Here is a 103,705-nt window from a genome sequence, read left to right as displayed (position 1 = left end):
GATGGGATGTTGAACAGGTGTCCTGACTGTCTGTGGTCACAAAAGATCCCATGGCACTTATTGTAAGAGTAGGGGTGTTAACCCTGATGTCCTGGCTAAATTCACAATCTGGCCCTCATACCATCATAGTCACCTGATCATCCCCAGCTTACAATTGGCTCATTCATCTCCTCTGTGACTATTCCCCAGGTTGTTGCTGAGAATGTGTTCTCAGTCAACTGACCTGAGAAAAAAACATTATACGGTGAATTCAAATAACACTTCATTGATTCTCTGCAAGTGTCGTCAATTTCAATCTCACTGGTGTTAGCCCCACTGGAATCAGCACTCAGATATAACACTCACAACACTTTATACCTCAACACCGAGATTTTAACACCTGCAAATATGCTGTGTCCTTTTTCTGTGGTAATGGGTTCTCCTCTCCTGACTGTAATTGGCTGATGTATTTGGTGTGTGTTAGCCTAAGGTTTCCCAAACTTGGTCCTGCCCCCCCCCCTCCATCCCCCTTCCCAGGGTGGAATTTTCTCTAGCACTACACAGCTGATTAAAATAACCAACTCTTCATCAAAAACCAAAACGTGCACTCAGGGGGGGGGGGGGGCCAGGACTGAGTTTGTGAAACCCTGTGTTAGGGTAAAACACCCTCAGACTCTGGGACACAACTGATACCCGTGGCATAATCTCTCACTCTGATTGCTTTGCCTTTCCACCCTCTGCCAAGGCCTTAGTGGAATTTACATGTACAAACCCTTCAGCCAAAAGCTAGAGCTAGGTTATTTGAGATTATCTTATTGGAGAGTGTTATAATTAAGCAATATGGCATGAGGGGGTGCAGTATATTGCCAGTATACCACGGCTAATGGCTGTTCTTATGCACTAAGCAATGCGGAGTGCCTGGACACAGCCGTTAGCCGTGGTATATTGGCCATATACCACAAACCCCAGAGGTGCCTTACTGCTATAAAACTGGTTACCAATGTAATTAGAACAATATAAGGAAATGTTTTGTCATACCTGTGGTGTAGGGTCTGATATACCACAGCTTTCAGCCAATCAGCATTCAGGGTTTGTAACACCGGTTTATAATTTGGAATGGGTCACAATTCACTGGTACTGTATGCCAGGACTTTGGTGAGAGAATAAATAAACTTTGTTAGGTGGACTGTGATTTCCATATTAGTAATTGTCTTATCATGTACCTTTTACTGAGGAGTGGCTTCTGTCTGGCCACTCTACCATAAAGGCCTGATTGGTGGAGTGCTGCAGAGATGGTTGTCCTTCTGGAAGATTCTCCTATCTCCCCAGAGGAACTCTGGAGCTCTGTCAGAGTGACCATCGGGTTCTTGGTCACCGCCCTGACCAAGGCCCTTCTTCCCAATTGCTCAGTTTGGCAGGGCTGCCAGCTCTAGGAAGAGTCTTGGTGGTTCCGAAATTTGTACATTTAAGAATGATGGAGGCCACTGTGTTCTTGGGGACCTTCAATGCTGCAGAAATGTTTTGGTACCCTTCCCCAGATCTGTTCCCACACAATCATGTCTCGGAGCTCTACGGATAATTCCTTCGACCTCGTGGCTTGGTTTTTACTCAGACATGCACAATCAACTGTGAAGCCTTATATAGACAGGTGTGTGCCTTTCCAACTCAAATTTATTTATATAGCCCTTCTTACATCAGCTGATATATCAAAGTTCTGTACAGAAACCCAGCCTAAAACCCCAAACAGCAAGCAATGCAGGTGTAGAAGCACGGTGGCTAGGACAAACTCCCTAGAAAGGCCAGAACCTAGGAAGAAACCTAGAGAGGAACCAGGCTATGAGGGGTGGCCAGTCCTCTTCTGTCTGTGCCGGGTGGAGATTATAACAGAACATGGCCAAGATGTTCAACTGTTCATAAATGTCCAGCATGGTCAAATAATAGTAATCACAGTGAACAGGTCAGGGTTCCATAGCCGCAGGCAGAACAGTTGAAACTGGAGCAGCAGCACGGCCAGGTGGACTGGGGACAACAAGGAGTCATCATGCCAGGTAGTCCTGAGGCATGGTCCTAGGGCTCAGGTCCTTCGAGAGAGAGAAAGAAAGAGAGAATTAGAGAGAGCATACTTAAATTCACACAGGACACCGGATAAGACAGGAGACATACTCCAGATATAACAGACTGACCCTAGCCACCCGACACATAAACTACTGCAGCATAAATACTGGAGGGGGAGACAGGAGGGGTCAGGAGACACTTTGGCCCCATCCGATGATACCCACGGACAGGGCCAAACAGGCAGGATATAACCCCACCCATTTTGCCAAAGCACAGCCCCCACACCACTAGAGGGATATCTTCAACCACCAACTTACCATCCTGAGACAAGGCCGAGTATAGCCCACGAAGATCTCCGCCATGGCACAACCCAAGGGGGGCGCCAACCCAGACAGGAAGACCACGTCAGTGACTCAACCCACTCAAGTGACGCACCCCTCCTAGGGACGGCATGGAAGAGCACCAGTAAGCCAGTGACTCAGCCCCTGTAATAGGGTTAGAGGCAGAGAATCTCAGTGGAGAGTGGGGAACCGGTCAGGCAGAGACAGCAAGGGCGGTTCGTTGCTCCAGTGCCTTTCTGTTCACCTTCACACTCCTGGGCCAGACTACACTCAATCATAGGACCTACTGAAGAGATGAGTCTTCAATAAAGACTTAATGGTTGAGACCGAGTCTGCGTCTCTCACATGGGTAGGCAGACCATTCCATGGAAATGGAGCTCTATAGGAGAAAGCCCTGCCTCCACCTGTTTGCTTAGAAATTATAGGGACAATTAGGAGGCCTGCGTCTTGTGACCGTAGCTTACGTGTAGGTATGTACGGCAGGACCAAATCGGAAAGATAGGTAGGAGCAAGCCCATTTAATACTTTGTAGGTTAGCAGTAAAACCTTGAAATCAGCCATTGCCTTAACAGGAAGCCAGTGTAGGGAGGCTAGCACTGGAGTAATATGATCAAATATTTGGGTTCTAGTCAGGATTCTAGCAGCCGTATTTAGCACTAACTAAAGTTTATTTAGTGCTTTATCCTGGTAGCCGGAAAGTAGAGCATTGCAGTAGTCTAATCTAGAAGTAACAAAAGCATGGATTCATTTTGTGTTACGTAAATGGAAAAAAGCTGTCCTTGAAACAGTCTTGATATGTTCGTCAAAAGAGAGATCAGGGTCCAGAGTAACGCCGAGGTCCTTCACAGTTTTATTTGAGACGACTGTACAACCATCAAGATTAATTGTCAGATTCAACAGAAGATCTTTGTTTCTTGGGACCTAGAACAAGCATCTCTGTTTTGTTCGAGTTTAAAAGTAGAAAGTTTGCAGCCATCCACTTCCTTATGTCTGAAACACAGGCTTCCAGCGAGGGCAATTTTGGGGCTTCACCATGTTTCATTGAAATGTACAGCTGTGTGTCATCCGCATATCAGTGAAAGTTAACATTATGTTTTCGAATGACATTCCCAAGAGGTAAAACATATAGTGAAAACAATAGTGGTCCTAAAACATAACCTTGAGGAACACCAAAATTTACAGTTGATTTGTCAGAGGACAAACCATTCACAGAGACAAACGGATATCTTTCTGACAGATCAGATCTAAACCAGGCCAGAACTTGTCCGTGTAGACCAATTTTGGTTTCCAATCTCTCCAAAAGAATGTGGTGATCGATGGTATCAAAAGCAGCACTAATGTCTAGGAGCACGAGGACAGATGCAGAGCCGTTAAAAGGTCATTTACCACCTTCACAAGTGCAGTCTCAGTGCTATGATGGGGTCTAAAACCAGACTGAAGCATTTCGTATACATTGTTTGTCTTCAGGAAGGCAGTGAGTTGCTGCACAACAGCTTTTTCTCAAATTTTGGAGAGGAATGGGAGATTCGATATAGGCCGATAGTTTTTTTTTTTTTCTGGGTCAAGGTTTGGCTTTTTCAAGAGAGGGTTTATTACTGCCACTTTTAGTGAGTTTGGTACACATCCGGTGGATAGAGAGCCGTTTATTATGTTCAACATAGCACAGGAAGCAGCTCTTTCAGTAGTTTAGTTGGAATAGGGTCCAGTATGCAGCTTGAAGGTTTAGAGGCCATTATTATTTTCATCGTTGTGTCAAGAGATATAGTACTAAAACACTTGAGTGTCTCCCTTGATCCTAGGTCCTGCAGAGTTGTGCAGACTCAGAACAACTGAGCTTTTGAGGAATATGCAGATTTAAAGAGGAGTCTGTAATTTGCTTTCTAATGATCATGATCTTTTCCTCAAAGAAGTTCATTAATTTATTACTGCTGAAGTGAAAGCCATCCTCTCTTGGGGAATGCTGCTTTTTAGTTAGCTTTGCGACAGCATCAAAAGGAAATTTCGGATTGTTCTTATTTTCCTCAATTAAGTTGGAAAAATAGGATGATCAAGCAGCAGTGAGGGCTCTTCGATACTGCACGGTACTGTCTTTCCAAGCTAGTCGGAAGACTTCCAGTTTGGTGTGGCACCATTTCCGTTCCAATTTTCTGGAAGCTTGCTTCAGAGCTCGGGTATTTTCTTTATACCAGGGAGCTAGTTTCTTATGACAAATGTTTTTAGTTTTTAGGGGTGCAACTGCATCTAGGGTATTGCGCAAGGTTAAATTGAGTTCCTCAGTTAGGTGGTGAACTGATTTTTGTCCTCTGACGTCCTTGGGTAGGCAGAGGGAGTCTGGAAGGGCATCAAGGAATCTTTGGGTTGTCTTAGAATTTATAGCACGACTTTTGATGCTCCTTGGTTGGGGTCTGAGCAGATTATTTGTTGCGATTGCAAACGTAATAAAATGGTGGTCCGATAGTCCAGGATTATGAGGAAAGACATTAAGATCCACAACATTTATTTCATGGGACAAAAGTAGGTCCAGAGTATGACTGTGGCAGTGAGTAGGTCCGGAGACATGTTGGACAAAACCCACTGAGTCGATGATGGCTCCGAAAGCCTTTTGGAGTGGGTCTGTGTTTTCCATGTGAATATTAAAGTCACCAAAAATAAGAATATTATCTGCTATGACTACAAGGTCCGATAGGAATTCAGGGAACTCAGTGAGGAATGCTGTATATGGCCCAGGAGGCCTGTAAACAGTAGCTATAAAAAGTGATTGAGTAGGCTGCATAGATTTCATGACTAGAAGCTCAAAAGACGGGTTTTTTTTTGTCAATTGAAATTTGCTATCGTAAATGTTAGCAACACCGCCGCCTTTGTGGGATGTGTGGGGGATATGTTCACTAGTGTAACCAGGAGGTGAGGCCTCATTTAACACAGTAAATTCATCAGGCTTAAGCCATGAGTCAGTCAGGCCAATCACATCAAGATTATGATCAGTGATTACTTCATTGACTATAACTGCCTTGGAAGTGAGGGATCTAACATTGAGTAGCTCTATTTTGAGACGTGAGGTATCACAATCTCTTTCAATAATGGCAGGAATGGAGGAGGTCTTTGTTCTAGTAAGATTGCTAAGGCGAACACCGCCATGTTTAGTTTTGCCCAACCTAGGTCGAGGCACAGACACGGTCTCATTGGGGATAGCTGAGCTGACTACACTGACTGTGCTAGTGGCAGACTCCACTAAGCTGACAGGCTGGCTAACAGCCTGCTGCCTGGCCTGCACCCTATTTCATTGTGGAGCTAGGGGAGTTAGAGCCCTGTCTATGTTCGTCGATAAGATGAGAGCACCCCTCCAGCTAGGATGGAGTCCGTCACTCCTCAACAGGCCAGGCTTGGTCCTGTTTGTGGGTGAGTCCCAGAAAGAGGGCCAATTATCTACAAATTCTATCTTTTGGGAGGGGCAGAAAACAGTTTTCAACCAGTGATTGAGTTGTGAGACTCTGCTGTAGAGCTCATCACTCCCCCTAACTGGGAGGGGGCCAGAGACAATTACTCGATGCCGACACATCTTTCTAGCTGATTTACACGCTGAAGCTATGTTGCGCTTGGTGACCTCTGACTGTTTCATCCTAACATCGTTGGTGCCGATGTGGATAACAATATCCCTATACTCTCTACACTTGCCAATTTTAGCTTTAGCCAGCACCATCTTCAGATTAGCCTTAACGTCGGTAGCCCTGCCCCCTGGTAAACAGTGTATGATCGCTGGATGATTCGTTTTAAGTCTAATACTGCGGGTAATGAAGTCGCCAATGACTAGGGTTTTCAATTTGTCAGAGCTAACGGTGGGAGCCGTCGGCGTCTCAGACCCCACAGCGGGAGGAGTAGAGACCAGAGAAGTCTCGGCCTCTGACTCGGACTCGCTGCTTAATGGGGAGAACTGGTTGAAAGTTTTTGTCGGCTGAATGAGCGACACTGGTTGAGCATTCCTACAGCATTTCCCTCCAGAAGCCATGAGAAAGTTGTCCGGCTGCGGGGACCGTGCGAGGGGATTTATACTACTATCTGTACTTACTGGTGGCACAGACGCTGTTTCATCCTTTCCTACACTGAAATTACCCTTGCCTAATGACTGCGTCTGAAGCTGGGCTAGCAGCACAGCTATCCTCGCCGTAAGGCGATCGTTCTCCTGTATACTATGAGTACAGCGACTGCAATTAGAAGGCATCATGTTAATGTTACTACTTCGCTTCGGCTGTTGGAGGTCCTGACAAACCATGTCCAGATAAAGCGTCCGGAGTGAAAAAGTTGAATGAAAAAAAGTTGAGTGAGGGAAAAACAAAAAATATAAACGGTAATTAAAAAGTAAAAACCGTAAAGTTGTCAGGTTAGCAACAAAACGCACAGCAGCACGTAAACAAGTCTGCAAATCAAGTCTCTCAAATCGTGTCCAATCAATTAATTTACCACAGGTGGACTCCAATCAAGTTGTAGAAACAACTCAAGGGTGATGAATGGAAACAGGATGCACCTGAGCTCAATTTCGAGTCTTATAGGAAAGGGTCTGAATACTTACAGTTGATGTCGGAAGTTTACATACACCTTAGCCACATTTAAACTCAGTTTTTCACAATTCCTGACATTTAATCCTAGTAAAAATCCCTGTCTTAGTTCAGTTAGGATCACCACTTTATTTTAAGAATGTGAAATGTCAGAATAATAGTAGAGAAAATGATTTATTTCAGCTTTTATTTCTTTCATCACATTCCCAGTGGGTCAGAGGTTTACATACACTCAATTAGTATTTGGTGACACTTAATAGCGCGTTTTTAAGTTTCAAAAGATTGCGCCCCCCCACCCTTTGCCTCACAATGGTTTGATCCACTGCCAGTTCCTTAGTTGGCAAGGTAACAGAGGGGTCGTGTCTACTGTCTGAAAGGCACTCAATGCTCGTAACTGACGGGAGGTTAATCCAGTCAATCGCGCCAATGCAATGTTTTGTTTTATGTTGGCAGGGTTCACACACAAACTAGCTGAATATGCAGAGCTAGCGCGCAAATATTAACTATTAAGCTAGCTAGTACCTATTCCATTTATGTGGCGTCGTCAAAGATGGAATCTTTACTATCGTCAATTTATTCCAAGATCAGCATGCAGATGATGTAAGTTAGTGCTTCAAAGTCCCTGTGATAAGGTTAGCGATAAACTGAAGTCCAAACTGAACAGAACTACACTCTCTTCTACCATTGTCTTAAATATATTTAATGGTCTCGTTGAAAAGCAAAATTGTCGCAAGGGAACTTTTATTTATTTATTTTATTTCACCTTTATTTAACCCGGGTAGCAAAGATTATAGCAAACACCACTGAAACGGAATTGGTGCTCGCTAGTTTTGCAAATTCAGCTATTGTTGGAAGCCAGCCAATATGAAACAAACTATTAAAATTACAAAAGGTTGCAGCATATGTTGTGTAAATGGTGAACTCATACAGCTGTCAACTCTTGTCACTGCAATCCGTTTCACATTTGCTAGCTACCTTTTAGATCGAAGCCCAAATAGAATGATATACGATAAGATGATAGAAGCCCATCTCCTACTGTAAATAACCTACACACTGTGTGTGTAGCCAGCCAGCCAGCCAACCAGCCAGGTAGAAAAATGGTAGAAAAATAAAAAAGACAGACATCAGAGTATTTTTCAGTACACCAAAACGCAAAGTAAGAACCCTAGTAGCCTAATATCTCAAAGACTAGTTGATAAAATGTTCATAACAAAGAAATGAAATTCTAATGGAAATGTTTCACAATGATGTCATTAGGCAGAGCAGGCAACAGATGGCACACAGACAGCAGAGTTGGGGACAGATATACAGGGACAGACTGGCAGAGACAGGGAGTCTCAGGTAAGTTTGTTGAGTCTTTGTTTGGCAACATTATGAAAGGTTCTCCATTTTTTTGACTTGTAAGGAACATAATTGGAAAATGCCATGGATACCCCCACTCTCAACTTAAACTGGTGACTGAACTAGATTTGTTAAAGGCAATGGTATTGCTGTTGTGATTAGTTGTGTAGTTTTGGGTACCGGTAGTTAGGTGTACGGCAAACACCTTATTTCTTTGGTTCCTCAATATACATTTACCATATTACAATGTAGGCTATGTGTTACAGCACTACTTTTGGTGTCCCCCTCAGGAATTGCTCTTGAGACAATTTCATGTAATTGTCCCCTCCAAAGTTGATATCAGATTTTCGCCCCTGGTCAAACGTTTCGGGTAGCCTTCCACAAGCTACCCACAATAAGTTGGGTGAATTTCGGCCCATTCCTCCTGACAGAGCTGGTGTAACTGAGTCAGGTTTGTAGGCCTCCTTGCTCGCACACACTTTTTCAGTTCTGCCCACAAATGTTCTATAGGATTGAGGTCAGGGCTTTGTGATGGCCACTCCAATACCTTGACTTTGTTGTCCTTAAGCCATTTTGCCACAACTTTGGAAGTATGCTTGGGGTCATTGTCCATTTGAAAGACCCATTTGCAACCAAGCATTAACTTCCTGACTGATGTCTTGAGATGTTGCTTCAATATATCCACATAATTTTCCTGCCTCATGATACCATCTATTTAGTGAAGTGCACCAGTCCCTCCTGCAGCAAAGCACCCCCACAACATGATACTGCCACCCCCGTGCTTCACGGTTGGGATGGTGTTCTTCGGCTTGCAAGCCTTATCCTTTCTCCTCCAAACATAACGATGGTCATTATGGCCAAACAGTTCTCTTTTTGTTTCATCAGACCAGAGGACATTTCTTCAAAAAGTATGATCTTTGTCCCCATGTGCAGTTGCAAACCATAGTCTGGCTTTTTTATGGCGGTTTTGGAGCAGTGGCTTCTTCTTTGCTGAGCGACCTTTCAGGTTATGTTGATATAGGACTCGTTTTACTGTGGATATAGATACTTTTGTACCTGTTTCTTCCAGCATCTTCACAAAGTCCATTGCTGTTGTTCTGGGATTGATTTGCACTTTTCGCACCAAAGTATGTTCATCTCTAGGAGACAGAACATCTCTAGGAGACAGAATGCGTGGTCTCATGGTTTTTATACTTGCGTACTATTGTTTGTACAGATGAACGTGGTACCTTCAGGCATTTGGAAATTGCTCCAAAGGATGAACCAGGCTTGTGGAGGTCTACAATTCTTTTCTCTGAGGTCTTGGCTGATTTATTTTTATTTTCCCATGATGTCAAGCAAAGAGGCACTGAGTTTGAAGGTAGGCCTTAAAATACATCCACAGGTACACCTCCAATTGACTCAAATGATGTCAATTAGCCTATGAGAAGCTTCTAAAGCCATGACATAATTTTCTGGAATTTTCCGAGCTGTTTAAAGGCACAGTCAACTTAGTGTATGTAAACTTCTGACCCACTGGAATTGTGATACAGTGAGTTATAAGTGAAATAATCTGTCTGTAAACAATTGTTGGAAAATGACTTGTGTCATGTACAAGGTAGATGTCCTAACCGACTTGCCAAAACTATAGTTTGTTAAGAAGAAATTTGTGGAGTGGTTGAAAAACGAGTTTTAATGACTCTAAGTGTATGTAAACTTCCGACTCCAACTGTATGTTAATAAGGTATTTCTGTTTTTATGTTTGATATATTTACAAACATTTATAAAAACCTGTTTTCGCTTTGTCATTATGGGGTGTTGTGTGTAGATTGCTGAGGGGAAAACAATTAATTCATTTTAAAATAAGGCTGTAACGTCACAAAAGTCAAGGGGTCTGAATACTTTCCAAAGGCACTGTATGCTGTGTGAAAGTCTGGGACACTGATAAACATTTAAATAAGTATGTTTTCGTTATTGCACTTGATTCCACCTTTTGTGTAGTCTTTGAATTGCCTAATGACCTGATTTTACCTGAATAGATTTCTCATACCTCTTGGCTGGTTCCCTCACTATCAGGCATGTTTCTGTTCAAATTTCTGCTGAATATTTTCAGTGACCCACATAGTCAGTCTCAGAGGTCACACAATCCCTTTTTTTATGAGCTCCACTACCCTATCTTGCTTATAGCCTATCATGCACTACACAAAATATTACATCCTTATCTGCCTAAAAAGGTTGTTGTGAACAAATGCACATATTCTGTGTAGATAAGCATTTCAATTTGACATAAAATGTAAATGTTTTGTTCATACTTGTACACCATCCAGATTCCTAAAATATGTGAAATCTTTTCTATTTTCTTACCCCTTGCTTTTCTCTGTTCTTGGCTGTCAAGCTATATTAGTGTCTGATAAAAATAAGTCATTTAGAACAGGCTCTGTAGGCCAGCCCCTGAACCCCACTAAAAGCTCAAGGATTAGGTCCCAGAGGCCTTTGTCTCCTCAGCCCGCAGGATTAGGGGAGATTTACTGCTAAGAAAAAAAGTAGTTATTTCATGGCACTTTCATGATGAAACCTGGCCAAAGCCGTGTTGGCTGGGGGGATTAAAGGCACACAAAGACTCTAGTTGTGTGCCACCCCCTCCCCATAGCCACCACCCTAACTCACTGTCCCCCTGGAAACCTTCCCCTCCACAGGCACACCTCCTCCCCTTGTCACCACCACCACTTCCCAGGCACCACCACAGCACTGTGGGTCCACTCTAAATTAGTGATGCCCTTACTGATTCCTCCCACCATTCCAAGTCATTAAAAGTGCTCCTCACTGATTGCTTTGTTTGTCTTAAACCCCACACACCACCCACTAAGTAGTAGGACGATAGAACTTGAAGAATACACAGTACTGATGTCCAATGACATTTGCGTCTCTAAGCAATGACTCAAAATTCATAATTTGAGACTGGATTTATCATGATTCATTATGATTCTCATGCTACTTCTTTTCAACACAGTTGAGATTATTATTTCAGCAAATAACCTGGATTACTGTAAATAAATTACTGACTTGCAGTCCCTCGTTTAAAAGGGCTTAAGAGAGTTATACTCTTCCTGGTGGATCCACTTACACATGCACAGATTACTAGCACTAAAAGACAAAGGTGATCTTTAGTAAGTCACATCACAATGGTCTCACCATCAAGCAGGTAAATCTTTGCAGACCGAAATTAGGTTTAATAACTGTAGTGGATAGACATGGTATTACTGGGAATTTGGAAGACTGATTGGGTCAAAAAATACTGTTGGAAGGGTGAAAAATATAATCACTGACAAAACATTAAAACATTTTCCTGTTGCATGGAATGTTGCATGCAAAGAAAGTAGCAAAAAGTTGTTTTTTTTAAGTAAAATTGTGTGGAAAAGGTCACAAGAAATGATTGTGTTGTAACAGCAAAATGTTTACTTTCATATTTTCATGGTAATCTTATCAAAAGAAGACAGAGCAAGTTCATAACTCCTGATATCAGACACATTGAAGCAGGAACTGTTTGAAGAACAAAAAACGATCCGTTTATACAATGTTTCTTTTATCTCGCCCATCCACTGAATTGTGTTTTAATATTCTTCAGATTGGTAAAAACTACAGGGGAGCCAGAGAGGGCAGAGGGGGCAGGTTTTGTCTTCTAAGTGTTTTTGTTCATGTCTCCTGTTTAACAGATGTTTCAGTTGGAGAGCAGCAGTCAGAGGAGCACCCCCTAAAGCACCGCTTTCTCTTTTTCCCTGTCTTTAATTACTTATCAATAGTGGACATTTGTATTGACAAGCACCTGTCAAGAGGCAAGCTTTGTAGTTGTCAGTTATCTGTGGGAGAGCTGCTCAAAGGAGAGGCCCTTTGGACACCAACTGGATCGATCGGCACGCAAACACAATACAGAGGCTTTCAGGCCTGCCTTGTCAGGGCTGTGGCATGAGGACCAGAGGAGAGCGGGGAAGGGGCTAAAGACTTCTTCATTGGAGGAAATCGATGGGGCCGGCTGCCCTTTGACCCATAGGGGACAGGAATAGCGAGCGGCGGGTCAGTAGCCCTTCTTAAGCCCCAGTGAGTGTTAGGATCACGCTGTGAGCCCTGACACTAGCTATGACACACACACACACACACAGCTTAGACTGACAATGACCTCACATACACACCTAATAATGGAGCTATAGGGGCATCTGTGTTGTCCCTGTAACATAGGATTACTGCTTTAGAATAGAACTTGACTAAAACTTATGTGGAGTAATACTGAATGCTCAGGACATAGAACCAGAACAGCATATCTTGATGCCAATGCAAAGTTTTGCAAACCTCTGCGGACTGATTCCTACCAGTTGCTCTCAAATTGTCCAACCAGCCTCTAACCAATCTATCATTCTCATCTAATAGATCTAGAGTTGCGCATTGAGATCTCTGAAACTCATTGATTTTGGTAAACTGGCCACTAGTAATTCCATTCTTATGAAGCTTAGAGACATTAACTTCATATGATCTCCACCCAAACCCTAGGGAGCTTTGCCAGAGGCAGCTCATCTGACAGATCAATATGAGAGATTGAATAAAGAACAGTCACTTAGTTGGGCAGCATGAGTCTGAGTTAATGACCGAGAGCGGGACAAGCGGCTGCTAGGCCGTCTGGGGGGTCAAGGGCAGCAATGGAGGGCCGGCTAGAGGCTGGCTAGGACCAAAGAGAGCACACAAGTGACCTTTTAAATGGACTCGCCTATTATGGGCCATAATCCAAACTCTCAACAAAGGCTTCAGTCAACTTGCAAGCAGCCGCTATGATTCATACAGATTTGGAAAGAGAATTGAAATTATATTTTTCCGTTTCTGTGCACAAGTCATTTCACTGTATGAGACAATTCAAATTGCTAGCTTTTCGTTCAATGTGAAATTCTAATTCACAAAAGCTTGACCCCTTTTTAGTCTTCAGCACCAACACAAATATGCTGCCGTCACGATATGTGCAATTCCACAGTAACAGAGTGATGCTGAGACTCAGATTTTTCACTTGTATGCCAAACAAAAATTTGTTTTGCAAAGTTAAACAAACCATACAACTCTATGCACAAGGACTACTAATGACGGCACAAACAGCACAAACTGTCATTCTGTTAACAAATTTTGCATCTGCACTATTCTTCAAGTAAACGTGTTTTTGTAAAATCTTCAGTGGAAATTGTTAAAAGTAGGTATTGTGCATAGAGTTGTATGTTTGTTAAACTTTGCAATCACTGTTTTTTGTTTGGCATACATTTTAAAGTGAAAGATACGAGTCTCAGCATCATTCCATTACTGTGGAATTGCCCATTATGTTCTTGATGCACAGTAGAACTGGCATAATACAGGAATATGTTATACGAAGTAATATTTTTATAGATAAATGGAAACCTAACCAAAGCTGATGAAATGTTTAAAACCAGTAAGAGTGAGAGGGATGTGGTCAGTAGTTTACCTTGAGGGCAAACCCAGCTTTATCCCAACATGGGGTCATGTGTGTGCTCCCGCAAGCAGTCGCCAACCCCGGCACCAAGCGACCCCCAGCAGTCAAAGGTGATCAGAGAGCACGCACTGATCGATTTTGATAATGAAGAAGACCTCTAAGCTGCTTCGCCCCACATGCTCAAATCGCTGCCACACTCAAACACTAGGAATCTCCTCCCTGTCACTAGAACATTGTGTGGTTATTGATCTGTGCTAACTGGGTCTTTAATACCTGGGGACTAGAAGCTCTCTGGCCTGAGTTGGGGAAATGCATGCTGACACGTGACGGGAGAAGCTCAATAGGCAAACATGCAGAGCCTGGTGAAAAAGAAAGGATGGGCCTCTCCATTTAGCATTTTTGTCCCGTTTTGTATCCCACACAATCATCTGCTAAGAAAAGGAGACTTAATACCAGCGCACCTGCCGTAAGACTATACACAAAAGGAAGAGACTTATACTGTACAGTGCCTTCAGAAAGCACACCCTGTGACCTTTTACACATTTTGTTGTGTTACAGCCTGTCATAGGCGTCGTAAGGGACAGACCAAGGAGCAGCAGGTATAGTGCTCATCTTCCTTCTTTATTAGAGAGAACACTCAAACAAAATAAACAAACGACCAAACAGTTCCATAAGGCACACGGCTATACAGAAAACAACCACCCACAAACCCAAAGGAAAAAAGGGCTGCCTAAGTATGGCTTCCAATCAGAGACAACGAAAGACACCTCTGCCTTTGATTGGAAACCATACTCGGCCACACATAGAAAACGAACATAGAAAATGAAAACTAGAACAAATCCCCTCTAAATAAACCAACCGCAAAACACACAAAAACAACACCCCCTGCCATGCCCTGACCATACTACAATAACAAATGACCCCTTTACTGGTCAGGACGTGACAAAGCCCAAATGTTTTATTAACTGAATTGAGATTTTGTGTCACTGGCCTTCACACAACAACCCCATCACATCAAAGAGGAATTATATTTCGATTTTTAAAATGTATTATTAATTTAAAATTAAATGCTGAAATGTCACAAGTCAATAAGTACACAACCCCTTTATTATGGCAAGCCTAAATATGTTAAAGTCATATACAGTTGAAGTCGGAAGTTTACATACACTTAGGTTGGAGTCATTAAAACTTGTCTTTCAACCACTCCACAAATTTCTTGTTAACAAACTATAGTTTTGGCAAGTCGGTTAGGACATCTACTATGTGCATGACACAAGTAATTTTTCCAACAATTATTTACAGACAGATTATTTCACTTATAATTCACTCTATCACAATTCCAGTGGGGCAGAAGTTTACATACACCAAGTTGACTGTGCCTTTAAACAGCTTAGAAAATTCCAGAATATGATGTCATGGCTTTAGAAGCTTCTGATAGGCTAATTGACATCATTTGAGTCAATTGGAGGTGTACCTGTGGAAGTATTGTAAGACCTACCTTCAAACTCAGTGCCTCTTTGCTTGACATCATGGGAAAATCTAAAGATATCAGCCAAGACCTCAGAAAAGAATTGTAGACCTCCACAAGTCTGATTCATCCTTGGAAGCAATTTCCAAACACCTGAAGGTACAAAAAGTGAAAATCAATCCCAGAACAACAGCAAAGGACCTTGTGAAGATGCTGGAGGAAACAGGTACAAAAGTATCAATATCCACAGTAAAACGAATCCTATATCGACATAACCTGAAAGGCCGCTCAGCAAGGAAGAAGCCACTGCTCCAAAACTGCCATAAAAAAGCCAGACTATGGTTTGCAACTGCACATGGGGACAAAGATTGTACTTTTTGGAGAAATGTCCTCTGGTCTGATGAAACAAAAATAGAACTGTTTGGCCATAATGACCATCGTTATGTTTGGAGGAAAAAGGATGAGGCTTGCAAGCCGAAGAACACCATCCCAACCGTGAAGCACGGGGGTGGCAGCATCATGTTGTGGGGGTTCTTTGCTGCAGGAGGGACTGGTGCACTTCTCTAAATAGATGGTATCATGAGGCAGGAAAATGATGTGGATATATTGAAGCAACATCTCAAGACATCAGTCAGGAAGTTAAAGCTTGGTCGTAAATGGGTCTTCCAAATGGACAATGACCCCAAGCATACTTCCAAAGTTGTGGCAAAATGGCTTAAGGACAACAAAGTCAAGGTATTGGAGTGGCCATCACAAAGCCCTGACCTCATTCCCATTGAACATTTGTGGGCAGAACTGAAAAAGTGTGTGCGAGCAAGGAGGCCTACAAACCTGACTCAGTTACCTGGTTCAGTCTGCTTTCCAACAGACACTGGGATACAAAGTCATATTTCAGTAGGACAATAACCTAAAACACAAAGCCAAATATACAGTTGAAGTCAGAAGTTTACATACACCTTAGCCAAATACATTTAAACTCAGTTTTTCACAATTCCTGACATTTAATCCTAGTAAAAAATCCCTGTCTTAGGTCAGTTAGGATCACCACTTTATTTTAAGAATATGAAATGTCACTTAGTATTTGGTAGCATTGCCTTTAAATTGTTTAATTTGGGTCAAACGTCTCGTGTAGCCTTCCACAAGCTTCCCACAATAAGTTAGGTGAATGTTGGCCCACTCCTCCTGACAGAGCTGGTGTAACTGTGTCAGGTTTGTAGGCCTCCTTGCTCGGACACGCTTTATCAGTTCTGCCCACAAATGTTCTATAGGATTGAAGTGGTTATTATGGCCAAACAGTTCTATTTTTGTTTCATCAGACCAGAGGACATTTCTCCAAAAAGTACAATCTTTGTCCCCATGTGCAGTTCAAACCGTAGTCCGGATTTTTATGGCGGTTTTAGAGCAGTGGCTTCTTCCTTGCTGAGCGGCCTTTCAGGTTATGTCAATATAGGACTCGTTTTACTGTGGATATATATACTTTTGTACCTGTTTCCTCCAGCATCTTCACAAGGTCCTTTGCTGTTGTTCTGCGATTGATTTGCCCTTTTCGCACCAAAGTACGTTCATCTCTAGGAGACAAGAACGCGTCTCCTCCCTGAGCGGTATGACGGCCGCGTGGTCCCATGGTGTTTATACTTGCGTACTATTGTTTGTACAGATGAACATGGTACCTTCAGGCATTTGGAAATTGCTCCCAAGGATGAACCAGACTTGTGGAGGTCTACAATTGATTAATTTCTTTTGATTTTCCCATGATGTCAAGCAAAGAGGCACTGAGTTTGAAGGTAGGCCTTGAAATACATCCACAGGTACACCTCCAATTGACTCAAATGATGTCAGTTAGCCTATCAGAAGCTTCTAAAGCCATGACATCATTTGCTGGAATTTTCCAAGCTGTTTGAAGGCACAGTCAACTTAGTGTACGTAAACTTCTGACCCACTGGAATTGTGTTACACTGAATTATAAGTGAAATCTGTCTGTAAACAATCTGTAAACAATTGTTGGAAAAATTACTTGTGTCGTGCACAAAGTAGGTGTCCTAACAGACTTGCCAAAACTATAGTTTGTTAACAAGAAATTTGTGGAGTGGTTGAGAAACGAGTTTTAATGACTCCAACCTAAGTGTATGTAAACTTCCAACTTCAACTGTACACTGGAGTTGCTTACCAAGAGGACATTGAATGTTCCTGGGTGGCCTAGTTACAGTTTTGACTTAAATCTGCTTGAATATCTATTACAAGACTTGAAAATGGCTGTCTAGCAATGATCAACAACCTTGAGCTTGAATTTAAAAAAATAATGTGCAAATATTGTACAATCCAGATGTGCAAAGCTCTTAGAAACTTACCCAGAAAGACTCATATCGCTGTCAAAGGTGATTCTAACATGTATTGACTCAGGAGGTTGAATACTTATCTAATCAAGATATATTAGAGTTCAATTGTTTTTGTATTTTTTTTATTTTTTACAAATGGTTAGAATTTTTCTTCCACTTTGACAGTATTTTGTGTAGATCGTTGACAAAATGTTTAACAATTAAATCCATTTTAACCCCACTCTAACAACAAAATGTGGGAAAAGTCAAGGGGTGCGAATATTTTCTGAAGGCACTGTATATGCACAGGATAGGCACTAATATTTATGTAAACCACCTACATTTGGTCAACTATACACAATGTTTATTATGCTTTGACATTGGCAGCAAAAATAAATTACATAAACCAGATCTTTTCAATCTTTTTAATAGAAAAAGATAAACCCCCCCAAAAAATACAAAAAGGAAACAACTTACAGCATATTTACAGCACAAGTTTTTTTACCCTCATATGTTATACCATATTTAACACAAAATTATAGCCGTTAGCTACTATAAACAATTTGATATCTGTCTGCATTGAATAACTAATTGTTGCATAATGTGGACATAGTTTTCTACATACCCTGGGAGTAATAGGTTCTATCTGTGTGGCTATAAAAATAGCCCAAGTTCACTTTCATGCAGTGCACAGGACAGAGATAGATAGTGAGTTGTGATGGTCAAGCTATTCAACACATAAATATTTCTGTTTTGGGGTCTGACCGTCATGCTTAATCAAGTTTGAGAGCCGACAAAATACTAAGAGATTGACCACATTTCATCTAACAGCACAGATGTGGTACAAACCCCAACACCGAGTGCATGTATGGTGGCACCGTTCCATGACTGAGAATAACCATGTTTAGACAACGATGTAGCAAGTTCTTCAGTACCAAGTATTCAGTACTGTATTCATTCAACACAGATGAGGTACTTTAGCCCAATAGAGAAGAGAGCATTTCTATAGTGCAAGTTGGGCCAAGGATGCAGCTCAGCAGCAATATAATTTTGTCTTTGTTCACATAACATAATGTGAACAAGAACCCCCCCGTCTTTCAGAGTTAGATCGCCAGAGGAGAAGAATACATACCAACAAAAACTGGTGACAATCATGATCATGGATTTTCTAAATAAAACAGGAACAGTAAATGAAAACACTGTTGATTTCTGCCTTTTACCAACTCACTATCGAGGGCTCTGGCTCTGCTGGCACTCCAACAATGTACTCCAGCAGAACCTGTCCACTATGGCCCACCTGACCAGGCAACACAGTGACTTGGCCATCCCTGCAGATCTCTTTAGAGGAGCCCATTCTCAGCATCTTGCTCTCTGTCACTGCCAAGGTCCCACCACAGTAGAACTCAAGTGCTGGGCTGTTGGCCTCTCAGACAGACAGCTCTCTCCAGGGCCCTCAGCTTCCCTTCTCTCCCCCTCCCTGTCCGTCTCTCTACAGCGGTCCGGTTAGAGGGGAGCAAAAGTCATCTCTTTACCTTGGCGTCTTCTCGGATCTTCCATATCATGAGCTCCATGCAGGCGCAGGCGTCCTCACTGGAGTCATGACCTTCAACTGAAACCAGAGAGGGAAATGGCCTACTAGTGATTTGTTGACATGTGACCAATGTATATCATACAGAGGAACAATAAACAGTGTAATGAGGGTTTAGCTGCTCACCGCTGTCCTGTATGATGCGTTTGAGGTGGTCTGCCATGAGGTTCCTCAGGGCCCGCTTGTATGGCAAGCCCAGGCGATGGGGGAACACGATGGCTGTGTCCACTATAGTGCCGTGTATGACCTACAAAGACATCATGAGATACAGTGTGAGGGCCATTACACAAACACACCTACCTACGTCGTACTATACTTGTGAGGATTGCTTCCTATTCAAAATCCTATTTTCCATAACCCCTTAATCTAATCCCTAAACAGCCTTATTTTGGTATTTTACCACTTTTCTCCCCAATTTCGATCTTGCCTCATCGCTGCAACTCTCCAATGGGCTCGGGAGACGCGAAAGTCAAGTCATGCGTCCTAGTGATGGCCATGGGACTCCCGGACGACCTATGGGACTCCCGGTCACGGCCGGTTGTGACACAGTCCGGGATCGAACCCGGGTCTGTAGTGACGCCTCAAGCACTGCAGTGCCTTAGACCACTGCGCCACTCGGGAGGCCCCACTAAAATAGCCTTTTTACAACTGAGGACTGTCAAAATGTCCAAACTTCTCTGAATTGTTATTGGTTTTCTATTTGTGTAAGGAATTCTGGTACTCACACGAATAGTATAGTAAAACACACACACACGTAATGACCAGAGGGCAATCAGATTAGGGGACTGTGTGCGTGTGTACCTTGAGGGCGAAGAGGTCACTCTCCAGGCTGTGTCCTATGAGGATGGACTCAGTGCTGAACATGTTGAGGATCACAGCCTGCACGTCTCGCAGGGTGATGGTTGCATTCTCCAGGTCCTCCTCTGTTACACCCGAAAACCTGCACAAACCATGATGAAAACGTATTTATTATTTGTTCTAGCGTGTGTACGTGCATATGCTAGATATTGTACATCTCCACACTCAAGATTGAAAAAAGTTTCTCTCGATCCCTTACCGTGTGTTGTAGTCAACCACTTTGCTTTCGGGTTTGACAAATGTGTCATAGATGACTTTCAGCTCAGAGTTGATAACAGTCACCCTGGTCAGCTCCAGACCCTGCTTTGTGTAACACTGTTATCGAGGAGAAAGAGAGCGACAAAGACGACACATTATATAGGGTATTAAGAGGCCCTCTCAGCACTCATACAGCTAATTGTGCCCAAAGAAAAGCAGTGCAGCAGCAAGCTCACCATCTCACAGTCCAGGGCGTAGACTCCACCGTTGCCGTCTGGGGGCAGCTGCTTATCAAAGGTCTGAACATAGCCGTCCAATGATTCTTTGCGTCCGTCCTGAACGTGTTGCTGTGGACAGACAGGAGGCAAGGTGAAAAATCAAATGGCAGGTATTAGTTGATTCTTAAAATGTAACATAAACAGAGAAAGTATTCTGCTTTGAATGGAAGTCATCAAGCTCAATAAGTAGCTGTCACGATGTGCCTTGCACAACACTGCCCCCTTGTGTTCCCATATGTTTCTCAGTTGAAACTCAGTATTGACATTATTACTGATCACACAGCAGAACTGTTAGGTGTGTTACCTTAGACACAGAGCAGCCAGGAGAGCCCACAGGCCCTGAGCAGCAGTTGTAGTTATTCTCCCAGCCTCCCGACACTGTTTACCACAGACACACAGAAGCTCTTGCTAGTTCAATTCAAAATATGACACTACATTCAAATCCTAACGTTCCTTTTACAACATGCACAAATTCAATAACTGCAAAAGTTCATAGACAGACAAATACAGTAAGCTCCAAAAGTATTGGGAGAGTGACACCATTTTTGTTGTTCTGGCTCTGTACTCCAGCAATTTGGATTTGAAATGATACAATGACTATGATGTTAGTGCAGAAGGTCAGCTTTCATTTGAGGGTATTTTCATCCATATCGGTGAACTGCACTTTTTGAACATAGTCCCCCCATTTAAGTTTGTTTTGTTGTGTTACAGATATATTTGTGCCCAATAGAAATGAATGGTAAATAATGTGTCATTTTGGTGTCACTTTTATTGTAAATAAGAATATAATACAATAAAACAGGGGAGGTTATGATATTTGTGCTTGTAACGTTCTTACTCATCATTATTCATTCAGGACTATCCGTAATCATGATAGCAGCCACATGAATCTAGAAATGTTTAGGAACATATTCTATTCTTATTTTCAATAAAAGTGACTCCAAGATGACAATACATTATTTAGGAATATGGGACCAAATACCGAACTTTTGACTACTTTAATACACACAAGTGAATTTGTCCCAATACATTTGGTGCCCTAAAACGGGGGGGAAGACTATGCACAAAAAGTGCTGTAACACAAAAAGTGCTCACCCGATATGGATGAAAATTACCCTCAAATGAAAGCTGCACTTTAACCCCAGTCATTGTTCCATTTCAAAGTGCTGAAGTACAGAGCCAAAACAAAAAAATTGTCACTAACCATATTTCCACCCAGCCATTTCATGCGGATGAATTACCAGGAAAGGGCCTTCCCCAAACTGTTGCCACAATGTTAGAAGTACAGAAACATTTAGAATGTCATTGTATGCTGTAGCGTTAAGATTTCCCTTCACTGGAACTAAGGGACCTGCCCGAACCATGAAAAACAGCCCCAGACCATTATTCCTCCTCCACCAAACATTACAGTTGGCACTATGCATTTGGGCAGATAGAGTTATCCTGGCATCCGCCAAACCCAGATTTGTCAGTCAGACTGACATATGGTGGAACTTGATTCATCACTCCAGAGAACACGTTTCCACTGGTCCAGAGTCCAATGGCAGCGAGCTTTACACCACTCAAGCCGACGCTTGACATTGCGCACGGTGATCTTAGGCTATAGCTGAGACTGAGTTAATGGAAAACAGACAGAACGTTTTCACTTCATGGGAAAAATTGTCTTCTCTAAGAGCAGTGGATTCATATCACAGAAAGTGGACCCTGTTAGCTGCCTTCTCCTGCCATCCCCATCGCCAATCGCTGTGTGTTCGATTTTATACACCTGTCAGTAACGGGTGTGGCTGAAATAGCCAAATCCACAAATTTGAAGGGGAGTCCACTTGCTTTTGTATATATAGTGTATTTTTATGTGCACTACGTCATCACGCACAGCCTTTTATCCGCAAAAAGTCAGTTTGCTCGAAACATCTCTGGTGGGAAAATGCACATATTGTTTTATGCAGATTTTAGAATATTTGCATGAAAATCTGTTGGAAATTGGATGGAAACCTATCTAGTATCCAAATACTTTTGAAACTCACTGTATACATACAGACCGACCTACCTTTATGTCTGCGCAGACGGCCCCAGTGATGATTACACTCCTCCTTGCGAACACAGTTGCCGTTGGCGTTGATCTTATACTCGGCCCCACATCGACAGCACACCTTGGCAAAAGCTTTGAATAAATCAAAAAATCTGTTAGTCTGGCAGAGAAGGACTTGATCTAAAACAGACTGAGGAGGGTGTTGTAAAGACTTACGGTCAACATTCTTCTTTTCTGGGATGTTGTGGACCACGGCTCGACCTGAGCGCTCAGGGTGTGGCCTGGGGTATCCATGCTCCTGCAGCTGCTCCTCCGTCATCAGATAGTCCCTCAGCTTCCTGTACAACCTGACACCTGCAGCCGTGCAGACACATAGCTAGAATACAAAGCCCCTCCTGCCTAATCAAACGTCTACTGCCTGTAATACCAGCTCCAACCAGAGGAGGACTAGCTACTCACCACTGAGTTTCTCCTCCTGTTGCTTGCCAGTCCTGTTGATGGTGAAGCTGGTCTTGGCAGCGAGGCGTCCCCCCAGCACTTCCTCATGGGACTGGGCCTTCCTGTTCCCCACCACTGCAGGGCTCCCTGAAAGAAGACAAGCAGGCTGATTAGACTCTGATCTAACTCAGTTTGGTTCTTTTTCACCTAAAGGTAAAGGTTGCCATTTTTGGAGGGAGATTTTATCCTAGATCTGTGCAAAAGGGCAACGACTTACAGAAGCGCTGCAACTACACCAAACACCATCTGTTTGTAATTGCTACATAGTTAATGTATGTGTCAGTGACATACTGGCAACGGGTGAGGTGGGGGAGCTGCTCTTGCTGCGTAGCTTCTTCAGTGTGTTGACTGCCACGTTGAGGTAGATATTCTTACTGCTGCTCCGGTCATACACCACCTTCTCCTCCTCCAGGGCCTAGAGACACAGTCCACTGTTAGAACTTCAACTCACATCAAATATTTCACAAACATAACTCATCCACCCTTTTCTAAAATGGGATACCACTAGCAGTGCTATGAGCACACATCCTTAACTGTAGACATGGATAGATTAAATGATGAATCAGTTCAACCCTGTGTGGTCTCATACCATTTGGAAGGCCAAGTCTTCAGAGGGGCAGAACTTCATACACTCATCTATAAAGTTGTTGAGGTATCGCTGGCGGACGTTGGTGGGCACTTTGGCTCCAAACTCAGTGGGAATCACTGGGCGCTTCATTGCAGAGCTCTGAGAAGAACATAAAAAATAATGTCAACTAAATAGACACAAATATCATGTTTTCATGATAATGTTCTGACATACTATAAATTCCTGGCGTTACCTTCATTGTGGGAGTGTGTGCCACCCTCTTCTGTGCAATAGTGGTGGTGGTCTTTGACAAGATGCCGGCTGATGTCTGGGCCTTCACAGAGACACCTCCTGGGAGGGTCCTGGTGGGCGACAACACTCTGCTGCCTGCTAGCTTTGCCTCGACAAGACCTGCAGCCAGATAAAGTTTTCTCAACAACACAGTCCTTAAATGACACTTTTCTGGTCTCATATTTTTGTGCTATCGTAATGCATACAAACTCCGTGTTAGATCACTCGGTCCTGGGGCCCCCGTGTGCATGTTTTGGTTTTTGCCCTAGCACTACAAAGCTGATTCAAATAACCAACTCATCATCAAGCTTTGATTACTTGAATCAGGCAGGGGGGGCAGAACTGAGTTTGGGAAACCCTGTGTTAGATGACATGACCATATATGGGGTGAAAGATAGAAAGACCTTAGGCCAAGCATTCTTACCAGACTTGGAGGAGGATGGTAAAGGGATGGGGCGGTGGGCTACTCTCTTCCTCTCCCCAGGGAAGGGGCTGAGGCTTGGCCTGGGTCTGGGTGTAGAGGCAGTCTTCACGGCTGCTGCAAGCTGAGAGGCCTGCTGCTGGGCAATCTGCATGCGCTGGTAACAGATCTCCTGGGCAGTCAGTCTCCTGTACGGTGGAGGCTTTGGCGTTGCCTCAGTCTGAAACACAGAATCCAGTTTGTATTCAATGAAAGGCTTTTTGCTATGGTGGTTACCATAGAGATGGGGTAAATTCCAGAGAACAAACTCACACTTCCTTTGGCGGAGAAATGTGAAACCCTCTTCTTCTGCCCAGGAAAGAGAGTAGTTTGATTGCTGTCTGTGGCATCCTCATCATCAGAATCTTTAGAGGGCTGGGAAGGGAAAGGAAAAACTGAGCAGATTTACATTTCACACAATATTTCATGAACAGAATATTGGAAACAGTGCCATTCTAAAATGAATTACACACATTTTTACTGACCTGTATGAACAGGATAAACTGCAGTGAATGGTAACCTAAGGAAATATTGTACAAAACAACTTAAAATGAAGGGAGATGGCAATCTATGGGTACCTTGGCTTGCCTTCCCTTGTCCTCCGTCTTCACATCCTTGGATTCATTGAAGATCCGTAAGCACTCCTCCATTGGGTCATCATCCAGGTCAAAGTCCATGTCCACCTGCAGACCGGAGTAGTCCACCCCACCACCATCCATGTCATCATAGCCTCTGTCATCCTCTGGACCAATGTCATCATCCTCTGAGGATGAGGGGGTGAGCTCTGAGGCATTCCTCTTATTCAAATGCCCCCTCTTGAAAGCAGCAGCTGACTTCCTCACAATTTTCTCCTCCTCGTCATCCTCCTCGCGTTTCTCCTCTGCACTCTCATCCCCAAACAGATCTACGTGACTCAGAGATCTTTGTTTCACCTTTCCTGTTTTGCCATCCGAGAAGCTTCTGCTGTTTTTCTTCACCTTGTCTTTACTGCTGTTAGAACTCCCTTTGCTAACTTTATTGGAGCCCTTTTCTCTTCCACTGCTGTCATGTTTACCATTCTTGTGTCCTTTAAACTTAGAAGAGTCCTTTTCCTTATCTGAAGTCTTCAGTTTTTTACTATCCCCACCCCCCTTTTCTCTCTCACTCTTGCTTGACGCCCCTTTTACTTTGTCTGTCCTAAGCTTACTCTTTCCATTACTTCTCTTTTCTTCCTGTCCCTCCTTGCCTTTGTCTATGGATTTATCCTTTATCTTGCTTTTCTCCTCTTCTTTCTTTCCCTGATTCTTGCTGTCCTTCTTTGCAGTTTCGTGGCTTGATTTCTTTGAATCACTTATTTTCTTACCATCCCCTGCTCCTTTTTCTTTACTACTACCACCACCACTCTTTTTACTGGACTCCTTTTCAGATTTATGCACCTTCTCTACTTTGATGCTCTTCATGTGGCTGGTTTTACCTGCCACTTTTTCAGTCTCTGGCTTGTCTTTTTGCCTTGCTACTTCCTGGTTCTCTGAGTCTTCCTGCTCTTTAGCCTCCCGACTCCTCTGTTGTTTCAGCCCACCTAGAGCTCTTTCTGTCCTCTCTCCTTTTCCTGGACCAGAGGCTTCCTCCACTGACCCACTGCTGCTCTTCCTCCTCTGCAGACGGCTGAGAGAGGTGGGTCGATACTCTGTCCCAGAGCTCTCCTCATCAGACTCAGAGAAACTGGCAGTGTACTTCAGTGGGTCTGGTATCACCTGTCGAGGCTTCTTGGTGGTTGGCACATATTCCTCATCTGTTGACAGCTTTCCTGTCCCTGACAGGTGAGGTCTTTTTTTTCCTTCTCCCTTAGAAGCACCTGTCCTCTGGTCTTTCTTATCCTTGACAGCAATTTTAGCTGAATAGTTGGAGAGAGGGTCATATTCCATGTCTGTGGATGGTTTAGAATTATCCACTGTGTACTTGTTCTTGGAGAAGGCCGCATTATTGGAGTACTTAGGACTAGTAGGGGGAGAGGGTAGATGAGGAGATCGTGTTCGAGCAGGCTTTTTCAAAGCTGTTTTGGTAACCGAGGTGGGCACATATTCCATGGAGCTGGCATGGTTGTCCTTGCTGTCAGAGTCCAAGGTGTACTTACTGGAGCGAGGGGTGGGATTGTAATCAGCTGTTGTAGTCATCTGATAACTGCCTGGGTCATACGCCAAATGGGATGCCACGGCCTGTGGTTTTGGCCAGTTAGCCATCATTTTGGGGGAACTGGCAGTAGGATCATATTCCTGGTCCCCAGTTCGTGAGAGTGGTTTTGACAACACGTTGGGGGAACTGGCAGTGGGGTGATATTTCTGGTCTCCACTTTGTGAGAGTGGTTTCAGCAACACTTTAGGAGAACTGGCAGAAGGGTCATATTCCAGGTCCCCGATTTGTGAGAGCTTCTTCTTTTCCCGCTCCACCTCACTGCGTACCGCCTCGATGGCACGGTTGACCAACTCAAGCTCGAGGGCACCCATGTCCACTGTTGCAGCAGCAGGCTCCCCATTCTGTTGCTCCTCTGGTCTTACTACCTCTGGATTGAATGGGTCATAGCCACCTTGCTCTGAAAGAAGCCATTAGATAGCAAATAGGATTAGCAAATTGTCAAGCATGTTCTATGGTAAGTATAATGCACAGTTTTACAGTACTCTAACAGTTCAGTTGAATGTTATATTCTGTCCCTACCTTGCATATAAATAAGGTTTCAAATGCCATTGTCAACAAACCTGACTTGTCACAACACGCAGAACCTTTGAATTCAACGGGTTAACATAATGACACCCCCTTACCTCACTCTGACTTTACTAGCTAACAGTTAACATGTACTAGCTAGCTAGCTAATGCAGCCAGACAGTATAGCCGATTGAGGATTTATTTAATGTACAAGATGTGATGTTATCAACCCCTCAGTAAGGCGAAATATGTTTTATATTTCACAATGGTTAAAATATTTAGCTAAACACTGTAGCTAACGTTATGCAGCCACTGCGACATAAACAAACACTGGAAAGCTAGCTAACATAGTTAAGCTAGAGGAATACAAAATAAATGCAAGTCACCCTTTTGTTTGGAGTAAAGTTCTTTTGATGTTCTAGTGTCATTTGAGCCATAAGACGCACGTCTATGTTTGCTGTGTCTGAAGTGACAGTATGGTCTGTTGCACCCATATTTGCCGCTTTTCCCATTGCAGCTATCCGTGTAAAACGGGCAGTCAATTCCACGGAAGAAACCGGTGGATCTCAGCATAGTCTTCCTAGACCTCTCATACCCGCAGAATCGAGACTGACAATTTGGTGTAGGTCGTTTTTTAGTTGTAATAAATCGAGGGGAATCCACTTGTCACATAGCTAGGTACATGTAAAACAACAATACAGCATCCCTACGACGCCATGTTGGATGGCCAAAAAAAGCTATCGCGAGAAGCCCACGTCGCACATATAGACGTCAATGAGAATACCACGTACTTGCCTGTGGAAATTCAGGCCAAGGCAATGAGAGCACGTGGGTGTAAGAAAGCTACCCACAGCATATTTGCGTTCAAAAATGTGTCGTTTCGTTTTCACCTTGAAATTATGTTAATTTGCCATCTCATTGTATAAACGTGACTAAGGATTTACGAAAGTGACTGAACATCAACAGTTCACCCTGATATCGCAGCCTTATACTAGCTACCTCACGCTTCTGCAAAGTGGTAACACGCATTAGATTGGCCTTTGAAGTCTGTGTAGTCAGTGTGTACAATGAGTTGAGGCCCAGTAGTCAGGTCCTAGGTTAGCCTAATGTGTTCAGTTTCCTTCTGGCGTTTACACAGGCAGCCAGATGTTGTTTTTTTCCTTCACTAATTGGTCTATTGCCCAATCAGAGCTGGGAAAAAATCTGTGATTCGTGAAAAGACCAATGCGTGCGCACGCGCATGTGTGTGTGTGCATGGGGGGGGGGGGGGGTCACGATTAAAGAAACCAGACAAAGGTTTATTACACAAAAAAAATTTTTTTTTTCAGTCCTTATGGTAATCAGAACAGCTGACATCTTGATGAGAAACTGCACTCATCCTAATCAAACATGTAGGTAGGGCTATAGAAGAACGAAACATCTGTTTACCAGAATTGCACTGATTTGAGAGATTGAACGTGGTAACATCTGTTTCAAGCAAACTTTAAATGGATATATATCACAAAATACACCCATTTACTTTTAGACTGATTGTTCAATTTTGTTGCCAAAATTGTGCTCATAATTTTGCCAAATGAGTTTATACCTAATACGACGCCAGTTAAGGATATGAGTGTATAAAATCAATAGAACCATAAACAAATAATATCCCCGCTTAACAAAAATAAAAAGCCGACATAATGGGCATGCACGCAGTAACCCAACCATACCTTCCTGAGCTGAACCTCAAAGTCACCGACTCGCATACGAAGCAAGCTCTGCCCTTTAATACATGTTCTTCACCTGTTGCGCACAGCTGATCAATTAAACCAATTAATTATGCAAATTGTTTGCTAAAGCCAGCCTTACAAGACATTTGTCCAAAATAGAGTAGGGCAAATGTGAACCTTGATCATATTTTGTGTCTATAAAAAGCGCTATGGGCTATAATAATAATAAATTACAATGTATGAAACTTTTATAGAGCTTTTCTATTATCAAGGCTATGCTTAGGCTATTAACCCTCCTGCTGTGTTCCAGTCGAATTGGACCGATTTACAAGTTTTCTCTGAAAAATGTAGTTCATTTAATTTGATTGTCATAAGGCTCCATGACTTTGTCCACACAGGGCATCTGAACACACAAAATACATTTTGATGATTTTCATAAAAATTGGGGTGTTTTATTTGACTTTTGTACACCTGTGGTGTTCCAGGTCAAAAATGACCAGTCATTAGAAATGAATAGGTGAGACTACAATTAGTGTATAAAATTGAGTTCAGGCACATGCCCATTCATCAGATGGACACACTTCCTCTCCCAGACCCCCACATGCATGTGTGTTTGAGCACACACACACACACACACTCACACCTCACTCCCCTTCTTGGCTTCCATGGCAACCCCCACGGGAAGGCTCTTGTGAGGCTCTTGATCATATCTTTGATCAAGACACTGATGAGGTGGAGAGAGGTCAGGAAACTGACAGTGAAGATGCATTAGAGGAGAAAGTAGTCTGGAATAAATAGCACAATATGTTTCATCTGAGTATTTGTTATAGTCAAAATAATCCATATATTATGTTTTTTTTTACTCAAAAACAAGTTGTATGAGCTCAGGTCAATGAGGCCTACAGGCCATAAATAGCAAATAGAAGTTCAAAACGTATAATGTTCACAAGAACTTAAGTTGATAAAAAGATCTAACACAACATTAGGTGATAATATATGGATTGTTATGGATTGATAATCAGCTATAAACTATAATCATTTTGGAGCGGGAACACAGAATGAATTAACATGAAACGAACACAATAGGAGGGTTAATTAGACTATAAGGAACAAACACTTTCTATCATGATAGACATTCAATTAAATAAGTCGATTAAAAGCAAATGCATGCATTTTATTACTATGTATAGTTGTCTTTGACTTTGCTTGAAATAGTTGTGCGTCTACTGTGTCACAAATAAGAACGCAATACGCAATCGTTTATGACGCTTGGAGCGCTCCAATGTTCTTGCCGAATTTTCCAAACGCACCATTAACGGGGGAAATTCTGAACACAAAATGTAATAGGCCAGCTAGATGATGGTTTCCATCGCCAATATGTTTGCTACCGCAAATAATGATTTCAGCAACGGTGTGAATGTCTCTTCTCGGCCTCCATTCCTGGGTCTTGATGTGGCAATCCTTATCAAGACCGTTGTGTTTTTATTCTGCTCGGGCCTCATACTGTGGTGCTTATGGGATCTATGGAGAAGAAAGGATGAAGACTTCGACGACACAGATTTGTTGTAAGTTTAGAAACATGTTTGTTTGCGTGTGTGTTTGTGTGTGTGAGAGAGAGAGAGAGACCCCATTTGCCCCCCTAGACACAACCACAACAACATAACAAACAAAAACGGGTCACAACGCCTGCGGCTCTGTCGGACGCTGGGTTTGTACATAGTCAATGGTAGGCTTCGAGAGGACTCCTACGGTAGGTACACCTATAGCTCATCTCTTGACAGTAATACTGTAGACTACTTTATCACTGACCTCAACCCAGAGTCTATCAGATCACAGCAAAATCGCACTCCACCTGAACAGAGCTATGCTCAATCATGAGGCATCAAAGCCTAAGGAACTGAATAATATTAAGAAATGCAATGGGTGGAAGAAAAGTAGTGTGGAAATCTACAACAACAATTTCCTGGACAAAATGTTTCACTGTAATAGTGAAGGTGTAAACATGGCAGTAGAAAACCTAAACAGTATATTTGACCTCTCAGCTTCCCTATCAAAACATTTCAAGCAGACAACCTAAGAAAATTAACAAAAATTGTTTGATGAAGAATGCAAAAACCTAAGAAAGAAATTGAGAAACCTATCCAACCTAAAACATAGAGACCCAGAAAACCTGAGCATATGCCTTCACTATGGTGAACCACTAAAATAATAAACAACAACACAAAGAGTTATCTATCCAAAATGGAGATGTATGGATAAACCACTTCTCCAATCGTTTGGGCTCTATAACAAAGAACAAACAGCAAAAACATATACATGATCAAATACAAATCTTAGAATCAACTATTAAAGACTACCACTGGATTCTCTAATTATATTTAATGAACTACAGGACAAAATACAAACCCTCCAACCCAAAAAGGCCTATAGGGTTAATGATATCTGAAATGAAATGATAAAATATACAGACCACAAATTCCAATTGGCTATACTAAACTCTTTAACATCATCCTCAGCTCTGGCATATTCCCCAATATTTGAAACCAAGGAAAGATCACCCCAAACCACAAAAGTGGAGACAAATTTGACCCCAATAATTACCGAGGGATATGCGTCAACAGCAACCTTGGGAAAATCCTCTGCATTATAATTAACACCAGACTCGTACATTTCCTCAGTGAAAACAATATACTGAGCAAATGTCAAATTGGAAAACATACAACATTATAAAATCCATATACACAAACAACAAGTGTGTCGTTAAAATTGGCAAAAAACACACATATTTCTTTCCACAGGGCCGGTGGGTGAGACAGGGATGCAGCTTAAGACCTACCCTCTTCAACATATATAGTACCAGTGAAAAGTTTTAAACTATTTTCTACATTGTAGAATAATAAACTATGGAATCATGTAGTAACTAAAAAAGTGTTAAACAAATCAAAATATATTTTATATTTTATATTCTTCAAAATAGCCACACTTTGCCTTGATGACAGCTTTGAAGGAGTTCCCACATATACTGAGCACTTGTTGGATGCTTTTCCTTCACTCTGCAGTCCAACTCATCCCAAACCATCTCAATTGGGTTAAGGTCAGCTGATTGTGGAGGCCAGGTCATCTGATGCAGCTCTCCATCACTCTCCATCTTGGTCAAATAGGCCTTACACAGCCTGGAGGTGTGTTGGGTCATGATCTTGTTGAAAAACAAATGATAGTCCCACTATTTTGCTCTTTTGCACCCCAGTATTTCTACTTTGCACACTCATCTACTGTCAAATCTACCATTCCAGTGTTTTAATTGCTATATTGTATTTACTTCGCCACCATGGCCTATTTATTGCCTTTACCTCCCTTATCTCACCTCATTTGCTCACATTGTATAAAGACTTATTTTTCTACTGTATAATTGATTGTATGTTTGTTTTACTCCATGTGTAACTCTGTGTTGTTATATGTGTTGAACTGCTTTGCTTTATCTTGGCCAGGTCGCAGTTGTAAATGAGAACTTGTTCTCAACTTGCCTACCTGGTTAAATAAAGGTGAGAAAAAAAAAGTGCAAACCAGATAGGATGGCGTATTGCTGAAGAATGCTGTGGTAGCCATGCTGGTTAAGTGTGCCTTGATATTGAAATAAATCACAGAGAGTGTCACCAGCAAAGCACCATCACACCTCCTCCTCCATGCTTCAGGGTAAGAATTACACATGCTGAGATCATCTGTTCATCTACTGTGTGTCTCACAAAGACATGGCAGTTGGAACAATAAATCTCAAATTTGGTTTCATCAGACCAAAGGACAGATATCCACCGGTCTAATGTCCATTGCTCGTGTTTCTTGGCCCAAGCAAGTCTCTTCTTCTTATTGGTATCCTTTGTAGTGGTTTCTTTGCAGCAATTCATCCATAAAGGCCTGATTCACGCAGTATCCTCTGAACAGTTGATGTTGAGATGTGTCTGTTACTTGAACTCTTTGAAGCTTTTATTTGGGATGTAATTTCTGAGGCTGGTAACTCTAATGAACTTATCCTCTGCAGCAGAGGTAACTGTGGGTCTTCCTTTCCTGTGGCGGTCCTCATAAGAGCCAGTTTCATCAAAGCGCTTGATGGTTTTTGTGACTGCACTTGAAGAAACTTTCAAAGTTCTTGAAATTTTCCGGATTGACTGACCTTCATGTTTTAAAGTAATGATGGACTGTCGTTTCTCTTTGCTTATTTGAGCTATTCTTGCCATAAAATGGACTTGGTCTTTTACCAAATAGGCCTATCTTCTGTATACCGCCCCTACCTTGTCACAACGCAACTGATCGGCTCAAATGCATTAAGAAGGAAATAAATTCCACAAATTCACTTTTAACAAGGCACACCGGTTAATAGAAATGCATTCCAGGTGAATACCTCATGAAGCTGCCTGTGAATGCCAAGAGTGTGCAAAGTTGTCCTCAAGGCAAAGGGTGGCTACTTTGAAGAATCTGAAACATAAAATATATTTACATTTGTTTAACACTTTTTTTGTTTACTACATGATTCCATATGTGTTATTTCATAGTTTTGAAGTCTTCACTATCATTCTACAATGTAGAAAATAGTAATAAAAAAAAAAGAAAAACCCTTGAATGAGTAGGTGTGTCCAAACTTAAAACCGATATTGTATATCAACGAATTGGCTAGGGCACTAGAACAGTCTGCAGGACCCGGCCTCACCCTACTAGAAAGTCAAATGTCGACTGTTTGCTGATGATCTGGTGCTTCTGTCCCCAACCAAGGAGGGCCTACAGAAGCACCTAGATCTTCTGCACATATTCTGTCAGACCTGGGCCCTGACAGTAAATCTCAGTAAGACAAAAATAATGGTGTTCCAAAAAAGGTTCAGTTGCCAGGACCACGAATACAAATTCCATCTAGACACTGTTTCCCTAGAGCACACAAAAAACTATACATACCTCGACCTAAACATCAGCACCACAGGTAACTTCCACAAAGCTGTGAACGATCTGAGAGACAAGGCAAGAAGGGCCTTCTATGCCATCAAAAGGAACTTAAAATTCGACATACCAATTAGGATCTGGCTAAAAATACTTGAATCAGTTATACAGTGGCTTGCGAAAGTATTCACCCCCTTGGCATTTTTCCTATTGTATTGCCTTACAACCTGGAATTAAAATAGATTTTTGGGGGGTTTGTATCATTTGATTTACACAACATGCCTACCACTTTGAAGATGCTAAATATTCTTTATTGTGAAACAAACAAGAAATAAGACAAAAAAAACTGAAAACTTGAGCATGCATACCTATTCACCCCCCTAAGTCAATACTTTCCAGCAGTTACAGCTGCAAGTCTCTTGGGGTATGTCTCTATAGGCTTGGCACATCTAGCCACTAGGGTTTTGCCCATTCTTCAATGCAAACTGCTCTAGCTCCTTCAAGTTGGATGGGTTCCACTGGTGTACAGCAATCTTTAAGTCGTACCACAGATTCTCAGTTGGATTGAGGTCTGGGCTTTGACTAGGCCATTCCAAGACATTTAAATGTTTCCCCTTAAACCACTCGAGTGTTGCTTTAGCAGTATGCTTAGGGTCATTGTCCTGCTGGAAGGTGAACCTCCATCCCAGTCTCAAATCTCTGGAAGACTGAAACAGGTTTCCCTCAAGAATTTCCCTGTATTTAGCGCCATCCATCATTCCTTAAATTCTGACCAGTTTCCCAGTCCCTGCCAATGAAAAACATCCCCACAGCATGATGCTGCCACCACCATGCTTCACTGTGGGGATGGAGTTATCAGGGTGATGAGAGGTGTTGGGTTTTCACCAGACATAGCGTTTTCCTTGATGGCCAAGGTACCAGAGTACCTTCTTCCATATGTTTGGGGAGTCTCCCACATGCCTTTGGCGAACACCAAACGTGTTTGCTTATTTATTTCTTTAAGCAATGGCTTTTTTTCTGGCCACTCTTCCGTAAAGCCCAGCTCTGTGGAGTGTACAGCTGAAAGTGGTCCTATGGACAGATACTCCAATCTCCGCTGTGGAACTTTGCAGCTCCTTCAGGGTTATCTTTGGTTTCTTTGTTGCCTCTCTGATGAATGCCCTCCTTACCTGGTCCGTGAGTTTTGGTGGGCGGCCCTCTCTTGGCAGGTTTGTTATGGTGCCATATTCTTTCCATTTTTTTATAATGGATTTAATGGTGCTTCATGGGATGTTCAAAGTTTCTGATCTTTTTTTATATCCCAACCCTGATCTGTACTTCTCCGCAACTTTGTCCCTGACCTGTTCGGAGAGCTCCTTGGTCTTCATGGTGCCGCTTGCATGGTGATGCCCCTTGCTTAGTGGTGTTGCAAACTCTGGGGCCTTTCAGAACAGGTGTATATATACTGAGATCATGTGACAGATCATGTGACACTTAGATTGCACACAGGTGGACTTTATTTAACTAATTGTATGACTTCTGAAGGTAATTGGTTGCACCAGATCTTATTTAGGGGCTTCATAGCAAAGAGGATGAATAAAGTTGAAGTCGGAAGTTTACATACACCTTAGCCAAAAACATTTAAACTCAGTTTTTCACAATTCCTGACATTTAATCCTAGTAAAAAATCCCTGTCTTAGGTCAGTTAGGAACACCACTTTATTTTAAGAATGTGAAAGGTCCGTATAATGGTAGAGAGAATTATATATTTCAGCTTTTATTTCTTTCATCACATTCCCAGTGGGTCAGAAGTTTACATACACTCACTTAGTATTTGGTAGCATTGCCTTTAAATTGTTTAACTTGGGTCAAAATTTTTCGGATAGCCTTCCACAAGCTCCCAACAATAAATTGGGTGAATTTTGGCCTATTCCTCCAGACAGAGCTGGTGTAACTGAGTCAGGTTTGTAGGCCTCCTTGCTCGCACACGCTTTTTCAGTTTTTCCCACAAATGTTCTATAGGATTGAGGTCAGGGCATTGTGATGGCCACTCCAATACCTTGACTTTGTTGTCCTTAAGCCATTTTGCCACAACTTTGGAAGTATGCTTGGGGTCATTGTCCATTTGGAAGACCCATTTGCGACCAAGCTTTAACTTCCTGACTGATGTCTTGAGATGTTGCTTGAATATATCCACAGAATTTTCCTGCCTCATGATGCCATCTATTTTGTGAAGTGCACCAGTAAAGTAGCAAGCACCCCCACAACATGATGCTGCCACCCCCGTGCTTCATGGTTGGGATGGTGTTCTTCGGTTTGCAAGCCTCCCCCTTTTCCCTCCAAACATAACAATGGTCATTATGGCCAAACAGTTCTATTTTTGTTTCATCAGACCAGAGGACATTTCTCCAAAAAGTACAATCTTTGTCCCCATGTGCAGTTCAAACCGTAGTCTGGCTTTTTATGGCGGTTTTGGAGCAGTGGCTTCTTCCTTGCTGAGCGGCCTTTCAGGTTATGTCAATATAGGACTCGTTTTACTGTGGATATATATACTTTTGTACCTGTTTCCTCCAGCATCTTCACAAGGTCCTTTGCTGTTGTTCTGCGATTGATTTGCCCTTTTCGCACCAAAGTACGTTCATCTCTAGGAGACAAGAACGCGTCTCCTCCCTGAGCGGTATGACGGCCGCGTGGTCCCATGGTGTTTATACTTGCGTACTATTGTTTGTACAGATGAACATGGTACCTTCAGGCATTTGGAAATTGCTCCCAAGGATGAACCAGACTTGTGGAGGTCTACAATTGATTAATTTCTTTTGATTTTCCCATGATGTCAAGCAAAGGGGCACTGAGTTTGAAGGTAGGCCTTGAAATACATTCACAGGTACACCTCCAATTTACACAAATGATGTCAGTTAGCCTATCAGAAGCTTCTAAAGCCATGACATCATTTGCTGGAATTTTCCAAGCTGTTTAAAGGCACAGTCAACTTAGTGTATGTAAACTTCTGACCCACTGGAATTGTGATACAGTGAATTACAAGTGAAATAATCTGTCTGTAACCAATTGTTGGACAAATTACTTGTGTCATGCACGAAGTAGATGTCCTAACCAAATTGCCAAAACTATAGTTTGTTAACAAGAAATTTGTGGAGTGGTTGAAAGACAAGTTTTAATGACTCCAACCTAAGTGTATTTAAACTTCCAACTTCAACTTCCGACTTCAACTGTACATACAGTATGCACGCACCACTTTTCCAGAATTGTTTTTTCATAATTTTTTTAGACAAGTAATTATTTTTTTTCACTTCACCAATTTGGACTATTTAGTGTATGTCAATTACATGAAATCCAAATAAAAATACATTTAAATTACAGGTTGTAATGCAACAAAATAGGAAAAACGCCAAGGGGGATGAATACTTTTGCAAGGCACTGTAGAACCCTGTGCCCTTTATGATTGTGAGGTCAGGGGTCTGCTCACCAACCAAGATTTCACAAAATGGGACAAACACCAAATTGAGACTCTGCATGCAGAATTCTGCAAAAATATCCTCCAGTGTACAACGTAAAAAAACAAATAATGCATGCAGAGCAGAATTCGTCCAATACCCGCTAATTATCACAATCCAGAAAAGAGACGTTAAATTCTACAACCACCTAAAAGGAAGCGATTCCCAAACCTTCCATAACAAAGCCATCACCAACAGAGAAATTAACCCGGAGAAGAGCCCCCTAAGCAAGCTGGTCCTGGGGCTCTGTTCACAAACACAAACAGACCCCACAGAGCCCCAGGACAGCAACATAATTAGACCCAACCAAATCATGAGAAAACAACACATTGGAAAGAATTTACAAAAAAACCCAGAGCAAACTAGAATGCTATTTGGCCCTAAATAGAGAGTACACAGTGACAGGATACCTAAAATTAAGGAAATCTTTGACTATGTACAGACTCAGTGAGCATAGTCTTGCTATTGAGAAAGGCAGCTGAAGGCAGACCTGGCTCTCAAGAGAAGACAGGCTATGTGCACACTGCCCACAAAATGAGGTGGAAACTGAGCTGCACTTCCTAACCTCCTGCCAAATGTAAGACCATATTAGAGACACATATTTCCTTCAGATTACACAGACCCACAAAGAATTAGAGAAAAAAATCTATTTGATAAACTCCCATACATATTGGGTGAAATACCACAGTGTGCAATCGGAGCAGCAAGATTTGTGACCTGTTGTCACAAGAAAAGGTCAACCAGTGAAGAACAAACACCATTGTAAATACAACCTATTTGCACATCATTACAACACTGTATACATTCTTTTGGAACTTTTTGTAAACTTTTGTAATGTTTCCTGTACATTTTTTATTGTTTATTTCACTTTTGTTTATTATCTATTTCACTTGCTTTGGCAATGTAAACATATGTTTCCCATGCCAGTAAAGAGAGAGAGAGAGAGAGAGAGAGAGAGAGAGAGCGAGGGAGAGAGAGAGAGAGTGTGTGTGCTCTAGCCAACCCTTAAGTACTTTCATACATTTCAAAAAATGTTTTTACAAATATCAGCGGTATCTTTTCTCACAAGGGACATGCTGAAGGATTTGACCACCCAGAGCTACACCCTATACAGTAGCTGCTTAGACCATGTGAGTGAACTGGATGATCTGCTGGAGAACAGATCTGTGCACAAGGTCAGCTGTAGGAGCAGAAGACAGAGGAAGCCAAGGTGGCAGCGGTCTCCAGATTCCTATGTTGACTCAAGCTCAGGTTATAGCCTTACTACTGAATATGACTCTGAATTTGACTCTTTCTACGACATGGCAAGTGAACTGGATACAAAGGGAAAACCTTCATTTTCCTCCAAATGTCATGTCGAGTTACCGTCTGACTGCAAACAGTGCAGGTCTATGCACCTGTGTAACAACAATGGTGGCAGGTGCGTCGACATCAGGGTGGACACTCCAGATTCCAGAAATGAAACCACCACCAGCAGTAAGACTGAGTACAGCTTTTGGCCTCTGAGCATTATGGGGTCATCTGATTTTATCAGCTCATTTAACTCCTGGTCCTCCCTCAGCTCCTCAACATCCAGTCTATCCGCTCTTGTGTCTGTAAGATCTGAGATGAGTGAAGCGATCCATGCTCCACCAGTGGTTTCCAAGGATGAGCCATGCTCTACTAACAAAGGTCCTGCTGGCAGGTCAGAGTTGAATAACCCACTGCCAGTAAAATTGCAGGGGATGCACAGTCTAGAGAACAGTATCTGGAAAGAGGCCACAAAGAGGATTCCTGAGCTTGTTGTCAACGTTGAAGAGGAAAAACATCGAACTATGGTGTGTGACAAAGTTACAGATCCCGAACAGCAAAATGCAAAGACCCCATTTCAAAAAAGTCTTGCCATGTTTGAATATCTTATCAAAATCAAGGAAAAATCTTTTGGCAAATTATCAAAAATGAACTCTACTGATATATCCCGGGTAGCCTTCAATGATCAGAAAGATCAGAAATGGGAAAAGAGGGACCTCTTGTCTAAGCCACAGGGAAATGCTTGTCCTAACAGGTTAGTGAAGAAGCTAGTCGGACCAGGTATTCGCATTCCTATACCCAGAGTGAAACATGTTTTATTCATGGAAAAGGCATCCATTCAACTTCTTGAGATGAACCTGAAACAGAAGCGTTTGGCAAATGTATTTGGAGCGCCCACCATCTTCAGCAAGTCCATGGAACTGATCACACCCGAAGAAACTTCTCAGCCTAAGGAAGTGACATCATCAGAGGTAGAGTTGGAATTGAATTGCTCTAAGACACTTTTCATCAGCAAAGAAATGAGAGACAAGCTAGAGTTCCACATCAAACGCAAGAAAATCCAACACCTCTGGGGTCTGCCTCATGTGGTGACAAAGTCTATTGATGCCCTTATTCCCAAGGCACCAAAGATAGACCATAGCAGAGTTTCCCCAAAGCCCAAGTATGACATAGAGGTGATGACAAGTGACTTGCCATTTTTGACTGACGAACAGAAAGAGGTTTTAGAGGGCAATGTGAGGAAAAAGAAGGCTCACAAAAACTGGGGTTACCCAAAACGGATAATGGACTCTCTGAAGGCATTTGAGGTTCCTGAGGGTGTAGCCAAAGACCTGTACAAGAGACATCGCCCTGGAGCCAAAGTCCAACACCCTAAAGCGGCCTCTAAGATTAAGGATATCCCTGTGGAACCCAAAGAGCCTCAGACATCAGCTACATCCAAAACTAACGACCTCAAAGAAATGAGAAATAAACAACAGAACAACCAGAACAACTCCCATAGCCTATCAGAATCCAGCACCGCTGAGATTCAAGAAAGAGGATTTCCCAAAGTCACTTTTGGGCCTTTTTCTAGGAAGTGCTTCCATTCCGAGTATCCAGTACTCACAACGTGTTTGAAATGTGGATCCAATCAAAATAAATATTCACTACACAAAGGCTCCAACGTGCACAGAGAGTTGATAGCAAGGAGCACAGAAGGGGAGGGAAGAGACAATGCATCCCCATCTCCACAGACACAGACTACCTGTCTGTCAGACCAGCCCTCAGTGTCAACTAGTAGACCCTGCAGGAAGGAACATATTTTTTATCACTGTGAGTACCAACATAAAAAGTGTACTATATGGCTGATACAATGCAATGTTATCATTCAAAGATATTTGCCCTTTAGTAATAATTTCTTATTTTCCCTCAACAGGAGTCCTGAAGGAAGAAAAGTTTATTTCCCTCAACAGGAGTCCTCTTTCTGAAGAAATAATCATTTATTTTGACCAACATCAAATAAATACAGATATTATTATTTTGCATTTATCCCTTAATTCTGTGCAATATTTTTAGGCGAGCTGGAGTAGTTTCAGAAAGTAAACACTAGGTGGACACATTCTCTTAGGATTTGAGCACTGATCTAAATGTACTAAACCAGATTATATATTTTTTTACTTTACCTTTTATTTAACTAGGCAAGTCAGTTAAGAACAAATTCTTATTTTCAATGACAGCCTAGGAATAGTGGGAATGTTTTTTAATACCGCACAAATGATTGAAATGTCTGGCTACTTTGACACTGACAAACTGAAAATGTGAGATCATTAAAAACGACCTAGTCTTGAATCCATCAATAGCCTAGTCCTAAATGTGTGGAGGAGAAACACATATTGTACAATATGAGGGGAAAATTATAGTCCTAAAAAGCTTTTAGGACTATCTAAAGGTAAAACAGATAGGCCAATGTATGAAAATATCCTCAAATAATAGGTGACATTCTGTACTGTCGTCTCTGTAAAATATTTGATCTCAAATCCAAAATGCTGGACTACAGAACCAAATGAAACGTTTTAGCCTCACTGTCCAAATAAATATGTAGTGGAGTGTAGCTCAACCCTAAGCAAACTAGCATTGCTAATGTCTCATTTCCTTGAGACCCATTTGCTCAACAAGAAATTTGGGCAATGCAAGGTTAGCAGTGTATCTGTTACATAATACAAGATATATGATAGAGACCTAGGTGGACATTCCTTTTTTGTATGATGTTGAGCAATTGGGAAAGTACAGTATCAGATTCAGAGCATATGACTTGTGTGTGCTGACTGAGTATTTGCAGGCATTCAGTGTCCCTAGCCCCTGGAATGGTAAGCAACACTGCCAGATCTCCTGGGGAAACATTAGGTGGCAGCTCTTACAGCGAGCTGCATCAGTTTCTTAATGTGAATAGACAGTCATGAATCCTTAAAACCTCTGACTAGGGACGAAACCATTACGTGTGACTAGGTCGATAACTAATATTTACTAACCACCCCCAAGCCAAGGTCAAACAAGCCCTTTACTCAGGTATCGGCATTGTATCTGTTAAAGAGCCATTTACAGTAGAATGCTGGCTGGGGGTGGTCAAATGACTTAAGCCTTGGTCAAGAGATAAACTGGCAGAGTAAAACTATGGTGATTGTGCCAGTTAACAAGTGACAACATGCTGCAGATGGTTCAGCAGTTACTTCCTTGAATTGGCCCCAAGGCATCTACAGTGCCTTCAGAAAGTATTCATACCCCTTGACTTATTCCACATTTTGTTGTGTTACAGCCTGAATTCAAAATGGATTAAATACATTGTTTTTTTTCATCTACACACAATACCCCATAATGACAACGTGAAAACTTGTTTTTAGAAATGTATGCAAATTTATTGAAAAGGAAATACAGAAATGTCTCATTTACATAAGTATTCAGTATTCACGCCCCTGAGTCAATACTTTGTAGATGCACCTTTGGCAACAATTACAGCTGTGAGTCTTTCTGGGTAAGTCTCTAAGCGCTTTCTACACCTGTATTTTCAAAATTATTTTCAAAAAAATTCAAGCTCTGTAAAATTGGTTGTTCATCATTGCTAGACAACCATTTTCAGCTCTTGCCATAGATTTTCAAGTAGATTTAAGTCAAAACTGTAACTTGGCCAGTCAGGAACATTCACTGTCATCTTGGTAAGCAACTCCAAGGTAGATTTGGCCTTGTGTTTTAGGTTACTGTCCTGCTGAAAGGTGAATCCAACTCCCAGTGTCTGTTGGAAAGGAGACTGAACCAGGTTTTCCTCTAGGATTTTGCCTGTACTTAGCTCCATTTCATTTCTTCTTTATCCTGAAAATGTCCCCAGTCCTTAACGGCATAACCATAACATGATGCAGCCACCACTATGCTTGAAAATATGGAGAGTGGTACTCAGTGTTGTGTGTTGTAATGTTTTGTTTTTGCCCAAAGCATAACACTTTGTTTTCAGGACAAAAATTGAATTGTTTTGCCACATTTTTTGCAGTATTACTTTAGTGCCTTGTTGCAACAGGATGCATGTTTTGGAGAAAAAAAATATTCTGCATTGTAGAATAACTGCAATGTTGTTGACCCATCCTCAGTTTTCTCCTATCACAGTCATTAAACTCTGTAATTGGCCTCATGGTGAAATCCCTGAGCGGTTTCCTTCCTCTTTGGCAACTGAGTTAGGAAGGACGCTTTTATCTTTGTAGTGACTGGGTGTATTGACACACCATCCAAAGTGTAAGTACACTGAACAAAAATATAAATGCAACATGCAACAATTTCAAAGATTTTACTGAGTTACAGTTCGTATGAAGAAATCAGTCAATTGAAATAAATTCAAGGGCGCAGCCATAGGTGAGCCTGGGAGGGTATAGGCCCACCCACTTGAGTGCCAGGCTCAGCCAATCAAACTGAGTTTTTTCCCACAAAAGGGATTTATTACAGACTGAAATCTGATCTGCGGTTGTGAGGCCGGTTGGACGTACTGCAAAATTCTCTAAAACGACGTTGGAGGCGGTTTATGGTAGAGAAATGAACATTACATTATCTGGCAGCAGCTCTGGTGGACATTCCTGCTGTCAGCATGCCATCTGAACGCTCCCTCAATACTTGAGACATCTGTGGCATTGTGTTGTGTGACAAAACTACACATTTTAGAGTGGCCTTTTATTGTCTACAGCACAAGGTGCACCCGTGTAATAGTCTAATAGTCTAATCAGCTTCTTGATATGCCACACGTCAGATGGATGGATTATCTTGGCAAAGGAGAAATGCTCACTAACAGGGATATAAACAAATTTGTGCACAACATTTGTGACAAATAAGGTTTTTGGACATTTTCTGGGATTTCTTGTTTCAGCTCATGAAACATGGGACCAACACTTTACATGTTGCGTTCATATTTTTGTACAGTATAATAACTTCACCATTCTCAAAGGGATATTTAATGTCTGCTTGTTTATTTATTTACCCATCTACTAATAGGTGCCCTTTGTTGCGAGTCATTGGAATACCTCCCTGGTCTTTGTGGTTGAATCTGTTTTTGAAATTCAGGGACTGTACACTGTACAGTCGTGGACAAAAGTTTTGAGAATGACACAAATATTAATTTAGACAAAGTCTGCTGCCTCAGTTTGTATGATGGCAATTTGCATATACTCCAGAATGTTAGTGATCAGATGAATTGCAATTAATTGCAAAGTCCCTCTTTGCCATGCAAATGAACTGAATCCCCAAAAAACATTTCCACTGCATTTCATCCCTGCCACAAAAGGACCAGCTGACATAATGTCAGTGATTCTCTCGTTAACACAGGTGTGAGTGTTGACGAGGACAAGGCTGGAGATCACTCTGTCATGCTGATTGAGTTCGAATAACAGACTGGAAGCTTCAAAAGGAGGGTGGTGCTTGGAATCATTGTTCTTCCTCTGTCAACCATGGTTTCCTGCAAGGAAACATGTGCCGTCATCATTGCTTTGCACAAAAAAGAGCTTCACAGGCAAGGATATTGCTGCCAGTAAGATTGCACCTAAATCAACCATTTATCGGATCATCAAGAACTTTAAGTAGAGCGGTTCAATTGTTGTGAAGAAGGCTTCAGGGTGCCCAAGAAAGTCCAGCAAGCGCCAGGACCGTCTCCTAAAGTTGATTCAGCTGCGGGATCGGGGCATCAGGGACAGACTGATATTCTGCAAAAGGTACAGGGATTGGACTGCTGAGGACTGGGGTACTGGAGTCATTTGGAGTCATTTTCTCTGATGAATCCCCTTTCTGATTGTTTGGGGCATCCGGAAAAAAGCTTGTCCGGAAAAGACAAGGTGAGCGCTACCATCAGTCCTGTGTCATGCCAACAGTAAAGCATCCTGAGACCATTCATGTGTGGGGTTGCTTCTCAGCCAAGGGAGTGGGCTCACTCACAATTTTGCCTAAGAACACAGCCATGAATAAAGAATGGTACCAACACATCCTCCGAGAGCAACTTCTCCCAACCATCCAGGAACAGTTTGGTGACGAACAATGCCTTTTCCAGCATGATGGAGCACCTTGCCAAAAGGCAAAAGTGATAACTAAGTGGCTCGGGGAACAAAACATTGATATATTGGGTCCATGGCCAGGAAACTCCCCAGACCTTAATCCCATTGAGACCTTGTGGTCAATCCTCAAGAGGCGGGTGGAAAATCAAAAACCCACAAATTCTGACAAACTCCAAGCATTGATTATGCAAGAATGGGCTGCCATCAGTCAGGATGTGGCCCAGAAGTTAATTGACAGCATGCCAGGGCGGATTGCAGAGGTCTTGAAAAAGAAGGGTCAACACTGCAAATATTGACTCTTTGCATCAACTTCATGTAATTGTCAATAAAAGCCTATGACACTTATGAAATGCTTGTAATTATATTTCAGTATTCCATAGTAACATCTGGCAAAAATATCTAAAGACACTGAGGCAGCAGACTGTGAAAATTAATATTTGTGTCATTCTCAAACTTTTGGCCACGACTGTACACAATATTCAGTTGGTCGGAAGTTTACATACACCTTAGCCAAAAACATTTAAACTCAGTTTTTCACAATTCCTGACATTTAATCCAAGTAAACATTCCCTATCTTAGGTCAGTTAGGATCACCACTTTATTTTAAGAATGTGAAATGTCAGAATAATAGTAGAGAGAATGATTTATTTCAGCTTTTATTTATTTAATCACATTCCCAGTGGGTCAGAAGTTTACATACACCCAATTAGTGTTTGGTAGCATTGCCTTTAAATTGTTTAACTTGGGTCAAACATTTCGGGTAGCCTTCCACAAGCTTCCAACAATAAGTTGAGTGAATTTTGGCCCATTCCTCCTGACAGAGCTGGTGTAACTGAGTCAGGTTTGTAGGCCTCCTTGCTTGCACACACTTTTTCAGTTCTACCCACAAATTTTCTATGGGATTGAGGTCAGGGCATTGTGATGGCCACTCCAATACCTTGACTTTGTTGTCCTTAAGCCATTTTTCCACAACTTTGGAAGTATGCTTGGGGTCATTGTCCATTTGGAAGACCCATTTGCGACCAAGCTTTAACTTCCTGACTGATGTCTTGAGATGTTGCTTGAATATATCCACAGAATTTTCCTGCCTCATGATGCCATCTATTTTGTGAAGTGCACCAGTCCCTCCTGCAGCAAAGCACCCCCACAACATGATGCTGCCACCCCCGTGCTTCATGGTTGGGATGGTGTTCTTCGGCTTGCAAGCCTCCCCCTTTTTCCTCCAAACAAAACTATGGTCATTAAAAATGGCCAAACAGTTCTATTTTGTTTCATTAGACCAGAGGACATTTCTCCAAAAAAGTACAATCTTTGTCCCCATGTGCAGTTGCAAACCGTTGTCTGGCTTTTCTATGGCGGTTTTGGAGCATTGGCTTCTTCCTTGCTGAGCGGCCTTTCAGGTTATGTCGATATAGGACTCGTTTTACTGTGGATATAGATACTTTTGGACCTGTTTCCTCCAGCATCTTCACAAGGTCCTTTGTTGTTGTTTTGGGATTGATTTGCAATTTTTGCACCAAAGTACATTCATCTCTAGGAGACAGAACACGTCTCCTTCCTGAGCGGTATGACGGCTGCGTGGTCCCATGGTGTTTATACTTGCGTACTATTGTTTGTACAGATGAACGTGGTACCTTCAGGCATTTGGAAATTGCTCCCAAGGATGAACCAGACTTGTGGAGGTCTACAATTGATTAATTTATTTTTATTTTCCAGACTTGTGGAGGTCTACAACTTTTTTCTGAGGTCTTGGCTGACTTCTTTTGATTTTCCCATGATGTCAAGCAAAGAGGCATTGAGTTTGAAGGTGGGCCTTGAAATACATCCACAGGTACACCTCCAATTGACTCAAATGATGTCAATTAGCCTATCAGAAGCTTCTAAAGCCACAACATCATTTTCTGGAATTTACCAAGCTGTTTAAAGGCACAGTCAACTTGGTGTATGTAAACTTCTGCCCCACTGGAATTGTGATAGAGTGAATTATAAGTGAAATAATCTGTCTGTAAACAATTGTTGGAAAAATTACTTGTTTCATGCACAAAGTAGATGTCCTAACCAACTTGCCAAAACTGTAGTTTGTAAACAAGAAATTTGTGGAGAGGTTGAAAGACGAGTTTTAATGACTCCAACCTAAGTGTATGTAAACTTCCGACTTCAACTGTATATGTTGCCTGTCCTGCCCGCCTGTCCTGCATCACTACTCTGGACGGTTCTGTCTTAGAATGTGTGGACTACAAATACCTAGGTGTCTGGTTAGACTGTAAACTCTCCTTCCAGACTCACATCAAACATCTCCAATCCAAAGTTAAGTCAAGAATTGGCTTCCTATTTTGCAACAAAGCATCCTTCTCTCATGCTGCCAAACATACCCTCGTAAAACTGACCATCCTACCGAGCATGGTGTTTGCAACGCCAGGGTTGTGGGTTCGATTCCCACGGGGGGCGTGTACAAAAAAAATGTATGAAATGTATGCATTCACTACTGTAAGTCGCTCTGGATAAGACCGTCTGCTAAATGACTAAAATGTAAATGTAATTTACAAAATAGCCTCCAATACCCTACTCAACAAACTGGATGCAGTCTATCACAGTGCCATCCGTTTTGTCACCAAAGCCCCATATACTACCCACCACTGCGACCTGTACGCTCTCGTTGGCTGGCCTTCGCTTCATAATCGTCGCCAAACCCACTGGCTCCAGGTCATCGACAAGACCCTGCTAGGTAAAGTCCCCCCTTATCTCCGCTCACTGGTCACCATAGCAGCACCCACCTGTAGCACCTGTAGCAGGTATATCTCTCTGGTCACCCCCAAAGCCAATTCCTCCTTCGGCCACCTCTCCTTCCAGTTCTTTGCTGCCAATGACTGGAACGAACTACAAAAATCTCTGAAACTGGAAACACTTATCTCCCTCACTAGCTTTAAGCACCAGCTGTCAGAGCAGCTCACAGATCACTGCACTTGTACATAGCCCATCTATAATTTAGCCCAAACAACTACCTCTTCCCCTACTGTATTTATTTATTTTATTTTGCTCCTTTGCACCCCATTATCTCTATTTCTACTTTGCACTTTCTTCTACTACAAATCTACCATTCCAGTGTTTTACTTGCTATATTGTATTTACTTTGCCACCATGGACTTTTTTTGCCTTTACCTCCCTTATCTCACCTCATTTGCTCATATTGTACATAGACTTATTTTTCTACTGTATTATTGACTGTATATTTGTTTTACTCCATGTGTAACTCTGTGTTGTTGTATGTTGTCGAACTGCTTTGCTTTATGTTGGCCAGGTCGCAATTGTAAATGAGAACTTGTTCTCAACTTGCCTACCTGGTTAAATAAAGGTGAAATAAAAAAAATAAAAAATATGAAAGTATGTGGATAGCCCTTGAAATTAGTGGATTCGGCTATTTCAGACACACGTTGCTGACAGGAGTATAAAATCGAGCACACAGCCATGCAATCTCCATAGACAAACATTGGCAGTAGAATGGCCTTACTAAAGAGCTCAGTAACTTTCAAGGCACCATCATAGGATGCTACCTTTCCAACAAGTCAGTTCGTCAAATTTCTGTCCTGCTAGAGCTGCCCCAGTGAACTGTAAGTGCTGCTACTGTGAAGTGAACACATCTAGAAGCAACAACAGCTCAGCCACAAAGTTGTAGGTCACACAAGCTCACAGAACGGGACTACTAAGTGCTGAAGCGCATAAAAATCTTCTGTCCTCAGTTGCAACACTCACTACTGAGTTCCAAACTGCCTCTGGAAGCAACGTCAGCACAAGAGCTGTTCGTCGGGAGCTTCATGAAATGGGTTTCCATAGCTGAACAGCCGCACACAAGCCTAAGGTCACCATGCGCAATGCCAAGCGTCGGCAGGAGTGGTGTAAAGCTTGCCGCCATTGGAGTCTGGAGCACTGGAATAACGTTCTCTGGAGTGATGAATCACGCTTCCCATCTGGCAGTCCGACGGACAAATCTGGGTTTGGCAGATGCCAGGAGAACGCTACTTGCCAGAATGAATAGTGCCAACTGTAAAGTTTGGTGGAAGAGGAATAATGGTCTGGGACTGGTTTTCATGGGTCGGGCTAGGCCCCTTAGTTCCAGTTAAGGGAAATCTTAACGCTACAGCATACAATGACATTCTAGACGATTCTGTGCTTCCAACATTGTGGCAACAGTTTGTGGAAGGCCCTTTCCTGTTTCAGCATGACAATGCCCCTGTGTGCAGAAAGCGAGGTCCATACAGATATGGTTCGTCAAGATCGGTGTGGAAGAACTTGACTGGCCTGCATAGAGCCGACCTCAACCCCATCAAACACCTTTGGGATGAATTGAAACGCGGACTGCTCGACCTCAGTAATGCTCTTATGGCTGAATGGAAGTAAGTCCCCGCACCTAGTGGAAAGCCTTCCAAGACTAGAGGCCGTTATAGCAAAGGGGCGGGACCAACTCCTTATTAATGCCCATGATTTCAGAATGAGATGTTCGACGAGGTGTCCACATACACTACATAACCAAAATAATGTGTGGGGTACAGGGATGAGGTAGTCATTCAAAAATCATGTTAAACACTATTATTGCACATTTTCTCTTGAACTTATTTAAGATTGCCATAACAAAGGGGTTTTAAATTAAAAACATAATTCCACTTTAACATTATGGGGTATTGTGTGAATTCACTCTCCTATTTAATACATTTTAAAATTCAGGCTGTAACAAACATTTTGAAAAACTCAAGGGGTGTGCATTTTCTGAAGGCATTAAGTATTCTTAACAGAAGAAGAAAAAAAAGCAACAAAAAGTGGTTCAAAGCATTTTTATTGTATCTTTAGAAAAAAAACACAAAATTCTGCAACAGTCAAATGTTGCTTTACGTGAACTGCAAAATCAGTCACATGGTACAGTAAAGTGCTTATTTAAAATCAATGTTTGTCTGATGTAATATGTACTTTCCAACATTTTTCCCCATCAATATTTTTTGGGCTGGGAGAGGTTAAAAACAAGTATCAACAACACTCAAGAGAAGCCTCAAGGCTTGAGGATATCATAACCACATGTTAGAAAAACAAATCTACATGTTACCTCCCTCAAACGCAACTATTTATAAAAAAAAATATTTAATGTGAATGTAAAAAAATGCATTGCTGGTGGGCTACATTCAAATTGTGGGGAAGTGGATTATGGCTCTCCAGTTGACGTTATAAAAAGGTCTTACAAAAAGCGACAAAAAAAAAATATTTAAAAAGCTAGGGATAGCTTGTATTCATTCTCTCCAAATAAAAAGGCAGTCCAAAACTACTGCATTGGGTAAAAGTAGAAATGATTATGACGAAGGCAACTCATACCTTAATTATATCTAAAGAGTACTACCCAAGTCTTTGTGCATTTCTGAGAATCCCAACAAAATGTAGAGAAAAACATGTTAGATACTTTTTTTTAAAGTAGAAACTGAATTGAATATGTATTTTCAAAACCCTAAAGACCGCCTTACTTAGCTTGATGCTTTTGTTCAGATTCTTGATAGCAAGGTAGTTTCACAAACAAAGAAAACAACTGCATACACATTCAAGTAAGTCTTACTATAAGACATAAAACCCCCACAAAGATGCATTGGTAGAAGGTTTCTTTAAAAGATTACAATCAGTGTCCTATTATGAGCATAATGGGTCATTTATCTTCTCCCTCCCTCTCCCCCCCAAGAGTTCCACACTGCGGTGCTGGCAACAGCACATGGACATTCATGAGTTTAGTAGTTTCTTACTCCTTGAGAATGCGTGCTCGTGTCAAAAACCTGTGAGAAACCTCAGGTCAAAACACTTGTTTTCATTACTTTTACCCTCTTTGGCAAATGGCTACAGTGTCTTGAGACCATCACCGTAAAATAATTGTTACATTTCAGAAATAGCCTAACTTGTTTCCAAACAGATAGTTACCAACACTTCTCACATACAAAACAGTAAAAGCCTTCACTGGGCATTAATTATTTCGCTCCAGATACAAATAAATGTTTAATTTAAAAAGAATTAAACTACTTTCCCCCCCATCTCACATCCTCTTGTACATTCAACACTTTAAAAAAAACATCCGGTGTTCCACCTGAACGCCACATGCAGGTCGACATAAAAAAAACAAATAGTGGCACATTTAAACATTGACATGGAGTTAAACATAAAATAAAGTAAACTTTAAAAAAAAAATACTGATTAGTTACAGCTACATAGCCTCGGAATGCTTTTCCATTTTGTAATATTTTTTTCTTCTTCTCAATAGTCTCCTTCACCATGTTTTATGCAAAGTTATGATGCAGTTTAGAAGCATTCTGAGAGGGTGTGTGTCACATTATAGAGGACAGTATCAGGTTACCCTCTTAACGGAAAAGCCTGATTGGATTTGAAACCTGATCTCGGAACAAATACAATAGCTAAGTCACAGCGGCCAAAATGTGCTTTTCTAACCCTGCTATGCTTGACAGGTTATGACAGCCATGGCATAGAATTACTTCACACTAACCAGCAGTCAAATTACTTACGATGTATTAGATGTGAACATCTAAATGGTCTGATGACCAGGGTAGCGTCAGGCAAACCCTTTGAAATGTCAGCGGCGTATACAACTAAGCTGGATCAAGGAGTTAGCCATTAACGTGCCTAAATGTTCAGAAATTACTTCTTTTTTTTTTAAAGAGAAGCTTGAAATGGGAAGTCTCATTAGCTAGGTTTCCATCCAATTAGCGACAGATTTTCATGTAAATATTCGGAAACTTTGCAGAAAAACAAATACGCGCATTTTCCCCAGAGATGGGTTTCCATCAAGTTGACCTGTTGAGGATAAAATGCTGTACGTGATGACGTAGTGCACATACAAATAACTTTTGCGGTTAAATTCCCATGTACCAAATACACGTTTCCATCGCATTTGCAACTGATGGTTTTGTCAACAAAATAAAAATGGTGTATTGCAAATATGCCCACTGGTCTTGGTACATGTGCTCTAGTCAACAGCTTGCAGATACAATGCTGGTAGGATAACCTACATGAGATTATGGACAAAATAGCAAGATGTGTCAAAAAGCAGCCAAGCACGATCATCATGTTTCCAGAATAAGACCCTCGATATTTATTGGAAAGGAGCAATCAAAATCACTGAATGTGCTTTCGCCACCTTGTGAAGTTAATTTATGTAATCTGTAACCTAATAAACGACATTCTTTGAGTCGTAGTGGGCGGACCACAACATATCGCATGACTCCAAGTTTACTACAATATGTTATATCAATATTTGCGCATAAAAAGGCATTTGCGTCGCCATTTCCTTACATAATAAATTGTACTGACAAATCTCACCTATCATATTTTGTTTTAACATTTGTTAAAGTTCACTGACAAATTTGCCGTTTCCGTAAGGCCTGCCGTGACATTTATCAGACATGCAATTACATTTTTTTTTGTTTTAAAATCGCATAAAAAGTCTGGATGGAAACATGGTTAGTGACTAATCCAAAATACATTATGTTTAGCTTTCTTAATGAAGAAGAAATCAAGTCATTTCTGGTTTTTAATCCAAGTTAGCAGGCTAATTTATTTACCCTGCCTTGTAGGATACCTGTCTGGTATCAAATTAGTTACATGCACCAAGAATTTTGGGTTGGTGCATAAAGCCTCTTGCAGAGGCAGGCGAAACAAATGTAATTCAACCCCTACTGCATCGTAGAAATTCAGGAGGAATGGATGTTGAATGATGCATGGCCAGTGCTAGTTTGGCATAATTCATTTAATCTATGAAACTGAATTGGTAGACATTGCAGCGTAATAAGGGCTGGTTATAGATACACATTCTCTGGTACTAGAGGCTCAAGTGCACAGCCACAAGGTTTTGTACTGTGGGCATAACTTTCTACAGAGGCTTAGTTGAAGAGGAATTTATCCATTAAGATAAAGCAAAATAATCTGAAAGCTTTGAAAGTCCCAGCCAAACAGTGGACTACACCAGGACCTAACAGCATCCGCTTCCAGCATTCTGAACTCTACACTGAATCCCTCCACATCCTCTTGGCTATTGCATAAGCATGTATGTATCTGCTGATGGGGCATTCATGCATACAGGCAAAGAGAACATTCCAGGTAAACTTAAGTCACAGTTGATCTAGTTATAACGTGAAAGCAGCACAACAGGTAGTCCTTTGGTGTCTGAGCTTGGTTCAAACTTTCTGCCTTAAACGTAACGAAATGAAAACAGAGCTGAAGAGCCCTCCCATCCACCTTCCAGTCCCTAGCAGACCCAGCAGCATGGATGTGCATGTGCATGCATGCCCTGGCTGATGTGCTTTACAAGTGCTGTTGTGGGGCAGAAGGCAGTTAGGAAACAGACAGCAGGCATGGTAGCGGTCTCCTGTTAATGATGGGGACATGCCTGCAGTCAGTATGGCTGAAGAGCTGCGGTCAGGTAGAGGCCAGGCTGAGCAGTCGTCTAGAGATCCGAGTTGGGGGGGGTGGGCAAAGGTGGTGGTTTAGGCACATGATGACGTGATGACGAGGGGGGTGAGGAGCTGACTGAGCTCGGAGGCAGAGACGGGCCCAGTCTTCAAGAGGCTGCCCCTCTGCCTGCGCTTGGCCAGCTTTGAGTTGGATGGAGGGGAGAGGCGCATGGAGGTGGAGCTGGCTGTGATGACCATGGGAGCCTCGTCAAGCTGCTGCTGCTCCTCCATCACAGCCTGCTCAGCCAATTGCCGGTTCATGGCCACCGCCTTGCCAGCAAAGAACGTCAGGTCCTTGGCACTGTTTCTGATAGGATGAGACCAAATATAGACATTAACAATGCAGAAGGTGGCACTTCATTTTCAATAGTTGTAATTTCCTATAATGAGTTGATCAGGATACACTACACATACCCCATATCCCCCAGGAACTCTGAAAAGATGAACTCACCTTTGATGTAGGATGGATGTTGGCAGAGTGTCAGAGAAGCCCTATAAAAAAAAAATATATATATATTTTTTTAAAGCAGACCCATTTTAGACCAAAAAAACCCGACCCATTCTACCCACTGAAATGTGTGTCAACGAGTGGGAGGGAGAGCGCGCGAGACTTACCCCCTGCACCCAGGGGTGCTGCAGAACCTGGCCAGCACTCAGGCGGTTCTTGGCGTCCCGAACTAGCAGTTTGGAGATCAGGTCTTTGGCACTTGAGGAGATGTGAGCCCAGTCCTTCTCAGGAAACTCATACTTCCCTTCCTGGATACTCTCGAACAACGTGTTCTGGAGAAGAAATAAGCGCTTTCTTTACCGTCACATAGTAAGGAACGTACAGCTTGAATTTTACAATTGTGCACAAGCCACAGGTGTCCTATAAATGTACACATGCGTCTAGGACTACTATACTCCCTACTAAACAAACAGAATACAGTTTCAGGAGCACACATGATAAATAAAAGGGAGACAAAGCTAGAGCGAGAATCTGGTGCACCCGGAGGTGGTCTTTGCGTCCTTTCTTACCTGGCATGTGTGGCACGGTTCTCCCATATCCCAGCCACAGTCACTGCCGCAGCGGCCCACAAAGGGCGGGTAGCCGCTCAGCAGGATGTAAAGGATGACCCCCAGGCTCCACAGGTCACAGCGCTTGTCATAGTTGGTGGCCTCCTCACTGAAGGCCTCCACCACCTCAGGGGCCATGTACTCTGCTGAGCCACACTGTAGGAAACAGACAGATTGCAGGGTTAGTTAGCTCTGGGAACAGTCAACAACTCCCACCTGAGGCTACTGCTGCAGCTATATAAAACAGCTGAATGTAATATGTGAGTTCAACAGTGAAAAGGAAAAACAAGTCTATGCTGTCCAACGTCCCTGAACAAAACATTTCTGCCTGCTCTATTTAGCTGATGCCTCTGCACAGAAGAATAAGCCTGTATGAGAGTCACATGGTAGACAGCAGCTCTGGGCTAAACTAAAGCAGTACAGATGGGCTCAAGGGGGGGGATTATCCACACTGATGAATATCTTTAAGTCCCCCTGCTTTCCAAAACATCTCTGCAGAAAATGTAACGAGGCATGAAGAACATTATGTGCAGTGGGCTGGGAGGTGAGGGCAGGGATGAGTGGGGCATGATCTCAGCACTCGGCTCAAAGCCCACGGTGGACCGACTGATCAGGCTACAGGCTCAGCGTGACTGTGGGATGTGAAACTAGGCCAAACACTGAGCTAGGAAAAGAGGATTGTCGGTGGGTCAGTCTAAGAAAGCCTAGCACAGTTGCATAACTCCGTCAAACAAACACCCTATGGTGTTTTAATACTTTGAGCAGGGATGAAGGAATGTGTGGGTTGCTAGTTCAACAGGACAGGAGAACAAAACCATTCCTTAGGAGTTGGCTGCCCTCAGTGCCCTGCTCAGATTTAATTAGCTTCTCTTCTGTTTACCTTCAGAGAAACTGAACAACCTCTTGGCAAATAATACATCTGACTTCCATGTCAAGCAAGCAGTGTGTTAAGAAGCAGTGCGGCTTGGCGGGTCATGTTTCGGAGGATGCATGTCTCGACCTTCACTTCTCCAGAGACTTGAAGCGATGAGACAATTGGATATCACAAAACTGCAGTAAAAATTACAATAATCAACAAACATGATGATTCCTCAATCTGTGGAGTTAGATTGACCAGACCATAGAAACTAAACCCAGAGCTCAGGTCAGGAGAGGTATCAAGGACACCCTTTCAACACTCCTGATTGGCTAGCTAGCTTTATCATGAATGGTGCTCTGGTTGAAGGAGATACCAAGATAACCTCTGGTAAACCAAATGTTCATAAAACCCAAACAATGTGAGCCTGCTGCAACACCATGGCTCTGAACAGCTGTTTTTGGGGGGGGGGGGGGGGTGTTTAAAGCTGACACAGGGGTGTACGTTTACTTCAAAATCACATTCCTCTATCGGAGGAGAGGCTGGAGTGGTCTGTTTGCACACAGCTAGCCTCCATTGTGAGCCCTGGTCCAGCTGTCACCCCAGCTCTGTCCCACTGCACTTTATGGAATGTAAATTCACAGTGCAGGACTCAGCAGACAAAGCCTAGTCTGTTGGCCAGCAAGCCCCAACCCCTGCACAGCTGGTTGCCTTCCTTAACACTCCCAGATTCAGGTCAAATCCAACCCTCATGGAAAAACCACCACACTGCCAGCTAAAACACAACAGCATCATGGAAAAAAATATATTTCTGTCCACCAAGGTGCTTTAGAGGAGTAATGGGATTATGATCATCAAGAGTACTCATGTTTCAGAGCTCCCTTCAAAAACATGGCTAAGCCCAGCAGTCAGAGATAGGCTGGCTAGACTATGACTGCTCAAGGCACTGATAAGGGTGTGGGGCGGCTAAAGGGGGTAAAATGAGAGCTCAGCTCAACTGATACCTGTACAGCAGCAGGTTCCTAGAGTTACTAAACATAACCATGCTGGTGCAATACTGCTGAAGACTTGCATCAGTCTCAAACCATCCTGCTGTGACACAGATAGTGGTTAATCAGCTGACGTCTGTAGATTTGTTGGTGAACTCAACCTGGGGCTTTCCTAACCATGTGACCAGTCAGCCCATACAGTCATGTGACAACACAGCTGTTGTTTGAGGACTGCTTACAGAAAGAGGGGTTGGTCTTTCATCAGCACCTCAGCTGCACCAGACAAACCTCTGACAACTGCTGTGAATTCCCCTTAAGGTGCAGCACAGGCCTGTGTGTGTGTGTTCATACTGCTACACAGCCCCATGCCGATCTGTTTTCACCACTAAGTTCTCAGGAAACCACAAACATGATTCTCAGAAAAGAGACCAGCTCTTCCCTAAAATTCACCCCCCTTGCCACCTGAAGTCTCTCAACCTCTACAAGTACAGTAAACAAATTGTCTTAGTGTGCCTTTTATCAAATTAAATTTACTCAAGCACATGAAAAATCTGTAAGTATTATGAAACTATATATCAGAGAATAACATGGCCTAAGTGCAGACATGCAGGTAAAGGGGGGTGAGGAAGAGAAATGAAAATCAGATAACATTGCCCCTGCGATGAGGCGAAAGAAAAACAAGGGCGAGCGCATGAGCAGCTCTGGGCACACACGTCACTCCCCCCCCCCACTCCCCCTGGCTCAGCCAATCAAAGCACAGTTGCTAGGTACAAGGGCAAGACTCAATTTCTATAGAACAAGCTTCAGACATGGGGCTTTTGTTTCATGAATACAAAGAGAAATGCAGGCTTGCACAAATGTGGTGAGAGAAAGTGGGTGGCAATTACAGTGAGAAGAGACCGGAGGGTGGGTAGCAATGTTATTTCTGTTTCTGCATGTTAAAGCTCAAGTGATACCAGAGAAATGCAGCAGAGGCTCAGTGAAGGGAGACATTGTTTCGTTCCAATTACCATTCCAAGGAAAATAAGGTTCTCATTCAGCCACATACCATAGTTTAGCCTCGCTGTCTGTGCAAATGTGCAATCTGTTCCCTGTAGCCTTAATCCTACAAGGATATTACATCTAGTTCTTTACACAGGAATGACAAAATACCTTAATTTTAAAAAAGTCTGACCCGAACCAGGGCAATCTCTTAGATAAAGACCAGGCTCTTGTTGAAACCAGAGGGGGATGCAGGCAAGGTGAGGGAGAGAGCAGAGACCCAACATCATAGAGGGGGAGACCACTCAGCACTCACGCCACCTAGTCGGTCTCCAACATTGGCCAAATGTGCGAGTGTGACCCACCCCATCACACCACAGACTAAACCCATGAGACCCCTGGCCCCACAACTATTCTACCAAGGGGCCAGGGCAGAGCTGGCCCACCAACAGGCTGCTAAAGCTAGGTCAGGTTCCAATGCAAAATCCACCACATTCTCCCTCTTGCTAGCCTGGACAGGCTATCAGCTTCACCTGCTAACACCCATATCCCTTCCTCTGACAGCTATGGGAAGAGGGGCAAATAATGAGATGGGTTCCCTTTACATTTGAATCATTCTAATAACTGCCATTCCGGGTTCAAAATAGTTATTTTGACGAAACGTGGGGTTAAACCATCATAACCCCATGTGCCTCACCATTTCCACTGATAAGTAGAAGGATGTGGACATTAGACTTTTGGGAATTCGAATGGAGCTGACAGGAGCAATCCAGATATCCAAGCCTAGGAGCTGCCAGATAGGAGAGCGCACCGGGGGGGGGGGAAACAGCCAGCGGCAGAGCATGTGACCGATTAATCTCACCGGGGCTTTGTGCCACGTCCTATAAATCACACCTGCCTTTTAGGGACGCGCACCGGTCCCTGATTCAAATGTTTCAGATAAGACTGCATCAGTCAGCGAACCCCAAACCGATCCAAATGTAACATGCACCAGTCAGAAAACAAAATAGATTCAATCGCTACAAATTGCTAATTCATTCCAATTACCTTTTTCTACCTTCTGAAAATACCTCATATTTAGTGACAACTGACACGTCCTCTCCTTCAGTGTGGAACGAAGCATGTAACTGTTATGACAGTCACTGAGCTACAAGTCACTTTTCATGCCGAACAACCCTAGGGAATATCAATAGTCTAGTCACAGTGCCCAGCTTTGCACGCTGACCACTGGGCGTTAGGCGCCGGAGACAACTACCAGAGACCACTCATCTGGCTATACCTGCTGAAGGGGGCTTACAATAGATTGTTCAGGTTCCCCCCATCAGCAATAGTTTTGCTTTAAGCAATCAGTGTAAATGGTCATTTCTCGATATGAAATTATCAAATTTTCATTGTATAACAAGGAATCACTTTTGCGAGGTGCACTGCATGGCCAAAGCTGGCGGAGAAAGGAAGCACGACAAACTTTGAACCAGTCAATTTTGAGATGGGGTGAAATCTAATGTTGTGCTATACACTACTGTTCAAAAGTTTGGGGTCACTTAGAAATGTCCTTGTTTTCCATGAAAACATACGCGAAATGAAGATGACATAGTTATAAATAATGATTTAATTTAAATAATATTTGTCCTTCAAACTTCGCTTTTGTCAAAGTATCCTCCATTTGCAGCAGTTACAGCCTTGCAGACCTTTGGCATTCTAGTGTCAATTTGTTGAGGTAATCTGAAGAGATTTCACCCCATGCTTCCTGAAGCACCTCCCACAAGTTGGATTGGCTTGATGGGCACTTCTTACATACCATGCGGTCAAGCTGCTCCCACAACAGCTCAATAGGGTTGAGACCTGGTGACTGTGCTGGCCACTCCATTATAGACAGAATACCAGCTGACTCCTTCTTCCCTAAATAGTTTTGCATAGGGGCGGCAGGGTAGCCTAGTGGTTAGAGCGTTGGGCTAGTAACCCGAAAGGTTGCAAGTTCAAATCCCTGAGCTGACAAGGTACAAATCTGTCGTTCTGCCCCTGAACAAGGCACTGTTCCTAGGCCGTCATTGAAAATAAGAATTTGTTCTAAACTGACTTGCCTAGTTAAATAAAGGTAAAATAAAAATTGTTTGGAGCTGTGCTTTGGGTCATAAGAGGAAATTGGCTCCAATTAAGTGCCGTCCACAGGGCATGGCATTGCAAAATGGAGTGAGACTTCCTTCTTCAAGATCCCTTTTACACTGTACAAATCTCCCACTTTACCACCAAAGCACCCCCAGACCATTACATTGCCTCCGCCATGCTTGACAGATGGCGTCAAGCACTCCTCCAGCCTATTTTCATTTTTTCTACATCTCACGAATGTTCTTCTTTTGTAATCCGACCACCTCAAACTTAGATTTGTTTGTCCATAACACTTCTTTCAATTTTCCTTTGTCCAGTGTGTTCTTTTGCCCATCTTAATCTTTTTGGGGTTTTTTGGCCAGTCTGAGATATGGCTTTTTCTTTGCAACTCTGCCTAGAAGGCCAGCATCCCAAAGTCGCCTCTTCACTGTTGACGTTGAGACTGGTGTTTTGTAGGTACTATTTAATGAAGCTGCCAGTTGAGGACTTGTATGGCGTCTGTTTCTCAAACTAGACACTAATGTACTTGTCCTCTTGCTCAGTTGTGCACCGGGCCTCCTTACTCGTCTCCCTATTCTGGTTAGAGCCAGTTTGTGCTGTTCTGTGAAGGGAGTAGTACACAGCGTTGTACTAGATCTTCAGTTTCTTAGCAATTTCTCACATGGAAAAGCCTTCATTTCTCAGAACAAGAATAGACTGACGAGTGTCAGAAGAAAGGTCTTTGTTTCTGGCAATTTTGAGCCTGTAATCAAACCCACAAATGCTGATTCTCCAGATACTGAACTAGTCTAAAGCAGGCCAGTTTATTTCTTTAAAACAGGACAACAGTTTTCAGCTGTGCTAACATAATTGCAAAAGGGTTTTCGAATGATCAATTAGCCTTTTAAAATTATAAACTCGGATTAGCTAACAACGTGCCATTGGAACACAGGAGTGATGGTTGCTGATAATGGGCCTCTGTACGCCTATGTAGATATTCCATTAAAAAAAAGAAAGTCTGCCGTTTCCAGCTACAATAGTCATTTACAACAATAACAATGTCTACACTGTATTTCTGATCTATTTTAAATAGACAAATTTTGCTTTTCTTTCAAAAACAAGGACATACCTAATAGACCCCAAACCTTTGAACGGTAGTGTATGTTCATTGGCTATGTCATAGCTACATTTGTAAATATCGATACATTACTAGCTCAAACACTTAATCTGCAAAAATGACAAGTTAGAGAGTGATTGTAATTTCAGAACCAAAGTGGGGGGGGCATAGGCTAAATTGCGACCCCCCCCCCCCCCCGCAATTTGATAGTGATAGTGTGGTGGTAGATGCCTAGTCTCCCTTATGTCTCAGATGCCTTCAGCATATACACCATAGATATACATTATTTACACCCACACAAGTCAGCACAGACAGATCCAGCTCATGAGCTCCATCAACAGCAGAATTTAGCACAGAAAATGAATACGTTTATGCAACAAATGTCAGTAAATCGCATCCATTCGTTCTCTAGTCAAACCAAAATGCACCGAATCGTTTCAAACTAAAATGTACCGTTTTGGAGCCCATGTATTTAGATACGTATCGAATCGTCTTGAAAGGGAACGATGCAGATCCCTACTGCCTTCCATAGAATTTCTGTTTCCCTCCCATACTACTTATACATGCAGTCAAAATGAATCAAGGTGAAGTGGACTGGCACAACAGTGTAGTAGACTGACTGACCGGAGTGAGGAGCTCTGGGGTGGAGATGGGTGAGCTGTCGCTGTTCAGTTTGATCCCACTGCCCAGGTCAAAGTCACAGATCTTCACAGGAGAGATCTACAGAGGAAGGCACGTTTTAGATGTTACAAAATCATCCTTTCTTCTGATGCCGCTCAAGAGATTAGTGACCAAAGTTCAGGGTGTTGGTTCTTGTTTATGCCTTTCATGGGGTATGATAGCACTTTAGGAAGGCGACTTACTGGCAATTATACTGAACTTCAGATTAGCTTGCCCTTGTGTCAGTGACTAAAGATATCAGACACCCAGCAATGGAAACGTACCTTGTCCACGTGCTCACACAAGATGTTTTCCGGCTTCAGATCTCTATGTGCCATTCCTTTAAAAAGGAATAAAAAATAAAAAAAGTGGTGTCATTCTAAGGTATGGTGAATTAAACAGTACGGGTGGGTTGTATTTTGGCATGTGTCAAATGACCAGCATGGGCCACTGCTAGGGATCACAGGGGACCTATGGCTGATCTTTGACCCAACAGCCCAGGTGTGGAAGCGACACACGAGACCTTAAGCCCATTTATTATACCCAGGAGTACAGTGGGCCGAGCCTTCCAACCATCTGCTGAAACCAGATCAGATAGTTGCAGTGCAAAGCCCTCGTGAGACACGCCAGCCCATCTCCAGGCCCTTCCCAGTACCAATGTGAAACCCAATCCTCCCCTTGGCCTGGCAGGCAAGCCCTGGGCTGTAGCTCGACCCTGCTGGAGGACGCTTACCTTTGTTATGCAGGAAGTCCAGAGCGCTGGCGATGTCCTGCACCACAACGCAGGCTTCCTGCTCACTAAAGTGTTGTCTCCTGTGGATGTGAGCCAGGACCGAACCTGTGGGTCAACAATACTTACTACTCTGCTCCCTTACATGGTCTTGTTTAAAAAGTGTCTGTATTAAGCTACACTGACCAATTCAATGAGACGCATGCAATAGGAAATGGTGTATTTTACTATAGCATTACATTAGCCCCTGAGACTGGTGGTGAGTGTTCAGAGCATTTAAGCCTGGTTAGAAGCACTCACCTCCTCTTAGCATTTCAAACACCAAGTAAAACTTGTCTTCCTCCTCGAAGAACTCCACCAGCTCCAGGATGTTTCTGCAGTGAAGGAAACAGGACACGGTCATTGTGGTCACACAATTATAACCATTACTAAAAACATATATAAGTCTGGAAATATTTGTATTGAATAACTGGAAAAACTTGACTCAGAGCATTACTCATTTAGTGCCAAGAGCATTTTGTGAAGTAAGGTACACTGCTTTCTACAACAACAAAAGTGTCAGAAGTCAGCCATGTGGTTGACATTTAGGCAGTAATCTTACCTGTGACCCTGGCACTGGTACAGCATCTCCACCTCCCTGAAGACGCGACTGCGGCTGTGACCTGGTCTCTTCTCAATAATCTGGAGTGGAGGAGTCTGGGTTAAGGGAATAGGCTTCCAACCACCATGTATGTATCATACTGTGCCCTTAGCCCCACTTCCCCCTCACCACTTTAGGCACAGCTAGGATGAAGGGTTAACCTAATTCGGAGGTTGCCTAGTGCCTACCCACCCAAACAGCCAATAGATTAAGAATCACAGCACCACACCTCTAAACATAGTACAAGTGTGTAACCTATATTGCAAAAAGGGGCAAAGGGTTCATCCCATCCATCACAGGCAGCCAGTTCCCAGTTGCATCAACAGAGTGGAGACTAAATTTAGCTGTAGTACCGTTGTAGGCTGCTGCCTGGCAGTCCAGCTTGTTGCAAAGCCAAAAGAGACTGCTGACACTAAAAGCAAATTCCTACATTTTCCAGCTGCCCCCTCTTATTGTCTGAGGGTGTACGTGACGCTCTTCCTGCTAGCTGGATTAGAGCTGCCATTGAAACGCACCGGGCCAGAGCACAATGTTTCTAGGATTAGAGGCCTGTGTTGACCAAAGCTTTCTCCTGAACACAACTTCCAATGAGTAGCCTCCAAGTAGCAGACACTAGTATTAATTAACTGATAATGGGAGAATTGATAGATGGCTAAATGAATAGACAACGCATGGGGTGAGCCTCTTTTATCCCTATGGAGGGCTGTGGGGGTTTTACTGTCAGAGAGTCACCCAGCAGGGGCTATACATCCCTGCAGCCTGGCCTCATTGAGTCATACTGCAGGTCTGTAAATAAACCCAGACATGTGAATTCCCAGGCAGCCCAGGAGCACTCAGTATGCTGGGCCCCAGGATGGAGCTAGCCAGGCAGGAAAGAAGGCAAGCAGATAGGAGGCCGGCCCCTTCAGTTTGTTTTCCTGCAGCTCTGGCTTTCGTTCTAGTGTTGCAACACTAGAACGTCCAGACGTCGGGAGGGGGAGGGGTAGTTGATGAGGACATCTGGTGTGAGCAGTCAGACCCCTCCAAGCCTCAACTGACCTTCAGACACTGGCTCTCCCACACCCCACCCCCTAGAACCTCCCCATAGGACCCCTCTTAAGTTAACAACTATTACTAGAAAGATTTGAGGGGAACAAATATCATTAATATACTGGATGCAAAAGTAATGTTTGTCTTACAGCATCCCAAGAATCCATACAAAATGTGGAACAAACTAAATCTTACAACACTTCTGCAAAAATGAAAAACATACCAAATTGAATTTCACAACATTTACCTCAAGGCAAAAGGAGGGAGAATGAGTCACAGGAATCTAACAACTGTTTTTCAAACCACACCCCATTTTGTAGGGGGGGGGGGGGGGGGGGGGGGGGGGGACAGTGGTGCTAGATGAACAAAAAAAGTGTGATAGAGGAACAAAAAAATTAATAAAGTGAACGCGCCAGGTCAAAACCCTTACCCGGGTTTATGCGGGAAATGGCCCCCGACAGAGAGGGCTGCCTCGCTTCTGGTCCTACAAGCATTTCGTTACACCCACAATAACATCTGCTAAACACGTGTATGTAACCAAAAAAAAAAACTGTTTTATGTTTTGGCACTGCTGCCAGCACACACACCTCCCACCACTAAGAGCCTGGCTGACGAATGAGAGCAAAGAGAGGGGGTGGAAGTAGCCTTTGGCTGGCTCTTATTGGATGGCGGAGCCAGAAAAACACAGTAAGGGGGAGTTTCTGTGATAGCAGTAGCTAGGTACCCAGTGCCCATTAAAACTACAGCAGCAGCAAAACACTGACAGAGCCTCAGACATCTGTTAAACAGAACAAAAATGATAAAGTCTGTCTTGAAATGTCCCAAACAAGGTTACAAGAGTACAGTCCACAAATGTAGATGCCAGAGAAGACTGGGTAAAGAGGGGCAGCAGGTAGCCTAGTAGTTAGTGTTGGGCCTATAAGCGAAAGGTTGCTAGATCGAATCCCCAAGCTGACAAGATAAAAATCTGTTGTTCTGCCCCTGAACAAGGCAGTTAACCCACTGTTCCTAGGCTGTCACTGTAAATAAGAATCTGTTCTTCACTCACTTGCCTAGTTAAATAAAGGTTAAATTAAAAAAAAAAAAAAATCATTAAATCAAGGGGCTATATTTCCTGAGCAATGCCTTCCTGTGCACAATTCACAGCCTGTGGCTAATGATCAATGTAACATTCCTATATTGAGCGCAAGCCAAGGCCCAAACAGCAAAGTAGTGAGACGATAGCAGTCACAGGCCCATGTCAGGAGTGACGCACACTTCAGACACTACCCTCTGAAGTTGGCAATATCCTGGGAAAGCCTTCAATAACCTTTCCTATAAAAATGGGCACGTTCCCAAATTCTATACAAACCACTCATTACAATAACAGTCAGGCACTCAATGATATTGGGGTTTCTTTTCAAAGAACTTGTGCAGCATGAGAAACATCTTACCTTCACAGCATATTCTTTATTGGTGATGAGGTTGATGCAGGTCTGCACTCTTGCATATGCCCCCTCTCCAAGAACCTCTGCCTGCAGCCTGTAGACATCTAGTAGGACACATTTACAAAAAATTAAAACTAAAAAAATTGCTTTATTTTGTACTATAAACTACAGAATCTGTCCTTCACATGAGATAAGAAAATGACTCACCCTCAAATCGGCCAGAGAAGCTGTCAGTTGCCCTGCAACGCTTTTTCTTCTTATTTCTCTTCTTGGCATCAGGGATGTCAATAGGTTGGCTGGAGGGAATATCTACAAAATCACAAAAATATGTAAGAATAATATAGAATTACAGCATGCTACTTAACATAGGAAATGGTACTACAGAGTTGATGTGTCCCAGGATGCCGTTCTTGACCTATTGGAGTAAGATGAGAACTTCAGAGTTATGGGTTCAGTACAACAAAGGAATGCACTTACCATGTCTATTCGACGACTCAAAATTGAAGTCGGAATCAAGGAGGGATCCATTTTCTGTGAATTCATCAGTCTCAAAGGGATTTTGGCCCTAGATGAGCAGAACAAACCAGTGAATTTAAACTAAAAGTTCTCAAAATGACCCACACAATTTATGGTAAAATTAGCAACCTATTTGCTACAGTGGCCATGGTCTCATCCATCACAATATTGAATCAAGCTTCAAGAATTTCACAGCTGATACTGTATCCAGTGTACAATTCTGTGCACCGCTCACTTGTACCCAGGCTTCATATATACAATAACATCTGAACCAATCTGTGCTGTTATGCCATTTAAAAACATTGTCCAAGTAGGCCAGTTTAACAGTCTCCCTCTAACTCAATTAGTCATTATCCATATCTGCATGTGTGCACTGTAAACATTGGTAGCAATGACACACGTTTGTCACCCAGTGTGAAGACATGTAGTTAAATATAGCAAGATGGAGTCTGGTCTCACTTTTCCCATCTTGTAACCAATGCAATCTAATAGAAACACTTATTCACCTTGAAAGAGCTATGGAATCCAGTGACTTCGCTGATCATGTTTTGCACCATTCTGCTTTGATTATGAGGGACTGATGGCGACTGCAGCGTTTATGTGGTATCAAATTACAAAATGTTTCTTTTAGAGAGAATGCAGCAAATTATCGCTGGGCTGTCTGGTCAGGATGATGCTGTGCTTTCAACCAGACGGGAGCACTGTGGTAAAAAAAATATATATATAAACATTACACAACAATCGGGAATATTTTACAACAATAGCCTAGTTAGGCCTATCAAGCTAGACATGGGGTGAAACATTGGAAAAAAGATTTCGTTACTTTAACGAGTAGCTGTAATATTACATTAAAAAAAAAATTAAAAAAAATAGTACACCCAATTTAAATAACACAGCTAGACCCGTTGTCTGTTGTCAAAACACGTTTCCTGAACCCACGCTGCGCTAGTAGAAGCAAACACTGTCCGTGACTAACTAGCTAGCTAGTTATTGATGCGATTGATTAACTATCCTGAAATGAATTACCAACGGAGTCAACCGACTAAACAAGCTAAGCGTGAAGAAATATGTAAATGGTATTTTAAGTCAATGAATCGATTTGGCTAGCCAGATAGTTGACGCGCTGTCAACCGTCGACAAAGCATTACTTTCGATAAAACTCAGAGTAGAAAGGACGTCAAGCCAAAGTAACTATCGACAAACTATTTTTAATTTACCCCGTTTTCGTTTTTCACAGCTCCAGTGTTAAAGCCGTTATTTGACCCACTGCTTTCATCAAAGCTGCAGAGATGGTCGAGGGGAAGCCAGATCGTGAGTGTGTGGAAGATGGAACGAAATGCATCCCGACAAGGCTTTTTAATCTCACGACTGTTTCCGCCCACTTCTCGGTTCAACCAGCCCCTTCGGTTACTCGCACCCTAAACACAACAACAGGCGGTTGGTTCATCACATGGGCTGGGATTAGGAATTACGTGCGTTCTCGTTGAGTGGCGCAGCGGTAGAAGACACTGCATCTCAGTGCAATAGGCGTAACGACAGTCCCTGGTTCGAATCCAGGCCGTGATTGGGAGTCCCATTCAGCCAATAGCATCTTTCCATACACCTTCTCATTTATTAGGTAGGTGTGCAAGCAGACACAGCCTTTCACCACATTGTGGAGATTCTGCCGTGTTGTTTTCTTCTATAAAGCATTTTCAGTGTGCTAGGTTTTAGGAGAGGGGACAAAAATGGAACTGGGTGAGAGTGGATTGCTTTGTTCCCCCTGAGTTCCAGTGAGAGGCATGCTGGAATGAAGAGGATGTAGACTAGTGTGTGTTTAGGACACAAACAATGATCATGTTTATTCAGGTCGTGTTCTGTCAGACATGGCAAGAGATGCATTTCAGCAATAGCATAAGGCTAAGTATTTTTCACAATCGATTCTGAATAAAAAGTGCCAGCCAGACAGTTATCCTACTCAGGGAATTCTGTTTCTGTGTCCTTACCGAGTGTAACAAAGTTCTTCTTACACTGACTGGACTTCTACGGATAATAGCCTATGCATTTCACTAATCCTTATTACTTAGGCAGGCTGGCAATGACAAATTGCAATAGGGATACACGACATAGACTGACCAGGTGAATCCAGGTGAAAGTGATGATCTGTTTTTGATGTCACTTGTTAAATATACTTCAATCAGTGCAGATGAAGGGGAGGAGACACTTTAAAGATGGAATTTTAAGCCTTGAGACAATTGAGACATGGATTGTGTATGTGTTGAATGGGCAAGACAAAAGATTTATGTGCCTTTGAACGGGGTGTGGTAGTAGGTGTCAGGCGCACCGGTTTGTGTCAAGAACTGAAACAGCGCTGGTTTTTCACACTCACAGTTTCCCGTGTGTATCAATAATGGTAAGGTGCAACTCAGTATTAGGAAGGTGCTCCTAATGTTTGGTATACGCATTTTATGTGAATGCATGCACGCACACACACACACACACACACACACACACACACACACACACACACACACACACACACACACACACACACTAGTTTAGTGCAACATACATGTCATTTACAGGGCAATTCATTGATGGAGACTAGAGGAGGACAGTAAAATATTAGTAGTATAGGACTCTTCATCCAGTGGCAATTTTAGCATGTAAATCTTGGTGGGGTAAACAAAAAACAAACATTTGGGATGCATGCCAGCAAAGCCACTACACAACACTAAACAATACATTAATTGCACTATAACGGTGACAAACGGTGCACACAAACTGTTAAGGCCTACATAAAGCTGTCCCAACAGCAGAGTCCCAACAGCAGTGCCAACACCTTACCACTGCTACACCAGGCTATCAGCGGAGCCTTGTCTGGCAGCGAAACAGTTCATTCAGCCTCATTTACTGCCTTTTAAAAAAACATAGCTGATATGGCTGACTTGCTTAAACAAATGTGGTTTCTACTGACAATTGAGATGTACAAACTATGGTATAAAGGGACAACAAGCGGATAAGTGGCAATCCATAATTTCAATTAAGACATTAATGAGCGAGCTAAGACGGACTTAGTCAATATAACTATTTGTCCAGCACTGACATAGACAGCGACAAAATTCAGAACATGGGCCGTTCTTACAGTGTTCTCCCTGTACACCAAGTCAGAACCGTAGGATAAATAAAGGGGGCATATAAGCAAACAATGAAAGCTCTTACAATATTTAATGATTACATTTCTCTAAAACAGGTTATAGGCTACATGTGCATCACTAAGTCAGAACAGTAGGCGAAATTAAGAGGGGAAAATAGACAAAATTATTAGGGTGAGGCACATGGGCTACTAACAGCTTACTACACAACATACACTTAGTATTACTTTCTTTGCTACAGTATACATATCTCCCTGGCATATTACATAATTTATGCAGCAGCATACAATACATTTTTGGACTCACCTTGTTGTGCTGTGCTCACTAGAACAGAAAGGTGGTGCGGCAGTCCTTCGTGGGCAAATTTTGTCATCAAAGTTAGGCATTCTCTGGATTTATAGTGCTTTCAAGACAACTGGGAACTCAGAAAAGAACAAGGTCAAATCATGATGATGATTGTCAGTGATCTTCAGGTCGTAGCTCTAGAAAGAGGCCAGAGTTCCCGAGTTGGTTGACCGTTCAAAACGTATTTTTCCAGTCGGAGCTTGTTTTTTCCCCGAGTTCCCAATTGTCTTGAATTCACTAAAGTCATATTTCCCAGTTCTGAGTTAACAGTTGTTTAATAAAGCGCGGCAGAAATAATGCCGGATTGACAGCATGGCCAATGTTGAATGTTTATCATTTTAAGCTTGGAAAAGATACCCTTAAACCCAGACTTGGGACCACACAGCCACAACACTGAATAGCAGGCTAGTGATATCTTTGCAATGCTAGCAGTTGGCCACTGATTCCTTCCAAACTTGTCATTGTTGAATTTGCAATTTCCATCATGTTGTGTAATGTTTATGTCCAATGGCCGATGAGCACCGATACGTTTTATCTATCATTTCTATTAATTATTTATCTTCATATGACAAGGATTAAAAGGGATTTGTCAGTAGATTGTTGACATGATTCATTATGATGACTGCTAGCTAAGATTTTGAAAGTATGATGTTGACATGATCAGTCCAATCAAAGCTACTGTAGATATAATGTGATTAGATTTTTTTCTGTGGCCAATGACCTTGAGCCTTCTTAGATGGGCACTTCTAATGTAACTCTATGGCAGCACCCAAGGGGCTTGAATTTTCGAGCTCTACCCTTAGATTTGGCGGTGACGTAGTGTCCCCATGAGTGACAGAACACTGAGTCAATCACGGCGCAACTGGAGAACATTACCAACCCCTTTGCTCCGTATTTTTCTGCTGGCTGCCCCACCATCACAGAAAGCACTGAGCTAGGCTGAAACACCTGCATTTTGGAGCTGCCTTACCCAATAAATCAAAAAAGAGACCATGTTTGTATGCGGCTTTATTAAGTCAATGATTATATATATTTTTTTTACATTGTTTGCAAACTGATATGTGACACGTATTAATGCCAAAATAACATGCAAAACAATATATGTATTTTTTTAGCTAACAATGTGGGGCTCAAAATGACGCGTCGCCTTCATATCTTCACACTACACATCTATGGCATGTTATCTAGTGAGTCGTGACCTAGCATCGCACGTTTCAGAAATTGCTGAGGAGGTGGTACACAGGCAATCAATTGTCTCTCATTTTCAAATTAGCTACTGTATCTTCCCGTTAGGCTTAAGCAACATTGACACAATGAGTAAAAGAGGGACCCAATTTATTTTGATCATGTGCAATGGATTGCTTTCTCACAATGTTTAAGAACGAGCTTTAGCAAGTTCTATAAAATTACTCATTACATGCAGTGCCTTCAGAAAGTATTCATACCCACTGACTTTTTCCTAATTTTGTTGTTTTACAAAGTTTGATTAAAATTGATTTAAGTATCATCTTTGGTCAACAATCTACACAAAATACTCTATAATGTCAAAGTGGAAGAACATTTCTAACATTTATTAAAATGTATGAAAAATACAACTAGTTAAGTATTCAACCCCCTGAGACAATGCATCTTAGAAATTACAGCGATTACAGCTGTGTCTTTTTAGTTAAGTCTCTAAGAACTTTGCACACTTGGATTGTACAATATTTGCCCATCATTTTTTGGTTTTATTCTTCAAGCTCTGTCAAGTTAGTTGTTGATCATTGTTAGAAAGCCATTTTGAAGTCTTGCCATAGATTTTCAAGCTGACTTAAGTAAAAACTGTATCTAGGCCACTCAGGAACATTCAATGTCATCTTGGTAAGCAATTCCAGTGTAGATTTGGCCTTGTGTTTTAGGTTGTTGTCCTATTGAAAGGTGAATTTGTCTCCCAGTGTCTGTTGGAAAGGAGACTGAACCAGGTTTTCCTCTAGTATTTTGCCTGTGCTTAACTGTATTCCATTTGTTTAATTAATAACTTCACCATGCTCAAAGGGATATTCAGCGGCTGCTTTTTTTTATTTTTTACACATCTACCAATCGGTGCCCTTCTTTACAAGTCATTAAAAAACTTCCCTGGTCTTTGTGGCGGAATCTGTGCTTGAAATACACTACTCAATCGAGGGACCTTACAGATAATTGTATGCGTGGGCTACAGAGATGGGGTATTCATTAAAAAAATATTTTAACCACTTTTATTGAACATAGAATGAGTCCATGCAACTTATTATGTGATTTATTAAGTACATTTTTACCCCCTGAACTTATTTAGGCTTGCCATAACAAAGGGGTTGAATACTCATTGACTCAAGACATTTCAAATTCCACTTTTACATGATGCGGTATTGTATGTAGATCAGTGACACAAAATCAATTTTAAATTCAGGCTGTAAGACAATAAAATGTGGGGAAAGTAAAGGGGTGTGAAAACTTTCTGAATGCACTGTAGCCTATGCCACACCCAAAATAATTGATCTGTTTATTTAATGGTTGTGCAAAATATGTTGAATTATTGCCATGACCCAAACCTGTAGACCACGTTCTTTTGGTTGTTTACCTATTATTACTATGTGGCCATGAAACACTTGCTACTGTATGTGCTAGTTTCCTTGTAGGACTTGTTTATGAGAACAGGAACATCTTGTGACTGTGTTCTCTCTCCTTCCCTCTCCCCGGGCCCTCAGTGTATTTTGGCCCATATACTTGGGCCTTAAACTGCAGCAAACATTATGTAAAGGGATTGGCTGCTACTCAGTAGGGCCAGGACCACATGATGCAATCCAAGGTTAGGTTGGAAAACAAACCATGGGGCTGAGGAGGGGCACTATGGGGTAACAGTAGCAGGGGCATAGTAAAAGGCTTCAAGTGGCAACCTCATTCCAATAACAACATCCCAGGGGGGTAGTCTATTTCTGCCTGCTCACGGATTGGCTGAGATCAGGAGGTGTGGCTGAGAGGATGATAACAATAATGGATTGCATTTATACAGCACTTTTGTGTGCTACAGTCATAAGTATGAGTTACTCATTCACCACCAGTGTGTAGCAACCACCTGAGTGATGTATGACTGACATGCATCAGAACGTGCACAATACATTAACTACCAACCTCTGCAAACTTCTTGAATGGCCAACTCCTTGAATTTCTCCCCCATTAAATGTGTGTACATTAATGTATTTATACTTGGGATACTTGGGATATTTTCAACAGGAAAAGTAAAATAGCTGGAGTTTTGTTTTATGTGTAGTAGCTCAAGAGAACATACATAACAGGTTCATTGATTTAAACAACATACTTACAGTAAGTATTAACAAGTATGTACATACATTAGGCCTACAACTACACTAAGTACTGTAGAGGAATTTAAAACCCCCCAAAAATGTTTTGTTCAGGGGGGTCAACATGTCCAGTTATGCACGTCACGTGTGTCTGTGATGTATACAAATACGTGTGTATGTATCGTAGGTGTGTGGATGTGTGCACAAATGCTTATTACTCTCCACAAGAGAGATGAGTGTGCTGCAGTTAGCAGTCCTCTTCTGTTTCATCTCGGCTGCTGGGTTTTTCCAAGGAGTCAGCGATCAAGGTCACATGGTGAAGATTTACACACACTTGTTCTTAGGATGAGGTTCCTAGAACATTTGAAAACATGACCACCTTTAAAGGAAAGGAAACACTACAACTTTCAAGCAAAATAAAATACTATTATAGCAATACATGTTATCCAAATAGCACCTTTACAAGTCCCAATGACACTTTAGTTTAGGATAAAGACATAATAGCACCAAAGGTACACATATGACTAAGTTATAGGTTCCAGAGACCACACATGATACAGCCCGCCCCATACTCTCTCCAAGATATTCCCACTAAGGACATGAAAAATTGCTCAAATGTGCTGTGAAATTAATATATATCCAATTCACTTTAGGACTACAGTGTTTGGCATTTTGTATATTATTTGAAGAAGATCTCACTTAAATGTTGGACTAGTCCAGACCAACCGCTCAACCAACAGACAACCTAAACTGAAAGAATTCCCTGCGTTGTCCCTAAAACTGTATTTGCATGGTACTCAGGTACATTTTCTATATGCGTTATCTTACATGTCAGGCAACTTTAGTAATTACTATGTTGGCCTAATAATATGTTCCTACACTGTAGTTATACTGTACCTATCATTGTACTTATCTAGTAAACATATATATTTAGGGGCTTCAAATTTAAGTAGAACCACACATTGTGAAGGAAATTGTTTAACGAGTAGCATAGATCGACGGGATGGTTGTTTAGCAACAAAAGCGACGCATTCGCTACTATGGGAAAAACAGACTGGGTTGGCATAGATTGTTGACAACGTAAACTATATTTTGTCTCCGATTTTAGGCTATTGAAAACATACTGTAAAATACATTTGCACAATGATGAGCACTTGTCTCACAAATATATTCTTACAGTTGTTGGTTAGCTAGCGAATTTGAGACATATTAGCATAGACGTGACATCAGTCAAAACACCTTAAAACAAGACATGGTATCAAGAACAAGATAAAACTAGCTGAAACGAGACATCTACTATTCCCTACATGACAGGTTCTTGTCATTGTTGCTAGTTATCTGGCCATCCAGAATCACAACAACATACTGACTTCTGCCCCATTGAAGCATGCACATTGTTTTCGTGACGTTGTCAGCTAACCGTCTAAACAGTATGACATATTTACAATGAAGTACTGTGTACTGTAACTACCTAATTCTACTTTAACCCAAATTGACACCTTTGGTCCCTTTCTGTGTACATTTGAGAATATTTCATCATAAAGTCCTAAATATTACAGACATCCCAAGCACATGTTTTATTGAAATATCCTACTATGTAACAGGAATAAGATCCTATTTCAAATAGAACTTCATTCTAATTGAAATAAGACCATTTGAACTGACACTCAGTCTGCGAGATAATACAGAAGACAATACATGAGGCAAACTGACCTGCAAGTCATGAAACCGTTAGGGTGTGCACTCACAGCCTAATATTTGCTGAGTCACATAATCCACCGTGTTAACAATCACATTTCCATTCAAAACAGTACAATCACATCGTCATTGCAACAACTCAGAGTTGAGTAAGTTTACGTTTGATTGGTGCTACTGAAATTCTTTAATTTGATCCCGCCCTGATCCAGTTGAAACTCCGCCTTTCATGCCAATTCGAGTGGAGCAGTCTGGTCTAACACATTTCACTAAAGAAAAAACAAGCAGGTTGAGATGAGTCAAATCATCTCCGGTAGCTCACGTAACGAGACCAGTCACAGGGTGGCTTACTCTTGGCACACAGCCTGAAATAAAGGTGGTTTCCAGGTGTTGCAACCTGGTCTCAGAGCATTTTGTATTATTCTGTACGTAAATCCAAGACATTTCATATGGTATGTATTAATTTGTGGTTGCCAATCACCCATTTTGTATGATACTGTATGTTACAAATTACAATTTGTATTATATGTTAAGAATTTGCAAACCGTATGAATTGTTACAAAATCTAGCTAGATGGCTAATGTTAGCTAGGCTAGGTGTTAGGGTTACTTTTAGGAGTTAGGCTTACTTTTAGGAGTTAGGTTAAAGGGTTATTGGAAGGGTTAGCTAAAAGGGTTAGCTAACATTTAAGTAGTTGAAAAGTTGGTAATTAGCTAAAATTGTGAAGTTGGCAGTGATAAGATTTGAACTCGCAACTTTTGGGTTGCTAGACATAATCATCCATCTTATGCAGTGGTGTAAATTACTTAAGTAAAAATGCTTAAAAAGTACTACTTAAGTCGTTATTTTTTTAGGTATCTGTACTTTACTTATATATTTTTTTACAACTTTTACTCCACTACATTCCTAAAGAAAATAATGTACTTACTACTCCATACATTTTCCCTGACACCCAAAAGTACTTGTTACATTTTGAATGCTTAGCAGGACAGGAAAATGGTCTAATTCACGCACTTAAAGAGAACATCCCTGTTCATCCCTAGCGCATCTGATCTGGCGGACTCACTAAACACAAAAATACTTTGTTTGTAAATGTCTGAGTGTTGGCGATCAGTACATTTAAAAAACAATAAAATCATGCTGTGGTTTGGTACCATCTGGTTTGCTTAATAAGGAATTTGAAATGATTTTTACTTTTGATACTTAAGTATATATATTAGCAAATAAATTTACTTTTGATACTTAAGTATATTTAAAACCAAATACTTTTAGACTTTCACTCAAGTAGGATTTTACTGGGTGACTTTCACTTAGGTAATTTTCTATTAAGGTATCTTTACTTTTACTCAAGTATGAATATTGGGTACTTTTTCCACCCCTGGTCTTACGTAATCATACGAAACAGAACATATCATACTAAATGGAGTGTCTCGGATTTACATACAGAATACAAAATGCTCTGAGACCAGATTGACAACCGATAGACCTACCTTTGAGGAGCCTACTCATCCAAGAAAGTGAATTTCATGTGATGTCCTTGGATTCATTTAGCTCAAGTCAAGCAGGTTCAGGTCATGGTTACGTTGATATGCATTTAATTTGATGCGTGTCCAATAATGACCTGTCCCCATCGAAAAGGAATAGGACAGGTTATGAATGAAAATCATTCTTACCTTTAACTCTCACTGGCTGTGACATAATACTGTTCATTATGAAATATCATGGCCTGTAAATCCACCCCAGATCACTGTGCCCAAGCCTATCTGGCAAAGGCCAAGTAGTGTTCCTTCTTAGTTTGAGCAATTATGGAGGACAGAAGAAAACATTTACAAAGTCGCTATCTTCCTTATTAAAACAGTTCAGTCCATACTGTTTCTTGCATAACAGTCTTAAATCAGATAATTAACCCGAATCATGTCACAAGCGCTACGTTTCCCCTTCATTGGATCTATAAGTCTAGGATTTTAGGTTTATGGCATAAATTAGACTAAATGGGCTTCCAGCTACATATTAACTCCACAACCCTTACACCAGCCATATTTGTGTGCTCTTTATGCCACCTTGTGGACCAACTTAAGACCTGCACAACGGGTTTATTATGTTAGTTGGTCTTGCTCAACAGGCCTTGTTCTCAGTTCTTTTATAAAACAATGTCATAGATTTAATTAACAAACAATATACTAGTTTGAGTGTATATTCTGGAAAAATAACAATGGTAACACAACACGGCTTCAAACGCTGCTCATCCAATCAGCATCCAAACTACCCAGTCTATAATTAAACATAAGACACAGTTTAGAGTAGGAACAGAGTGAGTATGTTTAATGTCACCACATACTACAATCTTAGATATGTACAAACATACATATATTATTTTAAGATATGAGAACAACTAAATGACAGGAATGATTCAGCTTCAAATTAAAAAAGAAAGATCTCTTAATACTGTGCTCTGATAAAATGCTCAAGACATTAAAAGGAACAGAATGCCTTACAAGGATCCTGGTTAAAAAGACCTACATGGTTAAAATAGATTACAGTACTTGTTTATAAAAATAAAGACTCTTTTAGATTTGGTTTACGTTTCCTGTTTCATTCTTCTACATGGACGGAACTAGTCTTCAAGGGGGAATGTGTCAAGTGGTCAGTGGCGCTCCCTTAGTGGCACATCTGTGATGTCATCTCTTTCTGTAGAAGACAGGAGTTGTAGTTTAGTAACATTATTATAGCAAAAGCACAAAAATATGCTCGTAAAGATCATAATTCTAGGGTGCAATACAGATAACTTCAGGCAGCTTCCTTTACACAAAAGCCATGTAATGTCAAAGAAATTATATGGAAATTAAAATGTATCCTTGCCTTTATAAGCTTGTGCAATTGTTTATCAGCTCACATACCAACAAGATAGACAATTCAATTATTTTTTCCTCACTCACCAGTGGCTCGAGCTCCTTATGGTCTGTGAGGTTGAACTCTGTTACAAAGTAGTAGAAGTGCTTGTAACAGGTGTTGACGTGGGCCTCTGCACCCATCTGGCTCACACGATCAAAGTGGTGGATGTAGACGTGGACGAACACACGGAACAAGCGAGACAAAATCTTCTTAGCTACCTGCATGAAGGTCTTGGGGAAGGGAGTACCTTCAAAAACCAAACAAAAGATGACAAAAAAATATGAAGATATGTCCTCCTGAAACATGTAAAGTAAACAAAAGTAGTCATGCTCTCAACCATATGTGTTTGAATCGGTCTACTTGTCAGATTAATTCTCAACTTTTTGTGTATCACAGGATCATGCTTGTATCACTTGAAGGAGATATGTGAGCCTTTAAATGACCACAGGACAGAGGATTCATATTTTCCTTCATCCATCCAATAGCAGACCTGCCAACCCTGTCCAACTTTTTAGAGTACCAGACGCGCGCGGCAAATGTGAGTTTACTCACCCCCAGCACGCGCTGTTTGTGAGTCTGATGCTTAATTTAGACATGGTTCCTAATCAACACTAAAAGCAAAATCATTTTGAAAACACAAAAACTAAATGATCGCATCGACACAGACCGCAAAATGGCTACACAAAGCGTAGGCTACCGCAAAGGGAATCTAAACGCTGTTCGCTAGTAGAGTCCGGTGTTTCAGCCTATGTAAAAGGTGCCTATTGTATTTCTTTACAGCGCATACATTATTTTCGAAGTTTATAAAATCTCAGATCTAGTGCAAAGGCATTTTAGAAGCATTGCCTCTATAGCTAAAACCGGACACTCAAGCCTTCATCGCGCAGTCTTCTAAACTCCCGACTCCATTTAATGCCAATGTATGTTTAATTATACTTTTTGTGCCGTGGATCATAATTACAGTTACAGTATTTCAGGTTGTGTGATCCTCGTAATGTTACGTGGAAAATACAACTAATCGCACAAATGCGACCAGTTATTTTTCGTATTTAAATTGTATTTATTGCACTAGCAAATGTGTGTGAACGGCTGGTGCTGAATGTCCATCTTATATTCGCTAAGGTTAGCTTGAAACAGTTAGTGTTTACCTTTCCACAACACACGGAGTCGATAATGGATTTGTCCATGTGTTTACATACAGCTGACAGTCGGCAAACTCAGCATCACAACAAACAGGAGGGGCAGACACGGGGTAGTGACGTCCAATAATGATGGATTCATCTCCATGTCCGTTGACAAACTCCGTACATGTCTGTGTGTTGCAGCTCGAGAATCGGGATGTTAGATTTACTCAGTAGATACATTTTATTAAAATGTAAAAAAAGAAATGTACATTTTTTGTAGAAATTGTCTTGTTTTGTACGCTTTGTACAAATAATAAAACGCAGAAATACAGGATGTTTCTTGACATAACTCTTTATTAACTAGCTACAACTACATGTTCGCCTATCTCCAACCACAATCAACTGACGATGCCCTAACCGTCTGGGTGGTCTTAACCAATCACTGCACAGTAGGATACGGCGGTAAAACGCATCCAATTATAATTCAGTATGTATTCACATATGAATATTACATCCCCCTTCTTTTAAAACAAAATACAAATGTTTACATATTCTAAGCTTTTCTTTTGAATACATGCTCTGTAGTTTGAACTCATGGTAAGTAACCATTTATATTGCATAACACACCAACTGAATCAACATAGACTCTGAAACAATGATCCAACATACTGTTACTTTTAGAACAAGGGATTCTCAGCAACTCAGCTTTCACTGTAGAAATGACATCTTAACATTTCAAACAAATACAATACCAAAGCATTTCAAGTGAACTTTCAATAACAAGTTTACAGTCTGGAACTCTTTTAGGGCAGCGATCCGCCTACACCCTTTGACATTTCACAGGTCGAGGACAGCTCTGGGCTTGACCTCTCTTCCTGACCTTGTGCGATATGATGTTGAGCATGCTTCTGTGTCAGTCAACAGCTCTTGTGGTGTTGCAGGTAAGTATGGTGTATGTTGTGCTGTGTGTGTGTTTAGTCCATCACGTTCTCTTTCAGGGGAACAGTTCATCTCATCAGTGTGTTGTTCTTTTGTGTTCAGTAAGTGACGACGATTGCGGCGGTACACTGCTCCTTCTGCTGTGCGGACGTAATATGAACGTTCAGTGTCAGCTGGCTGGATGACGACTGCTGGTTTCCAGAGGCCATGCTCCTGGATTCTAACTGACTCTCCGTCGATCAGTGGTGGCAGTGGTCTAGCTGACCTGTCGTAGTATCGCTTTTGTTGTTGTTGTCTCTGTGCACGTTTTCCATGCATTTCATTGTAGCTGACGACCTCAGGTTGCAGCTGCTGGTTGGTGCTGGGAAGGGTTGAGCGAAGTCTGCGGCTCATCAACAGCTGGGCTGGTGATTTGAAGTTGTCAACTGGAGTGTTGCGGTATTCAAGGAGACTGAGGTAGGGGTCTCTCTTGTCTGCTTTTGCTTTGTCCATGAGTGATTTAGCAATCTGCACAGATTTTTCAGCAAGGCCATTACTTTGAGGGTAATGTGGGCTTGTGGTGACATGTGTGAACTCCCATGCTTTTGTGAAGGATTCAAACTCATTTGATTTGTAACAGGGCCCATTGTCAGATATTAAAGTCTCTACAATGCCATGCCTGGCAAAGGCTGCTTTTAGCTTGTGTATCACAGCTGCAGATGTGGTGCTGTGAAGCTTGTCGAGTTCGAAGTATCTGCTGTAGTAGTCCACTGTTACGATGTAGTCCTCGTTGTTCCAGGTGAACAGATCGGTTGCCACCACCTGCCAGGGTCGGTCTGGGATACAGTGAGGTAACATTGGCTCTTTGGTGTTTGAGGGGCGTCTTTCAAGACAGATGGTGCATCTACCAACAATGTCCTCTATTTGTTTGCACATTCCAGGCCAAAACATAATGTCCCGTGCTCTCTGTTTGCACTTTTCCATGCCCATGTGTCCAGCATGGATCTTTGTCAAAATCTCTTCTCTGAGACTGGTAGGAATAATGATTTTCTCTCCTTTGAAAATGATTCCGTTGATCTGTGATAGTTCATCACGATGGTTCCAGAATTCTGAGACGCTCTGAGGGCATTTTCTCCTCTCCTCAGGCCATCCATCCTGTATGACTTCCCTCAGCTGTGTGAGTTGAGAGTCCTTTCCTGTTTCTGCTTGGATCTCCTTCAGTTTTGTGTCACTAACTGGTAAGTTGCTGTACACAGTGTGTACTTGCATGTCCATGCCTTCACTGAGGCTGCTGTCCTTGTAGGTAAGAAACTTCCTGGAGAGTGTGTCTGCGACAGGGATGTCTTTGCCTGGACGGTGAGTGATTGTGAAGTTGTATTTTTGTAGTTGAAGGATCATTCTCTGTAGCCTTGGCGGGGCTGCAGCTAGTGGTTTCCTCATGATTGACTCAAGGGGCTTGTGGTCGGATTCCACAATGACTTGTCGTCCATATACGTACTGATGGAACCGTTTACATCCGAATAGAATGGCATAGAGCTCCTTTTCAATTTGAGCGTAGTTGATTTCACAGTCTGTGAGAGATTTGGAAGCGTAGCCGATGGGCTTTCCTTCTTGCAGTAGCACTGCACCTAGTCCATACTTCGACGCGTCCACTTGGAGTCTGAGCTCTTTGTTGGGGTCGTAGTAGGCAAGGATTGGTCCTGGTTCTCTCGTGATCAAGTCTTTCACATTCTGGAAAGCAATGTCGTGTTGCTTGTCCCAAAGAAACTCACTGGACTGCTTTAGCAGTTGACGCAGGGGTGCATTAGCATTGGAGAGGCTGGGTGCGAACTTGGATAAGTAGTTGACCATGCCAAGCACTGTTTCCAGCTCTGCACGGTTTTTTGGTGGCTCCATTTCTTTTATGGCTGAGATCTTCTGTGGATCTGGCTTGATTCCATTCGCTGTGAGAAGATGTCCGAAGTAGCTGACCTCTGTAGCGCCGACTGTGCTCTTCTCTGGGTTGAGCCGGACTCCTCTCTCGCGGGATCTTTGCAGCATCGCGCGGAGGTTTCGGTCGTGCTCTTCTTTGGTTCGACCATAGACAAGGATGTCATCCACAATTGCCACAACTCCGTCGAGGCCTTCGTACACTTCGTCGATCTTTCGCTGAAACTCGTCTTGGGCTGAGATAATCCCAAAAGGCAGGCGACGGAACCTGTAGCGTCCAAACGGTGTGTTGAATGTTGTGAGCTTAGATGACTCTTCTGTGAGCTTGATAGCCCAGTAGCCTGATCTAGCGTCCATGACACTGAAGTAGTGTGCTCCCGCTAGCTTGTGTGTGATGCCATCTAGCGTCGGTAAAGGGTAATGGGGCCGTTTGATAGCCTTGTTCAAGTCTCTTGGGTCGAGGCATACTCGGAGCTTGCCTGTGTGTGGTTTCTCCACCACCACTAACGCGTTTACCCAGTCGGTCGGTTCTGTAACCTTGGTGACTATGTCAGATTGTTCCATGCTCTCCAACTCTTTCTTCAGACGGGCACGGAGAGCAAGGGGAATCTTTCTCGGGGGGTAGACCACAGGGGTTGCGTCTGGGTCAAGGTGAATGGTACATTCTCCTGGGAATAATCCTATTCCTGTAAAGACATCAGCAAACTCCTCCAGTACATTTCCTGTCTCTACTGGTGCTGTTACTGATAAAACTAGCTTGATGAGGTCCATGTCTAAACATGCTTTAAGACCTAGCACTGCAGGTGCTCTAGTGTCAACAACGTAAAAGTCCAACATCATGTCACTTTCCTTGTATTTGCATTTGAAAGTGCATGTGCCTTTTACTGGGAGCTGTTCACCACCATAACCAGTCAGTCTGCGCATGGTGGGCTGTAGCTCGCACTCAGATGTCAAGCTGCTGTACTTATTCAGAGGAATAATGTTTACTTGTGCACCAGTGTCTAGTTTGAACTTTAGCTTTGTGCCTTGTGTTCCTATCTCAATGTCAGCAAAGGCTTGCTCTGTCTCTGATATGTGACTTTTTTGTGTCACTGAATCAATAAACAGTTCATCATCATTTGACTCTTTGATTGACATTTCATCTTCACTCACTGTGTGTACTGTTTTTCCACGGTAAGCTCTGCACACTTTTGCAAAGTGATTCCATTTACCACATTTAGTACACTGTTTGCCTTTAGCTGGGCAATTTCCTTGTTCGCCATGCACTTTGTATCCACAATATCCACATGTTTTGGGGCGTTTTGAGTCTGTGTCGCTCTGTTTTGGAGTTATGTCTCTCTCCGTTCTGAAACGCGCTCTCTGGGCACCGGAGGTGTGCTTTGATGTCTGCCTGACTGCGTGCACTGCTTGTTCACGTGATGTGCTCGTGCTGCGGCGCGAAATGGTTTTCATCTGAGCCTGTGCTAGCTCGTGAGATCTAGCTATGTCGATAGCTTTGTCCAGCGTTAGCTCAGACCCAACATTCAAAAGTTTCTCTCTCACTCGCGGTGAGTGTATTCCAAATACGATACGGTCCCTGACCATCTCATCCTTGTTTGCATAATCACAGTCTTTCACAAGCAGACGCAGCTCAGTCACAAACGGTTCAAAAGACTCGCTAGCTCCCTGTACTTTCTCATGGAATTTGTACCTAGCGAAAATTGTATTAGTCTTCGGCACAACATATGCTTCAAAACGATCGTAGTATGTTTTCAGTACCTTTGATTCAGCCTCGGTAAGTGTCCATGTGTTGTAAATATCTCTCCCTTTTTCACCGATCCAGAGGAGGAGGTAGCTACATTTTTCCTCTTCTCCTCTTTCCTTCAAAGGACCCGTGAACATTAGCTCCACATGCTGTTTGTACTTACGCCATGCATCGGGTAAGTTTGTAGACTCCCAGTCCATTCGAGGTGAAGGAACTCCAGAAAAATCCATCTTTTAAGACCATTTACTCTGACACCATGTCTTGTTTTGTACGCTTTGTACAAATAATAAAACGCAGAAATACAGGATGTTTCTTGACATAACTCTTTATTAACTAGCTACAACTACATGTTCGCCTATCTCCAACCACAATCAACTGACGATGCCCTAACCGTCTGGGTGGTCTTAACCAATCACTGCACAGTAGGATACGGCGGTAAAACGCATCCAATTATAATTCAGTATGTATTCACATATGAATATTACAGAAATTAATATTAATTTCTGCATACTTTTAACTCGGATCTCGTACCTGCTTACATGGACAGAGAATTGCGTAGTTGGTACATGTTGGCAGGTCTGCAATAGATGAAGTCCATCCGTTTACACTATTCTAATAGCATTTTAACAATGCATTTCCAGGGACATGTGCACATGCCATGCCTATTTATACCCTACTGTGGATTCTGTGACCCATTTCTAATGCCATTGCTTGGATGTTTCTACAGTCAGATACCAAGTTGTGTGGTGGGAGGACGTGAAGAATGGAAGGTTAAGAATTTCTGGATCTTTGTAGATGAACAATACAGCTGTTGCAAGTAATTCAGCCTATCAAGATGCTCTTTTGTAACTCTGCCAAAACATTAAACCCATTTATCACAATGCTGATTCCAGCCCATGTACCAAGTTATCATTATTTGTACATACCGACGTTGGTGGGGAAGATGTGTTCGTTGTTGATCTGTACCTCAATCCAGTCCATCAGCAGGCTCATGTACTTTGGGGCTGGAACGGCTGTGGGCTTCTTGTACTTGTGCTCGTCCTGCCAGCGGTACTCGTACTTGGGCCCTCCGGACATGACGGGGCAGGTCTGGTCGGTGCAGGAGTCGCTGATGGTGCCGTAGATGAGGTTGATGCGGTTGAAGAAGTCCACCACGTGCACGGCCACCCAGTCATTCAGGTCCTCTCCATGGGGCAGTGCTACCGCCTGCTTCAGGTCCAGGCCTGCATTCAGAGACGCCTGGGCCTTCTTGTGCAGCTCGAAGCGCTGTGTCCCCGGCTCAAACTTACGCTTCGGCCGGAATGTCCTGTCCTTGTTGAAGACTTGCTTCAGGGCCATGGACATTGTTGCATGTGGCAGTTTGTTTATGTCTTATTGAATTATTTACTGGTTAGATGAAGGAGATATAAACAACAGTGGAGATGTTACACACTGCTTTTATTTTTCTCACAGCTGATTTTAGTCCTGAGGCTGTTCAAGGGTCAAATCTGAGAGGGGTAGAAATAATAATTGACAGTGTCAGATTCACATAGATGCCTTATTGTCAAATTCAGCATTAACATGCAGTATTCCATCTGGTGCAGCTATACCAACAAGGCCCACAATTTATTTCTTACATTTTTAATATTACAGTGCCAGTCAAAAGTTGACACACCTACTCATTTAAGGGTTTCTTTATTTTTACTATTTTCTACATTGTAGAATAGTCAAGACATCAAAACTATGAAATAACACATATGGAATCATGTAGTAACCACAAAGTATTATAAACAAATCAAAATATATTTTATATGAGATTCTTCAAAGTAGCCATCCTTTGTCTTGATGACAGCTTTGCACACTCTTGGCATTCTCTCAACCAGCTTCACCTGGAATTATTTTCCAACAGTCTTGAAGGAGTTCCCACATATGCTGAGCAGTGGTTGGCTGTTTTTCCTTCACTCTGCGGTCCAACTCATCTCAATTGGGTTGAGGTAGGGTGATTGTGGAGGCCAGGTCATCTGCTGCAGCACTCAATCACTCTCCTTCTTGGCCAAATAGCCCTTACACAGCCTGGAGGTAAGTTGGGTCATTGTCCCGTTGAAAAACAAATGATAGTCCCACTAAGTGCAAACCAGATGGGATGGCGTATCGCTGCAGAATGCTGTTGTAGCCATGCTGGTTAAGTGTGCCATAAATTCTAAATAGTGTCACCAGCAAAGCACCCCCAAGCCATCACACCTCCTCCCCCAAGCTTCACGGTGGGAACCACACATGTGGAGATCATCCGTTCACCTACTCTGTCTCACAAAGACACGCCGATTGGAACCAAAAATCTCAAATTTGGACTCAGACTAAAAGGACAGATTTCTACCGGTCTAATGTCCATTGCTTGTTCCTTGGCCAAAGCAAGTCTCTTATTATTGGTGTTCTGTAGTAGTGGTTTCTTTCCAGCAATTCGACCATGAAGGCCTGATTCACGCAGTCTCCTCTGAACAGTTGATGTTGAGATGTCTGTTACTTGAACTCTGAAGCATTTATTTGGGCTGCAATTTCTGAGGCTGGTAACTCTAATGAACTTATCCTCTGCAGCAGAGGTCTTCCTTTCCTGTGGCGGTCCTCATGAAAGCCAGTTCAAGTGCGATTGCACTTGAAGGTACTTTCAAAGTTCTTAAAATTTTCCGGATTGGGAAAGGGGATACCTAGTCAGTTGTGTTTCCCACATTTAACCCAAACCCTCTGAATCAGAGAGGTGCAACATCCATGGCTTCAGCGCACGAGGAACAGTGGGTTAACTGCCTTGTTCAGAGGCAGAACAACAGATTTTGTTTTACCTTGTCAGCTCGGGGATTCGATCCAGCAACCCTTCTGTTACTGGCCCAACGCTCCTACCTTCCAGGGCATTAACTTTGAACAAGGCACACCTGTTAATTGAAATACATTCCAGGTGACTACCTCATGAAGCTGGTTGAGAGAATGCCAAGAGTGTGCAAAGCCATCATCGAGGCAAAGGGTGGCTACTTTGAAGAATCTCAAATATAAAATATTTGGATTTGTTTAACACCTTTTTGGTTACTACATCATTCCATGTGTGTCATTTCATAGTTTTGATGACTTCACTATTATTCTACAACGTAGAAAATAATAAAAAAATACAGAAAAACCCTTGAATGAGTAGGTGTGTCCAAATTGTTGACTGATACTTTGTAAAAACAATCACCATTAGTTCTGTTGTTTGGTATGAATTAATAATACTGTAAGCATTTGTGGTGTCTGTCCATTTCTGAGCTCCAATTAACTAATGAAAAAAACAATTAATAAATAATGTTTAAGCACTGATTAATAATACTTAATCAAATTATTAAACCATATTTAACTACCAAACCATAAAAATACACATCCATGACTGCTGTCATAAGAGTAGTAGGTTCATGGAAGTCTGTCCTCCACATCAACTTAGAGAAGAATATCACCAACCAGTTACAATGTTACAAAAGTGAGTGTTGTTACAGAGTAGACTAGATAGTTACCATGCTGCAGCCAGTGAGGTTTTTAATTAGAATGTGGTTACAATGTTGCAAGCTATACGAGTCATTTCCTATTTGTCACATTTACTTTACGGCCTGGTTCAGCCAAGCGAGTCAGCATGGACAACCTTGCACGACATTATGAAGTGACCTCAGACAATAAGGCCAATTCATATATTGAAGTTACTTATAGGCCTATATCGAGACAGCCGACATCAGAAGTATAAAGAGGTCGGAGGGAAAAGTGAAACAAACTAAATCTAGCTAGTTAGTACATGATGTAGCCTTGCGGTAGCCTGCGCGCTGATGCTAATGTTGGCTTCTTGAACGACGAGGGCGCGTGACGAGGCTACGAAGTTTATTCATGACGTGAAAAAAGGACATCAATCGCACTTGTTGCTTTTCGCATAATAAAGCTAAGCATAATCTTCTCATCAAAATAGTTCTCAGTATTACATTTCACGTAAAAATAACGGAGTAAATTGCTACCGAGCTGACGGTGACGAAATTCGTATCCCAACCACTTTCCCCGAACTTAGAGAGATACCACTTACTTGTTCCGCTTTACTGAGCCTTCTTTACCGATGTTCCCTTGAATAAAACAAACTTTGCTAATCGTTTCCAAATGTATAACAAAAGCTACATTATGATTAATGTATAAGAGTTCGGCTCATAGCGCTAAGTCTATACTTTATTAGGAAACAAAAATAAGCCCCTCCCTACCAACAAAAACCCCCACTTCCTTTGATCAGACGTCACTGTACACCGCCCGAGGACAGAGTGGCGCACCGCAATGAGGCCTGCACAACTCTATCATTAGGCTAGTAGCCTAATGATATGCCTACAAGTATCTTGATAATTCAAACAAAGTGAATTGTTTCACATCATATTAATCCAAGCAAGACTCTTGTGTCGATGATATAGCTATGGGTTTAATTGTTTCCTCATAGTATTCGATTTTAAAGTGTTGTGAAAATGTTAATCTGTCGTGGAAGTGACAGACTTGGTAACCGACATTATGAAAATGTAGACAATTTCACAACTCAAAAACGAAATGAATCCCATATTTCTGATCTTAAAGTCTGTTTCATCATTTATTCAAAAATAATTTCCACAATTACTTAATATACATACACCATATTCTGTGACATGTTTTATTCATCATGACGTGTTAACAAATGTATAGAGAGCTGAAGCACTTAAATAGAAACAGAATTCACGCTAGACCTAATTATATCTCAGGGAATTACACTTTCAATATGCAGTTTTACAATTCTAACATGCACCATTTTTGGGGGGGTTTCTTCCAAAACATTCAAACCAACAAATGATGCAGTCCTGAGCTACTAAAAAAGGCTGTTCTAATATGAATTACTTTCATTACAGACTCACATTTGCGTCAATAAGGCTTGTTTAGCTGTTTACTGTTGCTGTCTGTTTCTGAAGCCGTCAGCTTGTTCCCAGTTCATAAGAGGCTCATTGTCTATCTCAAAGAATGCATTGTGTGGTGCAGGGACAGAGTGTATCTTGTCCCTGGACTATTTGAGAGGCTCAGCAGCGTCTGTGGTCCCCTCAGGCAGAGGTTTGTTGGATATAGAGTAATAAAAGCCTCGCATGTGCTCCTCCACCTTCACAAAGCCTGGCCGGTCCTCGTGTCTGAGAAGAGAAAGATCAGACACTTTAGACGCGATGGATCTCCTTTGGGCAGCAGTGTGGTCTAGTAGCATGTGGTGGGAAAGTGAATAGGTCTCTGGTTTCTCACTTACTTGTATGTCCAGCAGTCCTTCATCAGAGCATACATTTTATCTGGACATCCAGATGGACATTCCATGCGGCTCCCACTGGCAATGAAACCGATCACCTCAGGACCTTTCATTTTCTGATCATATGTGGTAAAAAGACAGATGAAGATAATCTCAACAGCTCCTTTGTTGGAGGCTGTTATTATTTAACCTTTATTTAACTAGGCAAGTCAGTTAAGAACAAATTCTTATTTACAATGACAGCCTAGGGACAGTGGGTTAACTGCCTTGTTCAGGGGCAGAACAACAGATTTTTACCTTGTCAGCTCGGGGATTTGATCTAGCGACCTTTCGGTAACTGGCCCAATGCTCTAACTACTAGGCAACAGTATACATCTTTAAATGTTTGTTGTATATATATCTTGCTGCTGCTGTACAGATAGTACCTTGTATGGTTTCCCTCCGAAAGAAAAGGCTTCCCACATGGTGACACCGAAGCTCCAGACATCACTCTTGCTGGAGAATTTGTGGAAATTCATGCATTCTGGAGCATACCACTTCAGCGGCCATTTTCCTGCTGTGCGTGCCTATGTACCCACACACACACATGCTTACCATAACACATGAATAATGTACATATAAAGAACTGCATCATTTAACTATATAAAACAGACCAACTTAACATTATAGCACATGACACGTGCAAGAGACTTCTACCTTGTAATAGTTGTCATCAGCACCCAAAGCCTTGGACAGACCAAAGTCACTGATCTTGGCAAACTGTTGGTTGACCAGCAGGACGTTGCGAGCTGCCAGGTCTCTGTGCACAAAGTTCTTCTCCTCCAGGTACTTCATTCCCATAGACACCTGGTGCATCAGCCCCACAATGTTCTCCACTGTGACCTTATCCCTGAGAGGTAGAGAGACAGAAAGGGAACTCAAATAAAGCTTTAGGGGAATTCTCATGGTATTTAGCTTCACTTTGCTGAGCTCATCATCGCTGTTTGAGTAATAACAAGGCTATCATTAATTGCATTTCCATAACTCTATGATCAATGTCACTATTAAGAGAAAAACATGCCTTATGATATACTGTACTACACTACATGTGTGAAATAATTGGCCTTACTTATTGGTGGAGAGGAACTTGTTGAGTGGCCCAGCAGAAGCCATCTCCATCACCAGCATCAGGCACTCAGCCTGGCAGAGCCCCAGCATACGGACGATGTAAGGGTTACTCAGTTGGTGCATGATCTCTGCCTCCCTCATCATCTCATCTTTCACCAGCTTCTCATTCTCATTCTTCAGCACCTTGATGGCCACATCAGTGTGGCCCCTGGAACCACACAAGAATTTGTTATGTGTTATCAATAGGGCCCCATGTTTTTCTAAATGTTAGCCTCTAACTAGGGTTCAGAGTTTTTCCTGATCAGCTCACTTTCTCAGTAAAAATAATTATAAACCTCTGTGACATAAAACGTAGTTATCAGTTGTTATAAGTGGCTCTAGGCATGAGGTTATTGGGCCTTCCCTGTGGCTCAGTTGGTAGAACATGGTGTTTGCAACGCCAGCATTCACAGTAGTGAATGCATGAAATGAAATGTATGCATTCACTACTGTAAGTCGCTCTGGATAAGAGCATCTGCTAAATGACTAAAATGTAAATGTTATTGGTTCATAACTCAGGTTCTGATGTTTTGATTCATCCAAGAAGCAGCACCCCCCACCCCCCTCACTTATTTGTCTTGAAGACTCCTTTCTTGACACAGCCAAAGTTGCCTGAGCCGAGCTCCACCTCGTCGATCATCAGCTGCTCCCTATTGATGAAGAACTTCTTCAGGTCATTGGGGTCATGGTAAGGGTTGACAAATTCACTGCAGTCCATGGGTAGCATCTGACGGTCTGTGGGGGGCGAAGTGTTGACTTCCGTGGAGCCCCCCAGAGGTACTGTAAGAAATGGCCAAACCATAGGTAAATTACTTAAAGACACATTCAATGATTTTTTTCTGTGTATTTTGGTGGAAAGGCCATGTGTGTCTGTTGTAATGTTAATGACCTACCTCCAGGTGGCGGTGTGTATCCATTTGTTCTGGACCGCCTCTGAAAGAAGTGTACTGTATTCAGTAGATCTGTGTGAATGAAGTTGGAAAGTACTGCATCTACCATGGAGAAATTATAAAATGTTCTTGACACTCACCCCTAAGGGCACAACCGGAGTCTCTGAAAATGGATTTGAAAAATAAGACAATTAATTAAATTGCATAGGGTACACATTTTGTGAAATGATAAAAATAATGTGATGATTTTGATTCATTTGAGAACAAAATGTTGGTTCAGTACGTTTGGCATTGTTGCGGTTCACACATGGTTCCCTCAGAACTGTCACTAGCCCATCAGGCTTCATCTTAAGATACTCAACCAGCTGCAATGTAGAAGGGAGGGAGAGTGGGGTAAACTTAAACATGAGGTAGCAGACAATAAATTTGAACCAATTTGTTGAAGAAGAGAGAACAATCTACCTGCCACACTGTGTCAAATTTGGTTCCCTCTGGCATGGAGTACTTCCCTGATTTGTCATGTAGGATCTGGTAATGGTAGGCCGTTTTTCCGTACACCAAAGAAAGGGCAAAGGTGCCGGACTCTTCCCTGTCTCTGACTCTGATGAGAAAAAAACACTATAATCATTGTTGTGAGTGTTTTGGGATGTGATGGAAATTGTTATGTTTGTGCTTTTCTATGAACCAATTTCTGTTTTCATGCAATGACTGATTGAACGAATCCTCACTATCAGTATCTGCAATTTGGCAGTACGCCCAAAACCTTGTTAAGAGAAAGGGATATCTCAGTTTCAAGATCTCAGCTTAGAGAGAATAAGCCTTGTGAGGTATTGGTCTGTCACATGCATGACCCAGTATTGGTCGTCACATAAATGAAGCAAACATTAATTATGAATGATGAATAAGCTAAATCATGCAAATATAACTTGTCAGTATATAAGGGAACTAATGGGACTGCCCCGTTAGAGCTCCTGACAGACATTCCCTGTGGTGTATCAAGTTTTTTGGAACCTCTCCAGTGCGCTGATTGTAAATAATGATTAATTTAAGATTGACTTTGAGTGTCCCTGTGTAAGAATTACCACGACAGGGACTTTCGGATGGAATTGGACTAAAATATATTAAATGACTCACAGGAACTTTCCGTCTGGCTGTGCCCTGGAATAGAGTCGCCTCTCCCCCTCCTGGCGAGGGATCTTGCCGTGGTACCAGGGCATCCTCTCATGGGCAGTGGTGGCGATCAGCTTCTCCAGCTGTGGGGCCTGGCTGATGATGGCCTGCTCCATGGCCTCCCCCTGAACAGATAGACAGTTAGTCAACCTGAGCCTACACAGGGCCAGCGGACTAACAACAGTTAACCTACTCGTGCCAAGGTTCCAACAGGGCCAGCAGACTAACAACAGTAAACCTACTCGTGCCAAGGTTCCAACAGGGCCAGCAGACTAACTACAGTTAACCTACTCGTGCCAAGGTTCTACAGGGCCAGCAGACTAACTACAGTTAACCTACTCGTGCCAAGGTTCTACAGGGCATCAGAGATGCAGTTGGTGTGACCCTGCTGCCTATTCTTCAGCCAACCCTTACCTCCAGGTTCCATGTCTGTCGTACATACTCCCTCAGCATGTTGTCCCTCAGGTTATCAAAGACGCCTGCTCTAATGGGGTTGTCTGGTGAGCGCAGACAGGGCTTCTTCAGATTGCACACCAGGCCATCTGAGTCCTTACTGTAGAACTCACAGAGCTCCGCTGGCCCACAGTGGGGCTTGCTACCCGCAATACAGTAGGTGCCATTGAGTTGTTTCTCCACAGAGTAGTGGTGGAAGTCCAGGTCCCACACCAGGGAGATCACGTAGCCGCCCAGGCTCCGCAGACACTGGCGCAGCAAGAACAGCCCGTCTGCCATGCCTGCCAGCTTCAGGTGCTCCTCAGCCTCCGAGCGACTGATGCTGCCGTAGAAGAATGGCAGTTCTGTCGCAGGGTCTGTTGCCATGTCTGAGTCTCCTCAGGAAGTACAAGGGAAGACTCCTCAGTTGGAAGGGTTGGAGATGTCTGGAGGCTCCTGATTAAAGATCTATACAGAGAGAGAATGGAAAATAATAATGCATTATTATTTTCACAATATTCAAATTACCACAAGTAATGCTAACTACAGTATGTTTTCCAGATCGTTGTTTTTCTCTAATTGAGGTTGTTGATGACAGTCTACAGTCTTCGTCAGAAATTCCATCTCAGGGATCCAGAGGAGTATCTGGGGTATTTGTGTGGTTGGGCTGTTCTGGGTGCAGTATGTGAGAGAAATAGTAGTCTATGCGTGTTTCTCTACACCGGCACAGACTGGTGTTAAGCACAGCCACAACAGGAAACGGCACCCGCCCCCGTCCTCCTTCTCCAACTCTTCAGTTTCTCACTCTTACGTTGAACAGGTGCTGCTGTTTCTCACATTTTCCCTGAGCTGTTCAACACACTAGCTGCACATTTCAATGAAGATTATGAAAACAAATGTCATTTTTAGACAAATGAAAATACAGAAACAAAATATTTCAGATGTAGCCCCCATCAGTATTTGTTTAAACTAATTAGCACTTTTTTCTGACTATCAGGAGAATGTAAAAGAAGTGTAGACTGCAGGCTGTGCAATTACCATCAAAGCATCTAGTGTCTGCTCTGCTGTGAGGTAGCTTTATGTGATAACAAGTGGAAAATGCCTGTTGGTGGGTAAGACACAGATGAGTATCATAACTTTTTAAACGCACACCAGACAACTATGAAGATGACATGATATTCACGCACAGAAGCCGAAATAAAAGGAGTCTAGTAGGCAAAATAGACAGTTGAATCAGTTAGCATAGTGATGTATTGAGTTTTCTATTTGCGGTTTTCATATAACTTCCTCTTTTCCGTTTAATTTGACAGCCTCATTTTGGAAAATGGAAGCTTTAGCAAAAAAAGATGTAATCTGTTGGTGTGAGTCATAGGTCAGGGTGGTTTTCCTTGGTTTGGTTTGTAGTTTCAATCAACTGCTAAAATCAAACTTCAGTTTATTACGTGATACACAATATACTAGTAGCTCCTTATGGGAACTCTCCATTCCTATTCTTCTTGTAAAAAAGTGCAAACTTATGGCCCATGGCCAATATTTGATGTATTGTTTCAGAGATCTGAAGTCCTGTGCTTTGTGAAAGGATTCTATGAGGTGAGGTATGTCAAAAGGAGGGTGAAGGTAAAGACTGGATCACCTTTGTCTATGTGTGTCTATGTTTGTGTTTATGCTTTTAAAACCGTGTTGTGATTGAACCACAGTTTCCTGGACGTACAGTACCTGTGACAGTATGCTCACATCCACGCCGGACACACAGACACAGAGCCACAGAGAGACGCAATGTGCCACAGCATACATAAACTCCACCATGGCCTGAGAGCTTCAAACCCCCACTCACCACAGTAAAGGGACAGTGGTACAAAGACATGTTGTACTGTGAAAACTGTGCCTTTAGCATGCACTTGTTGACATTTCTGAAATTCTATTGATGTGAATGGCTAAAACTGACTTGTGTTTAGTTTTATTTCCTGTTTTTTTATCCTTGTATTTTATGAGCTGAATCATCTAAAAGTCTGAATGACAGAATAAAGTACTTGAGAATAGCCATAAAAGTCAGTTCCCATGCAAATGGAAAGATGTTGAGCATAAAAACCAATCTGTCAGAGAAAAAGATGTATTGTCAACAATAGAGTTGTTGACGAGTAAATGTCCACATTTTCTTTTCTAGTTCCCTGAATTTATGAGTGAAAACATAGAGAAAACCATAAATGTCTCACCACTAGCTCAGTAATCGGAGCATAAATATGCTGTTTGCTTTTGACCACCCCAATTCTCTTCCCTGATGTTGCTTTCCTTCCAGTCCAGGACAGAAAACCTAAACGGAGATCAACTTCTGATAAGGGAATACACTATATATTTAAGCAATAAGGCCCGATGGGGGGTGGTTTATGGCCAATATACCACGGCTAAGAGCTGTTCTTATGCACAATGCAAAGCGGAGTGCCTGGACACAGCCCTTAGCCGTGGTATTTTGGCCATATATCACAAACACCCAAGGTTCCTTATTGCTATTATAAACTGGTTACCAACATAATTAGAGCAGTTAAAATAAAGGTTTTGTCATACCCATGGTATACAGTCTGATATACCACGGCTTTCAGCCAATCAGCATTCAGGGCTCGAACCACCCAGTTTATAATCTCTTTTATATATGGCCAATATACCACGGCTAAGGGCTGTGTCCAGGCACTCCGCGTTGCGTCGTGTGCAAGAACAGCCCTTAGCCGTGATATGTTGGCCATATACCACACCTCCTCAGACCTTATTGCTTAATAAAATTATTTTTGAATGTTATACTGATTCATAAGGAAAACAAACCAACAGAGACAAATTTCCCTAACAATATATAGAGCAACCCAGATGTTACTTTACAAAACAGAGACTGACAGTCTGATGGATATTTAACTGCATCAGCACTTTTTCCAATACACTTCTACAAACATTACCCATGCTGTTAATATTCAAACGTTACATTCCAACAAAATTACTTTTTTCCCACAAGACATTAAACTCACATCAAAACCAGCTGTAGGCCTATATTCTCCCCTGGTAGACCCTGCATTCTCAGTAGTGCTTTGCCCGGAGGTTGGTTGGGGTTTACAGCTGAGCCAATATAGGGCATACGGTACCAACAGGTTGGACGGCTGAACCGGCCGACCCTTAGAGGAGTCCCAGGCCCTCTCGGCAGGCTGAAGGCCATAGATTTGAAGAGCGGAGAGATAGCAGAACTGTGTTCTGACGCACAACTTTTTCCGTGCAAGTACTTGTGACTGTGAGGTCTACAATAGAAATGCCTTGTCCACTGAACCACAGAGGATAACATGATAGAGGGCCCTTGGTTTAGCTATAAGACATTACATTAATCAACTATAAGCAGTAAACTCAGCTTTGCTAAATTCAGTCGTTGGCTCATGGCCATGATCTGTAACAATAATACATATTTGCCATGTATTTCATATGTAATCATAGTCATATAAATAATAGCCCATCATGTTTTGCCATTACAGTGTTCAAAAGATGATTAAAAAGAAATGTTATATCAGAAACATTGTCTGTTCTGTAAGTTATACTAACAAAAACATTCCTAAATCATTAGATACCCAATACCTAGCTATTTTTAGGGATTGCTTTGGCTACTACTAAATATAAATGTGTTCAATGCGGCAATGTTTTTTATATAGTGGTGTAGGCCTTTAGAGAACAAAGAGACCACACAATGTTGCTTAATAACACCTACAGTGTTTGCAGAAACAACCACAAATAGGCCTACAAACATCAAACATACATTAAAATGGTGGAAGGCTCTAATAAGTAGTTCATTTAAAGTATGTGGCTGAGACTGCTACCTCGAAAACAAATACTATTTAGAGATTGCTTACTTCAATGGAAAATCAATAAGGGACTTAATGCGCATATTTTTCCTAAACGTAGAAGACAATTGCTGATTTCAAATCAAGCTTTTGGAATTTCTTGTTCTGCTATTGTTTCATGCAACTTGCAAAATGCTTGACTTGCTGGGTAGCTGACAATGGCCCCTCACCCAGCCATATTTAGCCAGTCGAGCTTAAGACCAAACCCAAGAGGATAATCAAGTAGTTTTTGACCCCTAACTCTCTAACTCTCCCTGGAACGACAACACATCAGTCTTAGTGATCTGGGTTGTGGCACCTCTGTAATGAGTTAGCCAATATATAGAATGAAATTGCCCAAGTCAGCCACACATCGTCAGGGCACAGTTTAGCCAGTCAGGTTTAAACCAGGGCTCTATCCCAACAGGCCAATCAAGTTGTTTCTTATAGATTCTTATAGAACCCATTACTGGATTGCATTATGTTCAGAATATTTCAAAGAAGTATGAAGGTTAGTCTGTCGTCTAGTTGAAAATGAGTCTCTGTTTAAAATGTCATAAAAATACAGGCCCTTATTTTCATACAAAACACAGTAACCTCTTTTGTAATATTTGTCTGATTACAAGTGCCAACAAGTCTCAAAATTGAATCTACAGTATAATTCAAAAAAAAATTACAAGCAGTAACGACACACATAAAACACGGGTGTGTCTACTTGAAAATCTTACCCCCTTTTGGTTTTCTATTCATATACACAATGAAAGCAACTATTTATAAATATAATCTTTACTTTTGAAGCCACAGCTAGAATGTCTTTGCGCACTGTGGGGAACCCATTTTTCCTGTGTTACAGCACAAACTCTTCTAATAGAAACATATTAACAGTTTTAAATCTGTTTAAGACGCTGGTTATAAGGAAACAAGTCATAGAAAAGGAACATTTCAAGAACAATCTTTTACATATATTATTGATATAAATGCAGTCTAAAATATTGTTTTGTATACTTCAAAGTACATTAAAGTAATAGACTTTCAACTTGATCTTTTTTTCCATCCCCAAAATACAGCCTGAACAAAATCCTTGATTTGGTTAAAAGAGATTCATCCTAATTCCTCAACTGAAAATAAGTGAATAAAAAGACAGAACTGGCTTTTAAAATTAGATGGACTCACCATACACTATTTCACTGGAACTGAGGAAAGAAGTCAGAGATCTTAGTAGATTGGCCTCAGAGACAGAGAGCTGCTGAGTCTGTCGATCTGTATAGGTGACAGAAAATATGCATCAGCACTGCTGAGTGAGGGCACGAGTGAGGGTTCAGGAAAACTATGTGGGTTGATTGATACAGCCCTGGAATCTTCACTAAGCTACTTCCTCACCTCAGCTACATGAAACCCATTCTACTATACTACCTTTTGTTTCATGAAAAGGCAGAAAATAAAATAGCACAATTTCAATATTTACAACCATCTGACACAGCTGACCCAGTCTTCTGTTTCCAACTGTCGACCACAGCCCTCCAGCAGCGAGGCTATGGTGGAGGTTTTAATGGTTACATGGAACAGCATTCCATTTCAGATATCTCTTTGTTGGAGGCCACATGTCAGAACAGGGCTAGTGCAGGCCCTCAAAATCACCTACAGAGGGCGGTCTGGATTAACTATTCAGGTAGACCTAACTACTACCACTAATAACAAGTTAAGTGTATGTGTAATATGCATAGGATACACATGATGTACACAGTACAATGGAATACTTAATAAAGGAATTAAGTAGGATAATAACGCTGGCACGTTGCTGTTACCGCTACAGTTGTCTACTAAATGTCTTCTGTGCTCGCTTCGATGCAAGCAACACTGAACCATGCATGAAAGCATCATCTGTTCCAGATGACTGTGTGATCACACTCCCCGTAGATGATGTGAGTAAGACCTTTAAACAGGTTAACATTCACAAGGCCGCAGGGCCAGACGGATTACCAGAACGCGTACTCATAGCATGCGCTGACCAGCTGGCAACCTCTCCCTGTATCAGGAATCAGGTAAGACCCAAGTCCAGACCGTGTCGAAGTAACAATGTTTATTGCAGCAAACAGAGGTAAAGGTACAGGGCAGCAGGCGGGCTCAGGGTCAGGTCAGGCAGAGGTCAGAAATCCAGATAGGGGCAGAGGTACCGGACAGTAGGCAGGCTCAGGGTCAGGGGCAGGCAGAGCAGTCAGGCGGGCGATTTAGGGTCAAGATGGGCAAGGGTCAAAAACCAGGAGGGCGAGAAGAAGAGAGGCTGGGAAAAGACAGGTGCTGACAGGACAAAACGCTGGTAAGCGTGACAACCAAGACGAACTGGCAACAGACAGACAGAGAACACAGGTATAAATACACAACTTTGAAAAGCTGGTCATGGCTCACATCAAATAAAATAAGATTGAATTGGTCATATACATATATTTAGCATATGTTATTGCGGGTGTAGTGAAATGCTTGTGCCGCTCTGATATCCCAAAATGATTTCCGGCTGTACGTAAAACACAAAAAATGTTCTGGGCTAATAATGTAAGAAATAATACAACAACAAAAGAAATACTGCAAAGTTGCTTAGGAGCTAGAAGCATAACTGCCATATCTGTCAGCGTGATCTTATTACACTACCAATGAGACAGCCCACTCCAATTCACATACCTCCCCAACAGATCCAAAGATGACGCAAGTTCTATTGCATCCCTCATGGCCCTTTCCCTGCTGGACAAGACAAACACTTATGTGAGAATGCTGTTAATTTACTACAGCTCAGCGTTCAACACCATAGTGCCCTCCAAGCTAGCTCATCACTAAGGTAAGGACCCTGGGACTGAACACCTCCCTCTGCAACTGGATCCTGGACTTCTTGACGGGCCACCCACCACGCTGATCCTCGACACAGGGGCCCCTCAGGGGTGCGTGCTTAGTCCCCTCCTGTACCCCCTCTTCACCCACGACTGCGTGCCGACGACACGACGGTGGTAAGCCTGATCACCTACGACGATGAGGCAGCCTATAGGGAGGAGGTCAGAGACCTTGCAGTATGGTGCCAGGACAACAACCTCTCCCTCAACATCAGCAAGACAAAGGAGCTGATAGTAGATTACAGGAAACGGAGGGCCAAGCAGGTCCCCATTCACATTAACAGGGCTGTAGTGGAGCGGGTTCCTCGGTGTCCACATGACTAAGGATCTATCATGGTCCAAACAAACCAACACAGTCGTAAACAGGGCATGACAATGCCTCTTCCCTCTCAGGAGGCTGAAAAGATTTGTCATGGACCTCATTTCTTCAAAAAGTTCTACAGCTGCACTATTGAGAGCATCTTGACTTGCTGCATCCTCGCTAGGTATGATGACTGCTTGGCACTCTACCGCGAGGCGCTACAAAGGGTAATGCGTACTGCCCTGTACAAGACTGCTAAATAGTTAGTTAAATAGTTAATAAAATTGCTACCCGGACTATCTGCATTAACCCTTTTTGGACTAACTTTTTGACTCATCACATACATTGACGCTACTGTTCATTATCACTTTATTTATAGTTATATGTACATATCTACCTCAATTACCTCGTACCCCTGCATATCGACTCTGTACTGGTACACAGGGTATATATTATTACGTGTTTTACTTTTCTATTATTTCTTTCTGTGTTGCTGGGAAGGGCCCGTAAGTCAGCATTTCACTGTTAATCTACACCTGTTGTTTATGAAGCATGTTACTATTAGGCCATATTAGCACTTACAGCAACCATCACTAACCTAGGCAGTGCGTTTCAACCACATTCAAGGTTTACATGTATGGTATTAGTAATGTAAACACCTTACTCTGATTATCTTAATCGGAGTAAGGTCATAATCGATGAAAACTCCAATTAAAATACTTATTTATTTCATAATCTTTCAAATTAATAGGACATGCTGCTTTAACATCAGGACTCCCTAAAAACAGGCCACTTCGATACAAGTGACATTTCCTAGCATGTTTGGAGAACATTTTCGCTAACCCTAATCATATGCCTAACTTGCTACGAAAAGTCATAGCTGTATCGAAGTGGGGTGTTTTTAGGGAGTACTGCTTAACATCTTAAAGGCGCTGCATGGTCAATCCGTTGTCTGCATTGGCCGTGCAGCATTTATGGTGATACGGCCTCTGCAGAAGTCAGGGCCTCTGCAGAAGTCAGTGCATTGCTGAGCAGCGCAGAGCTGTTGAGCAGAGCTGTTGTGAAGGAATTTATCAAGGAAGTGAGTTTGTGTTTATACAGGACCTCCCGCCCCCACCTACCGTCAAACAATCATGTTAATGCGGAGCTATACGGAGCCCTCCACGTTGTTAAAACATTTGGGAGGCGCGAAGCGATGCGGTGCAGAACTCAATTTGGCCTCTGCGTGCCTCTGGAGTCTCCGCAATTGCATCAACACCCTCCATAAGGAGTCTCTGACCACATTTTCAGATCAAGCATAAATTGGCTCTTAGCTAAGCCAGTTAGGCAGGTTAGGAGAATTAATGTGGACGGTTAGGATAAGTAATGTGCCAGGTTAGGAGAATTAATGGGGCAGGTTAAGAGAATTAACGGGACAGGTTAGGACTAACGTAGCAGGTTAGCGTAGCAGGTTAAGATAATTAACATGGCAGGTTAGGAGAACTAACCTAGCAGGTTAGGACAATGCAGTTAAGGTTAGGAAAAGGGTTAGTTAGGGTTAGGTAAAATGCTATAAGGAAGCAGCAAGCAGCCACTTCTAAAATGTTCTTGAGTGGCAACCAATCTGCCCAATTAGCTGTTATAGATTTCCATACACCCACCTATTTCGCAAAGCCCACTTTCAGACGCATACAGTTGAAGTCGGAAGTTTACATACACTTGGGTTGGAGTCATTAAAACTTGTTTTTCAACCACTCCACAAATTTCTTGTTAACAAACTATAGTTTTGGCAAGTCGGTTAGGACATCTACTTTGTACATGACACAAGTAATTTTTCCAACAATTGTTTACAGACAGATTATTTCACTTATAATTCACTATCACAATTCCAGTGGGTCATGGCTTTAGAAGCTTCTGATAGGCTAATTGACATCATTTGAGTCAATTGGAGGTGTACCTGTGGATGTATTTCAAGGCCTACCTTCAAACTCAGTGCCTCTTTGCTTGACATCATGGGAAAATCAAAAGAAAACTGGCCAAGACCCCAGAAAAAAAATTGTAGACCTCCACAAGTCTGGTTTATCCTTGGGAGCAATTTCCAAATGCCTGAAGGTACCACGTTCATCTGTACAAACAATATTATGCAAGTATAAACACCATGGGACCATGCAGCGGTCATACCGCTCAGGAAGGAGACGTGTTCTGTCTCCTAGAGATGAACGTACTTTGGTGCAAAAAGTGCAAATCAATCCCAGAACAACAGCAAAGGACCTTGTGAAGATGCTGGAGGAAACAGGTACAAAAGTATATATATCCACAGTAAACTATATCGACATAACCTGAAAGGGCACTCAGCAAGGAAGAAGCCACTCCAAAACCGCCATAAAAAAGCCAGACTACGGTTTGAACTGCACATGGGGACAAAGATCGTAGTTTTTGGAGAAATGTCCTCTGGTCTGATGAAACAAAAATAGAACTGTTTGGCTATAATGACCATCATTATGATAGGAGGAAAAAGGGGACGCTTGCAAGCCGAAGAACACCATCCCAACCGTGAAGCACGGGGGTAGCAGCATCCTGTTGTGGGGGTGCTTTGCTGCAGGAGGGACTGGTGCACTTCACAAAATAGATGGCATCATGAAGAAAGAAAATTATGTGGATATATTGAAGCAACATCTCTAGACATCAGTCAGGAAGTTAAAGCTTGGTCGCAAATGGGTCTTCCAAATGGACAATGACCCCAAGCATACTTCCAAAGTTGTGGCAAAATGGCTTAAGGACAACAAAGTCAAGGTATTGAAGTATTGGAGTGGCCATCACAAAGCCCTGACCTCAATCCCATAGAAAATTTGTGGGCAGAACTGAAAAAGCGTGTGCGAGCAAGGAGGCCTACAAACCTGACTCAGTTACACCAGCTCTGTCAGGAGCAATGGGCAAAATTCACCCAACTTTTTGTGGGTAGCTTGTGGAAGGCTACCCGAAACGTTTGACCAAAGTTAAACAATTTAAAGGCAATGCTACCAAATACTAATTGAGTGTATGTAAACTTCTGACCCACTGGGAATGTGATGAAAGAAATAAAAGCTGAAATAAATCATTCTCTCTACTATTATTCTGACATTTCACATTCTTAAAATAAAGTGGTGATCCTAACTGACCTAAGACAAGGAATTTTTACTAGGATTAAATGTCAGGAATTGTGAAAAAACGGAGTTTAAATGTATTTGGCTAAGGTGTATGTAAACTTCTGACTTCAACTGTATGCTAGCTATGCATATTTGAAATACTATTTAGGTGTTACTAACTTTTTCATTACCGAACTCCGAATCAATTGGCAGTCCCCAAAAAATAACATGGTCGCTGTTATAGAACGTTTATTTTGATTAGAGTCCCATCTAAGAGCCAGCTGTAAACTTCGTTATTAGGCTATTACTATTAGGGAAGTCGCATTTCTTGAGAAGAAAGCATGTAGCCTAAACGTTTTAATCGAACTGGTATATTGTAAAATAAGTCGACAATTAAGAATAAAATTAATGTATGTATATGTTGTTGCAGAACTTGGTTATAGTTGTGTTTTAAAACATCCCCTTCTTGGGGCCCTTCGTTTGCTGAAGCACAGTATAGGCAAAAATCTTTGGTGTAGCTCCTCTGTTCGTAGCGTACAGACGCTCCTATTACCATTTTTACTTCCTGGTTTAGTACGCAGCAGTGAGAGCGAGCGCGCAAGCATCCAGAGCGTATCTGTGGCAGTGAGACCCTGGGAGCAAGAGAGGTCCACTCACTGTACGATAATCCGCTCAATACAGACATATCTTTTCAAGGTAACTGACACGTCTTGAAGTAAACCAAGAGAAAGACACCGCAAACCCTGAAAGCTGACCATAGTGAATTTGGACAGGGAGAAGGAAAAGGTACTGGACCCTAATTTGAAACTTCGTTTAAACTCATATTTCATAAACCTAGTGTGCACTTTTGTCTATGTTATGAGAGTACAGTCGATTACGTAAAAATGGTTGACGTCTTCATTCGAAGTCTTACATATCGATTTTCCAGCTATTTAAAGTAATTTTGCACAACTCGAACATTTGCATGGAATTATCAGGTAGTCAGACCATGGCATTTTGTCATGGTGTTGATTTCTCAGTAAAGTAAAATCTTTTGAATTTACAACATTGTTGGGGGATATTTCCTTGTTTAATTGCATTGAGGTTATAATGAAGAAACTGTCAAGGATCCAGATATTATCCCCCATTTGTTAGATTCAGTTAAGTGAAGTGAAGTGAGGACCGTTATTTGTTAAACTGAACCCATGTGGGCGATGAGGGATCTTGCTTGGTTGATTCTCGGCAGCAGCAGCAGCAGTTAATCCCCATAGTTCTGAGGGTTTTTGCCGGGTGGGGAGAAAGCATTGCTCCAGCAAAAGTTGGGCAATGAATAGGCAGAAGGGGATTCTTCAGGACATAAGCAAACCACTGCACTCTCAGTGTTTGAATAATATTTGTGTGCTTGGGTGATGTGTATCTGTCTGTCTGTCTGTCTCTCTCTCTCTCCATCACACACCATGCTGGGCAGGCCATTATTTTGGCTACCATGACTATGCTCCCACAGGGCACGAGTGGTCACTGAATGGTTTGATGAGCATGAAAACAATGTCAACCATATGCCCACGGCCATCTCAGTCACCGGACCTCAACCCAATTGAACACTTATAGGAGATTCTGGATCAGCGACTGAGACAGCGTTCTCCACCACCATCAACAAAACACCAATGATGGAATTTCTGGTGGAAGAATGGTGTCGCATCCCTCCAGTAGAGTTCCAGACACTTGTAGAATTTATGCCAAGGTGGATTGAGGCTGTTCTGGTTCATGGCGGCCCATTGCTCTATTAAGATACTTAATGTTGGTGTTTCCTGTATATCTGGTACAGTAGTCCATACTGTACTTTTCCCTTGCAGATCAGTGCTCAACACTTCCTCTTCCTCAACCAATAAACAGATTTATGACACTGACACAGAAGTGACCTGTTGCTGATTAGGCTAGTGATCTCTTTTGTAACAAAACTCAAATGTTGGTATTGCTGGGTTAATTCAAAAAACATATGAATCTGTCACTAAAATGATTGACGTTTTGTTCATATTGTGAATGCCCTTCATATCCAATAGTTTCACCATGGTAGGGCTGGGCAGTGTTTGATCAGCATGTGAGGTTCCTAGGTCTCTAAACTGGCTGAGGCGAATGGACAAATCTGTGGTCTGTCGTTGTTTGGGTGTGTGTCGTATGAGAAATGTGAAACTCAAGACTTAAACTGCCTATGTTCTTTTGTACACTCTTTAGAGTTGTTGGCTGACTCAGCGAGTCTAAGCCAGCTCTCACAAAATATTGTCTTCGACTAAAGCTCATTTTCAGAGTGCGCATCCTTGGCTGTCTGACAAGCCTAGTTGTTTATGTTCCCACTTTTCATCTCTTTGGGAGAAACTGAAAGAGGAATGCCTCTCCACCAAAGACAGAGTGTTTAGACGGAGATCCCTCCCTTTATTCTCCATATTATTTGTATCACCTCATCTGTTGTTTGTTGTGCAAGGCTTAACGTGGGGGAGTCATGTAAATTGAGCTTTCTTTTCTACGCCACTTCTGAGGGAGTGACTGTTGTCAGGGGGATACAAGTATGTAGCCATGTGCTGCATGAGTTCCCAGCTTTCACTTAG

General features: G+C 42.2%; 5 protein-coding genes across 11 annotated transcripts in view; 1 reads left to right on the top strand and 4 right to left on the bottom strand.

The window, feature by feature from the left end:
* Window positions 1-17,918: 17,918 nt before the first annotated feature.
* On the bottom strand, window positions 17,919-27,694 carry LOC115158336 (RNA exonuclease 1 homolog). The gene is made up of 16 exons (XM_029707151.1): window positions 27,341-27,694; window positions 24,854-26,844; window positions 24,549-24,650; window positions 24,240-24,456; window positions 23,778-23,935; window positions 23,546-23,683; window positions 23,248-23,371; window positions 22,918-23,043; window positions 22,675-22,812; window positions 22,477-22,590; window positions 20,734-20,807; window positions 20,388-20,498; window positions 20,153-20,268; window positions 19,897-20,035; window positions 19,222-19,342; window positions 17,919-19,116 (listed from the first exon to the last, which is right to left on the bottom strand). Exons 1-16 carry the CDS (start codon window positions 27,525-27,527, stop codon window positions 19,028-19,030), a joined length of 3,945 nt encoding a protein of 1,314 aa, XP_029563011.1. The 5' UTR covers window positions 27,528-27,694; the 3' UTR covers window positions 17,919-19,027.
* Window positions 27,695-49,231: 21,537 nt separating this feature from the next.
* mknk2b (MAPK interacting serine/threonine kinase 2b) lies at window positions 49,232-66,348 on the bottom strand. The gene is made up of 14 exons (XM_029707150.1): window positions 66,207-66,348; window positions 65,496-65,690; window positions 64,951-65,038; window positions 64,681-64,782; window positions 64,480-64,577; window positions 61,979-62,058; window positions 61,678-61,751; window positions 61,381-61,485; window positions 60,932-60,987; window positions 60,612-60,707; window positions 53,921-54,115; window positions 53,519-53,683; window positions 53,355-53,395; window positions 49,232-53,210 (listed from the first exon to the last, which is right to left on the bottom strand). The coding sequence occupies exons 2-14, from the start codon at window positions 65,544-65,546 to the stop codon at window positions 52,937-52,939; spliced, it is 1,425 nt and encodes a 474-aa protein (XP_029563010.1). The 5' UTR covers window positions 65,547-65,690; window positions 66,207-66,348; the 3' UTR covers window positions 49,232-52,936.
* A 9,426-nt stretch (window positions 66,349-75,774) lies between these two features.
* Window positions 75,775-86,348, bottom strand: mob3a (MOB kinase activator 3A). 2 transcript variants are annotated; one of them, XM_029707149.1, is made up of 4 exons: window positions 86,148-86,348; window positions 83,014-83,473; window positions 76,417-76,619; window positions 75,775-76,168 (listed from the first exon to the last, which is right to left on the bottom strand). In XM_029707149.1, exons 2-4 carry the CDS (start codon window positions 83,429-83,431, stop codon window positions 76,139-76,141), a joined length of 651 nt encoding a protein of 216 aa, XP_029563009.1. In that variant the 5' UTR covers window positions 83,432-83,473; window positions 86,148-86,348; the 3' UTR covers window positions 75,775-76,138. The 2 variants fall into 2 exon arrangements, with proteins under 2 accessions (XP_029563009.1, XP_029563008.1); XM_029707148.1 differs by having other exon boundaries at window positions 83,014-83,574; window positions 86,148-86,339.
* Window positions 86,349-86,659: 311 nt separating this feature from the next.
* On the bottom strand, window positions 86,660-96,396 carry zap70 (zeta chain of T cell receptor associated protein kinase 70). Of its 5 annotated transcripts, none has more exons than XM_029707143.1 (14): window positions 96,308-96,396; window positions 96,013-96,099; window positions 90,977-91,462; window positions 90,527-90,687; window positions 89,855-89,993; window positions 89,676-89,757; window positions 89,533-89,555; window positions 89,396-89,435; window positions 89,072-89,282; window positions 88,465-88,671; window positions 88,053-88,245; window positions 87,782-87,922; window positions 87,360-87,472; window positions 86,660-87,249 (listed from the first exon to the last, which is right to left on the bottom strand). In XM_029707143.1, exons 3-14 carry the CDS (start codon window positions 91,379-91,381, stop codon window positions 87,132-87,134), a joined length of 1,833 nt encoding a protein of 610 aa, XP_029563003.1. In that variant the 5' UTR covers window positions 91,382-91,462; window positions 96,013-96,099; window positions 96,308-96,396; the 3' UTR covers window positions 86,660-87,131. The 5 variants fall into 5 exon arrangements, with proteins under 5 accessions (XP_029563003.1, XP_029563004.1, XP_029563005.1 ...); XM_029707144.1 differs by lacking the exon at window positions 96,308-96,396 and adding an exon at window positions 96,220-96,238; XM_029707145.1 differs by lacking the exon at window positions 96,308-96,396 and adding an exon at window positions 92,033-92,096 and having other exon boundaries at window positions 96,013-96,163.
* A 5,318-nt stretch (window positions 96,397-101,714) lies between these two features.
* adamts10 (ADAM metallopeptidase with thrombospondin type 1 motif, 10) overlaps window positions 101,715-103,705 on the top strand; it is a 50,177-nt gene continuing 48,186 nt past the window's right edge. For both annotated transcript variants that reach the window (XM_029707141.1, XM_029707140.1), the window contains exon 1: window positions 101,715-101,909. The gene's annotated coding sequence lies outside the window, so the exon portion shown is untranslated. The remainder of the gene's footprint in view (window positions 101,910-103,705) is intronic.

The sequence above is a fragment of the Salmo trutta genome, chromosome 22 (assembly GCF_901001165.1).
Source record: "Salmo trutta chromosome 22, fSalTru1.1, whole genome shotgun sequence".
Lineage (NCBI taxonomy): Eukaryota > Metazoa > Chordata > Actinopteri > Salmoniformes > Salmonidae > Salmo > Salmo trutta.
The sequence above is the reverse complement of the archived record's forward strand: the minus strand, read 5'-3'. Positions and strand labels throughout refer to the sequence as shown.

What these genes read in the sequence shown, in the direction of transcription:
- LOC115158336 (XM_029707151.1), bottom strand. Translation starts at nt 27,527, where the DNA reads ATGCTGAGATCCACCGGTTTCTTCCGTGGAATTGACTGCCCGTTTTAC. An exon ending in ACAAGGGAAGGCAAGCCAAG is followed by an intron (nt 24,651 to 24,853) that starts GTACCCATAGAT and finishes TTCCCTTCCCAG; the next exon opens with CCCTCTAAAGATTCTGATGA. An exon ending in ACCATCCTCCTCCAAGTCTG is followed by an intron (nt 23,936 to 24,239) that starts GTAAGAATGCTT and finishes ATCTGGCTGCAG; the next exon opens with GTCTTGTCGAGGCAAAGCTA.
- mknk2b (XM_029707150.1), bottom strand. Translation starts at nt 65,546, where the DNA reads ATGGTGCAAAACATGATCAGCGAAGTCACTGGATTCCATAGCTCTTTC. An exon ending in GATTCCATAGCTCTTTCAAG is followed by an intron (nt 65,039 to 65,495) that starts GTGAATAAGTGT and finishes CTGCTCATCTAG; the next exon opens with GGCCAAAATCCCTTTGAGAC. An exon ending in TGAGTCGTCGAATAGACATG is followed by an intron (nt 64,783 to 64,950) that starts GTAAGTGCATTC and finishes GTGATTTTGTAG; the next exon opens with ATATTCCCTCCAGCCAACCT.
- mob3a (XM_029707149.1), bottom strand. Translation starts at nt 83,431, where the DNA reads ATGTCCATGGCCCTGAAGCAAGTCTTCAACAAGGACAGGACATTCCGG. An exon ending in CATCTTCCCCACCAACGTCG is followed by an intron (nt 76,620 to 83,013) that starts GTATGTACAAAT and finishes TGGTTTTTGAAG; the next exon opens with GTACTCCCTTCCCCAAGACC. An exon ending in ATAAGGAGCTCGAGCCACTG is followed by an intron (nt 76,169 to 76,416) that starts GTGAGTGAGGAA and finishes TGTCTTCTACAG; the next exon opens with AAAGAGATGACATCACAGAT.
- zap70 (XM_029707143.1), bottom strand. Translation starts at nt 91,381, where the DNA reads ATGGCAACAGACCCTGCGACAGAACTGCCATTCTTCTACGGCAGCATC. An exon ending in GAACCGCAACAATGCCAAAC is followed by an intron (nt 89,556 to 89,675) that starts GTACTGAACCAA and finishes ATCCATTTTCAG; the next exon opens with AGACTCCGGTTGTGCCCTTA. An exon ending in AAGTTCCTCTCCACCAATAA is followed by an intron (nt 88,246 to 88,464) that starts GTAAGGCCAATT and finishes TCTACCTCTCAG; the next exon opens with GGATAAGGTCACAGTGGAGA.